Below are 107,947 nucleotides of genomic sequence, written 5' to 3'. Positions count from 1 at the left end.
TTTCGTCATCACTACCCCTACCTCCTAACGCATATTAGTGGGATCAGAAACTTACGCGGGAGGGGCATAGGGGGCTCGTGCGCCTCCCTTCCCCCAGACGAAAAAAAATTATTTTTTAATGCAAAAAATATTTTTTTTTAAATTAAAACTTCGAAAGAAAATACCTCTATATGTCATCATAATCAATTTCTGTTCATTTCAATGCTATTTGAAGGGTAAGAACTCAAAATTTCTCTTTAAAAAATTCATTGCAACCCACCCTTTAAGCCATATATGGTAAACCATTGACCCACGGACCAAATGTGGCCCCGAAGGTTATATGATGTGGCTTGCCCCCCCCCCTCCCCGAAACCTAATTTTGTAAAAATGAACTAAGCGGCACATTTACAAATCCCTTAAATGACCAGTGGCACAATTCCAGAGCATTTAAGTGGCCCGTGGCACATTTTCAGATCACTGAGGTAAGCCTCAAAGATCACTTTCACATTCAAAGATCACCTAAGTAACCCGCGACGCAGTTACAGAACACTTAAACGATCCGTGGCACATTTAGAGATCCCTTGAGTGACATGTGGCACGGTTTTAGAGTACTTAAGCGGCCCCCAGTGCGGTTCTACATATCTCCCAAGTTACCAGCGGAACTTTCCCAGATTACTTAGGTGAACCGTGGCATAATTAAGAATCACTTGAGTGATGCGTGGCACAGTTCTAGAGCACTTAAGCGGCCCGGAAACATTTCCAGAGCACTTAAGGGGCCCGGAAACATTTCCAGAGCACTTAAGGGGCCCGGAAACATTTCCAGAGCACTTGAAGGATCCGTGAGACATTTAGAAATCATTAAAGTGGTTCTGTAGGGCCAGGTTTCCAACGTGAAAGCTCGCGAGAAACCCTTGATGGTAACGAGGCTATTGCGCGGAGCCCTTAACAAATTTTGAATATTTCTTCAATATACAGGGTGTCCTAAGAGTCTGCATTCGCTCTGCGAAACAAGAATCCCCTCACTTGCCCTAGATAAAAGTGTCAAAAGTCAATTTGAATCAATTCATGAGAAAAAACATATTCGGAGCTTCCAATCAGCACAAACGGACTTATTCTGGAAATATTTTCATACTTGAGATTGAAAACATTTATTTTTGTGGCAATTCAGTAAGTTTTGCGCCATACTTGGCAATTTCGCCATGATTTGGCATTTATTGGCAATGTCCCGTATTTGCGAATTTCCCGTATTTTTATCGAGAAAACTGGTCAGCCTGGTAGCTTGTTGATCGGATACAGAATCCTGCGATCATGATGACGTCATCAGAAATTTCCTTTATAATCTGGCAACGCTTGACGTTGACACAAAGCAATAACAAAACAAACATCTTTTCCCCCCCCGTTTGAGCCATTTTAGGTGAGAAGGGATATTTTGAAATTAATGAATTGTTCAATTTCTTCCCCCCCCCGTTATAATTCAATTATAATTATTTAAAATTAAGATTTCATGAATAGTTCATTGATTTGCTTGGGCCATCGTGTCCAATCACTTCAATAACGGGGTTGTGTGATTGGGGGGAAAAGTGCTGTTGGCTACTAACTACGTAGTACAAATTTTGAGAAGCTATAGAGGGATATAGGTAAAGCGTATTAAAGATTCTTGATAAGCTTTGGATATAGGCTTCTCTATACCTCCTCTGAGAGTAATTAACCTATCCCTATCCTCTCATCATAGGCATAAACTTGTATCCGGCCCACGGGCCCGAACCCCCCCCCCCCCCCAAAAAAAAAAAAAAAAAATTGCCGCTATCTATCGAAATATTGGGTCTGAGCATCCCACATTTCCAATGACAACCTTGAATTCTTTAAAATTTTATATTTTTGTGTTTCACTATAACAAATGTCTGTGGAAACCTCATTATACAAATGCAAAGGCTACACAGGTGATATGATCAAAGACATGGCTGAATAAAAGATGGCCATAAAATTGTGGATGCCAGATATGTATAACTAAAATATATCAACCCAATATAAAAGCATATTTCTGAAAAAAATTATATTAAAATATAACACTCTGCCCATAAATAGATTATGGTTGTCTCATCTAAGTATGGATAGCTTCTCGATTTATCCCACTATGTTTATATTGTATCTATTTTTAAACGCTTGAATCGTGCTACCTTACTTCAGTGGGTCGTGAATTCTATTCCATTTATTAACAGCCCATATTAGGGGAAACTCCCTGCAACACCACAAGCTGGAATTGCTCCTCCGATGCGGGTCAAGCCCGTAAATAGGTTGAGGTAAGCAGGGCTTGCAGCCAAATGGGGGAGGCCCCAAAAAAAATGTGTACTTATTTTGCATAATGACTTTTTCAAGGGGGCTTTTAAGAAAAAGTGTGTCCCCTTGTCAAAACGGTTGATTGACGGTGCATCCTGAAAAATGTTAAGCATTTTGGTCATCCCCCTGATACCTGCATTCTTCCAAAGTACACATATTCAAGAAATCAGGTCCCTCTTCAGAACTCAAGCTTTGTGTGACAACAAGAAGGGGAACAGCTGTCGTATGGTCCGCCACACGTCTGATGGCCCAACGAAGAGTCGCCAATGCCGTCAGACACTACGGACGCCGAAAAAAAAACATCAGCGTGCAAAACATAATAGAAACCACCAAGCATAAAAATCGAAAAAAATAGCAGTTAAAAAAAATTACACCTGGCCCATTTTTTTAATAATAAAAAGATTGGGGCATAAGGAATTCCTGGCATAAATATTCTATGTAGTAAAACTAAAACCCGGACCCTTTTTTTTTAAATAAATGGATCCAGGCATGAAAAATTCTGTAGGTTCATTTTCAATAATAAACCGATAAAATGGAAGGCATGGCAATGGATGAATAACTAATAAATACAACGAAATAATAAAACGGTATGATACAACCTGAGTAGTAGATAATTATCCGTAATGACGTAAGCTACAGAAAGGAGGAATAATAATCAGAGAGAGAGAGACGCGCTGGAAATGGAACAACGGCTGCTTAGAATTTTTGAAAAAACGCGGTGAACAAAAGAAAAATCCTGTTTGGCGAAGCTAGCGCCATCTAGTATCACCCAACGAAACCGGAAAAGTGTTAAAAAATACGGCAACCCAGAGAAGCATTATGACGATCTTGGCGACTTATCGCGAGAAAAAAGTCGCCAAAGTCGTGGCGGACCATACTGCATCTGTTCCCAAGAAGGTGCGTAGCTCATCTCCGCAACCAAGTCTATGTTCCTCTGCAGGTACAGTCTCCAAAACCTAACAGCATCCTGCTGGATGAACTGTCTCAGAAAAGTGGAAGAATGACTAGGACAACATGAAGAGACACTGAAAATGTTTAAAAATGAAGAGAATGAAACTGAGCATTCTATTCACTTTTTTTACCACCGCTGAACAATATTCAGAAAACTATAGCCACTCGACAATAAGAACTCCCAAACCGGTGGCCCTGGTTGCATATGCGAAACGTAGGTTGTTCAAACCAAAATGAACTACCATGCACCTGTCAAACTGAAAGTCACGCTGCAATCATATTCAAGTTCATCTGGAGCAGCTCCCTATAGTTTGGATTCCCAATTTTCCCCATTAGCTTCATGTCGTCTGTGAATTTGCTAACAATCCCATCGGTACCCTGATGGAGTATATCAATAAAAAGTGAAAAAGTATATACCCAAAGACACTTTCTTCAGAAACCACTCTTCACACTTGTCCAATCAAAAACTGTTTGCCATAACCTATCTCACAATCACGATTCTGTCCAATTTAACAATTTGCGTCCCGATCTCTCTCTTGTGTAAGAATTTTCATGTTGTACCCATACAATGCCTTTTAGAAATCAAAATAACATCAACGTTTTTGCCTTTTCTCAAAGTTTTAATGACGTGATAATAGAAGCAAAGGAGGTTAGTTACTTATCATTTTCCCAATTTTACTCTTACTTTTCCCAATTACTCTTCCTGAACCCATGCTGGTTTTCTGACAACACGTTATTTTCGCCTATCCACTTCACCCATTGCCTTTTGATAATAATTTCCAGAATTTTTGAGAGTTAGTTCATCAAACTCACTGGACAACAGTTTGACACTGTTTCTCTACTACTCGTTTTAAATATCAGAACCACATCAGCAAGCTTCCAATCCCATGGGACGATACCCTCACCAACACTACTTCTGTAAATCTGTGCAACAGTGTATTAGCACATTCCCTAAGGACAAATATAAATAGATTATGATGATACTAACAATTATAGTTGATTTATTTTTTCCGCCGTTGCATGATTTGCACAATACTGTTACATAGTAATCAAATTTTTCCTTGAATTTATTGTACAGTTTTTGCTAATTTTTGAAACTCTCAACAGCAGTGCCACTACTTACAACTGACCATCCTTACAGATAAATACTTGCAGCTATAGCTTGTGGCTCCTCCTACCGAGATAGCTATCGAATAGGCCTATATCGTAACGTGGTTATAAGTCTATTGTTCTATCACTTATCCTCTCTCGATTCTCTTGAAATATCAATTTTTCTCTTTCGAAAGAAATTTGGGTCTATATACAGGCAGTGAAACCTCTCAATAAGAGTGGGGACCAGACTTTGTCCATTAAATAGAAGTTTATATTCAGAAGGATGCAGATCAAGACTATGCATCCCCCCCACATACAAAGGTAGGGCTGACAGAGCTCTAGCTGGGGCCTTATAAATTCACATAGAGGGGCCCTGCAAATAATTACAGCTTAGGGGCCATGATTAACTGCTTTAAACTGAGGTTTGACTGCATATGGTGGAACCTCACAAGCAAGAGTGGAGCCTGATCTTTTGTGGGCTGTCTAAAATTTTGTCAGGGAGCGGAATTATTCAGTGTGTGACAAAAGACTTGTAGTGTCATCCCCACTTTGCCAGATCTTTGAGACACCAGCTGTTTATTGAATATATGGCAGATTTGATAGTCCCAGGTCCCCACAACCTGCAGCAGGGCACCTAGGCTGGGACTCCTCTATAGTGAATTTATAGAATTAAAGATTGGAAATTATGTAAATCATTCTGGGCTGGAGCCCAATCAACCCCGCCCCCATGCGAGCACTCTGGGAACGACTGTATGCCTAGTGCCACCTTAGAATATAAGTGAAATACAAAAATAAATTGGTAATCCAAAAAATCAAAGATGTAAGAGAGGCAGGGCTCCCACTTGTCCTACTTTTTGGTAAAATGTCCTACTATTGTCTTACTTTTCTACCAAATCCTATCGACAAAATTTGTGTAATTGATTTTAATTGAGCAGGAAATTATTCATATATTGCCAAATATTACAAATGTTGGAGAATGCAATTAATGATTTTGCCAAAGCAGAAATTATCATTTTTAAGGTAATTTAGAGGCGGGGGGGGGGGGGGTATGTGGACCATTTGATTGATTAATTTTTCATTTGCTTAGTTTGAGGGTTCAACAAGTATAGTAGTCATTAAAAACTTCTGTCTGGATGGAAAAATAATTTTGTATTTATTCTTTGGACAGTAACTTTCATCATTCAAAATTATGGTGCAAGTAGGTAAAACAACAGTTTGCATTTCAAAGCAGTTGGATACATAGGCCTGTTCTAGGTTTGGTGATTCTGATGCTACCCAATAACATTCAGTTGTCTTCTGTATTTTTAAGGCATGAACAGGCATAAACAATATTTACAATGCTCAGCAAAGAGCTAGAAATGGAAGTGCTTCATTTGTCAAAAATGATTACACTTGCATTGAACAGTAAAATGTGAACAAAACAGAAAAATTTTAAAAATGATGAGCAACGCAGTAAAACTATCTGGTTCACCTTGCCTTATATATAGTCCTCTGACCACGAGATGAATTTTCGCTGCGTCATGTCACGTCGAATGATTTTATTCTTTTTTTTTTTTGGTAAAACGATTGCACATCGAGAAAAGTTTATCAGTGATTAAGCTTTCACAATTGGCATGTCCTTCTAGGATAAAATAGAATCGTTTGACGTGACATGACGTGCCGTAGCCAAATCTCATCTCGTGGTAGGAGGACTATACGTCGGATCTTGTAATTTACACATTTTTTGCATTGTGCCTTTGAAAGCGGTCTCGAAGGTGCGTCATTCCTAAAAAATGTATGTCTTCTAAATTTGCTGTGCCTTGTCGAAGAGAGTTGACATGCTCGTCACTTTGGAAGACTCCAAAAAGAATGTAATATATATGAGGAGAGACAGCAAAGAATTATCTGTGGTTGCTAGTTCACTGTTTTGGCTAAAAATTGGTTTTGTAACCAAGTCATTTGTCATTTTGTTTTGGCTTGACTGAAATAGTGCTAGGAGGAAAAAAAAGTTAATTCAAAATTAAAAAAAAAAATTTATTTAAATTTTTTTTTTTTTTGCAAAAAGAAATTTTTTTTATGGATTTTTTCCCATTATGCTATTATTATGTTGTCTAAGGGGGTTACCCTCCCTGCATCCTACTTTTTAGTCTTGCATTTTCCTATTTTTTTTCATTTTTTGAGTGGGAGCCCTGGAGAGGGGAAAAAAGCTAGACTTCCGTGCAGGATTCAGACCTCCAACCTTCATTTTGCTAGTTGCACCACTGGGCGAACAGAATTGTGCTAGGCAGAATCCTAATTTAATTCATCAATTCTTGAACATCCACTTGTCATCAATGCCCATGCGCTCTCAGATTGGACACACAGAAGTGACGTTATTTCTTGTTCTGCTGTACACCGAATAAATGTCCGACTCTGTATTCTTATCCACAGCATAAAATTTTTCACAGTTCTAGTAAATTTTTGTTGATTCCCGTCACTCTTTGCAAAGAATAGTATTCCCCATTTAAGGTCCATGATATATCCCAAAGTGGAATATGCCAAAACTATGACATGTCGCAGAACAATATTTGTAAGAATTTTAAGAAAATAATTGATGGTATGGAGGTTATATATAGTGTATTGTGTTTTATCGTCATGATTATCATAAAAAATTTTTAATCAGAATTTCGATGCATTTTTAGAGTGAGCAAAGCAATGTCCAGATACAGAGACAGTGGCTGCCCTGCTGACTGTAAAGTCTACGTTGGTGACCTAGGAAACAGTGGAACAAAGCATGATATTGAAGATGCTTTCAGTTATTATGGGCCACTAAGAAATGTGTGGGTGGCTCGCAATCCACCAGGATTTGCTTTCATTGAATTTGAAGACTCCCGTGATGCAAAGGATGCTGTTCGAGCCCTGGATGGAAAGTATGTTGGTAATATAATTTTTGTGATTTACATGTCATGGTGTCTTTGTAGCATGTTTCTGTGTACATGCTAAAGTATTTGTATATTGTTCATAGGCTTCTTTGCGGTAGAAGAGTGAGAGTTGAATTATCTACTGGGAGAACCCGTAACTCTTTCCGTGGTGGACCACCTCCGCGTCCTTTTCATCCAGATGATAGATGTTATGATTGTGGTGAAAAAGGGCATTATGCTCGTGATTGCAAACGTGTCAGCCGGAGGCAAGTTTATCATTTCTTAATTTATTGTATGCATGCGCTTTTCATTTTTTACAATTGATGTGTATAACGACTAAAGTGCATAAATTGCATTTTATGGTGTTTGCTGGAATTTCATTAACTCTATATAGTTTTGGATTCCTGGTGATATTGTAATTAGTTTTTTTCCAAAAACTATTTTCATAACATATTGATGCATGTTATTTATTTATACATCTTATTAATTGGTTTCTAGACACTAGTGATGTTCAAATGCACTGAAAACTTTTTTAGACACGGCAGAGCTTTATGCGCAGTATTGAATTATAGAATACTCTGGAGGGTTATTGTGTGGAATTTTAGGGAAACCCCAATATTTTTCCCACCCGTAAAAACTACCAATTGTTTTTTCTTGTTGTACCGAAGCTTGTTGTACTTGCTAAGTACCGAAATTAAGTTTATGTTGCCCTTTTTTTCTTTTTACAGCTTTTCTGAATTTCCTTCCGTAATGAAAGGCATTATAATTATTTTTACGTCATGTTCTTTTAGGGTAAAACTGTGTGATTCACGTAATTGTGGATAGAAACGCTTCAAGCTGTGCTCTTTGACACCAAAATAACGATATTCTTCAGTAGATCGACGTGAGGTCGACATCGTCCAGGGGTCGCCCTCACCTCGTCAGAGTACAAAATAGCAAGCAATATTGAGCTGCTTGGTTGCATGCATATCATCTCGTCTGTCATCAGTAACTAGTCACCATCAGGCATCGCAGCAACCCTTAAGAACATCTCGTCAATAAGAACTTCTTTGCTACTGCTATACTTTGGCACGAAGTTATCGTGAGATATTGTCTTCCACGTCAGTGGTGCGTCTGCCTTCACATGCTTTCAAAACACAAGCAAGGGTATAAACATTTGAAAGAAAATAATTATGGGCCTTGAAAATTATGTATCAAAACCATATTTAGTGATAGTTTAACAATGTCACATTTTGAAGTACAAAATTTTTAGTGATTTGATAATCAAATCCACCCTATAATTTTAATTTTTAAGATAAAATTTATATTCTCATGATATAACTACAGACTAAATTTAAAATAATTGATTTCAGTTTCAAGTAGTTCTTTGGGTTTTATAAAAAAAAATTCTGAATGTACTTTGTAAACAAGGAGATACATTGCTATTTACAGCTGTAATGTGAGGTTTTACATGTGAATGAAAAAGCCTGTTACATTCAACAGTTGAATAAAGCTCAGGATGGTCTTGATCTAAAATTGACCGAAATTTAATGTGAAAATTACTTTGCTTAAATTTGTATGAATAAACAGTAGAAAATGTCCAAAAAGCCTCTTCCCCCCCCCAAAAAAAAAGAAATCGAACGGCTTATAGATAGATGAAACTTATTTCAGTGGCAATTGTGATACAATTAATTTCTATCATGTGAAGTGCCTGAAATTTAATAAATGAAAATAAAACATTTTTTCCCAAAGCAGAACTTGTAATTAATTACAAGTTGCATGTTTTGAAAGCATAGTGAAGAGTTTTTACAAATAAAGGTAAGTAATGACAGTCTGTTGTGGGAGACTAATATTTACTTCATGTATCACATGAACAGTAAACGAAAACTTAAATATTCTCAAAAACTGAGTGGAAACCATCAAACACAACAAAATGTTTTTATTCCAGTTGATAGCAGCTTAGAATTCTGTAGATAACATCACGGCTATAGTTCTTGCAACTTGGCTTTTCACATTCGACAGTTCTGATTTTTCTTGCATGTGCAACACATAAATGCATAGAAAACTCTTTGAAAAGTGAATCAATGAATTACTTTTCAACAAGTTCTTCCTATGTTGTTTCCAATTATAAGTTAGGCTGTTTCTTTTAGCATTTTGCTAATCAAGTTAAATGTGCTGTTTGGCTATATTTATAGACAGCTCACTTATCCGGACTACATGGTCACAATTAGAACATCTACTGATACTTAAAATATATCTTTTGACTAAACATCCAAGTATTATGTGTCTTATCTGAAGGAATTCCATCTGAGTAGAGAAGACTTCAAGTCATGGACATTAGTTAGTGAAGTTAGTTATTATTCATTTACACTAAAACCTAGATTAATCTAGGTAATAAAGGGGAAGAATGCCATGAATAAAAAAATTGCAACTTAACAGTTAAATTGTTTTAACATGGATCCTCCTTTAAATATATATAACCCATAATCTTCAGATTTCATAGAATGCATGTTGATTATATTATTAAACACGTGGTTGTCTTTTATTTTTTTGATGGTAATAATCAACTTTCATGGTAGCACTGCACACATGATTCAGTTTTGAAAGTTCATCTATCTTGACTAAAAGAAAAGCTCACTTATAGGAGTATATGACTAACTAGGAGTTTCCAGGCATTTCTTTTGGTGAAAACGGAATGAGTAGAAGCAGTGTCTGAAACGATTGAAATAGATTTTCCGACAGCTATTCATAGGATTAATCTACTTGAAGTTGGTTTTGCAGGGTTTTGTGGTATCACTGAGAAGTGGACACTTTTCACAACATGCAGTACTTTCGGATTTAATTATATAGAGAAGACCTGATTATGTAATAACTCAGCAGTAAAACATATCTTTGCTCATTGTTTGTCATTTAAGCAAACAGGATTGTAGCTGTGGAGATTGATTTGCTGAAAATATGAAGAAAAAGATCATCTGAGTAAACGAATTTCCACCATTGTTTTTTATGAACATGCTGATACACATTTGTGTATTTTTTACAATTCTAAAGAGAATTTCAATTTAAGAGAGAAAAAGGAATTGAATTTCATCTGGAGAGCTCATCTTAATGCCACAATATATGCTTATGTGTTCAAAGAAATGGATCTGACTATAGAACATGTCCGGAGTGTTATGTTATTGCAAATGTTCTTGTATCTACACTTGTGTATAATCTCATATGTTTTGAGATCCTTTAATACAGTAACTCATTTCCACCACACAAAAAGCTTTATGTAACATTTTTTGAGAAGAATTTTATAGTTTTACCTAGCATAGCCACAACAAATGTTATTGAGAAATCTTAAATTGTACATTGTTTATTGATTTTTTTTTAAATTGAAACTAAACATTCAAGTCTCTGCTTAATAATTTTGATTCAACAGTGATTTTTTCTTATATTTCACTGTAGCCAAACCAATATATCTTTGTTGGATATATTATCAATATTTTCCATATGAAATCTTTACTGTCCTGATCAGGGATTCCTATAAATATGATAAACGAAACTTACACCTGATATATCTATTATTTCAGATCACCAGGAAGAAGTCGTCGTTCCAGGTCACGATCTCGTGGTCGCTCTGCAAGTCGAAGCCGTTCAAAGTCAGTCAGTAGGTCTGTGAGCCGAAGCCGCAGTGGAAGTCGAAGTCATTCCAGAAGCCGGAGCAAGTAAAGCAGAGGTATTTTATGTGACAATTGTTTGATATAACTTGTGCACAAGGTTTCCCGGACTTTAGCCAAATTGTTACAATTGATAATCAGATGGGAAAAGTTGCAACCAAACTGATAAGTCAGAAAATGCAAATTCCAAAACTGGATTAAGAAGCCAAATGGACACTTGCGATTTGAATTCAAATGAAATATTTTGTCACGATTTGATGGAGTGGCGATCGGCAGCGTGAACCCTGCTTGTGCATTAAATGTAACAGCACGAATGAGGAAAAAAAAAACACATCCACTACATTTTCTTCAGATTTAATTTTCACTGGCTAGTATATCAATGGATATTTTTTAAAAAATGCCAACAATCTGATATCAATATTTTATTATAAATGCTTTTTCATTTAATATGCTTTTGACATAGGATAATGTATAATTAACCCACAATTATTTTTGTTCTAGGTTTCCATATATTCATTTTACTGATGCCATAAGTAGATTGGAGCCAGTTGATTTCATGTTCTTGCACGTCTAGGTTTCTTTCAAAGCATATTCATCAAGTGTCTGTGGAAGCTCGTGTACTCTACTTATGTAACTAGTATTTTAAATAAATGTCTTGCACGCCAATTCTTACATAAATGATCCATTGCACAAAATCCATTTTAACATTAGCTCTGCGGTATACTGTTTGGGACAAAGGAAAGTTTGCAAATTGGAGGTTCTTAAAATTGAGTGTTGACAGTATATAGACCAAATTTGTCCTCATTAGTGCTGCTTGAAATTCCAGACTCCTTTATCTGCCATCTTTGTGCAAAGAGTGTCCGTATACTATAACCAATTGCCTTTCTCTATCCTGTTTTTTTAAAAATTAGACATCCTTTGAACCAAAAAAAAAAAACTGGCCCTGCCTACCTTTTATCTTGATAGTTTGTGTCATCTAATTTGTTTTTTTTTTTTTCCTGTGTCTCAGACTTCCCCCAAAATAGTTTTTTTTATTATTTTGTATATATTTTGCTCATTAGATAGAGCAGATCAACTTATCTGAATATAGGATCTAAAAGGGATGGAGCAGAGATTTTTAAAATTCATTATCTGAGAGCAAAAATCTTCCTGCTACAACAAACAAAATGTTTCATTAATTTACAACTACACTGGTGTAAGAAATTAAGAGAATTTGCAGACTTGGTCGATTATCTCTAGAACTACTGTACCGATTTTAATGAAATTTGATATGTACATACATTGATACAAAACAAATAACCATTCAATAATTGTGTAATATACACGCATGATCGTGCGTAACACTCGGAGTCGGAAGGTATGAAACAGCGGTTGCAGAATAAACAAAAAAATGGGTTAGTAGGGGGTATGGCCCCTCTTACAGATATACAGGTCTCGCAGCTTGATTTCATACTTGAAATAAGGCAGTTTATCATTTCCTGTGGCAATTGGTCCCACTTGTTCAGCAACACTGTTTTGGTTCCTGGAGGGGGGTTGCAATTGCCCGTCTCAGACATGCTCTATAGGGTTATGGTCTGGAGATCGGGCTGGCCAATCCATCCGGCGAATATCCTCACTCTCTAGAAAATCGTCGAGCAGAAGAGCTCTATGTGGCGTTATCGTCCATTAAAATAAACTCGGGGCCAACTACACCCCTGAAAAGGCGAACATAGGGCTCCAAGACCTCATCCCTGTCACAGTGCCTCTTTCAAAGACATGGAGAGGTGTGCGGCCATCCAACATGATGCCTGCCCAGACCATTAAACTTCCTCCGCCATAATGGTTGATTTCGCGGACATTGCAGGGTAGGTAGTGGGTCCCTGGTTCTCTCCATATGAACGTACGGCGAGAACCGGGGCTCATCAGTGAAGAGAACGGTCGCCCATTGATCCAATCTCTATGCTCTCTGCACCATGATAAACGGATTCTCCTGTCCGTAGGAAGTGAGCGGGACGCAAACAGCAGGTCTTCTTGAAACAACCCTCTCTCATGAAGTCTTTTGGAAACAGTCACCCTTGATACACTGGTTCCTGTGGCTGCATACAAGTCACGAAAGAGCTGAGAAGCTGTAGCACTCCTGTTACGCCTCGCTATAATCGACAAATGGCGATCTTCTCTGGCCGTCGTGGCTCTTAGATGACCTTGCCCAGGCTTTCTCTCGATGGATCCTGGAACTGTTTCCATAAGTTACACACGACGCTGGGCGTTAAATTGAACTCTCTACAAATCTGGACTTGAGATTGGCCTGCTTCTACCCTCCCCACAACTCGCCACCTCATTCCATCATCTAAATGTTGGTGGTTACTCATTTTTACTGTTACAATTTGAAATCAACCGATTGCTGCAAAATAACACCAAGAAATTCGCTGAGGTGTGTTAGCGAACGAAATGAGTCTTAGCTTATAAAGCCTGTTTCTCTACTGGCTCCGCCTACACACACGTGTACGCTTACGTATTTGACGTACAAGATTTGCATTTTTGTCTAGAAGCAGTGGTTTTACATTCAGTTCAGTTCTTTTCATGAAATTCGATAAAATATGCAAATTCTCTTAATTTCTTACACCAATGTACTATCATATATCTCAACTTTCCCAGAAACCGACAAAAAACTATTGTTGCAAATTTTATGTCAAGTCAGATTTATAAAAAAGTCAAATTGACATTGTCTATAACTGTTTTCTAATTTTTATTACATTACTAAAAACAGTGCCAATATGAAAAAAAAATGATTGTTTTTGTAAATGAAGTAATACTACTGTTCCCGTTCCGGCATGACCAAATATACACATGTATACTGTACTGAAGATTCCTCTCCATTGTTCCTAACACGTGAATCTATAAAAAAAAAATTAAAACTTATCTCATTCTTTTCTTGTACAAAAAAGCCATAATTTCAACATTGTAATTTATAATCAAATGAAAATCCTATTACCTTATCCTTTGAATGATTAACAGTTCATCGCCTGTATCCTCTTGGACTACGACTTCTGCTCCTTGAATACCTTCTCCGACTATACAAAAAAAAGAAAATCAACTGTTAAAGAGATTAAACTATATGGCTGAAATATGCTTTTGTCAGCTTAAGATTTACCATAGGAGAAAAAAGCAAGACAGTGCAATGCTCAAAGCTGTGATCCAAAAAATCCTCGCACTATATATTTTTCATACTAACAAGATTAATGTTAGCCATGAAGTATTACCTAGATTAATCTTTACAAAATGATTAAAAACACGATTCATTTGTCCCAGCATATCCGAGAAGAAAAAACAATGGCTTGACTACTCATAAAAATGTCCTGCCACTACTTTTTTTTCCTTTCTCTTTGAAAATTGATATTTCTTCCCATAACGTGGCATATAAAGGAAAATTAAGGCGCCATTAAAAAAAGTATAAAAACAAAATATGGAAGTAGTAAAATAAAGGAGAAAATGTTTCAACCTTTAGCCTTAGCAGGGTTTGAGGATTCAATGAAGAAGCGTTCGATGAAGTAGTTGATAGGCGTTGAGAATTTGCACACTGGAACTAAAGGTGGTGCAAATATTGGTGGCAGTAGTAGTAGGATCAGGAGAAGGAAGAGGAGGTGGTGGTGGTAGGGAAAATTCCGTTTTAAAATCGTCCGAAGGATTTTAGTACTTCCCAGGAGATGAGCTTAAACTGCATTTGACAGTTTTGATTTCTCCCATGTTGCACGAAGCGATGAAATGCTGGGTGCTGAACATTTTCTTATTATCGCTGTGGTGACTTATAGGTGGTGTCAAAATTTTTGAGCGGAAGTTTTGAAGCCGAAGAATAGATGGAAGATGGCATCTACTGCTGAGCAGCATTCGATGAAATAGGTGTATTGTTGAGTGGTCATTATTATCGTGGTACCTTGCGAGAAAATGATGTTAGGCAGATGCAAAGCCAACTTCAAGCCCACATTGATGAATGAGTTGATTTATCCTGAAACATTGAGGTTAAATTAACACAAAGTAAATCAAATGATTGGAAAATAAGAACTCTATGCTTACCTAAAGTAATCACAGAGTTAGAATTTTCTATATTCTGGTTAAGACCCTATAATCAAAGGGCTGTTCAATCAATAATAAATAAGGGCTTATAGCATCATATCAAACCCCATGACTTTTCTGACATAACCTCCCTTATGCTTTGTAATATAATTATGATTCTTAATATATATGTCATATAAATCAGTATAATTTTGTTTTGTTATATTTTTTCAACATTTCTTTTGTTAAAACTAAAAGCTACATTTAGCAAAAAAAAATAGAATATATCTCAATCATGATCTTCACAGATTTTAATAATCATGAATAGCTTGTGGAAAATGTACATAATTAAAAATGGGGTAATATTTTTTAAGTAAAGTAAGTAATATTGAATTTAAATACTTTCCAATTCATACATGGAACTATAATTCAAATACTTCTCACTTTAAACGAATACTTCACACTTATATTCAAAATGCCAAGTATCCCTTTTACAGTGAAAAACATCTAAAGTGCAGTTAATTCCATCCTTTCTAAATTCATATATTCAACTACAACCTAATTGCAAGTCGGCGATGTCTTGTGCGATGTCACATTTATTGCAAAAAGGAAAATTCACCTGCAATTTTACTTTTATTAATGGAAAATCTCTACATTGTTTTTCAAAAATCCCAATTTTTATTTCTCATCCTTCAAAGTTGATAGCTATGCAGTTACCAATTACTAGTGAACACAGGAATTAAACAATTTCAGAAAAGTAATGTAAGAAAATATTGATTGCTATGCTTTTTTATGCTCCCTTGGTTAAAAATTCAACAAGTACTTTAATCATTGTTATTTTTTAATACACAATCAATGTATTGAATTTAAATACATTTTATTAAAATTATAAATGCTTTTTCTACTACAAAATTTTCAATACTGTTTTGCCTCTCTTCCTCCCATCCCGACTCCTCTCTTTCTACAACTTCATGAAGAATTACAATATTGTTCTAAAGTTTTTAACAGAAATTTACATAAATTCGTACATTACAAATTGGTAAAGGTTTAAAAATAAACATATTTGTGAAAAAATAATTATATATTTGACTATTCTTACCGATATGGAGGCGATGCATTCCTCCTTCCACCATAATCATCTCGACGAGAGGAGCCTCTATCATTTCGAGTTTTTCCATGAGACATTTCCACTCTGATTCGCGAACCACACAACCTCCTGAAATATAAATGGTGAAAAATTACCCTGATCACATTGAAATTAGAACACACCAAAATAAACACAATAGATCCTCAAGGTTCTGTATAATTCAAAGAGCTGAAATTTTTCAGACTATCCTATTCACAAGATCTTTGCTCTTTGCTTCCTTCCAAAGGAAATCCTGTTTTCTGTTTCAAAGGGAATCGGCAGCCAAAGTCAGTAATAAATCATGGGATACATTTTTGTTATCAATGTAATAAAAGATGCAAACATATTGCCACAGCTTGAAAAATAAAAAAAATAAGCCCACAATAAATTTCTTAAGAGAACCAAACACTTTTTTCACCAAAAAAATTTTTTCTATGAAAAAGTTTCAGATTATTTTCCCTCCCATGAATCTTATGGGACTTAGAGCACCTACCTTTCCATGCCGGTAGACACCAATTAATCTGAGAAAAATAAAGATACAAAATCAGAAAAAATATCCTTGTTATCTTCAGCAATCATCAAAAATTGTAGGTGTCAGTCCCGACGTGGTGCCTGAGATTTGTGTAGCCCTGCATATCAGTAAATCAGCATAATAAAAAAACTGAACGCAATCAATTTAATGATTTCACAGCAAGAAAGCCATGCCCATTAAATGTATGGTCAAATCACAGCTGTTTGATACTAGTATGGATATGCTGTAAGCAAAAAAAATGCCAAATAATAAGTGATACTCCTATTATGCGAGTTTACATCTACTTACAGAATAGCAGTATTGCCCATTATTCGACAATGTTTTGGCTTATAACATATCCATACGTGACAACAGCTTCTGAGTAAAACCAACATAGTACAGTGCCCCGAAGCAGAATATGCCAAAAACTGTGACGTACATCATAGAATAATCAGCATTGTTGCAAAACAAGCTGGGAAGAATTTTAAGAAAAATAAAGGAAACACTGTTATGGGAATTTTTATCGCAGAACATTTCCAGTCAGTTGAGGGCTCCTTGCAGAACAATGTGAAACATTCATTTTTGGAAGTACAGCGATACCTTGACTAACGAACAGCTTGGCTTAAACTTTTTTGTGATTTTTCTTCCTCTGCTAATTGCAGCATTCATTGATATGGATGCACGTGCGGAGATATAATAGTCACATTGTGAACTGAACTTTAGCTCCAATCATAATTAAGGGATTGCGTTCACTTAAGCCCTTATCAAGTCATGTCAACCTTAGAATTTTTCTCCATGTGTGTATACTTCCACTTTTCTTTCTGAAAGTTTAAATCATTTCACTTAAAATGAAAATTCAGTTAATAGAAAATGCACTGAAAAAAAAGGGGAGAGGCTAGGTTTTCTGAGCACACATTCTTTCAGTGCAAGACTTTGCATCAAACTGAACAGCCTGGACATTCCAAGAGCTTAGGAAAAGGGGGGCACAGTGGACCACTTTTAAAGTTTTTTTTTTCTATAAAATTTATGAACCAATCTATCTGAAAACATTCTTAATTGCTTATATTTCCTATGAATTTTCCCAAAGGGCTCATTGATTAATTAAATTAAAATGAATAATTTAAATATTAATAATTAAAATTAATTAAATTAATCTCAATAGTATTTTTATGAAAAAATATTTTGTAAACCAAAAAAAAATGTGTCCCACGTTTGGAACACAGTGGACCATGCTATAAAAATAGATATTTTCAACAGAAATACTGGTTTGAAGTGTAAATTGATGTACTAGAAATGAAATGAATTTGTTTGAATCATTCCAGAAAATTACAAATGAGATATAAATTATGGAAGGTTGAAGATCAACAAGAGAACATTGAAATACATGAGAAAAAAAATCATTCTAAAATTATGCGACTTCCATTTACATTTTTGTTCCTAAGTTTCAAGAGCGTTAAATAACACTAGTTTATGTATGAATATATAGGAAGAAGAATATTTTTGAATGTGCATGCATTTCTAAATAAATTATGTAAATTACTAGTCATAATTTTCAACCCATCGTGTGAGAATGCAATGATCAAACTATTTTTTAAAGACGAGAAAAAATGTTGCATTTTACTGATCTTTATTTTAAATTAGAAAATTGAGATAATGTTTAAACTAGCAATTTAGTATTTTCATTTGACAATCAAACTATATTCTATTAAATACTAGTTTGAGGTATAAGAGTGGTTTTAAAAATTCCAAATAACACAATATTTTGAAATTTTAAATTTTATTATATCGTGAACCTATTCTTGAAATAGCATCCACTGTACAACAATTTTTTTTAACAATTTGCGTTTTGTATGTTTGCCAGGTTTTAATAACTGAAATCATAAAAAAATTTTAAAAATAAATTGATATACTGCTTAAAGGTAGTAGCGTAAGATATGGCCCACTATACCCTATGTAGGCTATCAGTGAGTCTATTTCAGGACAGTTACCATTTTCATTATTAATAGATACGTTGATATAAATTCCAAAAATTTTATATTGTCACCTGGGATTTCTAATCCCAAAGAAGAATGCTCTGCAATGAGCCCTCAGCTGACTGCATCCACTGCAAATGTTCTATGGCAAAAATTCTCATGACAGTGTTTTCCACATTTTTATTAAAATTCTTTCAGATTGTTCTGCAACATAAGTCAAGTTTTCGGCACATTCTGCTTTGCGGATCTCTAGTATCATATCTTCCTGTAAATTATCATTTATCCATATTATAGCTGTTTATAACAGCCATTATAAAGCTGTTCATTTAATCAGTTTTTGTCCTTTTATAGCGCTCCTTGGTATCTTAAAAATCTCATTTGGGGTAACGAATGTGATTCTGGAAAGAATTATCTTTGTTACCCAGGGTGTCACTGTACTCTTTTTATATTGTTTATCTCCACTATTGTTAATTACCCACAATTTCTTTCTTGTCAAATGTTATTAAATATCTATAAGTAAATCTACCAAGTCCTCTTGTATAGGCCTTTGAAAGGCCGGCAATATTGCATAATTATCACAAAAATTGCCACGTTTTTAAGACAAATAAATTCAAATGGTCGACGAGTTTCGGCTCTTCAATGGAGAGCCGTCATCAGGACCTCGTGGTCAGAATTCACACGAATGAGTCGTGGAGGGGTGATGTTCACGTCTGGTCGTCCAAAGAGTTCGCCTTTGTATTTGTTGCGTCCGAGTGGTCTTTGGATGCGAATTGGGGAGCCATCTGTTGCAGAGTGTTGAAAGTCTCAGTCGTGACAAAACTTTCAACACTCTGCAACAGATGGCTCCCCAATTCACATCCAAAGACCACTCGGACGCAGCAAATACAAAGGGGAACTCTTCGGACGACCAGACGTAAACATCACCCCTCCACGACTCATTCGTGTGAATTCTGACCACGAGGTCCTGATGACAGCTCTCCATTGAAGAGCCGAAACGGGTTGACCATTCAACCAATTGAATTTATTTGTCTTAAAAACGTGGCAATTTTTGTATAAATATTGCATAAATAAATAAATTTATTAGATAAATATGGATTTTTAGTATCGGAGAATGTCTGTCTAATTCATTTCTAATTATTATTGAAAGTGTTGTTGATAAGCCATGTAAGAAAGAATAATCGCTTACGATCCATCTAGCTCCTGAACAGCTTCAACTGCATCTCGCCTATCTTCAAATTCCACAAATGCAAATCCAGGAGGATTACGAGCGATCCAAACGTTACGCAATGGTCCATATCTGCTGAAAGCTGTCTCGATGTCGTCTTTCGTAGTTCTACTACCGAGGCTGCCAATGTACACTTTGCAATCCAGATTCCAATCGCTGAACCTTGACATATCTATAAAATAAAAAATATTTATTCACCCTTGGATGTGACAAAGCAGTCTGGAAAATTTTAATATACTCATTGATATATCAAAAATGTTGCAAACGAAGGGGCGACAATATAAATATATTTTTGGAGGTATGGTTATAGCATTCTTTTGATAGTCATGAAATTATCTTTAGCCTCTTCCAGTTATGTAGTTGTACCACCCGAATGTGCAGTGGTAAGATGCTTATCTTTCATCATGAAGACGATAAATTGCACCCCCCCCCCCTCCCCCAGAAAGAACAATAGGGCATTCTAGCGGAAAGAGTGACGGATGTAATAGTCTATAGCAAATAGTTAACTTTTATTGACTTGCAGACAGCGATGCTTTAACACATGGGGACTGCCGGAAATCTCAAGAGGGGGGGAAAAGGGGGCCTCACAAAATAGAGGTCTGGGTTAAATTTCTGAAAATTTCCCAGGTAGAGCATCAGAAAAACCACTTGGCCCAGGGCCCAATGATCCTCCTAAGACGACCCTGCTCATGGAGCCATTTTTGCTGTATGACTTGTACCAAATCTATACAACAAGGATGCTTAACCTTTTTGTAAAGTATAGGTCATTCCACTGCTATCAAAATGTGCCACAGGCCACTTTAGTCATCTGGAAATATGCGACAGGCCACTTGAGTGCTCTGGAACTGTGTGCGTGTCACTCAAGTGATCATAGAATGTGCTGCAGACCACTTAAGTGATGTGGAACTGCACTGCGGGTCACTAAGTGATCTTAAAATATGTAAACTGCTGTTGACACAATTTATACCTATTTTCTGACAATACAGGCTTGAAATTCTCAGCAGCATTACAGGTGTGCGTGTGCATGTCGAAATTCTGCTGTAAGTAAAAAAAAAAAAAACTTTGAAGCCGCCTCTTCCAAATTCTTTAAGCTGCATTTGTATCTCTTTAACAACTTTTTTAAAAATATTTTTTTCCAAAACAAGTCAAAACTTCTGGTCCACCCTGTATAATCAGCAGTAAATTATAGTGAATGACAATCGTCTTTGACCAGATGTGTATTTACAAGGGGGGCTATAGCCCTAAAACATGAATGTTAGTTAAGTATTCCATCCGCACAATCGTTCGAGCTCGGGCTTAAAGGATTATCTTAAGACAGCAAATTTGAGAAATGAATGGTAAAGAAACTTATCAGAATGGAAGAAGAGTGAGGTAAAACGTTTTATAGCCCACAAGCAGTGAAACCATAAGTCTGCCTCTGCATAGAGAGCAATGGACTATGTCAATGACTTACAGGGTTCGCAAGCACATGAGTGAATGAAAGAGCAAAGAACTTGTCAGTGAGTGACCTAGAGAGTGAGAGACCAGGTCAGTGACCAACCAAACGAGTGATCTAGAGACTTTGAGCATGAAAGTGACCAAAAGAACAATCAAGAAAGTGTGCAAGCATGTGAGGCGACCAAAAGAGTAACCTAGAGAGTGAAGGATTAGGTCAATGAATGATCAAAACAGTGACCCACGTAATGTAGGAGGAACACAGGAGTTGACCTACAGGAAAAAAGACCAGGTTTTAGTGAGAGACCACAATATTATGTGTGTGAATGACCAACAGTGATCTATAGAGCAAGGGAACCAAGATAGTGAGCAACCAAAACAGTGACCTAGAGCAGTGTTTCCTCAACCCAAGGACCAGCAAAATGTCTGAAACAAATTGACGGACCACTTGTGTCCCATATTACGGGACATTCCTGTAATCTTGTTTGTTTCAATTTTCATACATTTGTCCTGTTTTTCCGTTTATTTTAATTCATAATATTTACTGAAGTCGTGAATACAAAGTGTTTTCATAATATAAATAAAAATCATGATAATTAGGGTAAAAAATATATTTATCTCAGAGAAATGTTTATATGTCAGGTTCAACATTTTTTCAGCAATTTTAATAACAATTATTGATTGTGCCTACTTCTGACAATGTTTTTTATCACAATTGGGAATACCTTGTATTTTATGCTATTTAAAATCCCACTTTACCATATTTTTATCAATGAAATATGGTCATCCGAATGTACCGAGATTTGTTGCCATCCTGTATTTCCCCCCCCCCCCCCACCATTCAGCAATTTTAGCAGTAGTAATCATCGAATTGCATTTAAGGCAATCACTTGGGGTTTTTTTGGCAAAATTTATTGATATCTCACATTTAGGATCACATTTACCTTGATGATAAATGAAAGTGTATTCTTTTGAGCCCATACCGTTATTAATGATATCAATATCATAACTGTTGAATAATTTTTCAGTTAGAATTAAATTATGAAGACTACCTGCACACCATAGGTTGAGGAACGCTGCCCTAGAGCATGTGCAAGAATGTAAGTGACCAAAACAGTGTGTGAGCGAACATGAGAGTGACAGAGACGGGTGCATTTACAAGCACGGGTCGGGTCCAAGAGGGATATGGAGCAGGGCGACAAAATTCGTATAGCCCACAGGCGGCAAAACCATAAATACGCTTCTGTATTTAATTGGCAATGTATTGTGGTATTTCTAATTATGTATAGTTTCTAGCAAAAAAAACAGTTTTAATTTGTTATTTCTAACGAAAACTACATCCTCTAACGACAAAAAAAAAAAAAAAAATTTGTTAAAATGTCAAAACTAAATATGTGTAAATACGAGTACAATGGCATACGCAGTCATACTGCAAATTTTTTTATGAAGCGAAATCTCTCAGACACATCACAAATACTCACCGGACTCTTCAAGGATGAGTAAACTGCCCAACACTATTTTTGATTGGCAATTATCAGTTTAAGTAATTATCTTCTACTAATTTATTCACATCAACGTCAAAATAGCCGACGACGCTTCCGCTTTAAATGACTTCAAATGAGGATTCTCTCTTTTTCTTTATTTGAGAGGGACCCACACTCCTCTTGTTATATCGCTTGTGACGCTGCTGACTATATTTTCTCGAGAACAATACGGGACACCACATACGTTCGGAAACTCGCCAATAATCACCAAAAATGATGCCAATCGTGAATAATAAGCAAAGTAGCAGATTATTGTTGAAGTCACCGAAAAGTTGAAGGAAAAAGTTGGAAATAAAAAACTTATACTATCATATTAAACCATACATGCAGTTCGTACATGTTCCTCTGCGGAACTTCTAACGAATTGGTACATGTTGGAATGTGCGTTTTCTCTCAAGTTTGTCTCTGTGATGCTTGTTATGGTGCTGCCATCTGCCATCTATTTTTTCAAACTATAGATGAAGTGTAATGATTGAGTACTTGTATCAATGTGGGTCTGATGCTCTCTGTGGCGAGCCGTTTTTAACGGCAAGATCGGCTCGTATTCGCTCATCGAAGTTTGGGAATCACTATTAAACCACACATATAGGCCTACCTCGTCCATATTCCTCTGCGGAACTTCTGACTAACTGATGCACGTTGGAATGTGCGTGTCCATATTGTGAGCCTAACATATATGAAGCTTGTTTCTGTGTAATGCTTGTTATAATGCTGCCATCTACCATGTATTTTTCGAACTATGAGTGGAGTGTAACGTTTGAAGATTTTACCGTTGTAGGCCTGTTGCTCTCTTCGGCGAGACTTTTTAATGGGGAGATCAGTTTGCAATCGCAACTTCGAAGTTGGGAACCACAGAAAACCAACTTCAGCCGAGTACCACTGTGGCGATGGTGGAGTTCGAACCCGGGACCACGTTTAAAAAAGTGTTTACCAGATTCGTAAAGTCCGAAATGAAGGCGCACGCTCACGCCCACTTGTTGATGACTTACATCTAGTTCACGTCATTCTCTTCGACCAGCCTTCCAATATGCCTTCTAGCCTCCAACATTTGGTGATCATTGCCAGTGGCAATGCAGCTGGAGTGTACTTTTGCGAGGAGCGAATGCGAGCACTACCTCCTGTATATAGGAGGTAGTGATGCGAGCCTATCTCCCCGTTAGAAAGTTTCACCGCAGTGAACAACAGGCCTACAACGGTGTAATTATTTAATCATTACATTTCACTCATAGTTAGAGAAATCGATGGCAGATGGCAGCACTATAAAAAAGCATTACACAGAAATATAAATATTTCAGTTGGGATCATAACACATACGCGCACATTTTCCAGCGTGGCCCAGGTCTTCTTTTACCACACACACAACTGCTTCTATTATATCTCTTCATTGAAACAGAGTTCTGGACCATTATCTGGTTCGGAGGAGGAGCCGCAATTCTCCATACCAACCTCGAAACGTATATTGGCTCAGGTGGACACGAGTGTGGCCTCCAACTTCACAAAAGGTATTAAAGCTTGGCCTACAAATTAAATACGATTAAATATGATTTTTTGTGGTATATACTCTTCTTAACATTATTTCCAATACAAAAATTGACTTCTCATGAAATCGCGATCGGAGAGAATCGATCACCGACACATACAATGTATCTTTCTATTGTAAAGTAGTAAGAGTGAAAAGAGACTGAAAAATATACTCTTATCTATGTATATTTTTATATATATTGTACTATTTTTTTCCTTTTTTTTATATATATTTTTCCTTCCTTTTCTTCTATTTTTTCTTTCCCCTTCTTACGTTTTCTAACGTGCGGCAAGGTTATGAAAGAAATTAAGGTTAGGGGTCATTCAAGTATTACGTCAGCATCGATGTAGGGGGTTTCTGATTTGCTGACTTTTTATGACAAAAGGGGAGGGGGCGTTGATTGTTCCTTGTATCATCGATCACCCTTTATACAAATATGAAGTATCCTTAATGGTATCTTTACTGGGTGAGCCAAAAACGAGAAAAAATTTTCCCTAGTTTGTGGGCACTGAACCAACATTCTACCTATTGATAAGTCCTCTATAGAGCCACTTTAGTGATCTCAAAATGTTCGGCGGATCCTTCAAGTGATCTGGAAATGTATCCAGGCCGCTCAAGCGTTCTAGAAAAAAATGTGTTGTGTACCACTGACATGTGTAGCGGGCCACTCAAGCGCTCTAGAAATGTGTCGCGGGCCGCTTAAGTGCTCTGGAACTGTGCCGCGCGTCGTCACTCAAGTGATTTGTAATTATGCCGTGGATCACTTAAGTAATCTGGAAATTTATCGCGGGTAACTTATTTGATGTAGAAATGCATTGCAGGCCGCTTAAGTGCTCAAAAAACTGTGCCACATGTACCTTAAGGGATCTCTAAATGTGCCACTGAGTGTTCTGAAACTGTGCCGCGGGTCACTAAAGTGATATGTGAATGTGCCGCTTATAGTTCATTTTTACAAAATTAGATTTGAGGTGGTGGGCCACATTTGGCTCGAGGGTCATGGGTTTATCATATATGACTTGGAGGTCGCAATGAATTTCTTAAAATGGCCATGAGGCGTACTAAGCGGGAAAACGTTCCAAGCGGGAGGAACATTATAAGCGGGATCAACGGGATCGACTGTGACTGTGCGCCGTCATATCATATATTGTTAATTTTGATGCTGCATACCGGGGTTTTCGAACCAACAACCGATTTTACTTCCAGAATTGTAGCAAATAATTTTTTTTTAATTCGACAGTTCAATTTTCAGTTTTTTGAATGCGGGGTTGAAACTAGATGCTTGATCAGCCGAGGCAAGTGCGTCTTTTGGCACCCCCTTTGTAATGTTGAAAGAGAGGTTACAGTGTGAAATTTACTCCCCTTCTGGTCCGGTGCCCTCCTATTATTATTATTTCGCGTGAGCTCACAAATTATATCTTCTATTAAGCCGGGTTTTCCTAGGATTATGTTTTTTGCGCCGCATGAACCGAATTGGACCATTTCGCGTCGACAGAAACGTCTTACATAAGCACGCTTTTTCTTTCAAACCGAGCACAACTCAGGTCTATCACCATTTAAGAGCGATTTACTACCTAGTGTGTTGTAACACTAGGTAGACCACAGTCGGAGGTGTAACTGTGAGGGTACCTAACAGTCTGAGTGCATATGTAGTGTTGTGTTTTGATTTGTCAGTGCTCCCATCTATATTTCAGAAGGGAAGTGGGTGATGTGTTATGATTGAATTATATGCATTCGCACCTTGAAGTTGAGAACCACAGAAAACCAACTTCAGCTGACCACCACTATGGTGACGGTGGGGTTCGAACCCGGGTCCTCGCGATGCGAGTCCGTCACTATGACCACTCGACCACCATAGCGGCACATAAGCACGCTACGCGTTTGTGTTTTGCCACGCGTGCACACACACAGTCGGCCAATCACGCCCGACGTAAAACACTGACGGGAGGCTTGTTGCGTTCTGTACGAAAATAATCGAACCACTTTTCTTGTTGGTGAGTGGACGGCGTGTCACGCTGGGTGATTCACGTTGCACAGAAAACCTGTTCCTAGGGAAACCCGGCTTTAATGTCGTTCCGCGAAATAGCTCACTTTATTTTAGCGGTCCGCAAGCATTAAAAGGTTGAAGAACACTGGTTTAAAATACTATATATGATTATTATTTTTTACTCACAATATCGATACCCCCAGGAAAGAACAAACGGAAATCATCTCGATGGGGGAATAATAGTTTCGAAGATCTTCATTTCGATCCTGCCATTTCGGATGAATAGAGCGTATCGCCTACCATTTGATAGAGGAGAAGATTTTTCCGATATCCCAACCGACCTTGAGAGAGACTATTCTGCTGCACCAAGGACCTGTCAAGATAAGGGTCGAAACTAGTTTCTGTCTTGGGAAAAACAAATAAAGTTGGAAGAAGGTACAGAGAGTAGTTAACTACGAATTCCTCATACGAATGTGCGTAAATTAACCCATTAGAGGACACCAAACAGATAATGTCACTTTCACATGGCAATGCTTTTTTCCCATAATGGACTCGAGAATGCTTTTTTCACATAATGGAGTGTCGAGAATTGTCAAGGGTTTCTATTTTTAGGCTGGACACTTTTTTTTTATACCGAAAACTCGTTTTTCACTCCCTTTTTCTTTTTTTTAAACGCGAACAACTCCATCCGGATGTTTGAATACAATTCACAGAGTGCGTCACAGCGTCCGTGGTGCTGAGCCCCTTCAGTCGGATTTCGCTTCATCAATTTATTGTTTATCTCACGAAATGAACGAGAGTATAGAACGCAGTTAGTGAGAGATTAGTGAGATTTTTAAAGTCTACTTGCTCAGCAGTAAGTATTCACTTTATTATAAATTGCATCTTTGCAGATGTTCTTGCCATGCGATTGTTCCTTTTTATCAAATTAATTGAAGCATGAACGAATTTTATTGATCCAATAACTAAAATCAATCGACTAGTGGTTTTGAATATTTGAGTATGCGTGCGTATTCATAAGAATTCGCCTTAGGCAGAGATTACACTATAAAAATTTGGTAAAAGCTCTTTTATAAAACTTGAAAAATACCACGAATAAGCTGATCGGTTGCATTCAAGCTAATCCAACCGATCAGTTTATTGGTTGTATTTTTCAAGTTTTATCAAAGCGCTTTTACAAAAGTTTTATAGTGTAATACCAGCCCAAGGCCAAAATTACACTATAAAAGTTTGATAAAAGTTCTTTTATAAAACCTGAAATTACAATCAATAATCGTACCGGTTATATTCGCGCAAATGCAACAGATAGTCTTATTGCCTGCATTTTTAAAATTTTATAAAAGCACTTTTATCAAACTTTCATAGTGTAATCTCGGCCTTGGAATCAATCGTAGGGTTTTTCGCTTTTCTATAATATTTATAGGATATTTATAATATTTTCGGGTCCATGTGTGACTAGCCTATAAAAATAATGAGTACGGCCAAGATTTTGCTCATCTGGTATGAAAATGGCTTTTGCCGGCTCCTATATATCGATCCCTATACTTCCCCATATCGGTTTATATTATTCGGGGTCATCGCCACGTTGGCGTATTTTTTTGTGTGATAATTATGGCCATTTATAATTAGTCATAGTTAACCATAATGATTATGGTTATCTATGGCAACCCTAATGATGAAAGGAATCTGAATATCGATATCTTAGTGATCCGTATATAGGGATGTATAGGGATCGATACATGGGGGCCGGCTAAAGCTAGGCGAAAGGTCGAATTTCGGACATTAACCGGGTCAACTGGCTAGCCGACGGGCTGGCCCCGTCGCGAATCGGACAACTTCGGGCTTTGGCAGTAACTAAGGTGACTGTATAAGGATTTATTTAAGCTTTAATTATAAGCTTTATTCTAGAGGCTATAGCAATAACATATACACATGTTTGACGCACTTACTCATTGGCATGACCCGTGCATTTCCGTGCGGGACATTTCCGAACTTCTTTCCCGTAACTTTAACTTTCTGTTAAGCTTTAACCTTCGTTTAAGCTGGTTTTTTTTTTGGCCCGTTTTTTCACCAAAGCTTACTCATAATAATAATCTTAATCTTTACTATGATCGGTGGTGAAAATAATTCGCATAATTTGTAAATGGTGTTATAATGAAGATGACTATACATATATGATATATGCTATGCATATTCATCTCAAAATTTATGTTAATTTTTTTTCGTGAACTGCATTTTATATTTTTGAAGACTTTTCATTTAGCTCTGTATTTATCAGCCTCACCAAAGATCACTAATAAGCAATTTCACCGACAATTGGCAACATTTTTAGCGCGAATTGGCGCTGTGCCCTATTTATGGCCCTTATTTCCCATAATTTTCTCGATCAAATAAAACTCTCACTCTAATCGTAATTAAATACAATTTTATGCCCGGTTTTTGATTGCATCTGAAAGATCCTGATAACGTCAACTTCGGTTGTAACGACACCTCGGTTATAAGAACATACTTTCGCGGATCTATGTCGTTATATACAGGGTGATTCCATAATTCCTGTTGCCGCATTTTACTGGCGATCGTAGAGTCATACTTTCAATTGGAAAAAGTTCCAAACAACGTATAGAGCTCAGGTATATACGCCATGCATATTATTAGGTTGCATAGTTATTGAAACATAAAAATTAAATTTTTATAAGGACACCTTGTGCTCGAAAAACCAATATTCATGGTTGTTGTCCTGCCTCTATAAATGGCCAAAAAAGAAATTCCACGTTTCTTAGTGCAATATTCGTTACGATGCTTGAATTCAGAAATCGGAAATAAGTTGAGGAAGAGCAGAATAAACTAACGGATAATGTGTGCTTCTTTCCCTTATTTTCATGCTGCTCATTTCTAACTTTTCTCCACTTTTCGAAATAGAATATCTTAACAACGGATATTGTACTTAAAAACGTGAAAACTTTTTTAATTGCCCTGAGTAGACACAGGGCAACAACTTTCTAACACAACTAGCTATACAAGCTTGCAGTAAAAATGACGTATCGGAGGTCTACACTTTATTTCGATACATTTCTAATTGGAAGTCTGCTTCTAGAATGAACGGTGCGTGAGTGAAATGCGGCAAGAGAGGATTTTGGAATCACCCTCTATATTCGAATATAATACTCTCTCTATCTCTCCCCCCCCCCCCATATAGTTTATAGTATCCCCCACTTTTTAAAATAATTATTTCAACGATCCATTGCCTTTCGAACTGGAAAGTCGATCGTTGAAATTAAGGAAAGAGACTTCGTACTCATTTTCTTTTGCTCTGCAATATTGTCATTCGACTTGAGAGCTCCGAGATATACAAGTGAGAAATTTCCAGAAAAGGAAAAATCGAATCGGTCTCATCAAGGAAAGTCTTTGGAAGATTCTAACCAATAACATGTCAGTTTTCGCGAATAAAGCGTCGCAATTTAATTGTTAACCATGCAGTTATCAAGATTTTTTTCCTTTTAAAATTATATTTGCTTTTCCTCGCACAATCACGTATATTCTACGTGGAAATGTCTCCATGTTCAATCTAAGTGATTGTTGTTTAAAATAGAATTTTTTAACAGGAACAGTATCATTATAGGAAACGATTCTTATCTTTAGTAAATCTCAAAAAAAAACAAAACAACAAAAAAAACCAAAGAAATACCAAGTCATGTCGTTTCATTTTCATTTTGCCGCCTACATCTAAACTTAGATTACGTGAATTCTGTAATACACAGTATTACGACTACGTAATACTGTCTACATCGTGTATAGGCCTATCTACGAAAACTCCTTCAAGGAAAATATTGCAGTCTATTATCCCTTGAGACGTGGTATGTAGCATATCTCGAGGACGACGAAATAGATTATAGGAAAAAAAGGTGTCCGCGCTTGATTGTGTGTATTTGGACTCCCACGGGTACTCGAAGTGTAATATTTTTATTTATACTTCAGATCTCCGGACCTCGTTCGTGTCGTTCTCTTGATTTTTTTTTCAGGTTTCTTAGAGTGAAAATGGGTAAAAGTGGAGCGTTCACAGGAATTATTACCCGGACTATTCCTCGCAACAAGTTCAGCACTGTCGCGACTGCCGAAGTGATAGCAGCGCGTAAAAAATCATTGAAACCATTTTCAGAGATTCCTGGACCGAAAACACTACCCCTGATTGGTCATCTTCACTTGTTCACCAAATTCGGTAAATATTATCAAATTTTGGTTTCCTTCTGAAAAAACAAATGTTGTTTATTTTCTTTTTTAAGTTTATAAGTCTAGAACTTCGTTTCATATGAATTAATTGCCATTGGACCTTCAACGATACTTTCATCGCATCGTCGTAGCTAGAAATTTATTTCGGAGGGAGACAACTGGCATTCCGGGACGAGGGGAGGGACCAAACTCACAATCAAATAGACTTTACCATGTTATTGTATTTGCATATGAGTAATTTTCTTACATTTCGGAAGAGGCCTCCTTTCCCCTACGTCTTTGCTTTATTGCAGTTATCAATGGAGTCAGTCACCCTAATGAACCGCTCCGTGGTCGTGTGGGTATCGTGACCGACTCGCGAGTACCCTGGTTCTAACCACGTTGGAGGAAGATTGGTGTGCCAAGTCTGTTTTCTGTTGGTTTCCAACTTCGAGGAGCGTAACGCGAGCCGATATCTCACTTAGAAAGGCAACCACAGAGAGCAATAAGATTGAAAAATTCACTCATGATACAGGTAAAATAATCTGCTGAGTGTTTTCCTTGTGCAGCACTTCGATATAACATAAAAGAGGCATTCCTCAGAAACTTCACGTTAGGTCCACAATACATGCACAGCGCATTCGACATGCCCCAATTCGTTACAAGTTCCGCAAAGGTATGTTTAAGAGGTGAATGTGTTGTGCGGTTTAGTAGAATAGTCACCCTAATGAGTTATGTAGTGGAATTGATAATTTTATACACACATGAATGTTCACACGCAAATGTTCATACAGGTGATTACAATATCTTAGCCAATAATTTTTCTCGGTGTTGCGATATAAGATGGTAAACCTAGTCACGTGACTACGTTACGTATGTCTTGTCGAAAATTTCCTCATTTCGGTAGTTGGCGATTTATACATATTATTGAACCGTACATGAATTTTGTAAATATTCCTCTGGAATTACTAACGAATTGGCAAATGCATGACGGTGTCGCGTGTGCACATATGTGACCCTAACGTATTTGTGATGTCAGAGTTATGCATGTTGCATCCCAAATAGCACAAGGATATAGATCTATATCGTAAAATTTCAGTTTCCAATATTGATCTATATCGTGCCATGATATCGTTCTGGCTAAAAAACACATAGTCAGAGATAAATAGATCAATATTGTGAATGTGATATTTGCAAGTACTTAAACTTTTGGACGATAGATGGCGCCTTTCAGAAGAAAAAAGTCTGTAGTTTTCCCTGAGAGGGTTGGTTTGAATCCAGTACCCTGAACTAAGACGACTTCATATACCTCTCTATTATATTAAGTATATAATAGAAGATATATAATCTCTCCTCATATGAAGGAGTTCTACACTGAACACTTTCTATCTCTGACTCTATATGCCTTACTTACCCCACAACAGCACTGGCTACTAGGTGCTATTATAATATTAAATTACAAGTAATAGTTTTGTACTAGTATTTCGAATCTCGTCAAATTTATTCATTTTCATGTATATGTTACCGGCAAAGTATGAAATATAGGCATTCTATAGAATGCCTAGGCATTGTATAGAATGCCTAAACACAATCCAGGCAAAGTATGAAATATCTTCTTCCAACAAATCTCTTTAGGGGCGGTATAAAATATTACATAAAATTAAAATTTCGCAGAATTTTCATCATTTTTTCCCAGAAAAGTTTCCCTTTCGCTCTCGTGAAAAAGGATCTGTGGAGGGGCGTTAAAAAATATTACAATTCCTTCGAATTAAAATTTCGCAGAATTTTCTTTTTTTCCCGGAAACGTTTCCCTTTCGCTCTCGTGAAAAAGGATCTGTTGAGTGGCGGTATAAAATATTACAATTTCTTCGAATTAAAATTTCGCAGAATTTTCATCATTTTTTCCCAGAAAAGTTTCCCTTTCGCTCTCGTGAAAAAGGATCTGTGGAGGGGCGGTAAAAAATATTACAATTCCTTCGAATTTTTCTTTTTTTCCCGGAAACGTTTCCCTTTCGCTCTCGTGAAAAAGGATCTGTTGAGGGGCGGTACAAAATATTACAATTTCTTCGAATTAAAATTTCGCAGAATTTTCATCATTTTTTCCCAGAAAAGTTTCCCTTTCGCTCTCGTGAAAAAGGATCTGTGGAGGGGCGGTAAAAAATATTACAATTTCTTCGAATTAAAATTTCGCAGAATTTTCTTTTTTTCCCGGAAACGTTTCCCTTTCGCTCTCGTGAAAAAGGATCTGTTGAGGGGCGGTATAAAATATTACAATTTCTTCGAATTAAAATTTCGCAGAATTTTCATCATTTTTTCCCAGAAAAGTTTCCCTTTCGCTCTCGTGAAAAAGGATCTGTGGAGGGGCGTTAAAAAATATTACAATTCCTTCGAATTAAAATTTCGCAGAATTTTCTTTTTTTCCCGGAAACGTTTCGCTTTCGCTCTCGTGAAAAAGGATCTGTTGAGGGGCGGTATAAAATATTACAATTTCTTCGAATTAAAATTTCGCAGAATTTTCATCATTTTTTCCCAGAAAAGTTTCCCTTTCGCTCTCGTGAAAAAGGATCTGTGGAGGGGCGGTAAAAAATATTACAATTCCTTCGAATTTTTCTTTTTTTCCCGGAAACGTTTCCCTTTCGCTCTCGTGAAAAAGGATCTGTTGAGGGGCGGTACAAAATATTACAATTTCTTCGAATTAAAATTTCGCAGAATTTTCGTCATTTTTTCCCGGAAACGTTTCCCTTTCGCTCTCTTGAGAAGGGATCCCTTGAGGGGCGGTGTCGTCAAATTAAATTTTCACACGGTTTTCTTCGATTTTTCCGGGAAACCTTAACGTCTGGCTCTCTGGAGAAGTCTATCTGTTTATAGGGTCGGTATTCTTATTCATAGTTGTAATTATAGTGATATAATTTATGCGTCGAAAAATAATTTCAATAGTTGATTTTAATAAAGTATAAAACTATAAGTATCTAAAAGTAGGCTTTGTAGATTCTACAATGTAGAACATTCGCGACAAACCACGGCATTCTTGCAAAAAAAGTCGGGACAGCCAAAATAAAGTGAAAATACGGGAATGTCCCGGGAAATGCGTGACATACGTGTCATATGCGTAAGGTCACCACAAAACGTTTGCTAAGTAGGCCTATATTTTGCTATTTATCTTTTATTTTCACTGACCCGAATTTGTTTTTCAAATTGTCCCGTATTTTCGACTAAACTCACTTGACTCGCTGAAACTCGCTCAATCTTGACTGAAAACGTGGAGGAAGATAATTTTAATTTCTTACAAATCACGGTACGATTAATTATGATTGTAAACATAAACGTTCATGTCGTATATATATTTGTGACGTGTTTCTTTTTTACATAACAAAAACAAGACATTTTTAAATAAATATCAATAACATAACATTTATTTCGTGAAATACATTTTTATTTACAGCAATTTATTGTAGTCCTTCTTCGTACATACCCATCAGCATTTCTTTCCCATCAATTTTAACCATAATTATCAATTTTTCAACATTTGACAATTTTTTGAGAGATAGAATAGCAATAAGCAGGGTGACCATACATCCCGTATTTCTCGGGACAGTCCCAGTTTTTTTCTGTCCCGACTTTTTTGCAGAAATGTCCTCAGTTTTCAAATATTTTCAACAAAGTCAACTTGACTTTTTATTCTTCAAATCAACGATTAAAATTATCTTTCCAGCTTAGAAATTACATCACGATAATGAGGCTTTTGGAATAGACATCATAATCATCATCAGCATTCTCAAAGGGAACCCCCCCCCCCCCCGAGCCAAGATTATAGTGGATTATATTATATTTTACAGGAAAAAAGGTAAAACCCCCTCAGAAGGTAAAAAAATCTCAATTCCCCCTCGAGAAAATTCTGCGTACGCCTATGATCATCAGTATCACTTGGAGGGATAAGCACAGCATGCTTTTCCCATGGAAATCAATGTTAAAATTGCCGAATTTACCGTAGAAATGTGGAAATTTAGTAGGGTTTTCCGCCTCTTCAATAATTTTAAAAGTTGAACTGAATTCTCGATTTTCGAAAAATTGAGTTCGCTTAGAAATATGAAGCACAGAAAATTAAATGTAAAATAATTAGCCGGACCTACTTTTGAGTTAGATATTCATGCAATAACATTGATTTATATCTTCTCAAGCACAAAAATGAGAATTAATACTTCTGTATTGTTTTATAATATCCAATATCATCAATCTATATAGTTCAGGATGTTTTGAAGTTAATTATGGGCCCATAAATTACACTGAAGAAATTCCGCAGCTTTAATCAAGCATTTTTTGAAGCAAAAGCAGGCAAATCCATAACTTGAGCTTCAAGAAAATTTTCGAAATATCTAGCACCCATCAAAAAGAAAAAAAAAAACCAATTCATTTCTATGTTTCTTTAATTTTGATTTATGTCTTTCATGAGTTGCGCAGGAAGTCGCCATATTGGTTACCATGTATGTCTCTCCAGAAAAAGGGAAATATCACGTGATTCAAAAAGCCTCATTAAGAGACTAAAAACAAGAATATTCATCTCACACATTTGTCATGTTTTTTTTAATTCATTGCAATTTGAAGTGGCACTTTATTTCTCGCGATTGGCGAATTTTCAGTGATTTTAGCACGAGTTAACGACTTCGCTTACTTTTGGCATCATTTAGCGATAATTGACATTGTCCCGCACTTTCCCGTATTTCGAATCCCAATTTCACGTATTTTTCTCGAGCAAATATGGTCGGCCTAACAATAAGCAATTCTTTACTTAGAATCTCTATCTCCCGTATTTCCAACGATAAAATATGGTAAACCTACGTATACCAATTTGTTTTCCGTGACCGACATACCACGGTCACTTTCCCTCGAATAGATGAGTTAACGGTAGGCTGACCATATTTCCTAGAGAGAAATACGGGACATCGGGATTCCAAATACGGGAAAATACGGGACATTGCCAATTATCGCCAAAAACGATGCCAAAACCAAGCAAAGTTGCCAAATATTGTTGAAATTACGGAAAACTCACAATGGCGGGAAATGATGCATTACTGCAAATTGCAGTGGATTAAAATGTATTCCACGAAAAAAAAACGTTCACCAAAGCAAATGTGCGAGATTAATATCCCATATATAGTTGTAACTATCATAAAATAATTTATGAGTTGAAAAATAATCTCAATCTTCGACTTCAATAAAGAATAAAAATTCAAGTAGGTGTCGTGTGAAATACGGGAAAAACCGGGACACTTTTGCCAAAAAGTCGGGACGGCCAAAAAAAGAGAAAATACCGGGACTGTCCCGGGAAATACGGGACGTATGGTCACCCTAGTTAACGGGCTCTTTATACATTATATTTTTTGTTCATAAATCCGTAGATAAAAATTTCGGTTACTTCAAGACAAAATGATATCGCATAGTCCGCATTTGCAAGTTCCATTTATCAATGATGAAATATTAACAGTAGAAAGACGGAACGGGTGTCTTTTTGACCCTGCACGCTGTTTAAGCTTACATATCTCTGCTAAGAATAAACCGAACCACCTGGAATTTCTGGACTTTTCCTGAATTAGCATGTTCTTATTGTATACCAAAGCTTCCTTTCGTTACCTTTTTAACAACGAAGCTACGAGCGGATATACCTAGAAAGACCGAAGGGGGTCATAGTGACCCTTAATTATATTCTAGCACATTATGCGGTAAATACTACTATCGTCGTCACAATTGATTTCTAAGTAGGTTATAATCCTTCTGAAAGTCTTTTTTGCATTTGACCTTGTGTGTGACCTTTCTTTTCCTCTCATTCTTATCTGCAAGTGTCGTCAGCAGGTGTGTCATTTTTGGTTTTTGTCAAGCATTCTTGCCATATTATCCGTTAAATTGTTTATTCTGGGACGTAGAAAATTTGAGTGCATGTGATCTTTTCAAACAGTTTAGAACATAGTTTCAAAAACTTTTTGTTCCATCGCCCCCTTCTTCAGATAAATTTTTCCCTCATCACCCCCCAACTCAAGCGAACCCATAGGATCCTATGTTATACCCGTGGCTTCTATCGCCTCCTTGGCCCTTTCTATCGCCCACCAGGAGGCGATATTGCCCACTTTGGGAAACATTGGTTTAGAATGACAAGTAAACGTATATTTACTGAAGAAATACTCCAGGAGATGCAAAGATTAGATGAGAGAAACTCTGGAAGCAGTTATGATGAAAGTGCAGAAGAGCATAGACCTACCCTATGTCAAACTGTAGTGAAGAAAGTAGCGGTTCTGATGACGAAGATTTAAATCAATATAAAATTATTTCTCGGGCGCGGTAGCCCAGGTCGATAAGATACTCGCCTAAAGTACCAAAGGATGTTTAGAGGTGTCGCGAGTTTGATACCCGGTTCGTCTTTGTCAGAAAACTTTCCTGGCACAAGGGTACAACAGACACGGCGACTTGACCGCATGAAGTCCCTCACTGAGGAGTTAGTGCACCAACCTCTCGATGAGCTTAGAAACAAGCTTGCCGTTCGGAATCGGCAATAAATTGTAGGTCCCGGTCTAATTAGCTCTCGTGTGCAGAAAATGACCGTGGTGTGACTCATTATAACTCGTTGAAGCCACAGAAACGATCTAAGAAACTGTAGCAGATGGGAGCATATGGAAAATCATAGAACCTTCCTCAACTTTAGGATGTCGAGGATCACAAAATATATTGAGAGAAAATCAAGGCCCCACATTTTATGCGCTCAAAAAACATAAATGAAAGTGTTCTGGGTTCGTGACGCCTTATTTTCTGCGACAAAATGATTCGACATATACAGAAGCTGAAGCCCATCGTCGTCTAGATAAAACTTCTTGGTCAGTTTCTTTACTTGAACTGGAAGCAACGATATCCATAACAATGACAATATATCGTTTCAAAGAAATTTTGAAATTCATGCGATTCGATCTGACCAATTTTCTCTTGCATGTTCACTATGGATTTCATTCATAGAATACAGTGCGACTTGCTACAAAACAGGGCCCAATCTAACTGTGGACGAACAACTTCTACCCTCAAAAGCAAGATGTCCATTTACACAGTATATCCCAAGTAAGCCAGACAAATTTGGGATAAAATTCTGGCTTCTTGCCTGCGTTGATTCCAAATATATTCTGAATGGACAGAAAATCAGTTTCGATTACACTGGGACAGATAACACCAGACCAGCAAATCAACTTGTCTATGAACATGTAATTCGATTAGTCAAACCTTATCTAGGAGAACGTCGAAACAAAACAACAGATGATTATTTTACATCACTCAGATTATGTGCATTTTTGAAAAGGACAGGCTTGGTTGGGACCCTTCAAAAAGACCGTCGTGAGGTACCTCCAACTGCAAAAACAGGAACACAGGATCTATACTCGTCGATAGTATTCAAAACTGGAACTGATATCACGCTGACATCTTATCAGAGAAAAAAAAAAATTAAAAATGTCTAGTTCTGAGTTCACTTCATACTGATGTAACTATCAACGAAAACGTGAAAAAGACCCCAGAAACAGTTGCCTACAATAACGAAATTAAATATGGAGTGGACATCGTGGATCAAATCGTGCGATTATACACCAATAAGAATGGAAGTCGTCGCTGACCAATGCATGTTTTCGAAAAAAATTACGAACCTCAACAGATCCTTTTTCACGAGAGCGAAAGGGAAACGTTTTCGGGAAAAAATGACGAAAATTCTGCAAAATTTTAATTCCAAGAAATTGTAATATTTTATACCGCCCCTCAACAGATCCTTTTTCGCGAGAGCGAAAGGGAAACTTTTTCGGGAAAAAATGAAAATTCTGCGAAATTTTAATTCGAAGAAATTGTAATATTTTATACCGCCCCTCCACAGATGCTTTTTCGCGAGAGCGAAAGGGAAACTTTTTCGGGAAAAAATGACAAAAATTCTGCGAAATTTTAATTCGAAGGAATTGTAATATTTTATACCGCCCCTCAACAGATCCTTTTTCACGAGAGCGAAAGGGAAACGTTTTCGGGAAAAAATGACGAAAATTCTGCGAGATTTTAATTCGAAGAAATTGTAATATTTTATACCGCCCCTCAACAGATCCTTTTTCGCGAGAGCGAAAGGGAAACTTTTTCGGGAAAAAATAACGAAAATTCTGCGAAATTTTAATTCGAAAAAATTGTAATATTTTATACCGCCCCTCAACAGATCCTTTTTCACGAGAGCGAAAGGGAAACGTTTTCGGGAAAAAATGACGAAAATTCTGCGAAATTTTAATTCGAAGAAATTGTAATATTTTATACGGCCCCTCAACAGATCCTTTTTCGCGAGAGCGAAAGGGAAACTTTTTCGGGAAAAAATAACGAAAATTCTGCGAAATTTTAATTCGAAGAAATTGTAATATTTTATACCGCCCCTGAACAGATCCTTTTTCGCGAGAGCGAAAGGGAAACTTTTTCGGGAAAAAATAACGAAAATTCTGCAAAATTTTAATTCCAAGAAATTGTAATATTTTATACCGCCCCTCAACAGATCCTTTTTCGCGAGAGCGAAAGGGAAACTTTTTCGGGAAAAAATGAAAATTCTGCGAAATTTTAATTCGAAGAAATTGTAATATTTTATACCGCCCCTCCACAGATGCTTTTTCGCGAGAGCGAAAGGGAAACTTTTTCGGGAAAAAATGACAAAAATTCTGCGAAATTTTAATTCGAAGGAATTGTAATATTTTATACCGCCCCTCAACAGATCCTTTTTCACGAGAGCGAAAGGGAAACGTTTTCGGGAAAAAATGACGAAAATTCTGCGAAATTTTAATTCGAAGAAATTGTAATATTTTATACCGCTCCTCAACAGATCCTTTTTCGCGAGAGCGAAAGGGAAACTTTTTCGGGAAAAAATGACGAAAATTCTGCGAGATTTTAATTCGAAGAAATTGTAATATTTTATACCGCCCCTCAACAGATCCTTTTTCGCGAGAGCGAAAGGGAAACTTTTTCGGGAAAAAATAACGAAAATTCTGCGAAATTTTAATTCGAAAAAATTGTAATATTTTATACCGCCCCTCAACAGATCCTTTTTCACGAGAGCGAAAGGGAAACGTTTTCGGGAAAAAATGACGAAAATTCTGCGAAATTTTAATTCGAAGAAATTGTAATATTTTATACGGCCCCTCAACAGATCCTTTTTCGCGAGAGCGAAAGGGAAACTTTTTCGGGAAAAAATAACGAAAATTCTGCGAAATTTTAATTCGAAGAAATTGTAATATTTTATACCGCCCCTGAACAGATCCTTTTTCGCGAGAGCGAAAGGGAAACTTTTTCGGGAAAAAATAACGAAAATTCTGCGAAATTTTAATTCGAAGAAATTGTAATATTTTATACCGCCCCTCAACAGATCCTTTTTCACGAGAGCGAAAGGGAAACGTTTTCGGGAAAAAATGACGAAAATTCTGCGAAATTTTAATTCGAAGGAATTGTAATATTTTATACCGCCCCTCAACAGATCCTTTTTCGCGAGAGCGAAAGGGAAACTTTTTCGGGAAAAAATGACGAAAATTCTGCGAGATTTTAATTCGAAGAAATTGTAATATTTTATACCGCCCCTCAACAGATCCTTTTTCGCGAGAGCGAAAGGGAAACTTTTTCGGGAAAAAATAACGAAAATTCTGCGAAATTTTAATTCGAAGAAATTGTAATATTTTATACCGCCCCTCAACAGATCCTTTTTCACGAGAGCGAAAGGGAAACGTTTTCGGGAAAAAATGACGAAAATTCTGCGAAATTTTAATTCGAAGAAATTGTAATATTTTATACCGCCCCTCAACAGATCCTTTTTCGCGAGAGCGAAAGGGAATCTTTTTCGGGAAAAAATGATGAAAATTCTGCGAAATTTTAATTCGAAGGAATTGTAATATTTTATACCGCCCCTCAACAGATCCTTTTTCACGAGAGCGAAAGGGAAACGTTTTCGGGAAAAAATGACGAAAATTCTGCGAAATTTTAATTCGAAGAAATTGTAATATTTTATACCGCCCCTCAACAGATCCTTTTTCGCGAGAGCGAAAGGGAAACTTTTTCGGGAAAAAATGACGAAAATTCTGTGAAATTTTAATTCGAAGAAATTGTAATATTTTATACCGCCCCTCAACAGATCCTTTTTCGCGAGAGCGAAAGGGAAACTTTTTCGGGAAAAAATGATGAAAATTCTGCGAAATTTTAATTCGAAGGAATTGTAATATTTTATACCGCCCCTCAACAGATCCTTTTTCACGAGAGCGAAAGAGAAACGTTTTCGGGAAAAAATGACGAAAATTCTGCGAAATTTTAATTCGAAGAAATTGTAATATTTTATACCGCCCCTCAACCTATCCTTTTTCGCGAGAGCGAAAGGGAAACTTTTTCGGGAAAAAATGATGAAAATTCTGCGAAATTTTAATTCGAAGGAATTGTAATATTTTATACCGCCCCTCAACAGATCCTTTTTCACGAGAGCGAAAGGGAAACGTTTTCGGGAAAAAAAGAAAATTCTGCGAAATTTTAATTTTATGTAATATTTTATACCGCCCCTAAAGAGGTTTGTTGGAAGAAGATATTTCATACTTTGCCTGGATTGTGTATCATGCCTAGGCAAAGTATAGAATAAAACCGGTATTTCATACTTTGCCTGAAACGACCAGGCATTCTATACAATGCCTAGGCATTCTATAGAATGCCTGGATTTCATACTTTCCCGGTAACATATACACAAAAATCGCAAAAAAAAGGGATATTTTATCATTAATGAAAAAAAAATATTATAATTAAGGAAATTACATAATGCAAAAAACACAACATAGAAAAAGACAAATTAATGTAATATTAAATTGATGTATTATGTAATATTAAATTGATGTATTTGTAATATTAAATTGATGTATTATGTAATATATTAATTACTTATTTAAAATTATTAATTTATATCATAGAACAAAAAATACAAATTAAAAAAATACGCAATACAGAAAAGTTAAAATTCTCAAAGTATGGTAAAAAATGAACAAAACATCTAAAAGGAATGATAATAAATAATTTTAAGAGAAACACACACATATAAAACAAAAACAAGAGCAAATTTTTCTAAATTGAAAATTATGTGCTATTATAAAGTGGTAATTGAAGTTATGGTACATAAGTTCTTGCTCTTCCTAAAATACCAACATCTATGACGTGAAACATACACAGTAAGGATTCAATTATAATGTATTGATAAAATGATTTTGATATATCAACATAATTTATCCGAAAAATCAAAAGTTTCATATGAACAATCATTCATTCAAACGTTTTTAATTTACATTCAAACAAAAATTGTACACTCGACTTTAGATTTTCTCCAAATTTTTATTTGAAGTCGCACAATCTGTTGATATATCAGTATATTTTGTGTATCTGATGTATATATTTGTCGGGGGGGGGGGGTTCACGATATAGATCTATGTATTTCAAACTATATTAAAATCATTTATTATCACAAGTTGTTATCCTTCAAAGTAAAGATTATTCACATGGGGGAAAAAAAATATCAATTCGACTGAAAAATTCAAGGCTTGATCAATTATTATCATAAATAATTTGCACCACATAAGGACGAGATCCTTCTATATATCATAATTATGACATCTGATATTCCTCTGACATTTCGATATATAATGATATGGTCCGGATATTGTACTATGTCGTTGTGCTACTGGGGATGTTCGAGTGCCACTACTACTACTAAACCCATGGTCCCCACATCCTGGAGCAGGACCTCCAGGCCAGGATATTATGCGGGCCCCCACCAGACTCTCACGCGCCCCCTTTATGATGAATTTAAAGTGTGAAAAAACAAAAAATGGTGAAAATCGTCCCGGGCCCCAGGGCTGGAGCCTTGTAAGCCCGCCCCTTGTGGGGGCCATGACTAAACCACACATCCACCTCGACCACATTCCTCTGCAGAGCTTCTAACGAATTGGTACATGTTGGAATGTGCGTGTCAGTGATGTGAACCTAACATTAAATTTGTTTCTGTGTAATGCTGTAATGTCTAGTGCTTCCATCTCCCATCTACTTTTCGAACTATGAGTGAAGTCGTGTTCGAGTGCTGTCATCTGCTTTCCATTTTGGAAGTGAAAGTGACAAGTGCTTGAATTTTCGTGTTTACTCATAAGTAGGAGCAGATTTTCATGCCCTAAAGATGAAACGTCGTTGCTGATAGGTTAAAAAACCTGAATTTACCGATCAGTAACGACGTTTCTTCTTTAGGGACATAAAAATCCGAGCCCTACTCATAAGTATCGGATCAATATCTGCCTAAAGTCGCCCTGGAGAGACTGGAATAGGGGATAGACTCATTTTCGCACCTCGAAGTTTGAAAACCAATTTTCGACAACCACCACGCCGACGACCGTGCTGCCTGAACAGGATCGAACCTGGATCGATCGTGACTGGATCCTCGTGATGCGAGTCCATTACGATGCCCAAATAACTGCACAGATGAATTTTTTTCAGTTCATCATGGACTAATAAAAATGAAAAGTTCAATGTTTGTGTGTCAAGCAAACATGCACGCATTACCTCGAAGTTCGAGTTTTTTGAACCGCAATGAATGTGGTACATACTCCGAGCAGTGCTGTCTTAACACATGGATTCATTTGTGCTCGTTCCGCGGGCCTTGGGTGCAGAGGCACAACTTCATAGCTAGGTGGGGGAGGGGGCCTTCAGAAATATTTCTTTTCCCGGAAGCCCCTTTTGAGCCGTCCCTGACTCGGGGGGGGGGGGGGCTCCTGATGATGATTATCTTAATCATTTCACTGGCAATAGTGAAATACAGTGTATAACAATGTCAACACGGTTGCGATTTGCTTCCCCATGATACACTATCTATTATATTCTGTATTTCTATAATGAAAATTTTCCTCAGAAGATTTTTCTGTATATTAATTTTGAAATGCTATTTTTTACTTTAGGTCCGTACAACTTCCCACAGCTATACGATGCTTACCAGGACCTGCATGCGAAATATGGGGACATAGTCCGTCTGAATATCGGGACGTCTTTGGTAGCTCTTTTCGATCCCGAAGATGTGAAGAAACTGTGGCAGATGGATAATTTACAGCCTCAGAGACCGATGTTTGAAGCTTTGAGGCACTACAGGCTGTCGAACATCGAACATTACGGATCTGGCGGACTTGTAGCTGAGTATGACACGTCGATGATAGTTTTGATATTGTTTACTCGAAATAGTACCCTCGGGCCTGTTAATTTTTTTGTTGCGTGGAAGAAGTTTTATATGCCCACCAGGGGTCCTTGGAGAGATTTCGAGGTGTCCGTGAGCTTGGATAAGAATACAATTAACTCATTGATTTTACATTACTATATACTGAATATAATTTTGTGGAAGGGATCCGTGGACTTCATTTTATTGGCATAGGGCCGTGGTTTTCAACCAGGAGTCCGTTGGGCCTTGTGTACACTTCTCAGAACCTCCACAGGCTCTCGAGAAAAATAAAATAAAACAGTAAATTTCATAAATAAATAAACAAATAAAAGAGAGGCCTGTGTGAGGAGCTCTGTAGAATTTATATACTAAAAAGCGAGTCCATGAAAGTTGAGAAACGCTGGCATGGGGGGGGGGGGGATCAGTGGAGTTCATCTCTTTGGCAAAAAAAGATCCGTCGAACACAAAGAGTTAAGAACCCCTGTGTACTACAGTGTTCTTATTTTCTCCCTGATTGAAAGCTGTTAGCGTAACTCATTAAAATTAATTTTAAAAAAGGCAATTTTTTTACTCATGAAGAGTTTTATAAATCGTGTTCAAAACTTCTTTCCAAGCAAATTTATCGAGGCCAAGTGCGAAATGGCATCTTTTCCTTCTCCCACAATCGGTTTAATCATAAATATTTGGCATTTTAAAATTTCTCATTATTATAAACTTGATTTTTTTATGTTTCAAAGTTTTTTCCCTAATTTCTAAAGGAACGGTGAAAAATGGTGGAAACTTCGAAAAGCCGTAAACTTCATTCTGAATCCCCAGTTTGTATATGACCATTATCACAAGGCACATTGTGAAGTGGCTGGTGATTTCATAAAAAGAGTTCGCGAAATACGGAACACCCTGTACGTAGTTGAAGACAGTCTGTCAGAACTGTACAGGTACACCGAAGAAGGCAAGTTCTTATTAATAACTTTGAATTTGATGTTGTATTTGTGGATGTACGTTTCATAATGATTTTTCGTTCGTCTTCACGACTTTTTATTTTCACTGTAAATATGTGTTGTGCTGAATATTATTGGAAAAAAAAAAAAAAAAAAAAAAAAAATATATATATATATATATATATATATATAGCGTCTAAGGCAGCTGAATACATATAACTGAAAATTATACAAGTATAAATTAGAACAAAGAAGGAGAAAATAAATAAATGGGGCAATGGAAGAGGTCGTTCCTCCTCCCCCCCCCCCCACTACATTGTCCAAAACAACAAAAAAAATGTTTCTGGTGATGGTAAGCCAAAGATAGGCATAAAATTACCATCAGTTCCCCCGACATTTTTGCAATAACAAGCTCTGGAAGCCCAAAAAAACATGTGAAAAAAGCAAAATTGAAAAAATACAAAAATTTAAAATCACTCGAAAAAGCACGAAAAAATACATCCGTTATAATCCAATATACATCTAATATTCCATTAAATATTGCGTTACTAATGTATTTTTACGGCGGATGTCCGAAATTTGGGCTTTCGCCGGTCCCTATATATCGATCTCTATAATATACACTGAAGAGCCAAAAAAACTGGTACCCCTGCCTAATATCGTGTAGGGCTCCCCGCGAGCACGCAGAAGTGCCGCAACACGACGTGGCATGGACTCGACTAATGTCTGAAGTAGTGCTGGAGGTAATTGACATCATGAATCCTGCAGGGCTGTCCATAAATCCGCAGGAGTAAGAGGGAGTGGAGATCTCTTCTGAACAGCACGTTGCAAGGCATCCCAGATATGTTCAATAATGTTCATGTCTGGGTATTTAGGTGGCCAGCGGTCTAAAGTCAGAAGAATGTTCCTGGAGTCACTTTGTAGCAATTCTGGACGTGTGGGGTGTCGCATTGTCCTGCTGAAATTGTCCAAGTCCGTCGGAATGCACAATGGACATGAATGGGTGCAGGTGATCAGACAGGATGCTTACGTACCTGTCACCTGTCAGAGTCATATCTACACGTATCAGGTGTCCCATATCACGCCAACTTCACACGCCCCCTACCATCACAGAGCCTCCACCAGCTTGAACAGTCCCCTGTTGACATGTAGGGTCCATGGATTCACGAGGTTGTCTCCATACCCGTACACGTCTATCAGCTCGAAGCAATTGGAACCGAGACTCGTCAGACCATGCAACGTGTTTCCAGTCCTCAACAGTCCAATGTCGGTGTTGTCGGGCCCAGGCGAGGCGTAAAGCTTTGTGTCGTGCAGTCATCAAGGGTACACGAGTGGGCCTTCGGCTCCGAAAGTCCATTTCGATGATGTTTCGTTGAATGGTTCGCACGCTGACATTTGTTGATGGCCCAGCATTGAAATCTGCAGCAATTTGCGGAAGGGTTGCACGTCTGTCACGTTTAATGATTCTCGTCAGTCGTCGTTGGTCCCGTTCTTGCATGATCTTCTCCGGCCGCAGCGATGTAGTAGATTTAATTTTTTACCGGATTCCCGATATTCACGATACACTCGTGAAATGGTCGTACGTGAAACTACAAATTTCATCGCTACCTCGGAGATGCTATGTCTCATCCATCGACTATAACACCACGTTCAAACTCACTTAAATCTCGATAACCTGCCATTGTAGCAGCAGTAACCAATCTAACAACTATGCCAGACACTTGTTGTGTTATGTAGGCGTTGCCGAACGCAGGGCCGTACTCTGATTGGTTCCATGTCTCTTTATTTGCATACGCATGCCTGTACCAGTTTTTTTGGCTCTTCAGTTTATTTATCTTACTAAGATATCGATATTCAGATTCCTTTGATCGTTGGGGTTGCCATAGCTCACCATGATAATTATGGTTAGCTATGACTAATTATAAAAAATCATAATTATCACAAAAAATACGCCAACTTCGCGATGACCCCGAAGCATAGGGCTGTATATCAATAAGGGGCCGGCTAAAGCTCAGCGAAAGCCAGAATTTCGGACATTGGTCGGGTCAATTGGGTAAGTGGCCAACTTCGAACATTTTTTTGGCAGTAATATATATCTATATATATATAATTGATTTTATGTCTTGTGTGTGTATATGTTCTCCATGCAAATCGACAATTTTAGATCGATCGTCACCAAATTTTGCATATATACCAAATAAGATCCGACTTGAACGATAGGCTGCATTAAAATTTAGACAGAGCAGGGTAAATGCCCCAAATGGGCAAAAAACTGTCGGGCAACAATGGTTTTTGGTCCTCAACAATCACTTCTGGAACGTTTACTTTGGTTACCGTGGTCCCCTAGCAATGCGTTTCAGACGCTCTATATGCTGTTTTACAATGGTTTGTCACTTCTCTAATCCTGTTAGTATATGTATAATAGTTTATGCCTTTGTGTAATGGTTTGGGACTTTTTCAATCCTCCCACTAATGAGAGCTTTTTGAATAGACGTCAAAATAATAGCATCACTTTGAGGGTCAGGCAAAGGATGATCCCTATAGAAATGAGTGTTAATATTGCCTGATTTTACGGAAATTTACTGTTGTTTTCCGCCACATCAATAATTTTAAAATTTGTATTAAATTCTGAATTTTTGAAACATTGAGTTCGCTTAAAGATATACCAAGCTCAGAAAATTAAATATGAAGTAATTAGCCGGACCTACTTTTGAATTGGATATCCATGCAATAACATTGATTTCAACTTTTTATTTGTATCTTCTCAAGCATGAAAATTAATGCCTCCGTATTGTCTTTTAATATTCAACTGCATAAATTTATATAGTTTATGATGATTTAAAATTAATTACGGGTCCGTGTGTGTAAAGTACATCGAAGAAATTTCACAGCTTTAACTATAGTTTGTTTCAGGTTAACTTTGCAGTGGAGAGAAAGGTAGAGAGTGTATTCCTTCGCCGCAAAATATAGTTCCCATACATCGGAGGTTTCTGATGATCATTTATATAGAATATTTCAAATTTTTTTATGATTTTGAAAAAGATACTGAAAAAATACCGTTTTGAACCAATGTATATTCGTTTAAAATTTTTAAATTAGAAAAATATTGGTTACCATTATCAAAAATCCATGGCGAGCTCAAGAACATTTTGGCGCGATTTCCAAGAAATTTTCCCCGCCAATATTACTATCGTGCTTTTTTTTTTTGATTGCTCAGAGAGAGAGAGAGAGAGAGAGTTATATATATATATATTATATCGTCATTTTGTTGAATTTTTTCCGATACAATTTTTCATTCAGTTTTGCATGTAGTTATAGGCCTACACACCCAGACGAATATTCAATTAGTTTCTTTTTCTCCCGAAAATAACCTCCAACGAATTCAAATATTCACTCATAGATTACAGCAAGTGTCCCTCTTTCACGACAGCGCCGATACCGTTGTGAGAGGCTCTCTTTATGGGGGTAGGTTACGGTTCCAGACCCCCCCCCCTCCCTTTTTTTTATATCTATTTCTTGCCGTGTTCGTAGGATAGGGGTGGTTTCTGAATTCCAATAGCCGATAGCGGAGGGTGTTGACATAAGTAATGTCTATTTTTCACCCACACCAACATCCTCCCCCACAGCAGAGGCTGTTCTTCCAGATGACCCTTCAGTGTCTCTCCAGATAAATATAAATAAACAAGAGAGAGAGACCCACAATGGTTTAGGCTTGCAGTGTATTTTTTCCTTCTGTTACAGTTGTATCTTTCTTTTCACCAGAGATAGACACGCTAAAACGTTCTCCGTTCTTTTTGGCAATAATGCATAAAGCACGTTATTGAAAAAGAAGAGGAATTTTGGATTGCAGGTGGCCTGATGGAACACATGTTGGAGCAACAACAATTAATAAGTAATAGAGAATCAGATAGTTCTACAACGTCAAGTGAGGATTCCATAGAATGGGAATCCGTGAAAAATGACTAAAACTGTAGTGATAATAAGTGGCATCGACGTATACCGTGCGTTCGGGTGGGTGAGCGACGGAAATTTCGGCAAGAAAAGTGAGTAAAAGAATTCTAAATTTCGCCTTATCATTTTTATTATTATTATTTGGGGCTATTCCCAAATTCAAACGTGAAAACCGGGTTAATAGGAGTTACTAAGATACTTTTCAATAAAAAAAAATGATTTCAAAAACCGCAACTTTGATTTCTGAAAGTATCGACAATGATTTTTTTTTCTTCATTAGCTAATTTTTTGTTACTAACTGACTGCAATTTTTTCTACAAGCATTACGTTACACGTAAAAAATATTTTTTTCTGCGAGATTGGCGAGAATCAGCCATACCTTACCGAGGCCGCGCATCGATACATAGGTTAAGAGGCTTTCGTTGTCATAGCAACGAGTGATGCGGTTCCCTCGTAGCTTCCTCTTCACTGCAAAGTTAACCTGAAACGGACTAAGCATTATAAGCATTTTTGGAAGCAGAAACAGGCAGATGGATAACTTGAAGTTCAATGGGGCGGGGGGGGGGGAATCGAACACGCTCGTATATATTGTAAATATGTATGATGATCCGTCAATTAATTAATTGATTAACTGAACATAGCTATGGTTCAGGATGCTGATTCCGAATGGTAATGTTGGTTTTGTTTGCACATGTGCAATCGCTTTTATAAATGAGAAGAATAGCCAATGAGGAGAGAAGAACGATTATTTATACCCCTACATGATAAGTGCACTACACATATTTTGCAATAAAAATTAAATTAAATTAAAATAAGTATGAAGAAGAAATGACCGTTCACTTGAACATAATCAGTAATGTTTACGTGACGTTCAATTATCCTTGTGTTTTGCATTTTATTCTTCTTCTATAACGCTGCTACACCAACACACTGCGTTTCCTTCCTTCATGATGTAGATTTCCTGAAATGTTCACATAAACAGCAATTATGCTTAACTTTTGGACATGAGTGTATATCTAAGGTGTATGTACGGTTAAGTAATAGTAGCAGTCTGCATACAGAAAAACCCCTCTCAACGGACACCTCTCGGATGCGGTCACTCCTCTTTTAGGGACAAATAATAATTTCCCCCTTATATAACAAAAGTATGTATTTGGAACTCATGATTCACGGTCACCCCCCCCCCCGTCTCTTACGGTTTCACTTGATGGTGCACAAGAGAATAAATAGAATTACAGTATTTTAAATCCTGTTGTATCATGAAGACACACACACACTACTCCCAAATGATCCCCAAGTAATGCTGTTGTGAAATTTTATATCTGTTAATTAACTGTGTTTTGCAGCAATCGGCGTGGTGTGCTTTGGTACGAGAATGGGGCTCTATGACCACGGAGACGAGGCAGCTCGCCAGAAAAGTCAACAGCTCACTCAAGCAGCTCACGATAATCTCCAGTCCATGGCCGACACGCTCTTGGGATTCCCCTGGTGGAAGGTATTTCGGACCCCTACGTATCGGAAACTGGAAAATGCTCAAAAGTTTTTATTACGGTAATAATCTTATGTTATCACACGACTTTTCGATTGTCAACAGTTGAAGGTCGACCAAAGTTGGTTTTCTGTGGTTCCCAACCTCGAGGCGCAAATGCGAGAAGATCTCCCCGTTAAAAAGTCTCACCATAGGGAGCAACAGGTCTATTGCGGTACAAATGTTCAACCTTTACACTTCACTCATCGTTTGAAAAATAGATGGCAACACTAAAGTATTCATGTACAACGCTATACACTCACTCAAACTGTGAGGTACACGTGTACTCTCCCTGCACAATTTATTCGGTAGTAAATTGCCATATGGCGATAGACCGGGGTTGTGCTCGGTTTGAAAGAAAGAAAAAATATTAGTTAATATCAGTTTGTGGGGTCCGTCCATTGGACCTCTTGGTTGTTACCAAAATTTGAAGCCAGTTAATTAACTATGTAAATTTTGAATGTCATGTATGCTTTTGCCCCTCCCTACATATATAAAAAAGTTTACAACACTCGTTTTAAATTAGTAAATTAATTTAAAACAAGTGTTATAAACTTTTTTTTTAATACTACTTCCACTACTTCTTAACCCCCACACGTACCTCGTAAACAGTGGAATTCTGGGGAATTTCTAACGGCGTTACATGCCGAAACGTGTATTCTGAGTAGGGTTACCAGATTTGAAAAATTGGGGCCGAATGGCGTGGTGGTAAGAGATGAAGGATGCTGTAACGCTCCCTGTTTCAAACCCGAAGGAAGATATAGGTAAGGTATTTTCCCTAACGAGCTTGAGGCGACCGCCGATAGACAGCACCTTCATTTCCACCTAATCTCATTAATGACAGTAAATAGCGATATGGCCAGAGTTGGTGTAATAGATGTAGAAATTCCAAAATAGGGATGCACGCTTTTGCTTCCTTACTCATTTACCTCTGGTCACAAGAGATGACACCACTATACTAGAAAAACCATTATGGCGTTACCATATTCAAAACCGAACTACTGTTACTATTTTTCTAGGCCACAGACGTAGGGTTACTACTACTCTTTACTCGCACTAGCAAATCGACTGCCGATGGGGGCGAAGGGTGAAATCTTAAATTGCGATCAAATGAATTTTTGTTAATTTCTTTTTTCGGCAGATAAGCCGTAATTTTAGGCTCGAGAGGACACAATTTATTAGGCTTGTCATTAGACGATGGCATAGAGAGGTAGACTTGTTAAAAATTATTCATGCTACTGCTTATTATTCTTGCTATTGATGATAAAAAAATTGCGTTATACAAGAAGAGAAATAAGAGAAATACGACGGTTATAACACACACACACGCGCGCGAGCGGGCTTCTGAGCTACACTACACTTGGCGAGTGTGGATGGATAAGCTAGTAGAGGGAGAATGCAAATAGTTTATAAGTTTGAGTGTGACTTATCCATTCACAAATACATCTATAAATTGATTTGATCACCATTTATCATTTGACCCTTCGCGCCCATCAGCCGTCGGTTTGCTAGTGCGAGAAAAGAGGATTTCAGCAAGAGCCTTTAATTGCGGCTTACATGCCGAAAAAAAATTTGCAAAAATTTGTTTGATCGCAATTTCTTATTTCACCTTTCACCCTCCATGGTTTGCTAGGACGAGGTCAGTTGTTTTTTGGAAGCGCCTGAAATTGCGGCTTATCTCTTGAAAATTAAACTTGTAATTCATAAAATTTTATTTAATTGTAATTTAATATTCATTCTACACGAGCCACCACATCGTGTTCATAAATTTTCGAAGTCTGTTAATCAATCTAACTATTATTATGAAATTCGTATTTAAATGTGGAGATTAAAACTCGAACTATTTCCCCTCGTAATTCCTTTTCTATTAGCCTGAAACCTGACTGGAACTGAACTGATATGTGTGAATAGTTTTGACTGTAACGGTTCGGATGCATCGGCGTCTGGACAAAGACGGTACGTCGACTGCACTGATATGTGTGAATATAAGGGTATTAACCCTTTAATATAACCCTCGCGTATTAACCCTTTAATATAACCCTCGCGTATTAACCCTTTAATATGTTAAAAGGGTTAATACGCGAGGTTTATATTTAATAAAGAGTAAGTGCAGCCCTGGGATTCCTGAAAGAGTGAATATATGTGGGGAAAAACCAAATAAATGAAGTGGATCACACACACTGAGAGAGAGAGAGAGAGAGATGAACAGATTTTAGTTTTATAGAGCAATATTTTTTTTTTTCTTCTTTTGATAAAGGAAAACATTCCTTAGATCTGAAATGAGGGCAAAAGGAATAAATTTCAAAAATGTACGAGGACGCTTAAAATGACATCCGAAATGAGGGCCTCTGGTAACCCTAGTTTTGAATGGATGTCGCACGCCCACTCAGGGCCACATCCACCGTATTTGTGTTGGCAGAGTTATGCAGGTTTTATTTTCAGTGTGATTTTGCCATCTGTCTTCATGGCGGATGCTTAATTTTTTTATTGCATTTAACACGTGACATTACGTAACATGAAAGTATCACGTTAAACTGTGGCAAAAAAATAATGTATGCACGAATTAGTATATGTATTTTATATCAATTTTAGTTTTTCACGACTGACTGCGTAATTGGGTTTTTAGTGCATTATGTTTACGAAATTTCGTCTTTCCTCCGCATCATCTTTTGTCAACAGATGGCAGCAGAAGTGCTGCTCATCGTAAGTAACGATTTGAACTCAAGAACCTTGAACGGTGTTGTTATCAACCGATACATATTGGAAAAAGAATAATTTTCAAAGGGGGGAGGGAGAGAAGGACGTAGAAAATTCGAAAATTATCTTGTAATTCAAATGTACAAAATCGGGGTTCCCCCCCCCCCCGAACATGGCATAACCTTTTTTTATTTGCTTTCGTTCCGAACTTAATTGAAATTACTTGAAATTTTATGATTTAAATCAAAAATTTACCGTGGTTTTTTTGCATTGACTTCAGGTATGCGACGAACTGTCTGGAGACAGCATTGTATCGGATAGAGCATGGCGAAGATAAGGAACCCACTCTGCAGCTTCTGAAGATTCTGTCACAGGAAAAGAATTTGAAAGATATTGAAGTTCGTTTGCTCATGACGGAAATTTTCGCTGGAGGAATTGATGCGGTGAGCTCAGAAAACGTCAATGCAAAATAATACGACACAGCTTTTGTTTTCAATGTTTTTCTTTTCTTCGCGTACCCACATGTGTCACATCTAATATATAATCAGTATCACACAAAAATCGGAATCTTATAATTAATGAAAGTATGTTAGTGGGAAAAAAAATTAAAGGCCATATAAAATCCTTCCGTTATTTTGCCTAAAGATCTGAACAGAAAAATTTTATCCCCTCATTCAGTTAGAATGTTTTTTTACATGAGTTACTTAGCTTGTGTGTGATAATGAAAAGAGCATCAGTGCTCCGAAAGTGCTGAAGTATCCTCAGTATTTTCAAGCTCTCTGTAGGACACCCTCAGAATCACAGGAGTAAATTTTTATTGGCCCATATCCCTTCTTCCCCCCCCCCCCCCCAACATATCCCAAGATCTCCATTAGTACATATAAGCCCTGTGCACATGTGCAATAAAACATCCCGGGAAGTTTCCGGTAACGGGAATTTCCGCTACAAACCATTCACATTTGACGTTTAGTTTATGCCGGTAATCCCCCCTCTTCTTTCCGGAACTCGTCACTAGTTACGTGGGTCGAACGGAAGTGGTTGATTAAAGATGGCTGACGAAGGAGCTTATAGTAGTTTTTGCTGCGCAAAGGATTATGGGAGAGAAAGTCGGTGTCGACCACCAACACACCCCAAGAAAGATGGGCTTTTTTGATGAGCTTCTCTCCTACCTTTTTTTCCCTACGAAGGGAAAAAAGTTGTCATGCCGGTAATTATCACCAAAGCGACCCCCAATCTTACACATGTGAACGGGGCTAAAGAAACTTTCATTTTCCTTCCCAATATACTATTCCGGATAATGTCTCTCACAAGGAGGGCCGTAACTAGGATTTTGTCGCCCGGGACAAACATGATTCAGCTGCCCGGGGCAAACATTATTTTGCCGCCCCACAGCATTAAAATTCGATAATTTTGTAATGGTGTTCTTTGTTCCCACCTAAAACTGTCGCCCCCAAAATTTTTCCGCCCGGGCAATTGCCCCCCCCCCCCTCTAGTTACGGCCCTGCTCACAAGAACTTGCGATGGCAAACCACGAAACAAGTAAGGTGCTTTGCATCAGTCCGGGGCTGTGAGCGGTTCTATCTATCTATCTATCCAATAACTTTACGCCTATGCTCAGAATTGATTCAAAAACAGAAATCTCTCAGAGGCGGGTGTCCTTAGATAGAGGCAAAGGAGGTTCCTTACCTCCCAAGGCAATCAAAAATTTTAAATATTTTTGTGAAAAAATTAAAATACTGATGAAATACAGTCATATTCTGTCTTAATCGATTTCTGTTAATTTTAAATTTTTTTTGAAGGTTAGTAACTCAAAATTTCTCTGGAAGAGATTCCTTGTGCTCACCCCCCCCCTCCTCCGCCCCATCCTTCAGACTCTGTCTGCTCAAAACGTGGATCTTACGCACGTCTCTGAAATCTCTTACATAGATTTTAGAGGACTCGTGAAAAACTCGTTAGGCCCGTGGAACTCGAGCCGAGCGTCCACGGTCCTAAAACATTGCCGTCGAATCACAGAAGAAAATAACCCCTAATGAACTTGAATATGTGTGTGTGTGTGGGGGGGGGATTCCCAATGCATGTTATAATGACAGGTATATTTTTGCATTTATTTCAGACCGGGAACGCTATTGGATTTCTCCTGTACAATATGGCCAAGAATCCCGACGTCCAAGAGCGTCTATACGAAGAAATAAGAAATAAGGTGCCTTCAGTTGAGGAGCTGACACCGGAGACCTACCAGAATCTTCATTATATGCATGCTTGCATCCGAGAATCTCACAGGCATAGAAACATTTTACATAAACTTTAGTCATCTAGCAATCTTGTACTACTTGAATATATTGAGCGAAATAGGACTCACACAACCAGAAGCGTATTTACAGAGGGGCTTAGTAAGCTATAGCCCAAGGGCGGCAAGTTCAGAGGGATAGCAAATTTGAAGAATGAATGTTCAAGAAAATTAGTGGAATGGAAGAAGGGCAGCAAAATTTTTACAAGTCACAGGTGGTAAAACCATAAATCCACCCCCACCTAGAAAGTAAGTGACCAAAAGAGTGACCAAGGTGACGTGCAAGCAGGTGAGTGACGAGGAGAGTGACTAAGAGTGTGTGCAAGCATATGTGACCGAAACTGTGTGCAAGCATATGATTCACCTAAAGATTGACCAAGAGAGCCAGAGACCAGGTTGATGAGTGATCTAAATCGATGGTTACCGTCTGTGACTTGTAAAAATTTTGCTGCCCTTCTTCCATTTAGAAAAGGCATCTTCATCCTGTTACTCGCGAGCACCACGGTGTTCCCTGTAGCACCCATAGTGCTCTATGCCCATGTCTGATTTCGTGCTCGCGAGCACTTATCAACGTCCCAATTGAACATCTTGTACAAATGCATTCTATAAGGATTAATTGCATTCTAATAGGATCAAAATCATCCTGATTTCATTCATTCGTATATCAAACTTGCGTTTCGTCTTACACATATTTGGGAATTTCATTTTCATCTTCCGAAAAATTTCGGACAGCTAAAATCAAATTCATCTCCAAAGCAAAAAACGCAATAAGCTCAATCTGGCCGATCCTTATCCACAGTCTAGGATTTCATCAATCAATATTGCATTTAGCAATCCGGGGGTCCCCGCATCGCGGGGACCCGGGTTCGAGCCCCACCGTCGCCACAGTGGTGGTCGGCTGAAGTTGGTTTTCTGTGGTTCCCAACTTCGAGGCGCAAATGCGAGCCGATCTCCCCGTTAAAAAGTCTCGCCACAGAGAGCGACAGACCTGCAAACAGTACGAATATTCAGTCACGACACATCACTCACTTCACTTCTGAGATATAGATGGCAGCACAGAAAAATCATACACAACACTATAGTCCGTTTCAGGTTAACTTTGCAGTGAAGAAGAAGCTACGAGGGAACCGCATCACTCGTTGCTATGACAACGAAAGCCTCTTAACCTATGTATCGATGCGCGGCCTCGGTAAGGTATGGCTGATTCTCGCCAATCTCGCAGAAAAAAATATTTTTTACGTGTAACGTAATGCTTGTAGAAAAAATTGCAGTCAGTTAGTAACAAAAAATTAGCTAATGAAGAAAAAAAAATCATTGTCGATACTTTCAGAAATCAAAGTTGCGGTTTTTGAAATCATTTTTTTTTATTGAAAAGTATCTTAGTAACTCCTATTAACCCGGTTTTCACGTTTGAATTTGGGAATAGCCCCAAATAATAATAATAAAAATGATAAGGCGAAATTTAGAATTCTTTTACTCACTTTTCTTGCCGAAATTTCCGTCGCTCACCCACCCGAACGCACGGTATACGTCGATGCCACTTATTATCACTACAGTTTTAGTCATTTTTCACGGATTCCCATTCTATGGAATCCTCACTTGACGTTGTAGAACTATCTGATTCTCTATTACTTATTAATTGTTGTTGCTCCAACATGTGTTCCATCAGGCCACCTGCAATCCAAAATTCCTCTTCTTTTTCAATAACGTGCTTTATGCATTATTGCCAAAAAGAACGGAGAACGTTTTAGCGTGTCTATCTCTGGTGAAAAGAAAGATACAACTGTAACAGAAGGAAAAAATACACTGCAAGCCTAAACCATTGTGGGTCTCTCTCTCTTGTTTATTTATATTTATCTGGAGAGACACTGAAGGGTCATCTGGAAGAACAGCCTCTGCTGTGGGGGAGGATGTTGGTGTGGGTGAAAAATAGACATTACTTATGTCAACACCCTCCGCTATCGGCTATTGGAATTCAGAAACCACCCCTATCCTACGAACACGGCAAGAAATAGATATAAAAAAAAGGGAGGGGGGGGGGGTCTGGAACCGTAACCTACCCCCATAAAGAGAGCCTCTCACAACGGTATCGGCGCTGTCGTGAAAGAGGGACACTTGCTGTAATCTATGAGTGAATATTTGAATTCGTTGGAGGTTATTTTCGGGAGAAAAAGAAACTAATTGAATATTCGTCTGGGTGTGTAGGCCTATAACTACATGCAAAACTGAATGAAAAATTGTATCGGAAAAAATTCAACAAAATGACGATATAATATATATATATATAACTCTCTCTCTCTCTCTCTCTGAGCAATCAAAAAAAAAAAGCACGATAGTAATATTGGCGGGGAAAATTTCTTGGAAATCGCGCCAAAATGTTCTTGAGCTCGCCATGGATTTTTGATAATGGTAACCAATATTTTTCTAATTTAAAAATTTTAAACGAATATACATTGGTTCAAAACGGTATTTTTTCAGTATCTTTTTCAAAATCATAAAAAAATTTGAAATATTCTATATAAATGATCATCAGAAACCTCCGATGTATGGGAACTATATTTTGCGGCGAAGGAATACACTCTCTACCTTTCTCTCCACTGCAAAGTTAACCTGAAACAAACTATAGATACGCACTCAGACTGTTAGGTACACACAATTACACTTCCGGCACAACTCACTAGGTAGAAAATCGCCTATGGCGATAGACCTGAGTTGTGCTCGGTTAAAAAAAAAAAAAAAAATATTGCATTTAGTCTCTTCTCCGGTTGTATCAACTATGTCACATGGTGCACCGACTTGGAGCCCAGAATATTTGGATGATTTCGATGTTGTACTAAATTTTTTTCCGAGAAAACTATTGCACTTTCCGCGAGACATACCAAGCTAAATAATCAGATGTGAACTTGGTCAACCAATAATGTCCATATTACTCAAAAAGTTTATTCTCTCCTTTTTTGTTAGAATTCTAAAAATGCCAAACTTCAGACTCACGAGACTATGTCTTGGCCAATTGTTGGCAAACACTCACTCCCTGATAGACTTGACTGGCTTTTCTTCGTGTGGAGAATATTCTACGATTGTGGATTGAGTTTTCTGAAAGAATCTATGGACCCAAACTTGGTAAAAACACACATCCCGAAAATTCTTCAGATTCTATGCGATCAAAGTTTACAGGTAGACTTATCAAATGCATATAATGCTACATCATTTCTCCAGTATAGTCTCGTGAAAAATCTAGCCTTGGAATAGAACAATTTCTTCTGAATAATAACGATTTAAAATACAAGAGAGTTTTTGTCCAAATTCGACCCGGAAAAGAACGTATTTACGTGAATGGAAAGGTGCTTCTCATAAACCCAGTCGAAAACTGTACATTTTGTAATAAAAATTCTCTCGAGACCTGGTCGCATGTTCTTTTTCACTATAATGCTTACACATACTATCGATCGAAACACCTAGACGAAAACTTGACACATCAATCAATTCCTGAATTTCTGACAAACTAACATTTCTGCAATATATTGGTTCTTGAATGACATTATAAAATTTAGAGATTTCTTTGAATATTGACAGTTCACGAACAAATTTTTGTTTTCTACCACCTTGTTTTTTCAGGTCTTTTTATTTGTATCATCGTTGTTTATATTGTTTGATTATCATAATTAATTGCTGTATGTTGAAATCAGGAAATTGAGATACTTATGTATATGCAAAAGAGTGTGTAGCATAGGAGTGACCTGGAGAGCAAGAAATCAAGTCAATGAGTGACCAAAAGAGTGACCTAGAGAGTTTGGGAGCATCTGAGTAACCTAAGCATTGTGCAATCACGTAGATAATGTGACTTGGAGTGCGACCAGATCAGTAAGAAACAAAAAGAGTGACCCAGAGTACGAACTCCTATCCAGATCATGTCCCGTTGCTCTGTCTCAATGAAGATGTTTTAGCAGGTGGTCGAAGAAGACCTGGGCCATGCTGGAAGTTGCGCATGCATGTATGTATGTATTGTAAACCTAACGGGAAGTCGTCTTCTGTGTAATGCTTGCTATGCGTAGTGCTGCTCTAGAGTGCGACCAGATCAGTGTGCAAAGGAATGACCGAGACAGTGTGTGAGCATAGGAGGGATCAAAAGAGTGACCTAGACCAGGGGTTCTCAAACTTTTTCCCCTCGCGACGTCCCTTGCTCTAATCAACGCTTATCTGCGATTCTCCAGAGGCGCCTCTGACAAAGGGTAGTGGCTCACCAGGGATCCGCGGAGCACAGTTTGAGAAGCATGGGAGGGAGCACAAAGTATTCAAGCATGGGAATGACCGAAAGAATGACTTGGAGACAGGTGTATTTCCAAGAACGGGAGGGGGGTTAACCGAGCTCTTGCAAGGGCGGAAAATTTGAAGAACGAGTGGTCAAGAAAATTATAGAATGGGTGATTGGTGGCAAAAGTAAGTAGCCCACAGGTAGCAAAACCATAAATACGCCTCTGTTTACAACCACCTGATAGGGTCGATCACTAAAAAATTCCAATAAATTCAACGAATAATAATCATAATAATAATAATTACGTAAATAAAAAGAAAAAAATATTTGAACAAAACCGAATATTTTTTGCATTAACAATTCATCTAAACGCATTTGAATAGATTTTTAAATGATGATAATTATGGAAAAAGCAATATCTTAGTCACAATACTTTTATTGAAATTAAAACAAAATTTGAATATGTTCTTTTTTTTTTAATGACAGTATCTCAGCTGTCTATAGCTACCTTGAACGTTTTTGGAAAAACCTAATTTTAGAGGCTTGTTTGTTGCCTGCGTTAATTTTTATTTGTAAAAGTAGAAAACACAATCTCCTAGAAATTAACTAAGAACACTTAGATTTACAATTACATGTCAACTATTTTAATTGAATTTCAACTGCGTTGCTCAAAACAATTAGGGGAAACGTAGTTTTTATTTAATTGTGGTTTTTTGACATTTTAATCGGTAAAATATTGACAAAGAGTATTCAGAAAGAGTGGCGTCATAAGAGTTAATCGTCAATAAAATTTTAATAAATTAAAATAAATGAATTTAAAAAATTTAATTAAATAATAAATATTTAATTAAATTTTCAGTGTATTGAAAATTGGTTCTGACATGATTTTCTAACAAATATTTATATTTTATACGTATATACGTTACTGTAGGTAACCAGTAATAACAATCACGTGCGGCAAGAGGCGGCTTTACGGTTTTGCTGCCCGTGGGATACACGAATTTTGACGCCCTTTACAGTCTAATTTTCTCGACCGCTCATTACTTACTAACCGAAACGGCGACCCAGCCCATATTCCGAAGAATATGGACTGAACCGCCGTCATTACTCGAATTCGCCGCCCTTGGCAATAGTCCGCTTGGTCCCCGCCCTTGTAAATACACTTGTGTCTAACTCACACTTTTGGTAACTCACATGCTTGCATACTCTTTTGGTCACTCATATGCTTGCGTACTTTTTTTGGTGCTCTTTCTCACACACTCCCTAGGTCCTTCTTTTGGTCATTCACATGCCTTCCTCCCTGTTTTGGTAATTCACTCACATGCTTGTACACTTTCTAGGCCACTGTTTTGGTCGCTCACTGATCTGATTCCTTGCATCTAGGTCACTCTTTTGATCACACCCATGCTCACACACTCTCCAGGTCACTATTTTTATCATTCACATACATCTACATTGTTGTGGTCAATCGCATGCCTGCACACGCTCTAGGTCACTCTTTTGTTGACTAACGTGCTTGCAAACTCTCTAGGTCACTCGATGATCTGATCCTTCATTCTCTAGGGCAGTGATGAATAAAAATTTTAAAAACGGGCTAAAAATCAATTTTTTTTTCGTATTCGGACATTGATTTTTAATTGGAATTTTTATGCTTAGAATTGTAGCGCCACAGATTCTCCTGCAGACCTGATAGAACCTCTAAGCGATCCGCATTTGGCCCGCGGGCCGTAGTTTGCTCATCCCCACTCTAGGCAGAGCTGGAGTTTTGCCACCCTTCTTCCATTCTACTAATTTTCTTCGCCACTGATTCCTCAAATGTTTGTACTTCAATCGTAGTGGTAAACTATTTAAGGCTTTCCGTCGCAAGCAACCATGTCGAATTCAGTGTTCAAGTATAAACTCCCTCCCCCTCTCTCTGCTCTGCTAGGGAAATAATTCACTGAGAATTTTTCGAATGATCGAGTCAGTGACACTCTTTCGGCCGTTTTTGAATAGTTCAGCGGTTCTCAACCTGTGCTCCGCGGAGGCCTTTGGGTTCCATGTGCACTTCCCAGAGGCTCCGTGGCCACTCGAGGATAATAAAATAAATCAATAAATTTGATAAACGAACAAAAAAAGAGGTCTAAAGGGTACCGCCACATAAATAACATACTAAAAAGGGCTCCTCGAGTTAAACAGGGCTTCGCCATAGAAATTATACACTGAAAAGGTTCCGCGAGTCAGAAAAAGTTGAGAACCGCAGGAATAGTCCAATGACGACTCATTAACTTTAGTTGGACTCATTTTTCTCTCTCACCACGCACTGACTCAATCATTTGAAAAGTAGTTTCCAAGTATTTTCCTGAAAACAAAAATGAAAGACTACATGACAAATTTTGAATGTGTAAACTCTGAGTTATTGGTATCATACTAGCATTAAATTGTATGTACTCATAGATACTGAAAGGGAAATTCATTGTTTTTAGTTCTTTTCATGCTTAATAAAAAGTTTAATGTTGATGAATGTACTTTCTTGTTCCTCCGTAGGTTAACTCCAACGGGTGGCGGTTTTGCAAGAATTCTTCATCGATCAGCAAGTTTCGGTGGATACGAAGTTCCCAAAGACGTAAGACTTTATTAAATACAATCTGAAGCGTTGAACCAATTTTTTTTTTCTAATGAAATAACCTTTAGAAGTTATATTTTTATTTTATTTTCAACCCTTTAAATGATTTTATAAATGCTATTGATCCGCATTATAATTAGCACAATGGAAATAGCCGAACCCTCTGTAAAATTGGCATATTCTTTGCAAAAAAAAAAACAAACAACAGAAATACTCTATCTTTATCTACCATTTATACTGTACGCATATTCATGTAATACCCCCAAAGTGGAAGGAATACAGTGATACCTCGGCTAACGAAGATAGTTCGTTCCGCAATCACGTTCATTAGCCGGAACGTGATTTCCCATATGTTTCTATGGAAACCATTTAATTCGTGCCAAGTACTGCCCAAAGTGTGAAGATAAGTTTTTTAAACGACAAGGAGAGAGAGAAAGAGAGAGAGAGAACGCTAAAAAAAAACGAAAACTAGCCAAAGGTTGAAGCGAACAGCTTCAAAATTGGATAAATGAGAATTTACAGGAAGATGAAGTGCTGAATAGATCGTTCATTATACACTATATATACGGGGTGATTATAAAAAAACTATCCCGACATATGGGCCCCTAACTATCATACCATTCACAGAAACTGAATGAAATTTTGGCATAAGGTATTTCGGATGTATGCACTCAAGAATGATATGGAAAACAACAGTGTCACTCTAACAGTTACGGTTACAGTGAGAAAATTTCGAAAATATCAAATGGCAACACCAAGTTTTTTGTATTGGAATGCGATCTCCATACTGAAAAACACTAAATAGCGTTGGAATGGCACCTGTAGCACGAAAATCCCCGGAGCTAGGCAAGGAAAAAGTAAAAAGGACTTTGCCGTGCACCAGAGCATTAATGTTCGTTTCATTCGTCACACCGTTTGTTCGGCTGAGATCCCAGCCTGATTAGTCCTCGCTCCACAAGGTCATGTGGAAAATTTGTGAAACACAATAAAATGCTTTATTTTATGCTGCTTCTCTGTCCTTATTGGTTGTCCTCACTTTTAGCCTATCTACCGCCGTTGATTTTCATGCTACAGTTGCCGTTCGAACGCTATTTAGGGTTTTTCACAATGGAGATCACATTCCAATACAAAAAAACTTGGTGTTGCCATTTGATATTTTCGAAATTTTCTCACTGTAACCGTAACTGTTAGAGTGACACTGTTGTTTTCCATATCATTCTTGAGCGCATACATCAAAATACCTTATGCCAAAATTTCATTCAGTTTCTGTGAATGGTATGATAGTTAGGGGCCCATATGTCGGGATAGTTTTTTTATAATCACCCTGTATATATAACCAACATAACCAATTTTGTTGACATAACCCAGTCGTCTTCTTGGATGTCCCCATTCATTTGTGATTTTGTCAAATCATTACAGTGTCTGATACATGCAGGTAACAAATAAAGCTCCTTTATTGTCCAGACTGTTCAGTTTGATGCTACTTCAGTTTTGCACTGAAACAAAGCGCACTCTGAGAACACATACTCCTTTTTTCTGCATTTTCTGTTAGCTAAATCTTTCACTTTACATGGAACGATTCAACTTGCAGAATGAGAAGTGGAGGCATATCTGAAAAAAAAAAAAAATCATACACGAGCTGTTAATCAGACTCACGTGACAGTTATTCTGTTGTGGTTAGCGCAAAAATTCAGCTTACGACGCAGCTGTTTTATGTTAGCGCGTGCATCCATATAAACGAAAATGTTCGTTAGCCGAGGCAGAAAAATCCCGAAAAAAATCTTTGTTAGCCGAAAAATTCGTGAGCCGAGGTATCACTGCATTTCGAACTTCGCCTTTCTCCTCCTACTATTCCTAAACTACCCCAAAGTGAAAGGATAATAGAAACACACACACACGTTTCGAACTCCGCCTTTCTCCTTCTGTTATCAAAACGTGAACAATAGCTGACAGTTGATCAGACGGGTTCGGAGGATGGAAAATATGTTCTTTCTATTATACAATGTGAGAGAAAAAGAAAACACAGGGTGAAGGTGAAAAGAGGACTCTATAAAAAAAATAATATTCTTATCTACCTTATCTCTGATATAATTTTTAATTACATAGATATATTTTCTTTACTCCTTTCTTTTCCTAGCGTGCTGTTAGGTTAGTGCAAGGTTACCAGATACAATAATTTCAAAGATACAATTATTCTGTCATTTCATTTCTTTCATAGTCAGAAAAAATGATGGCAGATGGCGGCACTACACGTAACAAGCATTACATGCTCACATCATGCTCATCACATGTACACGCATATTCCAACATGTACGAATTCGTTAGAAGTTCAGCAGAGGAATGTGGACGAGGTGCATGTGTGGTTTAGTAGTAGTAGTACTTTTTATTACACATGTGTTTCATCATAGGTGTTCTGCTTAGGCGTAAATCCAGTGATTAGTTGGGACGAGCGTTTTTTCAAGGATCCATTCACATTCAAGCCGGAAAGGTGGATCGATGAAAAGCGTCCTGCTCATCCTTGTTCGATGCTGCCATTCGGTCTTGGAGTTCGAAAATGCATAGGTCAAAGATTTGCCGAACAAGAGATGCGAATCATACTCCTCAAGGTAACTTTAGAAAGGGAAAAAAAATCACAATGATATTTTGCCGTAGATAATATTCACAATGTAATCAACGAATCTCTTCCTCTTTTGAATTATATTTTTGATTGTTTTATAGGTTCTACAGAATTTCAAGTTGAAATACAATGGGCCCGATATTTCTTCGAAAATGCGGTTGGTTTTGACCCCAGACAAGCCTCTCAACTTACAGTTTATAGATAGATATTGAGAGTTTTGAAAAACTCGAAATTTTGAAAGAGAAAGAAGAGCATTTGAACGAATAACTTCGAACTGTTTTATACATTTTGCTTATTATACGACACTTTTCGCTGTTGATCGGAAATTAAAATACTTTCGACGAATAAACATAATATTTTTTACCCCCTTGAATTCAATTATTCATGGACACAAGTTCCTTTTTCACTGTTCTAGATGATTATGTTATAGATTATAGTGTAAGGCAGCGGTTCTCAAAGTGTGGGTCCAGAACAATGTGACGGGAGGGACGAACTGTGTTTGATCGTCGTCCCGTATTTTACGGGACAGACGATTTCCCCATATAATACGGCTCTTGGAAGGGCGGTAGTTCCCATAGCCCCCTCTTGATCCACGCCTGAGCGAAGAAAGACATCTTCAGCCGCGAATGAAGCCTAGGCATGGAGTGGAATGTAATGCCAATATATCGCATCTTTGGAATGGAGTGGAGGCAGGCTCTTCAGTTGTGAACTCAATGGAGGCACGTATCTTCAGCTGCGAAGGAAGCCTAGGCAAACATTTCAATTGCGAATGAATCCTAGGCAAACATGAATAGAGCAGAGGCAGGCGGATCCAGGGCGATGTGTCAGAGAAGCGACTTATAGTGTAGATGCACCGGATCATCCCGTATTCTATGGAACTACTACTACTGCTAAACCAGACATGCACCTCGTCTATATTCCTCAGCGAAACTTCTAACGAATTGGTACATGTTGGAATGTGTGTGTGCGTGCATGGTGAACCTTCCATGAAGTTTGTTTCTGTGTAATGCTTGTTATGTGTAGTGCTGCCATCTGCCATCAATTTTTCTAACCATGCATGGAGTGTAATGATTGAATAGTATACCGTTGTAGGCCTGTTGCTCTCTGCGGCGAGACTTTTTAACGGGGAGATCGGTTCGCATTTGTGCCTCGAAGTTGGGACCCGCAGAAGACCAACTCAACCGACTACCACTGTGACGACGGTGAGTTCGAACTCGGGTTCTCATGATACTCTATAAGACTGACAAATTTTTCCCCATATTATTCTTGGGAGGGGGCGATCGTCTCCACCCCCCGCACTGGATCCGCGCTTGGTCACGTCAATGAACTGGAGGGTCCCCGAGAAATTCTCAAAAATAAAAACATCCAAATAAAAAATTCCTTTTTTTTTTTCGCAACGTAAATAAAAATACGTCAAAACTAAAAGATGCCTTCACTCAGCTCAGTTACATAACATGTATCCTACAATATAATTTTATCGAATTCTACTTGTACAATATATCAAGTTAATACTTGTACAGGGTAAATTAGAGAGGATGATGCGATTTCAAAATTGTATAATATGTTTTAAAATTAAAAACACAATGATATAAGTAATATATGAATATAAAGGGGGAAATGTGTCAAAGTTGTATGAAAAATATTATTAGTGATCGATATCAAGTGAAAAACATTTTAAAATCGAATGAATCTTTCTGAATCACCTTTTACATAAAAATTAAGGAACACACACCTTGCTACACTTCCATCCTGCATAAGAAACACTTACTACGTCAAAAAAATAAATAAATAAAATAAAATATATATGTTTAGAGGAAAATATCATTAAAACTCAATATCGCCAAACTAAAACCGAGAGAAACTGGAGTCCCGAAAAGTACTTTCTGGACAGCAAATTATCTATAGGGGGAATCACCGATAAATTTCTTGTCTAAAGGGGGGGGGGGGGGGGGTCACACTCCAAAAAGTTTGGGAACCACTGGTGTAAAGGGTGAAATTTTACTGATTCCAGAAAACAAAGTGAAATATGAGGGATATAAAACAGCAAATCCCAGGTGAATTTATAGCGGGGGATTCTTTTCAATTAATTATTTTCGGCTCCAATCAGAAAAGGAGAAAAAATGAATCTATGTAAGTAATAAATCAACAAATAAATTTTACTTCTCTATTTTGCTGGAAGAAATTCTCTCCGCAACATATAGGGCAGTCGAGAATTCTCGATCTGTTTTGAAAAAAAAAAAAAACTGTTAAAGATATAGAGACTAAAACAGCTTAAAGCAGGGGTCTTCAACCTTTCACACATTGCGGGCTAAATTCGAACTTCCCATAAAGCTCGCTGACCGCCACACCAAGGCATACTGCAGCATTTATAATTGTAAGAAGAATCACACACACCGCATTGCCCCCCAAAATTGAAAATTTCTATTTCTTCTGAAATAATTTTTCTTCCCGTAATTCTAAAAAACTTTTTTGATTATTTTTTCCTACTTAATTTTTCAAAATTATTTCTCTCACTGATTCTGAAATTATTTCTCTCAATGATATCGAAATTATTTCTTTTACTGACTGTTTCTTCCTGTATACTGTATAGCTGAACGAATTAATGGTATTCTAGATAGTATAATAGATGCTGGGTTTTCTGTCTTCATCATACTTTAATGAAGTGCATAAAACCGTGGCTATAGAAAAATATTTGTCACGTTTTTAGGAAACTTGGGTATTATTTTTCTATGAATTTCTACGGCGACGGGTGGAAGCGTGGGGGGAGGGGGACATATAAGCACACACAACAATGAAGAGATATCAGTTTAGCAAAGCAAATTTTTCCCCCAGAAAGAAATAGGAAAAATAATTACAGAAACCTGAAAAAATAAGGAGAAAATTAATAAATTTCAAAACCGTATGAGGACGCTTAAAATGACACAAAAATGAGGAAGTCTGATAACTCACGAGCAACACGTTCCGATATGCATCGAATCGTTTGAAATTCCACAGACGAAGTGGATGTACGGTTAAGTAGTGGTAGTACAGTGAAATCTCGATAAAACGGTAGAAGAAAACATATCGTTGTAGAGGAATTATAGTTATATCGAGAGGTAGAATTATCATCAGTCGCCGCCAAATTTATGCTGTTGTTGGCATCTCTTCTGAATTGGCGTTGTTGGTACCACGATAAAATGCATTTATACGTGTTTATTCGCAGCGAAAAATTCTATATTGATTAGTTGATGAATAAAATTCAGTTGGTTATTTTACCCTGCAAAGTTATTTCCTGCACAACACTTTTATGTGCTATACAGAAAAAGTAGCTTCACGACAACTTCATTAATGTTAATGGGAACCTTCGAAAGAACAAACGCTGGTGAGGAATTAAAAAATATATTGAAGGTGATTTTTTTTTTTTTTTTTTTTGAGTGAGATATAAAAAATATCGATGTGGCGGTTTCGAAAAATCCTCAAAAATGATCGTTATAAAGGGATTTGTCGTGGTAACGAGAGGAGTTTAACATTAGACTATAGGCAATTCCAAACAAGATTTAAAAAATATCGTCGCAGAGTTATTTATCGATATATCGAGTATCATTATTAGCGAGGTTTCTCTGTAGTTAGTGCACCGACCTTGGACTGTGTGACTTAGTTCGAAATCCAGTTGGAACTCTGTTTTAGCTGTTCGGAATTGGGGTCTAAACTGTGTTATCCAGTCAAATTGGTCCACCAGAGTGCGTAAAATGACAGTGTGATGCCACAAAACAGATTTAACGAAAATTAAGAATTTTGTTTTTCCCGTAGCTTAACCGCATCATAAATACGTAACTCTCGAACGTATGCAGTTTGAAACCATACACCTGATTTATCTGTATTCCCCCCCCCCTCTCTCTAATGAGCGTGGTGCAATATTTTCCCTTGTATAACCTTTAATTAATATTTTTATAGGAAAGACCTGGATTCCCCCCCTCTCCTCTCCTCTCCAGCAATGAGTGTAGGAGATGCAAATTGAAAAAAAGAGATACTTTGTCCTTAACGACAAGAGAAAAACAATCTTGGCCCTTTTTTTTCTCTTCTCGCCCTTGACTTATAAAACACCACTGATTAGTAGAGATAGACCGTGACACGATACACTGCCGCAATCAATTTATCTTCTAATCAAATGAGAATAACGTTCTAGTACCGCATATTTACACGTCAATGTGGAGATTATCAACGCTGCTTGTTCATAGTTTGATGGTAATTAAACATAATGATTTATAGTCGTAATGAATAAATACTTCATGTTCGCAATTATTAATATATTTTACGAACTTGAAGCTGGATAGGGGTTATAATATTTTTCTTAAGTTCCTTTCATTACGCATTCGTAATTGTTCATTAGGGGATAATTGAATATTCATTTGTTAGTGTCTTTAAAGGATTCTCGTAAATTAATAGATAATCAGTTTGTTTTGGTTTCGTTTAAAGAATCGATTTGGTATTCCTCTATACCTTCATATTGAAAATGCGGTATTGATGTGGGAAAAGAGATCTCCAGATGGTAAAATTTATTTTTTTGCTTGAATATGCCAGGAATCGCAGTACATGAACAACCGAGAATGAAACTAGGACAAACAAACACTTGATTATTCTTCTTTCAGTAAATGTTGCGCAAAATAGAATGATTCAAGCTGTTTTTTATTTGTGAAAAAGCAAGGACGGCCTTGTTCAGTGTCACAAATGATTCGAGTCCATAATCAAAATGGACCAAGTTATTTCGGTATCTATTTCGATGCTTTCACATCCTTGATCATCGATACCGGGAGAAAAAATACGAATTGTTATAGAATACGCAAGAACGAGATGTCCCTTAATTCCCTACTAGCAGTGACACTATAGATTAGGGACGAATAACCTCTGGGCCGAAGACCGAATGCGCCCAACCAAGCAGCTCCATCCGGTGCCTTAAAAAGTGTTCCGTATCAATGCACACGCAAAGCGATATTTCCCTTGGACTGACCAAATTCCCGCGAGGAAAATACGGGTGATAGTGATAAAAAACGGGAATCTCCTAAATATCACCAAAAATATTGCCAAACGTAAGTGAAGCTGCCAATTATCATGGAAAATTCTCTAATAGCGGGAAATGAAACGCCATAGTAAATCACAATGGATTAAAATGTAATTCATGGAGGGGGGAACGTTTAGTTCGATGAATATTTGAGATGGATACTTATGTGGCTAAAAATTTTTTTTTCAATTTAACTTGAAAGTTATACTGTGATAATTATGAAAAAACTACCACAATATATAGGGAATTATGAAAAATAATTTTATCTGGTTTCAGCGGAGAAAAAATTTAAGTAATCTACGTTGAAAAAAACGGGACATTTTTTTAAATTAGTCGAACGGCCGAATTACGATGATACGGTAATGTCCCTTAAAATACGGGTCCTATGGTCGCCACATACAGAGCATTTTCTGGCCCGCAAGCGGCAGCAATATCGCGCCTATATGGCCTGCGGACTGAAAAGGTTATGCATCCCTGCTTAAGATCATACATGCTCAGTGGCCAACATGTGACCCTAGGAGTCATATGATGTGGCCAGTGACCTCAAACGTGATTTTTTAAAAATGAATGTAGTAGCACATTTACAGATCACTTAAGAGACCCGCGGCATATTTACAGATCACTCGAGTGATTCGTGGCACAGTTCCTGAGCACTTAAGTGACGCGCGAAACTTTTACAGATCGCTCAAGTCAGTGGTGCACAAACCGTGGATCGTGACCCCAAGCGTCAATGAACTAGGGGGAGTCGCGAGATATTCTCCAAAATAAAAACTTCCAAATAAGAAATTAATTTTTATTTAAAAATATGTCAAATCTAAACAATGCCTTTGTTCAGCTGAGCTGATTACTATGTGGTTTTATGAAATTCTACTTGTACACTAATCAATATAACGGCTCCGTCATGCCAGAATCACGAATGTGCAATGTCCTTGCAAATAAAAAAAAGTACGTGGGAGAATCATCCGATTTCAAAATTGTATATTTCTTAACAATTAAAAACACAGAATAGAATGATAAGTAATATGTGAATATACGGGGCAGGGGGAAATGTGTGTCTACGTTTTATGAACAATTTTTTTAATGGTTGATTTCAAGTGTCGAATCATTTTGAAATCGGGTGATTCTTTCTTAATCACCTTGTACGCGAACATCAAGGACCATACACTTCCATCCTGTATAAAGGACACGCCTAATTAAAATCGAACAAGTGTTCCGAAAAAGGCTTTTGGGACAGCACATCTACTGGCAAAAAAAAATCGGAATGCCCCCAAAAAACCGGGACATATGGGTCAGCCTGTGGTATATGGGTCGCCGATAAATTTTTTTTGGTCAAAAGAAGGTCGCACTTCAAAAAGTTTCCTCACTACTGGCTTAAGTGACCTGCAGTGCAATATCGCATCACTTAAGTGATCCGCGGTGCAGTGCCACATCACTTGTGCGACTTTAACTGCAATTATACGTCACTTAAGTGGCCCGCGGTATATTTCAATCACTTGAGTTATTGGTGACACATTTCCAGAGCCCTTAAGCGTCCAACGACACATTTCTACATGACATAAGTGGCCCCGTGGTACATTTCCAGATCATTCAAATGGCCCGTGGCGCATTCCCAGACCACCCAAGCTAGCGCGGCATATTTCTAAATTACTTAAGTGACCCTCAGTACAATTCCAGAACACTTACGCTTGCGCATTCATTGATTAGTTAGGTGGCCCGCGACACCTTTCCAAACTAATGAATTGGCTCACACTCTCGCAAAGGCTGAGCACGCTTGCTTTAGATAGTTTGAATAAATATGTTGTCATTCAGAAAGTCATAATTCACAAGGAATCTACTTTCGATATATATATATACAGGGTGATTCAGAAATACTATCACCTCTTTTCCTCCATCTTTTCTGAATCACCCTATATATATGTGGGTAAATTCGTAATCTCTCTCAAGGAAATATTTTAAAAAGTTTCAAATTTTTAGTTATGCTTTTTATCGTGAATCCGATTTCTCTCTTCGTGTGTTCATGCCTGAACTTCTAGAAAATTCTTGATTAAATCGTTGCCCGGTAAACAAACGCACATAAACATGCTTTCTCGTTATTTTTACTTCGCATTTCACTAACTGAAGTAGGTCAGTCGTTTAAGGAAAGCGAGTGTCGATAGCACCTTGAGAGATATGCAGCACGTTTTTTGGCGCATGATCCGCCTGCAGAGGAGTCGACGACAAACACAACGTTGCCGTGTACACACACACACACACACGCACGCAGAAAACACTCTACTGAATTAATGCTGCCAATGCACGACGGTTCCACTGAATTCGGTGAAATATTGTAGGTATAGTATTGTAGAAATACTGTTGCGTGGAGGCCCACTAAACAGTATAGAGCTTCATGGCTTGTCTTCGGGTTTTGGTGGGGTATTTTTGGTTATTGTGCCACTGTAATGAATGTTGTCGTATGAAATTTTGTATTTTTCTCATTCTATATTTTCAATCAATATTTTCCTTAATTCAAATTCCCTAGATTAAAGGTGTTTGTTCTTTGATTGATCATGAACTTTTCAAATCGACTCGTGAATTCTCGAGAATGTTAACTGCGTCATTAGTAAGTAATATAAAGCAAGGTTAAAATTTCGTAGAATTCTGTGTTGCTCTTTCTCGCCTACGTGATAACAACGTAACAAAGAACGTTGACGGAATGAACTGATATTAACACCTTAAATCCGACAGAACATTGAATAGTTCGTTTCTGTTCCAGTATCTAGGACACAGGACGTCAATTAAATATTCTTATCCAAGATAATGAAAGTTTAATAATGAAACAGTCTGACGTAATAACTGTGGAACGAAATGACTAATTTTCCTAGTTGATACGAATATCTTTTCCGGCGATTTTTGTAAACACAAAATCTTGCCTTCGCATCACTTTCGAATTATGTGACCATACTTCTGATCACAAAATTGTTTCCCAACAAAAAAAGGAATAAATCACTCCATTAAACATAAAATATTTGTTCAATACAATATATGAATGTATAAGTATGCGCAATGACGTATAATGAGGAGGAAAACGTATCCTTTATTTTATGACTATTTTCAATTTAAAATGGATGCAAGCACAGATATTAACCCAACGTTAATTTAAAATGTCTTCGACAGGAATAATTTTCCACAAATTCTTTTGTCTTATATGCTTTCTTCCTTGTGAATTTAAGCAATAACCAAAGCGTATTATTCGCACGTGTCGCAATTATTATACTTTTACGCACAACAGCAGCAGCAGCAAAAGAAACAAAAGGACATTCTCCGCCTGTCCACTTTCTTTTGTTTTCGCGCAGTATTTTTTTTTTTCTTTTCTTTCTTTTTCTCTCTCCCCCAAATGTTCCCATGAACATTATAGCTTCTTGCACAATATTCTCAACTCATTCTGTTTTCTCTTCCTTTGTATGAGTTGCCTAACATGACGTAATCCACCTTAAGATTAACTTAAATTCAAACAATATAAATGCACGAGTTCTTTTTAAATTTTTACTTTTTTCTCATTTTTCAAATGCGAAAACTAATATAAAACCAACTTCTTGAAAACTAATCTCCCAATTAACCTAATGTTATAATGTTAATTGTTTTCCCATCTTAACATGTAGATGAGGAAAAGATATTTATTTCCTTTTACTGGATAACGGTGAGATTTTTTCCTCTTACGAGAGTGCATTTGAGAGGAATCCCCGCTGGTCATCAAAATCAAACACATATTAAAGTTGAAAATCAGACTCGAAGGTTGACATTCTCGATTCTTAAGGTATCTGGACCAATTAACAAAAATATTGCGAAAAGATGCAATTTAGCGAAAAGTTAATCCCCAAAAAAATTAGGGTAGGCTAATTTTTTTAAGGCCGCAATTTTGTTATTGCCGATTACGTCTGTTATGCATTGAATCACGTGATAAGTAACAAACGATACCAATTTTGTCTGCGATGCAAATCTCTCGAGATATAGCGTAAAACAATTTCGTTACGAAAGTGGGTCGCGAGCCTGGTGCTCAGACCAGAAGAGGTATTGAAACCAGTGTAGTATCATTAGATTTGTCTCAAAAATGCTTATCTGGCGACACCAATGCCTTTATTTTTTTGCGTAGCGAACCAATTGAAATGTAAGACAATTTCGTTATCAAAGCGGCCCACGACCCTGGTGCACAGACTGGAAGAAGTATTAAAATAAAAAAGGTATCATTGGGTTTGTCTTAACGAGATCTTCCCACAAACATCAAAAACCACTTGATATATTCTGAATAGTTCCTGAGATATCAGCATTCAAAGAATTTCGTCACGCAACTTTTCGTGAATGTTCCGAATATCGTCAGATGATTTAAAGACGTATTCACGTGAAAAACAGAAGAAAAGGGAAGCTTTTAAGAAGGCGAGATATCTCATCAATGCCACTTAAAGGGCAGAAAGTATAAAGGGGTTGTTATAGAGATTGTTGTAATTTAGCTGGTATGTAGATTGGGAACACACTCATTTTCGGAAAACTGTTTCGAATGTGCATCGTTTTTGCGAAATAAAAACAAGAATACAAAAAAAAAAAAAAAAAAAAATTGATTAGAAACGATTACGTACACTTATTAGATTTAGCGAAGCCGCTGTTGATGAATTACGTAGTTCCTGCGTCATTACATACATCACTCGCATTATTTCTACTTCCGCTGATTTGTGAAGCTTATCTTTTATTTTGTATTTCTGGATGCTTCGTCAGTTATTTCTTACCGAATAAGCACACGGTGACGACTGAAGGAGAAGAAAAGAGAAAGATATCTCTCATCTCTTCAGAGCTGCTGTTATTTCGTTTTTGCAACCACGGTGCATTTAGAAATACCGTGATTGCAATATCAAATTCTCTCACGCAATACTGCTTACGATTTTAGTTGCAATTTGATATAAGAATTATTATTCGACGGCTTTTTCATGAAAGAACAGCTGATTCGGAGGACACAGTGAATATTTCATGTGTAAGAAAAGAAATGCATGAAAAATGCCTAATATGTATATATATATATACACACACACATATACTTTCAATATTTCTATTCGATAAAAAATGCTTCCTTTCTCTTTTTTTACTGAAAATAGGAATCAAACATCCCAACATAGAATTTTTTTTCTGTGCATAAGATGTAAGCTATTAAAGAATACAGTGTACATACTTTGCGCGCACTCCAACTATCCGGGCAATACACCGGTTCACTTTCTTTTAATATCCTCCTCCCAAGCTACGGCCTTGTAATCACAAAAAGCAGTGGTTCCCAAATGGGGGGTGGCTGGAACTCCCCATGGATCCACGGTAGTTTCATTGGGGGGGGGGGTCCATATCCCTATTGTAAAATTATAAAAAAAACTCAATGCTAAGTTGGAGAAAAATAACTATTCATAAATTACTTTAAAAAAATTTGTAATTAAATTTATGCGCAAAAGCACCGCTGCCGCGTTGGTTGACTACAGTAGTACCATTGTTATGATTTGTATAAAAATCGTACTTGTGGTGACATCACTCGATAGGAGTAGGCCTATGACACGTTGCTTTACTTCTTTTACAGTCCAGTAGATTGCATTATTAACGTATCACATTTACTAGTTCTGGTTCTACTGAAATGTTCTTCATTCAGGGGCGTAGCGAGGTGGGGGGGGGGGGACTTGGAGATCGTCTTTTTCTTCCTTCCAAACAGAGCACAACTCAGGTCTATCACTATCTATGAGCGATTTACTACCTAGTGAGTTGTGCCGGAAGTGTAACTGTGTGTGTACCTAACAGTCTGAGTGTGTATGTAGTGTTGTGTTTGATTTTTCAGAGCTGCCATCTATATTTCAGAAGTGAAGTGAGTGATGTGTTATGATTGAATTACATTTGTGCTGTTTGTAGGTCTGTTACTCTCTGTGGCGAGACTTTTTAACGGGGTGATCGGCTCGCATTCGCGCCTTGCAGTTGGGAACCACAGGTTGAATGGACTACTTACTGATGTCACAAGCAGGTGCGGAGGCCTTCTATCTCTAAGAGGTGCTGGATTGTCCTGACTGAACTAAGCATCTAGTCGTGGACCAGCATACCAACTGCGGACGTATCACCTTGCGGCAATTTACTACCGATGAAGTTTGGTTGGAAATGAAGTCTTTTGTCGCCACCTTGTGTTCTTTGCGGGAAAGAACTTCTTATATATGTTCTTCCCCAGGATCTTTCTTAATGGCAAACTTAATGGTGTAAGACGAGCATTTAGCACCTACTACTGATTCACCACACACCAACTCTGGCCATATCGTTAATGAATTGGGTTGGAAATGTGGTCGCCTCAAGTTCGTTAGGAAAAATATCATGCTGCCCCCTATATAATGAATATCATTCCTATAATGAAATATCATTCTTTCCCTTATTCGAACCTGGGACCTGACGGCAACCTTCACGGTGGTAGAGGAACATCTTACCACCACGCTACTCTGGCGTATAACGCACTAGCACCTACTGGCTTTGACCATTAATAGTGTACAGAAAAGCTTGTTACTTCAGAGCTACTCTAAAGAATATGTGACAAAGTGACCCCCACCGTGCTTCACCTATTAAAATACTTAACAACTAATAATATACAGTGTCGTATTAACGCGTGGGCCTACCTAGGGACGGTCTGGGGTCCTCAAGTGCATTAGGGGCCTTTTTAATGAAATCTGGTGCTACGATTTCCGAAAGAAAATTTTATACGTAGGTAATTTCAGCTGTTTAGGGTGCCCCAGAATATCACATTGTCCAGGGGCCCCATGATGCTTATAAGACGGCTCTTGGAACATGTAATACCTTATGTTAATGTAAGGATTTTGAAGACAATTATTTGTTTTCATGAAGGAATCTAATGGATAATTTTTTGTTCCGGACTCCCGCGGTCTGGTAAGATCCATCCTTCCTGGCACCTCTAGCAAGGGAGGGAGCCACGGGTAAATAGTTACTGTGACAAGTGAGGCGTGAGTCTTTGGGAGAGGGGGGGGGGGCCACGCCAAATCAGCAAAGTTCAGTATGTACCTGGAAATCATTGTTTCAACATTTTTCTCCCAATTTTTTGCTTTACTTACGAGACAGGTTCTTTCATTTTCCGCTGGAGGCTCTGCCTGCCTAATATCACCCCCAGGGCCGCAACTAGATGCTTGGTCACCCGGTGCAAGCACACATTTTGACGCTCCCTTGTAATGTTGAAGGAGAGGTTTCGGAATGAAATTTGCGCCCCCTCGGTTCTAGCGCCCGGGGCACGAGACCCACCCGATCACCCCCCCCCCCAACACCATTGTTACTTAGCGACCGTGATCTTATGTATAAATGTGAAAGTATGTATGTCTGTTCTTTATACAAATCTGCAGTTTTAGACTGATCATCGCCAGATTTTGCATATATACCAAACAGGACTGGGATTGAGCCGTGGGCTACTTTAAAAGTTTGTCAGACCTGGGCAAATGTCCGAAATGGGCGAAAAACCTTCGGGAAACAATGGTTCTTGGGTCCCAACAGTCACTTTCGGATTTTTACTTTGGTTACCGTGGCTCCCTAACAATGTGTTTCTGACATGTATACATATGCCTTTACAATGGTTTGTCACATCTTTAATGCTGCCATTATAACAGTTTATTTCTTTATAATGGTTTGTCACTTTTCCAATCCTCCCAGTAATTGAAGAAAACCCGGGAAGCGCCGGGTATTTTCGCTAGTGGTAAATAAAAATCATTCTCAACAACAATGCACTCTCGATGACCTTGAGCAAGGTCAGCTTCCAACAATGTTTTGATATGCGAGGCGATATATACGAGGCGCAAATGCGAGCCGATCTCCCCGTTAAAAAGTCTCGCCACAGAGAGCAACAGGCCTACAAACAGTACAAATATTCAGTCACTACACATGACTCACTTCACTTCTGAGATATAGATGGCAGCACTGAAAAATCATACACAACACTAGATACGCACTCAGACTGTTAGGTACACACACTTACACTTCCGGCACAACTCACTAGGTAGTAAATTGCCTATGGCGATAGACCTGAGTTGTGCTTGGTTTGAAAAAGAAAAAAAAATGTTTCGATATGGCATTGAACGCTATTTATTTACATTATAACAATAATTTCCAAAATTTCCCCACGCAACAGTTATTTTTTCCAACAATTCAACTATCGCAACAATATAGAGCTTTAAGATAGAAAATATGTAGGGGATGACTAACAATTGATGTCTTTCGAACGGAAACACAGACATAGAATAAAAGTTAGGCGAAATAAACTAAACATGTTCTATTAAACGTTATCATCTTAACGCCCTCTAGCGATAAATTTAAGAACTTTTTTTTTTTTTTTCTTATTTGATTTCAACTCGGAAGCTAGAAAAATTATGTACAAGGAAAATTCCAATTACAGTAATATAGAAAGGTACTGCGGTGGAATTTTTTTAACGGACTTTTTCCCGTTAGCGGTTACCTCCCGTAAACAGATACTTTCTGAATTCCGTCAACAGGCCTGAATGTATTTTACTGGAGAACTGGAGAAACCGCGAGACACCCAATGTACTTTACAGTCAAAAATTGGATAATCTCCCTCAGCGGACAAAATATTTGGTCACGAGGACGTCTGATATATTGTGAGGTTCTGCTGTAATGCAAAACTATTGATATATTTCTTCATATCCATTTTCATCGAAGTAGGGCCTAAGAAAAATCACCTCGCCCGGATGTCCATTATGCTCTTAAGACAGCCCTGGTTCAAAGTCTATGTATTTGATTCTTTCACAAGAATTTTAAATCATCAAGAATGTTTCTCGAATGTTCGATTTTTAGTCCATGTGAGAATGAAATTCAGAGCCACCTTTAGCGGTGTGAGACAGGTGCGGTTGCACCTGGCCCCACTTTTTTAAGTAGGCCCCGCACTCACGGTGATAGAAAAGAAAAGACGTGTATTAAGAAATCAAATATAAACCCTTTTTCCATCCAAAATGGAAGGCTAAAAAAAAATAGATGCTGGCCGATGGGGATTAGATGCATTTCATTTCTGGTTGTGGACCGGAAGGACCCAGAGACCCGAATCAAACAGGGAGGGCACGGGCGTAGATACGGGGGACACCCCCCCCCCCCCCAGTGTCAATGATGGAGCCAACTGATCTAATGTATATGCATGCATATGAATTGGCATCATCATCATCATCATGCCCCCAGCTTTCATTGTAATGTCGGCGTCCCCAGCCTTTCATGTCTATCTCCGCCTATGAGGGAGGTCAAACATTACCAATTCTAAAATTATTTCTTTCATTTATAATTTTCATAAATTCTGAAATTCTTCCATTAATTCCGAATTTACACAGGTGCTGGAATTATTTCTTTCCTTTATTCTGTATTTTCATTAATTCTGGAATTATTTCTTTCATTAATTCCGGGGGGGGGGGCGTGGGACCCCAGCATCAAAGGTGAAGTCGACTGATCTAATGCATATATGTATTGATGAATTGACATCTTCATCATCGTGCCGCCACCCCCCCCCCCAGCAATAATGACCGTGCACCCCCAGACTTCCAAGTCTATCTCCGCCTATGGATAACAGTGGTTTCTCGAGCTTCTTAAGAGCATCATGGGGCACCCGTGCAACTGATTTTTCGAGACCCTACCCAGAGCCGTCTGAAAAGCATCATGGGTCCCCGGACCAAACCATTTTTCTGAGACTCTCCCTGGGAAATTTGCGTGATTACTCTCGAAAATTTCAAGCAGGTCTCATTTTTATGAGCCTCCTCCGGGGGGCATGCATTAAGATGGTACTAGCCCTGTTTGGAAAATTCTCGACAATTTCAACCAATCCTCATTTTTGTGAATCCCCCTCCCCCCGCAGCGCCGTTTTAACGCATGAGTTCACCCGGGCCTCAGAGAAACGAGAAGTAGTTGAATTTTTCGAGAATTTTTCAGGTAGGGCCCGGCGGCCCACGATGCTCTTAAGACGCTTAAGATGGCTCCCCCGCTCCCTATTCTCTTTAAGCACACCCGGACCATTACCTCCTAGAGATACATATGCATCTAGGAGGTAATGGTACCTTTCGGGATGGGCCCATGCGTTAAGACGGCACTGGGTGGCCTTAATGAAAAGAAACTCTGTTTTTTTTTTTTTTTCAAATGCGCAGGCCGCTAACAACCCCAGATTTTTAATTCGCACTCACGATATTAGTTTATTCAAGCAATAAACAAGTATAAAAATAAGAATCTATGCCAACAGTCACCACCGGCATCAATCACTACCTCCTTTGGATAAATATATGTTAAGTTGTTTTTTCTTTTGACATTCTAGAAGTTTCTCTCAGGCAAGAGCACTTTTGGAACTTGGAGCTGTTGTTGTTAGTAAACAGAGAAATTACTTTTGTATTTAAAAAGTGTGTTTTTTTTTCTTTTTCTTCTATTGCCGATTATTGCATAATCACGTAGAGGCAAAGTATAACACAAAGAAGAAAAGGAGGAAAAGAGTGCAACAGCAAAACACACTCCTCATTCCGTCTCCTTTTTACGCAAGCGAAAGGCCGGTGCTCCAAGGAGAGATCACGGTAGTGAACGATAGGCGGCGCTTCCTCATATTGTCTCATCATCATCATCATCCCCATTGCGATTTTATTGTTGTTACGGTAGTGTGTGTGTGAGGGGAACCTTTTCCAACTTGTTTTTAGTCTTTTTGCATGTGATTTAGAACATATCAATCAAAAGCTATTTTCGAATCTTGTTCCAAAGAAAAGAAACGTAAGTACGTAATTAATTCCAACGAATAATACATTGTATTGTTTTCTTTTCATTGTAACAATCTAAACGATTTCCTTGTCCATAGATATTTTTAAATATAAGCCGTGAAAATTAAGAAGAAGCCGTATATTATCTCACGATCTTTTTTATGAATCATTTTTTGCGATAAAAATAGATTTTCTTTATCCGGTTGATATTGCACAGTGGTGTGTTATGTAATTCCATCTTCAGTGAAAATATTATTTACATAATTTATTTCATGGAAACATTTTGTGGAAAATGGTGATTTTTGGATTTAATACTGGGTAATTATGTATTACATTATGAACAATTACGCTGAACAACAAATTTTGACAAAGTTTCTGTGTCATAACAAAAAGTCATTTCTTATGTAATTTGGTTTGCTAAACACAAATTTGACTAAAAAATAAAAAATTGAATTTTCTGTGCTTTTCTCTGTAAATACTCATTTAAGATACATTTTATGACACAATGCAAGGACTTGTTACACATTACAACAATACAACACGGCTTGATAAATGCCAGGCGTCATGGCAACTAAGAAATTGTCATTGACACCTGAAATTTTATGAGTGGATTTACTAAATTGTGGAAGCTAATAACAGCACAATGTTTCTGGAAATTATGTCAACCTGTTTGCCAACATAGAAATACAGTTTTTAAATGCCTGTTTACATGCGATAAGGGATTTTAGTGGGAACAGGCATTAATGTCTGCATACATTTTAATGACATGAAAATTTAATTAATGTGTGTAAACGAGCCTTAGGCCCCAAGACAAGAACCAAATAAATTACTTAAACCAGTTTTCGCAAAAATTCATATTCCTTGCTCCCAAGAAATGTGTCTGGCTCCAGGCCCAGAACTAGAGGGAGGCAGCTGGGGGGCAAATTTTAGGTGAACACATAGAATGTCGTAAAATTATTAAATTTTGAAATTTTTCCCCGATTTGTTAAACCCTGAATACATAATATATTTCATTATATTACATAATACAAACCAGCAAGGATATAGGGCTTTAATGCACAGTGAGTCAAAATCATTTAAAACAAAATAATATACAGACAGACTTGCAGCTCACTCAAAACATGACTACCTCATTGCATGCACTCAAACTGACAAGGAACAGCAACAACGTTACTGTCAGAAAAAAACAGACAACAATACAAATACAAAGCGACAACAGACAAAACTCCCAGTGGCTGAGAATAGCAGATAATGCTGCAATAAAACATATCGTCAGCAGTTCAAAACCATTTGGAATTGTATTTCATGTTGGACACAATTTAATTACTGTCAAGTGTTATTAAAACAGTGTTGTTAGTATTGATACCATATTTCATATGTCAACCCTGTGGTTTTCTTGTAATAAATGACTGACTTGTTTTTAAATTTTATTTGTAGTTATATACCTGTACATGATTTCATCCCAAAGAAGATGGTGGATTCAAAGTCTAACGTAAAGTTACCTGAAAGTAATCCAGGATGGATACTATTACCAGAACAAATGGACATTCTCCGAAAAGTTCCATATGCCTATAATGCCAGTGCTGGATCATTTCTAGAATTGTTATTTTTACAGAGGTGAGAGAGAGAGAAGAATTTCAGTTATCTGTTTTTTCTATTTAATCTGTAATTAGTAAAAAAGTGTTGTTCTTTTGCCCACAAGAGAGAGAGAGAGAAAAAAAATTGGATAGTTTCATTTATGTGCAGTCGTACATTATAACAAACCCCAAGAGACAGGAAGAATCACTTCATTAAAATTAAATTTCGTTATAAAGAAATTCAGGGTTTTTGCATTGTTCCTATGTAAACTTATCTGGGGGATTAGAAATGTGTTAGTTAAAACAAGTTTTTTTTTCACTGGAACAGTATTTGACTGTATATCTATGTGTCATAGGTAACTGTCCATTTTCATCAATATTGAGGTAACGCTATTAATTTGCTGTACTTTTTTGTTGCACTACTTATAAGTATATATCCTCCCTCTGGGGTTCGAACCCAGGACTGTGACAGCAACCTTCATGGATGGTAGAAGAGCATCTTACCATCACGCCACTCGGGCACACTTATAAGTATATAGGACACTAAGTCCCATTTCAATAAATACCAGAGATATTCACGTTATAAAACGAGCGAGAGAGACATACTGAAAAAAACTTTTAATTGCTCTCCTGTAAAATTCCCCTTTTGTGACATGGTTCCCCTTACCTTCAGCATACAGGTACAGTGTGAGACATAATTTTAAAACACTCTTAAATTTTAGGGAAATAAAAGAAGGAGCGAAGTGAAAAATATCAAGCTGTTTTATGACGGTGCAAAATAACTTTATGCGAAATATTGGGAATTAAAAAAATATTTTCTCATTGTTTTATGGAAAAACAAAAAAAAAAATAGTATGGACAAAATTATAAGACGCTTAAGTAAAATAAAATTCAAACAAGTTATACATAAATTTGTCGACAACCACCTCTATTGCTAATCAAAGCAAAAATGTTTATTGATTTGTCATTGATTCAACCAAATCAATGAGAGTGTCACAAGAGGCATCATTCAAAGCCTGTGACATGCGCTTTGATAGATGCTCGATAGAAGAAAATTGCCTTCTACCTGTGTATACTGATCTGCAAAGGATGCCCCATAAGTTTTCTATGGGGGTTGAGGTCAGGGTAACGAACTGGCCATAAAGGACATTGATGTTTTTTTGCTTGAACTACTGCTTGGTATGACCTGATACATGAATTGGTACATTACCTTGTTGGAGAATATGCAACCTTCGCCACAAAGAAATTCTTTACACACATTGAATTGCTCCTGCAAAAGTTCTACATGGCTTTTTTGGGCGAGGGCAGAAAAACTACATCAGTCTTTCCTTGGGCAGAAAATGTTCCCCAAACCATCATTGAGCCACCACCTATTTGACAGCTGATGAAATATGACGTTGCAGACTTTAAATCATGCCAATATGAATGGAAACCATCAAGATCAAATTTCTTTTTTTCATCAGAAAACATACCATGGACTCATACTGGTATTCTGTTATGTTTTTGCGAGAGTCAAATGATCCTTTTTGTTTCAAAGTTAATGGAGGTTTTTTCATGGATTTCATGTTACTTGTAGAACTTAAAACTCTTGAAATTGTTTGCTGTGAGCACTGCAGTTGTAAGGCAGATTTTATATTTCTGGATGACATTTTGCTCCTTACTTCTAGAGCACAAACATTGCGTTTGATCTGGCAGACAAGCATGGGGTACACCCAGATCCCTATTTTTTACAAAGCCATTTATTTCCATGGTCTAAAACATTTGTGACAGCACATCAAGAATGTCCAATTTTATTTGTCATACATTTTAGAAACACTAGTGCCACACAACAGCCAAATTTCATAAATTTCACTTTCTTGTAGCTCTGCCCTGTGGCATTTTTTTTACCAATGAGAGTTGTAAGAGGGAATATTTTTATTGGTTTATTATCCAGTGACTTAAAAAAAATGATTTGCATAAAGTAACACAGTAAAGTGCTTCACTACTATAAAATTGTGGAAATGCCTTACATTTCTTCCCTTCTAATTTCTTACTAGAATTCACAAAAATATTAAAATATCAAAAATTGTTTCTCAGATATCTTTGTAATTTCTACTCACAATTGTAAAAAACATAGCAGACAGATGCAATTAAGTTTCATTATTGTGGAAATATTATTTCCATTTTTTTTCGTGAATGTTCATGGCATCTTATAATTATGTTTGGCACTGTATGCAATTGATTTTCTGTGTGTGTGTTCTCTATACAAATTAATCTATAATTTTAGACCAATCTCTGCCAAATTTTGCATATATACCAAACAGAGAACCCGACTTAAATGATATAATATGAGCTGGGGCAAATGGGCTATAAACTGTTGAGCACCAATGGATTATAGACCTCGGCAATTATTTTTGGAATGTTTACTTTGGTTACCATGTGGTTCCCAAACAATGTGTTCAAGACATACTTATCTCTTTTTAATTGCTTGTCACTTCTTTAATGCTCTCAGTATATGGAGAAAACCCAGGCACACAGCGCTGGGTATTTTTGCTAGTATTTTCCTATTAGAAGGGAAAAAACCATATTTTTATTGAAATATTTTCTAATCTTATTTATGTTAATGTAATGCAATTATTTATTTTAAAAGCTTTATCTTTTCACAAATAAATATTTTTTTTTGGATTTTAATATAATCTGTTTGATTTGCAGGTTTTGGACAGCACTAGTCAGATTTATACCACTTCGCCTAGCTCCATGTGTTCTCACCTGCCTCGGCTTAGGAATAAATTTGTTCTGTTGTCTCACACTTTTGTATTATACTCCAGATGTTAAAAGTGAGGTGAGAGTTTCATTTAATTGGGGAAAAAAGAAGTCTCTTTTGCTTTTACAATTGTGTATAAATTTTTTTCAAGGAGGGGATTCCACTATTGCAACAAGGGTATTTTTCGTAAGCCTGTATTTTATATATGATTACATTGGCATATGCAAAAGTTGGTTTTGGGGTTCTGATTCCCCCCCCCCCCCCCCCCCGCCTTCCCCCTTGAGCCAAGCCAAGATTATAGTATTACTTTGCAGGGAAAAATGTAAATCCCCCTCAGAAAGAAAAAAAATCTCACCCCCCCCCCCTCGAGAAAATTCTGCGTATGCCTATGTATGATTAGAACATTTTTTTATTTCAGTGCATAAGAATCATTTGTACAGTTCTTATGTCTTTCGTTGAAAGCACGCTGATTCACTTTAATTAAAAAAATTATCAGTTCTTATGTCTCAAATTTCATAAAAAACACAAACTGATTGTCTGATTTCATAATAATTTTATTGAAGTACCATAAAATGGGGTGAGAACGTGCCATTCTTTGATTCAACAAACAAGTGTCCTTTAGTGGCTTTTTACTAAAGCCATTAGGTTTCCAGATTAGCAGGAGCTAGTGGTATGTTGGTAAGACAATAACTCCGATAACAAGCCCTTAGAGGGCACCTGTTTGCTGAATCCCAGGATAGCACATGGGCTTTCACCCCATTTTACTCATAATCTCACCCCATTTTACAGTAATATTACGTATGGATCAGTTATCAAGACAAATGTTAATTGGCGATGAAAAACCATTCAAGCCTTGTGTGGGAATGTTGGCGGTTAAAAAAAAGATCTCCACTTAATCGCAAGCACCAGGATATTTTCAAAAGCACTCTAAATTGCATCAATTTGAAAAAGTGTGCTGATGGTTGTCCATATAATCGACTGATATGCAATATTGTTAAATACTGGTGTATATATATGGTATATGCTGTTTGATTTTTTTCAATATACATGGTAAAATGTATAGCTTCAAACATTTAATTGAATAGTTCCAATCTATGTTTAACATTTCTACTCGCTACAGGCGCCATCCTGGACATTTGTGTTATGTGCTGTTGGTGTTTTTCTATATCAGACACTAGATGCCCTTGATGGGAAACAAGCCATCAAAGTTCAAAATTCACAAATCGAAGAGCTTTATGATCATGGATGTGATGCAATTTCTACAGGTATGTTGTTAATTAGTTATTGGGGGGGGGGGGGGTTATTGGGACATATCGCCATCTTATAATTAAAACCTCAGAAATTTTTTTTATTTTTTTGAAAATGACTTGTTGACAGTTTTAAATTGAGAATATATCTCACCTATTACAGTGTCTGAAAAAAAGGAAGGAAAAATCTGCAATGATCTGCTCCTTATAGATGAAAAAATGAACCCCTTTTGCATGTTATTCAGTGGGAAAACTCATCTTTTTTTGTTCTTTCTGTAAAGATGGGAATTTTTGACATAAGAGGTTTTCATTATAAGGTGACGATATGTTCTTTTTATATAATATGAATAAATGTTGATCAAATGAATATAATCTTGATAGTAATAAAAATATAATCATAATATTCATTGGAATGAATATTTCTTTTTGCTAGAAAACATTGGGATTCATAAATGGAAATATTTTAATTTTTCCCATATTTAATTTCTTTATGCTATTAATTTTTTTTAGTTCATTGTAAATGATTAGTTTTTTTTTTTTTTTTCTAATCTGTTCCAACGTGAATTCTAAATGAATTTTGTTTGAAAATTAGTTTTTGTAGGTTTGACGGCAGCAGCAGCTTGTAAACTTGCAGAATGCCCATTCTTCATGTTTTTATTTTTTTTGGCTTCAGTTCTAGCTTTTTATTCAACTCATTGGCAAGATCACGTTACCCATGTCATGATTTTTGGCAAGTAAGTGAATTTTATTTTGCTAGTGCACTTTATTTTTGTTAAAAATTCAATTATCAGATTCAGATCAGGTTTTATTTCCAGTTGATTGCTCAAATTATGTGTCCTTGTTATGAAGTTGATTTTTTTTAAGTTTATCTGGTTGATATCCCATGTTTATGATTTTTTTTATCAATAATGTCCATGAGTTTTTTTTTTAATACTGCTAGCCATCATAGTATTTATGTGATTCTGAAAAAAAGCAGCATTTTGTTTTCGGGTTCAAAAACTTATGGTTTAATGATCCAAATTGATGATTGGCATGAATTATTAATACACCAGTATTAATTGGCAAGGGGCAATTCTAGGTTTTGGTGTGTGTTGCAGGGAATTTTTTTCTAATAGGGTAGAGACTAAGCCTTTTTCCTCACAAAAAATGAAAAAGGCTGGAATACTTGTCTAAGAAATGTCGCAGAATTTTCTCTCTAGTAACTTTTGAAGTTAAAAAAAAAAACTTAATGACTATTTCTCATTTGGATTTGGAATATCGTGCAACTATACTGCTCAATCACAAGAATGTGATTCAGAGAGATGGTGCCAAAAACAAAAATTTCTACTCTGTCACCCAGAATGAGCAAAGAATTAATTTGGCTTCTCTTTTTTTCCCAGTGCTTAGGGTACCAGATTTGTGGCCTGGTCATGGCCCTGTTATTCAATGATAATGTATTAACAGTAAGGTAATATAGAAAAAAATCAGGGTCATTAAATTCTATAATGTTACTTTTTTACTGTTATAGTGAGCATGATATTCATTTTATAAACACAATATTTCTTTTTGAGAATAAAATTGCAATTTTGTTCCATATTATAAGTAGGTTCACATGCATGAAAAACAATTATCCAATATGCTTCATAGTTCAAATATGAACATTTTTTGAGGTTTTCAGACTTCTTTTGAAGATCAAACGGGCTAGAGAGTAATTTTAGATGACTGAAATCTGAATATGAATGAAAACATTGTTGGCCAGACATGCTGGTAAGAATTATGTGAGGAATATTTTTTGAAGGAATTTCTCGGGAAAGACCTTTTTATTTAATGCTTCAGAGTTTAATTTGATTTTTGTAGGTCTTTGGCATTTTTGTCATAGTATGTCTTCTTCTAGGCTCCTGAGGCCAAATGGCACGGCACATGTATATTTGGAGTAGCCAAAATTAAAGAGTAGCCACTCGTCTCTCCATTTGTATTGGAGCGGCTATCATGCGGATTTTCAAAGTGTAATATATGTATTTATCAAAGCTTCTGTGAACACTATACTTTAATTACTAATATTTTTCCCCTTTTGTGTGTTTGTTATCATTTTTCTTTATTTTTAATCTGTTCCTGTAACAGTTCAGTCTGTTTCATTTATAATAACAGGTGATAAATATTTTCATTCTCATGAGATTTTAACATTTAGTCTTGTGGATGATATTTTCTTCTTATGTGAGGAAAGTTACATTTTGTATATATATTCATCATTATAGGCCTTAGTTTCTTCCCATCCTAATATCACTACTTATAGAGCTTTAGTTAAACTTTTTTTTTTCATGAAAGATACCAGTCAGTACTTATTTAAAGAATTGAAATTGATTATAACAAATTTTCGTTACACACTGGAACTTTGGTTTGCTAGCATAATTTGTTCCATGAACATGCTCGCAATCCAAATCACTCATATATTAAAGCAAACATTCTCATAAGAAACGATGAAAACTCAAATGATTCATTCTACAACCGTCTCCCTCACATCAGCCACAATACTTTTCAAAGATAAAATGCTGGTTAATTTATTTGATATTACCTTATTTTTACTTATTTTATATCAACGGCTCAAATAATTTTAGAGATACAAAAGAGCAGTGTCCGGGTTCATCACTTCGAAATCCTTGTTTGCATCAACACACAACAAGAGGGTAAGAATCTTTCAGGACCCTGTGTCACGAATGTCATAGATATTTTCTAATTGGTGGGTAGGTTCGAGTCAAAAAAGGGGCCTTGAACTAGGACTGAGTGGTATTGAAAATTTGACATTGCGATACATTGCCAACTTTACATCACAATGTATTGATGTATCTATATGCAGGGCCGTCACTCAAAAAATTAAAAAAACTCCCCTCCCACCAAGACAACATAATCATAGCCTTATGAAAAGAAGCCCCTCAACAATTTTTTTTTGAAAAAATTTAAAATTATATATATTTTTTGTTGCACTATTTCAATATCCTATAAAATTGACTCAATCCAAAGCAAAATGACAGAAATGACATGATAACAAAAAAAATTTTGTTGCCAAAACAGTGTAGTAGCAACTACAAATAATCTGTGGTTGCTTGACACAAAATATTAAAAATTTTCATAATAAATTCTAAATAACTTTGAATATTTCAAGGTAAGTGTTACTAATCTAATGGCATACCATTTCAAAACCACAGTCTACTACATTGTTTAATAAAACTATCCGCAGAATATTTGCAGCCCAAATATCACTGCACCCCAAGGTGTCATGGCCAATACCTTCTAAAGCAGAAGGCCTGACCCTGAGATTCGTGACGTCATCAAATTCCATCCTACGAAACCCATCTTCCCTGTAAGATCGTTTTCCAGCACCACACCGATGTATTATAACACATCGAATGTTATTACAGAATCGATTCACGTTGCTATATTTTTTCTTAATGTTATATAAAAAAGAGGCCTAATTATTAAAGACTTGCACTCGAATAGACAAGTTTATACTCATAATTCACTATTTCCAAGTATCAATTAGGGCCAGTTTTGATAAAAACTTAATATTTGAAAAAATTACCTTTTGACTTCAAAACTTCCCCAAGAGCATTAATTTTTCAGAACTGCATTTCTGTTGATTTTAACCAAAAAAATATCCATTGAATACCAAAAGAAAATTGGGACCAAGTAAACTATATAATATCCTTTATTTTTCATCACATACAATATATATTTTCTCATTTATAAAAAAAATATGTAAAAGGAACTTTTCATGAAATAAATATAATAAATAACTTGAGACTTATAAGTTCTTGATGAGAATATTCTCTTGTTATTTATAATATAGTTACATATAATATCCTTGAGAACATTCTCTGGAAGGACTACTTTCATAAATTACTGGGGAATATTCATATAGAAAATAATTATTCTGAAGTTATTAATAATAGTGCTTGCGAAGAGAATATTCTTCAGTTACCAAAATCTTTACAGAGAGTATCAAGAATATATGTAATAACATGTATTATAATAATCTTGATAAATAACTTGAGAATAATTTTTGATAAGAATATTCTCTAGTAATTTATAATAGTCCTTTGAGGGAATATTTTCTGCCCCCATCTCTCTTCCCGTCAAGATGGGGATGTTGAAGTTTGTAGACCACAAATATTAATGTTTGAAAGCAAGAAAATTAAAGCAACAGAGCTGAATTGCACAACTTTTAAAAGAACTGAGTGATACAGAATTTAAGTGTATGTGCATTGAAGAAAACAACAGAGTTCTGTATTCTCTTAGAATGAAAGTGGTTGTATAAGAATAGCTGCCTTTATTAATCAACTTTGATTTAATTTCTTTTGTTGTGAACTTATTTCTGAAAATATATCTAATTCTAAAATAATTTTTTAAAGGTTTCGGAAATCTTTATATAACCAAACTTTTAAAACCTCTCATCACGATCTGAGAATATTCTAGAACTATAAGTTGTCATTGGGGGTGATTATACCAAAAATTGTTTTGTTGTAATTTTTTCGGGCAAAGAAAACTGATTTATATTTCACAATATAAACAAAATTAGTAAAAAAAAATTAAATTTAAAAGAAAAATGAATATTCTCGATTATTCTCCAATTTTTACATCCAGGATAATATTCTCATTCTCCGAGAATATTCTCACCTCATATCTCTAGATTCAAGTAGTAAAAATCAAAAATAATGCTTTTTTAAAAATGTCACCACTTTCCTTTTTGCATAAAATTTATTGACTATAATTTTCCTTTAAAAGTGCATTTTTATTTGAAGGTTCTTTAGAAATATGTCAGAAAAAACTCCACAGAAAATTACCCCCTCCCACATACTAAAACTTACCTCAAAGAAATATTGTTAGTACCTGTCTATATTTCCCAAACCTGGCTTTTGAATAAGTATTTGTATATATTTTCCAGTTAAAACATGGAGAACCCAATTCATCAACACAGTATTTTGTAATTTCTAAAGAACACAAAGTTGTTTATCATAACACACTGCAAGTCTATTTCGAAAATGCACCTTCTGTACCAGAAGGTGGATAGATTAATTTTAAGAATTATATTATGAAGCAACATGTAATCTATGTTCAAGAAGGGCAAAAGATGAACCTCATGAAATTTATAGGTGGGGCAAAATTCTATTTGAAAAAAAAAACCCAATTTTTTAATACAGCCAGCTTTTCTGATAATTTTAATCAGATACACTATGAGGGAAAAAATGGTCTGGCCCTGCATGTTGAAGGGCGAGGATGAACATGGAAATTTATATGGGGGACTAATAGACAAACGCACTATTTTGTTATTAATGCAATTAATTATCAGTTGCGATGGCTACAACAATAAAACCAATAACATCCAAAGTGGATCACACAATTTTGAGAATTACATTATGAAGCAACGGGCCATATATGTTCGACAGGTAAACTATGTATCTGACCAAATTTACATAGAAAAGCTATCGACGGGGAAAAAACAGGCTTGAGTTTTAAGCCGGAGTGTGATGACGTCACAGCATCGAAAAATCGCGGCCAAAGGCTTCTTGCTCTAGAAGGTGTTGCCGTGGCACATCATTTAGAAATCAAAACCTTACCATCATCTTCAATGTAATTTAATTTGAAACATCTCACGACCCTATCATTGAAAATACATGGAAGAAAAGAGGTAGGCAGAGATTGTGGTGGTTTTCTTTTTAGTAAAAATGAAGAAAAGGAAAATAATGAACCCCCCCCCCCACCTCAAGAAAATCCTGCATGTGTTACTGCCCCCCCCCCCTCTAGTCATTGATGGATGGATTAACGGGGGTGGAGGGAGTGACCCTCCCGAGTGCAAAAGAATAAAATATTCTTGGGGTATCCCCTATTCCCCCCTCCCCCATCTGTTGCATCTTAAAAAAAAAAGCCCCCAACTACAACATTGCATTAATCCATCACTGCTTCCGGTGTCAGGGCACTGTTTGGGAATCAGTTTTACTATAGTATAACTGTTTTACAAAACTCGCATGTGTACGTGTTAAAATATTGTGCAAGAAATCTGAAAATGCACTTTATTCTAATTCATGTGAGATAAATAAATGTATACTGTACATAAATAATTTTTATTTTTCAAAATTCAATCATACCCATTAAACACTAAATTAATTTATCAAATGTTTTTTTATTCCCTGTAAGTCCTTTCCCCCATCCCGTAAAGAAGAATTTGTAATGGTTTTGTTCTCGTAGCTCTTTCCAATGATTTGACATCTCATATAAGAGTTGAGAAAATAAATTCATCAAAATTCAAATTAATTTTTACAAAAATTATAAAAAAAATATCTTGCAAATAAGAAATATTTGTGGCATCCACTTGATAAAATTTACTTAAGTTCTGTGTGAATAAGAATTATAAAAAATCATAAATTCTCTCAAAACTGGAATCGTAGGTGGATTTGTATGGCAATGTTCTTATTTGATTTCCACGATGTATACCATGCTTACATATTCACTAAGTCAGCATAGTCATTTCAACTCTGATGGTGTTACATCGGATTGCACCGATCTTAAACATCACACAGGTTCACTCACTAAATCGACATCACAATGTTAGACATCAGAATTAACGATACTTCACTGTGCTCAAAATCATGAAATTGGGATATCGATGTGGGGCCTTACATTGATGGCTCATTATAAATCAATACATTGCCTATACTACCTTAAACTATTTAAAGATTTCATTGAAATGCACTTTCATACAACATTTTTTTTTAATTTAGTCACTCATTAAAGTAATGAGAGAATTCTGAAAAATTCTTGGGCCCTGTTCTCCGAACGTATTAAGATGGTTACTACACCTAGGTGTAGTATCCTTACTTACCTCACCTAGGAGGCTTTGGTATATGTATTAAGAGGTATCACTAGTATGTAAAATCAAAATTTGTTTGCAATTTTTGCTGGTCTTTTGAAATATATGGGGCCTTTTGAAATATATCAAAATTAATATTTAAAATATATTGCGTGTATACAAGATGTATTACATCAAATAAAATACTCATACTTGGTCATCCATTTACTTCATGGCCGTAGATGTGAGAGGGAATGGATAGTCATGGGAAGTCAATGCCTCTTCCCAAGCATCAACAATGGGTCCAACTGACCTAATACATTTGCATATAGCCCCATATGTACTGATATTGTTATGATGCCCTTTAACTCTATAATGCCCAGATCGCCCGAAGTCGGCCGAGTAGGTTAATGCCCATAACCGCCTCAAGTCGGCCCAGCTAGGGGGTATGGGTATGTATCGGTGGGCTTTTGTCACCTACGGGGAAGGAGATGAAAGCTCTTGTCAGAGGCGGGAACGGAAAAGACAGCTGCAATGCCCTATCAATGGGATTTTAAAAGCTGATGTACTAGAATGTTCCTTGAGAATGGACTAAGGGTACTCAATGCATTTTCAAAAGAGATAATACTGTGAGGAAAGGGGTGTTTTCAGTACACAAATTATCTTCCGAAAATCCATTGAAATGAAAGGGTGAACGTCAATGCAAAGGGTGGCATGAATAGAAACTCATGGAGAAAGGGTGGGGAGAAGGAACGTGGCCGAAATTTGGATGAGTCCATTTCGAACACAAAAAACTTGGTATTTTCACGACCCTCCCAGGTTTTCTATCTGGGCATTAAAGAGTTAAGCACTTCAAGATCATTCACTTCCCCATGCCAAAGAAATTGCATTGTTCATTGCATTTGATATTGAAACATTTATGATGTGGTTTATAAATATATGCTTATTTAAATTGAGTGTAAATTCTGTTTCTTTGCAGAATCGATGTCTCAGAAGCTCAGTTTTCTGTTATAGGAATTCATTTAGTTACAGCTTATTTCGGGCAGAATGTATGGTGTTTGGAGGTAGGTTTAATTTGATAACTAGTTGAATGAGTCCAAGAAATAGTATGAAATATAAATATTGTAATATGTCCATACCTTAAAAATGATGCAAAGCTTGAATTTGTTTGGGTATACTAATTTATACCACATATTCATCAGAAAAATGAGTGGAGATAAAAAGTTTGTCATAAAATTCATTATTCACTTAACATATCAGCGTTGATAGCACTGAGGTGATTATTATTGAATTAAAAGCTAAATTTTTTGAAAGAAAGCCATTTTACAATGTTTTTCAAGCTAAATCAAGGAATAAATACAAGTTTAAAGTTCTTGTTAGATCAATGAGTTTTATCATCAACTAGCTGTAATACCCGGTGCTGCCTGGGTTTTCTTCAATTATTGGGAGGATTGAAAAAGTGACAAACTATTATAAAGGCATATGCATGTCGGAAACGCATTGCTAGGGAACCACAGGAACCAAAGTAAACATTCCAGAAGTGTGATTGTTGAGGCCCAAGAACCATTGTTGCCCACCAGTTTTTTTCCCATTTCGAGCGTTTGCCCTGCTCTGAGAAACTTTTAAAGTAGCCTTGTATATCATTCAAGTCGAGTCCCATTTGGTATACATGCAAAATTTGACGGTGATCGTCTAAAATTGTAGATTTGTACAGAGAACACATACCAATCTTTTTTCTACACTTGGTGCATACTTTCACACAATATGGTATTTTAATGTTCTCGCAGTAATTTTAAAACAAAAATCAAACATCGGGTCCCTCCTCCAAATCAGTTAAAAGATCTGTATACAATTTGAAATGCCCTATTACTTATATAGGTTGAAAGTACCCTTATATTGTAGTCTATGGATTTCTGTCTTTGTAATTGTCTTTGAATATATTTTTTGTAACTAATATAAATTTTTTTTTTGTTTTGTGAAACTAGAATCTTTTTGAATCTCATCATTATTATTTTCATTTGTTCCCAGTATTTCGGAATAGAAATGCGTCAAGCGTTGGTTTTCTGTTCTATTTTGACTCTGAGCAGGGTCATCTACTTAAACATTGGTTATATATTAGGCAATAAAACACCTTTGGATGAGTTTGCTGAAATTCCAAGGAAGAGTGTAAGTTACAGATCTCTTAAGCTATCACATCAAATTTCTTTATTTAGGGCTGAATTTCAATAAAATATAATAAAAATTATGAGCACTTCTCATCTCGGGAAATACATTCATAAGTATATACTGAATTGTTTAAAATGTATTGCCAACCCTATCATTGAGCTGGACCCCGATATAACAATTTCTGATTTAACTCTTCTTTTTTTTTTTAAGTTTCTATGCATTATTTATGTTAATCTCAACCCTGATGTAACACTTTTCCTTGATTCAACAAATAAAAGTGGTGGTTTTACCTGATTCGTTGAATCAGGGTTCGGCGTAATTTGATTTGTAATGAGCATATTAAATTTTTCATAAGTTTATTTTTTTTTATTTTCTCTTTTAATTTATAAATTTTAATTTCAGGGGTCCCAAATATGGAATCCACTTGTACCAGCTCTAGTGTTGAGCCTGTTTGCAGGAAGAGTGTATGGTGCTGGATTATTCACACTTAGCCCATGTATCTTTATAATCGCCTTTGGTTTTGCTTTTGCAAAAATTACCATGAAGTTGGTGGTAAATACAACTTTTCATAGAATAACACTTTTATCCTCAATTATGTTCTGAATACAAACAACGCATATTGTTTACAGTTTTATTGACTAATAACGTTTGTATGTTCATTCAGGTAACTAATGTGACTTCTGCTGATATGGATTATTGGGATAGCAGTCTTGTTGCTCCCTTACTCCTGTTTCTCAATACTTATCTAGGAATACTTCCTGCTTACACATCTCTTCTGTGTGGACTGGTAATTACATAACCATCTTATTTTGTTCAAGTTTTCAACTTGAGTTTACTTGTTTTACATATTTTGTATTCCTAACACAGTCAGAGAGTATGTTGAATACTTAATATACACTGCTGGCCACCGTAAATGCAACACCCTGAAGGAAGCATGCAAATAATATGAAATTTACAACATGCATTAGCGGAGGTGAGATATGCAAATGATTAGAATTTCAGCGCAGAGGCACATCACGCGCGCCTGTGGCGCCACTTCAAAGCGCTATTTAAGGCTTGGAGATTTCGACGATTTGAAGTACGGCAATTGTGTTTTTCTTGTGGTTTTTTCAAAAAAACGATCAATTATGCCTCGTAGAAAACAGCGATCATCTTTTGATCAAGTATCCGAGTTCTACAGAGGAAGGATAGTGGCATACCGAGATTGTGGATTATCTTTCAGGGAAATCGGCAGTCGTGTTGGACGAAACCAAACAACTGTAATGCGGATATGTGATCGTTGGATGCAGGAGGGTACGACGGACCGACGTGTTCGATCGCATCCACCTCAGTGCACCACTTCACGTGATGACAGGCGTATTGTGCATATGGCAGTGATGGATCGCTCAGCCACATCACGAACCATAGCACAGCACATTCAGTCTGTACCGCATCAACCAGTGTCTGCGCGTACCATTCGACGCCGTTTACAGCAGAGTGGTCTGTCCGCAAGACGTCCATTGCTTCGTCTACCCTTGACGCAAAACCACAGACGTCTCCGCCGCCAATGGTGCGGTGAAAGAAGGATGTGGACGGCACAATGGAATGAAATTGTCTTTACTGATGAGTCACGCTTCTGTCTGCAACACCACGATGGTCGGATTCGAGTCTGGAGATACCGTGGAGAGAGGATGCTGAACAGCTGTGTTATGCACTGCCACACTGGTCCTGCACCGGGTATTATGGTATGGGGCGGTATTGGATATCACTCTCTCACTCCTCTAGTACGCATTGCCGGTACTTTAAAAAGCCAGCGCTACATCTCCGAGGTGTTGCAGCCAGTTGTCCTTCCTTACCTTCAGGGCTTGCCCACAGCCATATTTCAACAGGATAATGCGCGACCACACGTGGCACGCATTGTCCAAAGGTTCTTCGTCAATTGCCAGATTGAATTGCTTCCCTGGCCAGCTCGCTCTCCGGATCTTTCGCGATAGAAAACATGTGGTCCATGGTTGCTCAACGATTGACCCAGATTACATCCCCAGCTGCCACACCAGATCAACTTTGGCAACGCGTGGAAGCTGCTTGGTCTGCTGTACCCCAAGAACACATCCAAAGTCTCTTTGAATCAATGCCCAGGCGTGTGGCAGCGGTGATCTCCAACAATGGCGGCTACTCTGGCTACTGATTTTGGCAGGAACCACACTTCACAGAAGTCTATAAATTTAATCATTTGATGCTTGGTCAACATGTTATCTACAAAATAAATATTGTTGCGATATCTCTTGTCTTTCTTGGTGTTGCAATTTGGGTGGCCAGCAGTGTAAATTATCAATTATAAAAACTTCATTTCGAATATCCATCTAAGCAGCAATGAATAAAAGAACAAAGATGGCTACTCCAGGAACTACATTTGGCTGGCGTAATTCAGAATATTTTTGCCAAAATTCTGTGAATTGTTTTTACAGCAGAAGGGGGAAAAAAATCCTCTGGACGTGTTCTGAGTCATTTAAGATTTAGTGAAACTGTTTATTGGAATTCAGCTTATTGGGACCCCCTAATATAGGCGTATGCAGAGTTTTCTCAAGGGAGGGGGGAGGGGGGTTCCAGATTTTTTCCCTGCAAAATAACACTATAATCTTGGCTCGGGGGTGGGGGGGTTAGAACCCCAACCCCTTTGCATGCGCCAATGCCCCCTAATATATTAAAATTTTTATCCTTGTGCTGATTTTTCAAAACCCTATCATCAGAATATATTGGTATAGATATTACTCATACATAATTTATACATTCATAAAAATGTGATTTTTTTTTTTTTTGCTATGTGCTGATTTCGAATGACTTCATCATTTTCACTTCCACATTTTCTATAGATTAATTGCATTACTATGTTTGAAAAGTTTCAGGACTAATATTTATTATGGAAGAATAAATACACAGAGAGAACCTGTTTATTTGGTGTTTCCTTTGAAATAACTACGGGCGCGGTAGCCCGGTCGATAAGATACTCGCCTAAAGTACCAAAGGATGTTTAGAGGTGTCGCGAGTTCGATACCCGGTTCGTCCTTGTCAGAAAACTTTCCTGGCACAGGGGTACAACAAAAACGGCGGCTTGACCGCAGCAAAAAATTGCTACTGCAGGGGGCCCCCATAGAGGAGTTAGCGTACCAACCTCTCGGTGAGTATAAGAAACAAGCCTGCCGTTCGGAATCGGCAATAAATTGTAGGTCCCGGTCTAATTAGCCCTCGTGTGCAGAAAATGATGGTGGTGCGACAAAAATGATCAAATGAAATAACTACCCCATGCAATTTATGTATTTTTGCCATTGTTCATGCAAAGATGTAAATGTAGATTGCAAGCCTTTTCTTGTCACTCCCACCAGTGTCTATTTTGCTGCTCTCTGCACTTATTTGGAACCTGAGAATCGTTACCAGTTAAGCAAATTCTTTATCACAGGGGGCAAGACCAGGGGAAATAAGCTGGTTGTAGAAGTATTGGAATGTGATGTTTCGACAGGTAATATGACACCAGGAGGGACCTGTGAAGTGGCACATTGTCGTGATGGAGCACCCAAGACTTGGGTGCTTTTATACTTGTTTACTGGTGAGGTGCATAATGGCACCTGCCCATGTATGTAGTATATCTTTCTCAAGCTCAATAAATGCTTAGGTTCCCCAGAGGCACCAAAGTCCTCAGGGACAATGTGCTTATATCACCGAGTGTGACAGAGCCTGGGTGTCTCTCGATTCCTATCACTATCACCCAAGACTTGGGCTACCAAAGATCTGGTCGCTTGCATCTCATCAAATCATACAGATACTTAAGGACTCACGGGTCGCTCTTGATGTCAGATTACTTGTCAAAACATAACATTCAGATACTTCCACAACCAGTTTGTTTTCCTGATCCATGAGACTTCTTTCTTTTTCCTAAGATGAAGAATTTGTTTAAGGGGGATGATTCTCAGATTCTGAAGTAATGCAAAGAGCAGCCATGAAGGCACTAGAAGATGTGACAAAAAAAAAAAAAAGCTTACAATCCGCATTTACATCTTTGTATGAACAATGTCAAAAATGCATAGTTGCATAGGGAAATTTTTCAAAGGAAACACCAAATAAACATGTTCTCTTTGTATTCCTACTTCGGTAGTAAAATAAGTCTTGGAACTTTTTGAAGGTAAGCAGTATATTTTCGCTGTTTTAATCTCACAATAAATCATTTATTTAAAAATTTAAAATTTTTAGGCTATTTGCAGCTATAAATTAGTTTTTCCCCCTTTTCTGTGATTCCGTAAAAAATTATACAATCATTTATATTTGAATCTGCTGCTCAAAAATGAATCTGAAAGTGAATATTTTTTTTTGGGCTGCAAGACTGCAGGGGTAGAAAATCTGCTACAATTGCTACAAGCTGTTACAATTTCTGACGTCTGCTACATTTTGTGATAATTTCCAGACATTTGCCACATTTTGCTACAAAACACTGAAACTCTTCAATTCTGTGCCATCTTGTGCCAAAAACAAAATTTTCCTCTCAGTAAACTTTGAAGTTACTTCACAATAGAAGCAGGCTTTGCGATAACATCATTTGTCCTCCCCACAATTTGATTGCTTCGGGCCACAAATAGAATTAGCTTCAGGCCCCCTCCCCAGAATTCAGAGTTCAAGCTTCCGACAACGTATAAAATAGGGTCAAACTATGCAAATTGCCACTTATCCGCAGAACAATGAAAAAACCTTCAAGTGATATTTCCAGCTATTTTTTTATGAAAAAAAGTTGACTCCTTTGATTTATGCATTCCTTGCGTTAATTATTTTTTAAATTGTGTTGATTTTCCCTGACTGGCTGTATTTGACAAAACATTCATGTATCCTTTAACAGAATGGAAAAAAGTTCACAAAAGAGCCTTTTATCGCACTTGGAAAACAGCAATGACAAATCTGTCTTCACCATCAAGAGTTGTGACGCAAAAACTGTCTGTAAATTCAGGGTGCCTACAATCATGGAAAAGTGACAAAATCTTGGAAAAGTAACAAAATGAGGAAAGGATCATAAAATAAGGGGAAAAAAGGGAGTGAAAACAGATTGACAGATGTACTCGGATTGAATTTTTTGTCCTCCCCCCCCCCCCTTCTTCTGAGCTAACACTGTTTTTTAAAGTAAAAAGTAATCTTGTGTATCCTATGCATATATGTATATAAAAACTGTGTATTTTATTTGCTAGTGTATTTCAGTTCTACAAAGCTGATAAATGCTGATGGCTTTCTTTCTTTCTCATCATACACCAACTCTTTCATGTTGCCTCAAGGCAATTTACCACAGAATGAATTTGATCTGAATTATTTCTCCCATGAAATTGCACTTCTAATGTATAGAACTCTAGTATTTGAATGTTTTTATGCCTTTCAATTCCAGGTGGTGTGACTAGTAATGGTTTTCACACCAACATATTGTGAAGATGCCATCTATCAATAGTTGCCTGAGGTTTATGAGGGGGAATTTTTTTCTCTGTGTATCTCTAGAGTTGTAGGGCTGATGGAGCTCGCACTGTCTGTTGGAAACCTGCTGGGCTGAATTACTTGTTTAGCTGATGGGGTTCACTGTCTGTTGTAATTTTCCCATTGATCAGCTGAGATGAAATTACCCAAGATTGTCTGATTGCATCAATTTGCTCTTTGCTACCAAAAATGACAACCAGCCACATCACCAGTCGGGTAATTTCATCCCAGCAGATCAGTGGAATTGTTCCAAACATATAGTGAACTCCATCAGCCATTCACATTCAGCGAACAGCAATCCACCACAGCAGAGCAGTTTAAGCCAAGCCTATGCATAAATATGAGATGAGATCTCGAAACTATCTCATCTAGTCTCAAAAGATCTTGCACTGCAATATCTGTTAACCCCAAAGCAGAATATGCCGATATGTGCGACGTACGTCGCAGAACAACCAGTGCTGTTGCAGAACAATCTGAAATTTTTTTTAAGAAAAGTGTAAAAAAACGCTATTACGTATATGCAAATTTTTACCGCAGAACATTTTCAGTCAGCTGAGGGCTCGTTGCAGAACATCGCAAAACATTCAGCTTTGGGGTCTGCAAACTCCTACTGATGATGCCTGTGGAGAAATGCAGAGTGCAAAATCCAACTTATGGTGTCTTACTGTAGTCTGAAAAACTTGTACTCATCAGACAATGGCCATAGAAACCTTGATCAGATATTTAAATCTCAGAGTGTTGTGTAAACGTAATCAATTTAAGAATGATATTCCAATATTTACTGTTTTTTAGTGCTATGGTGAAAAATTTGAGAAACTTTTTATTATTTATTCTTTTTGAGTTAAAAATTTTATTTCCATTTTGAAATTCACAGGTTTATAATTTGATGGATTTGGCAAGGTATTTCACCTATGCCAGTTGGGATTTTCGAGAAGCACTTGATCTGTGGATCTTCAGTCTCAAATATATGCCTGGTCATCCAAAATGTCAGAATGGCAATAATGGTTTCTATATGAATGGCTTGAACAATAAAGATATTAAAGACTCTGCTAGAAAGTCAAAAATTATTCCCCAGACTAAATGAAGGATCTGATAAAGGTAAATATCAGAACATTATAAATAATGAAAACAAAATCAATTTTTTTTAAATAGTGTTTAATTCAAAAGTGTTATTAGAGTAGATTATCTCTCCTGTTTATTTAAAATAGAGTATTCTGGGTAATCAAGGGTTGTACAGGACCATGACCACATTGAATTGCTGAAAACACTGATTATCTCTAAAACACCACAAGACACATAAGATGTTTGTTTTACCTAAAAAAAAAAATAAAGTGTATTCAAAAACAGATACCTGAGAGTAGTGCCCTTCTAGGAAAGTAATTTTAGTGAGCCTTCAAGACTTTCAGAGGACTGACCTATTCCTATGACATGACTTCCTATACTCTATATTGAATTCATTGTAAATATATGCATAATTTTGAGAAAAACAAGGTCCACATCCAGGCTTGACTTCTGAAATGAACTTCACTTATATAGAGACTATTGGCTGTTCTTAATGAAGTTATAGTTGAACTTATTCTCATGTGATAAAAATAATTAATCCTTTGGACCCCTATGTATTCATATGCGCTACTACTGTTTTCAATTGAATGGCTTAATTCATTATAAATCAGGGCTGTCAAGACCCATGACCCCTTTATAAGGGAGATTGGCAGAGGTCATAGTCCTGGAACCCTGAGATGAACATTATCATTTTTGTAGGGTTTTTTTAAATATAAGTTTACTATTGATGGGCCTTGTGAAAAATTCTGGCCTGGGTGGATCTGGCCAAGACCTCATCCTAAGAATCAAGATCCCCTCCAAGACCTATTCATATGAAAAATGTAACAACATTTTGTGTTTTTTGAAGAGAATGGAAAGATGGAAAGTTTTTCATATGTTACGAACTTTTAAAAATTTCACCATCTCAGATTATTCAGAACCTGAAACTTTGACTCAAATTATTGAGATTGCACTGTATGTACAAACTATCTTGGCTCCCCACATCCTGCGGGGGGGGGGGGGGGATCTTAATGAAGTCTCCTCTAGAGTGAATTTATAGTGTGAAAAAACAGAACACACGTGCGATGAGAATCATCTCAAGGCCACCACTCTCTCAAGCTACTACTTTACCGCACACCAACTCCAGTCATATTGCCATATGACAACTTCCGACCAACTGAGTTGGGTCGGAAATGAAGGCAATATCTATCAGTGGTTGGCCAAGGCTCGATGGGTAAAGAACTTGTTTTCTATGTTCTTCTCCTGGATCAAACACGTGTACTCTGACGGTGATATTCATGGTGGAAGACAGGCATCTTACCACAGCACCACTCGTGTGTGAGCCTCAGGCAGAAACCCTGTCAGCTCACCCTTGTAGGGGTCATGTAAACTATATAGTGCTTCCCAAAGTTCCATCCATCCATCCCTTGGAGAAAATGGGAATGGATCAAAAGATTTGAAGCAGCTGCACGTGCAATATAGGATTAAATAGGTTTGATTTTAAAAAGGATTGGGGAAATGATGGTAAAAGAATTCATGGGGGGGGGGGGGTAGAAAAAATAAGTTTAGAAGATTGCAATGAATCAATTGGTCTGGAAGGCATCAAATTAGTCTTGATATATTGCAGATATGGAAGTAGGGAAGGTTTTAGATTTTACGAGAAACTTTTTCTTATGAAGGTTTTAACAACTAACTGATGCAAAGATGAATTCAGACAAACCTTTTCTTGAAAAGCAAAAACTTTTTTAATAAATAGATCAGTAACTTTTCAATCAATATTTATGTTGATTCTTGAATTTGGATTTTCTCTCTGCTTTGTTTTTAAGTTCATTCTTTTCTGAATTTCAGAAGTATGTCATATTTGAAGTGTGGCGAATGAATAAACGGTGGATAAAAGTAATTGGCTGCTGAAAAATCAGTTCTTTTTCCCTTTTATTTGTAATTCAGAAATCTTATCAATATATTATCTCATTTGCAATGTTTCTGTTGGTATCTCAATGTTTTGTTTGTTTGTTCTCATTTCAAAGGATAGAGGAATAAATCATGAATTCTCTGTATCAGTAAAATTTCAGTTTTTAATTTCCAAATAATCAAGACAAAAGTTTATTTCGATAGATACCTGCTTGAGACATAAAAACAAAAATTTTGTTTGTATAATTTTAACATGAAAATGTTTTCGTCATGATAGATGTTTCCCAAATTCAATAACAAGTTTTTTTTCATTGGGACTCCGGTGTTGATAAACAGAAGCTTTGATCCTGAGAGCTATACTATATTGTATCAATTTTATCCACATAAGTCTGCGATGCATATATTTTGAGATGTCAACTTGAAATTTTACCTCAATCCTTTGAAGATTTACCTTGTTCCTTTTTCCATGTGATTTTTACATGCAGATTTTTTCCTCTTATGGTTGTTAGATTATAAACACTACTTTATGTAACAGTCTGAAATGTTTTTATATGAATTTTCAGGAAGCATTTGATTTTAATTTCTTAAGAAACTACTCCTACTGGTTAGTGTTAGTTCACCTTTTGTGTGCATGTATATTAGGACAATGGGGGGGGGGAGAAATTTTTTATATACCGGTGCCATCAACTAGTGTAATTACTCGTGTGTGATATACATTGTCAACTTATCATGTGAGAGGATATTTATGTTGTACAAATATTTATTTGTTTTTGTGGGGAACACATGGGTGCATTTTTCCTTTTGTATGTGTGGCTGTCATAAAAGCATATTTTATTTATTATCTTATGTGAGATAGCGCATCATATGATCTTATATATGCACGAGCTTTAAGTGTGTGTGTGTGTGTGCGCGTTCTGTTAAAAATGTTTTTTTTTTTTTGTTATATGTGTGAAATTACAGCATTCCCTAACTGACATTCACGACTTTATGAAATCATTTTTGTTTTAGGATTTGGCTTAAATTTTTTCCTAAAATAAGGACATGAGTGTTTGTCTTTTTGACTTGAATATCAATCATTAAAACTTGTTTTTGTAATATGATTCCACAGATTTGATAGTTTTTTTTTCCTTCAAAATGTATACTCTATGTATTTTCTATGATTAGAAAGATGGTTATTTTTATAGATGTCCTATGGCCTTTATTTCTATGATTTATTTTGTGTTTTGTGGCTTAGCAGATTCAAACCATTGTTTTAACATTTAATGTAAGGTTCCCACGCTTTACGTGATTAATTAATTCCGCCAAATAATCCCTTAAAGTGAGTTGCATTCAACATGGGTAAGATAAAGATAGATAGAGTTTCTTCAGAAGGATGAAAAAATAAACTCCAGCATAAAAATATATTTGCATTGTGATTATATAAATTATTCAAAACTATATAATTAATCTAAAAAAATTACTCTTGATGAATGAATTTGATTAAAATTTTTTATTTCCATCTCTCTTCATTTGGAATGGGGAATGGATTGGTACTCTTGAATGGATTTTTGCCTCTCCTGAAGTGACTGGAATGATGATAGGCTGATAGCTTTTTTTCTAATGAAACAGTCAATATTCAGTGGACAGACGGCATCCTTTGTTTCTTCTATAAAATTGCTATATCAAGCCAGAAAATTCTGAATCTCTCTCTAAGATATAATAATTCTAGTCTCATTCTGACCATTTTCTGTGATTACAATTTTTGCTGTATTATCAATGTTACCAAAAAAAGGTTATTACTGATCTCCGGTGAGTTGGATTTGAGTATGTCTTCCTCATTTGGAGGGCTCAGAAGCCAATCAGTGTTAGACAATAAACATTAAAAATGAGATAAAAGGATCTTTTTTAAGGGATCTTTTTATCCAATGATCAGTATTACTGGCACTGTTGGAATATAAAGACAATGACTTGAATGCCTTGGCACCTGAAAGTTTTAACAATCAAGAGGCACTTGCAAATCAAAAGTAAAGTCATTTTGAGAAAATTTAGTTACACTGATTGGTTTCTGAGCCCTCCATGTGTCTCATCTACATCCTCAAATCTAATAAATTTTGATTTTCCAACCGTGGCATGCCTTTAATTCGCAATCTGATTTTCAGTTTTAAAATCATTAGAATCACACCTTAGGGCAAATTCCATAGGTTATGATTTTTGGAGTCAACTTTTCAAAATTCTGTAAAGCAAGGGGTGTTTGTATTGGTGAATTCACCCAATCCGTTCATGCTTAATTTTGTAATGGGTATCTTTGTATTTTTCCACCAATTTCCAATTTATGGGTGTTCGTTTTTTAAGTTTTCCTCTCTAAACTATGGTGTTATACATTTATGTACTTAGATTTATTTTCCTTATAAAAAATGTTATTACTATAATATAAATACACTAATATATAACTTAGTAAGTGTAACTATGCTCTGTAATTTATCTTGGTAGTATTTTGTATGACATATATTAAATTGTCTATACTGGCACAGGCTTCTGCAATGAACATCAAAATTACAGTTTCTGATTTGAAAATCAAAATTAAAAAACAAAAAAAAATGACATTTTGATGAAAAAGTTGAATGTAACTAATTTATATTAAAATTTAATCTATGATGGGGTTCTATAAGATTTATTGCAAAAATTTCCTATAATGGAAATGTTTCTACAGAAAGATATTTTCAAACAAATCATGATTTGGATCACAAAATTAATCAATTATTTCATGCATGTAGGTCAGATGGTAAAATATACGTATCATATTTAAAAAAAGTTATAAATTGAAAATTCTTTGTGTATTATTGAAACCAACACTTAGTTCAACCCATAACTGGTGAAATCTCAATATTAAGATACTCTGCAAGCCAAGACAAAATATCATTATAGAGAGATTGATGTCAAACTGCTGCATTTTTTTTTGATATAACAGAGTATAAGCCTTTCCAAACAAGAAAAAAAATCATTCTGTGTAGAGGGAATTTATTATTATATTGAGTATAATTGTAATGAGGTTTCATTGTATCATGATTAGGGGCCGCTCAAGTATTACATCATCATCGATGGGGGGGGGATGTTTCTGATTTGCTGACTTTTGATGACGGGGGGGGGGGTTTGTACTTTGGTGGCTGAGTGGTGGAGCCCGCCCTGACTGTAGCCGCGTAACTAGGGGGGGGGGTTGGATAATGCTTATGTCAGCAACCACCCTTTATGAAAATATGAGTTAGGATTCAGAGGGACAGAGCTGATGACGAAATTTTGCTGACTAGGGAGGGGGGGGGGGTCAAAAATGGCTAAAAAATTGCTTACGTAATACTTGAACGCCCCCTTATGTGATTTACTCTGGATGCGACTAATATTTGTTCTTGCTTATATAAGTTCATCTGCTGTAATTGGCATATGTTTCTGTAATGAATTACCTTTCCTCCAGAAATTTAGTACTAGATTTAAGAATTCTGTGGGGGAGAGAGGAAAAATCTTCTAACATATTATGTGCAATTTTTGGATAGTTGAAAGTGATTTGTTCACATATTCTTTTTGAAGAATTTTTTGTGTATTGGTGATGGATTGACTCATTTATTAATTGGCAGCTTTAATAATAATTTTAATGCAATATGTACTAATTCCAACAAATCTGATTCAATAAAGCTGCTCAAAAATCATTTTAAATTCCCATGCATAAAAGCCAGCATACTGCAATGTGTTTATTATAAGTATTTTATATTAACCCCCTTTATATTCCAGTTTTTATTCATCCAATAATAATTTTTACTTTATACATTATCTTAAAGTATTCAGTCATATACTTTATATGTCATCTGCATGTGCTGTTGGATCATTATCTTCGAATGGTAATAAAGATTGGTTTCCAATTTTTGCTGTTGATATTTGATGCAACTAAAGAATATGTGTTGAATGAAATTCCTAGGTTTATGACATATTTCTTCTGTGCAAACAGACATATTTCTTCTGTGCTTACTTTCTTATAACACATTTCTCCATGAAAAAATATCTTAATGATGTATTTTTGTGCTTCAATATTTTACATTGTGTTTGATAAATTAAAAATGTCTTGAAATGAGGGTTTAATAACATTAATAAAATTTATTTCCTACAGTTCCATATGAAATAACTCATGTTTTCCTTTCACGCCTCTTTTTTTAAAGTATTTTAGATCTTTTGTATGAGTGCAGTTGTCCAACCTTTACACAAGGGAAAATTTTTCAATGTTTGTTCTGTGAACATGATCCTTGTATAGTGTTTACAATAAAATTAAAAATTTGTTTTATTTGTCTGTGTTTTAAATTAGGAGAGCGCTTTTACCTTCTCATGGACATTTACAAGATATCTCGCCTCGAAACAATCTTATTTCCACAATGATGAGCCCAAAGAGCCTTTTGAATACAGATTCTCCTGAAAATATGTGTGTTTCCCACCCCCATTCCCAACCTAACAGATCAACTGCCTATCTTTTGTTCTAAATTTGAATACCCAAGGAATTTTTATGTGTTTTTGTTCCTACCTAAAGTTTGTCAACCTCCAAAATTTTGCCAGCAGGGCGGCTGCCCCTTTGTCTATAATTAAATTCCGTCTTTTCTCAGCCTTG

The 107,947-nt window shown here is 36.8% G+C and overlaps 4 protein-coding genes across 7 annotated transcripts; 3 read left to right on the top strand and 1 right to left on the bottom strand.

Moving 5' to 3' along the window:
* Positions 1 to 1,314: 1,314 nt before the first annotated feature.
* On the top strand, positions 1,315 to 11,542 carry LOC149086441 (serine/arginine-rich splicing factor 7-like). 2 transcript variants are annotated; one of them, XR_016196076.1, is made up of 6 exons: positions 1,315 to 1,393; positions 7,020 to 7,247; positions 7,343 to 7,504; positions 8,030 to 8,384; positions 10,790 to 10,935; positions 11,378 to 11,542. XR_016196076.1 is itself a non-coding variant. In XM_089255552.1 (5 exons), the coding sequence occupies exons 2-4, from the start codon at positions 7,033 to 7,035 to the stop codon at positions 10,926 to 10,928; spliced, it is 516 nt and encodes a 171-aa protein (XP_089111678.1). In that variant the 5' UTR covers positions 1,315 to 1,393; positions 7,020 to 7,032; the 3' UTR covers positions 10,929 to 10,935; positions 11,378 to 11,542. The 2 variants fall into 2 exon arrangements, 1 of the variants encoding a protein (XP_089111678.1); XM_089255552.1 differs by lacking the exon at positions 8,030 to 8,384.
* A 2,035-nt stretch (positions 11,543 to 13,577) lies between these two features.
* Positions 13,578 to 22,868, bottom strand: LOC149086440 (RNA-binding protein 1-like). 2 transcript variants are annotated; one of them, XR_016196079.1, is made up of 6 exons: positions 22,656 to 22,856; positions 19,702 to 19,912; positions 16,005 to 16,121; positions 14,355 to 14,858; positions 13,848 to 13,926; positions 13,578 to 13,750 (listed from the first exon to the last, which is right to left on the bottom strand). XR_016196079.1 is itself a non-coding variant. In XM_089255554.1 (5 exons), exons 2-4 carry the CDS (start codon positions 19,908 to 19,910, stop codon positions 13,872 to 13,874), a joined length of 381 nt encoding a protein of 126 aa, XP_089111680.1. In that variant the 5' UTR covers positions 19,911 to 19,912; positions 22,656 to 22,868; the 3' UTR covers positions 13,578 to 13,750; positions 13,848 to 13,871. The 2 variants fall into 2 exon arrangements, 1 of the variants encoding a protein (XP_089111680.1); XM_089255554.1 differs by lacking the exon at positions 14,355 to 14,858 and having other exon boundaries at positions 22,656 to 22,868.
* Positions 22,869 to 26,620: 3,752 nt separating this feature from the next.
* Positions 26,621 to 64,921, top strand: LOC149086439 (cytochrome P450 302a1, mitochondrial-like). The gene is made up of 10 exons (XM_089255551.1): positions 26,621 to 27,080; positions 30,244 to 30,440; positions 43,423 to 43,654; positions 44,432 to 44,622; positions 49,909 to 50,113; positions 53,068 to 53,230; positions 54,901 to 55,067; positions 61,853 to 61,931; positions 64,340 to 64,537; positions 64,650 to 64,921. The coding sequence occupies exons 2-10, from the start codon at positions 30,260 to 30,262 to the stop codon at positions 64,758 to 64,760; spliced, it is 1,527 nt and encodes a 508-aa protein (XP_089111677.1). The 5' UTR covers positions 26,621 to 27,080; positions 30,244 to 30,259; the 3' UTR covers positions 64,761 to 64,921.
* Positions 64,922 to 80,094: 15,173 nt separating this feature from the next.
* On the top strand, positions 80,095 to 107,629 carry LOC149086438 (cholinephosphotransferase 1-like). Of its 2 annotated transcripts, none has more exons than XM_089255549.1 (11): positions 80,095 to 80,356; positions 81,781 to 81,960; positions 84,612 to 84,741; positions 85,784 to 85,928; positions 86,503 to 86,644; positions 93,710 to 93,794; positions 94,759 to 94,896; positions 95,299 to 95,448; positions 95,561 to 95,683; positions 101,249 to 101,472; positions 103,264 to 107,629. In XM_089255549.1, exons 2-10 carry the CDS (start codon positions 81,815 to 81,817, stop codon positions 101,456 to 101,458), a joined length of 1,269 nt encoding a protein of 422 aa, XP_089111675.1. In that variant the 5' UTR covers positions 80,095 to 80,356; positions 81,781 to 81,814; the 3' UTR covers positions 101,459 to 101,472; positions 103,264 to 107,629. The 2 variants fall into 2 exon arrangements, with proteins under 2 accessions (XP_089111675.1, XP_089111676.1); XM_089255550.1 differs by having other exon boundaries at positions 80,099 to 80,360.
* Positions 107,630 to 107,947: the final 318 nt, after the last annotated feature.

This window comes from Pholcus phalangioides, unplaced genomic scaffold, assembly GCF_987345545.1.
Source record: "Pholcus phalangioides strain wild (caught in Gottingen) unplaced genomic scaffold, Ppha-v1.0 ptg000004l_1, whole genome shotgun sequence".
Taxonomy (NCBI): Eukaryota; Metazoa; Arthropoda; class Arachnida; order Araneae; family Pholcidae; genus Pholcus; species Pholcus phalangioides.
This window is presented reverse-complemented; position numbering and strand designations above follow the sequence as displayed.

Bases quoted from the DNA above. Each gene is read 5' to 3' on its own strand.
- LOC149086441 (XM_089255552.1), top strand. From the start codon at position 7,033: ATGTCCAGATACAGAGACAGTGGCTGCCCTGCTGACTGTAAAGTCTAC. The intron at 7,248-7,342 runs GTATGTTGGTAA...TATTGTTCATAG, and splicing joins GTTCGAGCCCTGGATGGAAA to GCTTCTTTGCGGTAGAAGAG. The intron at 7,505-10,789 runs GCAAGTTTATCA...CTATTATTTCAG, and splicing joins TGCAAACGTGTCAGCCGGAG to ATCACCAGGAAGAAGTCGTC.
- LOC149086440 (XM_089255554.1), bottom strand. From the start codon at position 19,910: ATGTCAAGGTTCAGCGATTGGAATCTGGATTGCAAAGTGTACATTGGC. The intron at 16,122-19,701 runs GTAAGCGATTAT...TTTATATTTCAG, and splicing joins GTTCAGGAGCTAGATGGATC to GAGGTTGTGTGGTTCGCGAA. The intron at 13,927-16,004 runs GTAAGAATAGTC...TTTTTTGTATAG, and splicing joins AATGCATCGCCTCCATATCG to TCGGAGAAGGTATTCAAGGA.
- LOC149086439 (XM_089255551.1), top strand. From the start codon at position 30,260: ATGGGTAAAAGTGGAGCGTTCACAGGAATTATTACCCGGACTATTCCT. The intron at 30,441-43,422 runs GTAAATATTATC...TTTTTACTTTAG, and splicing joins TCACTTGTTCACCAAATTCG to GTCCGTACAACTTCCCACAG. The intron at 64,538-64,649 runs GTAACTTTAGAA...ATTGTTTTATAG, and splicing joins TGCGAATCATACTCCTCAAG to GTTCTACAGAATTTCAAGTT.
- LOC149086438 (XM_089255549.1), top strand. From the start codon at position 81,815: ATGGTGGATTCAAAGTCTAACGTAAAGTTACCTGAAAGTAATCCAGGA. The intron at 81,961-84,611 runs GTGAGAGAGAGA...TTTGATTTGCAG, and splicing joins GAATTGTTATTTTTACAGAG to GTTTTGGACAGCACTAGTCA. The intron at 95,449-95,560 runs GTAAATACAACT...ATGTTCATTCAG, and splicing joins AAATTACCATGAAGTTGGTG to GTAACTAATGTGACTTCTGC.